The sequence below is a fragment of the Tachypleus tridentatus genome, chromosome 2 (genome assembly GCF_004210375.1).
Source record: "Tachypleus tridentatus isolate NWPU-2018 chromosome 2, ASM421037v1, whole genome shotgun sequence".
NCBI classification, from domain to species: Eukaryota; Metazoa; Arthropoda; class Merostomata; order Xiphosura; family Limulidae; genus Tachypleus; species Tachypleus tridentatus.
This window is the reverse complement of record NC_134826.1, coordinates 101587028-101702506: the sequence shown is the minus strand read 5'-3', so window position 1 is coordinate 101702506 and position 115479 is coordinate 101587028. Positions and strand designations below refer to the sequence as shown.

At 31.7% G+C, this 115479-nt stretch overlaps 1 protein-coding gene and 1 long non-coding RNA gene across 13 annotated transcripts; one reads left to right on the top strand and one right to left on the bottom strand.

The window, feature by feature from the left end:
* The first annotated feature begins 20325 nt into the window (after nucleotides 1-20325).
* LOC143244706 (uncharacterized) lies at nucleotides 20326-110762 on the top strand. 11 transcript variants are annotated; one of them, XR_013025282.1, is made up of 10 exons: nucleotides 20326-20841; nucleotides 22308-23503; nucleotides 33086-33182; nucleotides 44961-45127; nucleotides 53894-54113; nucleotides 83286-83488; nucleotides 84636-84696; nucleotides 85405-85555; nucleotides 99577-99628; nucleotides 102562-110762. XR_013025282.1 is itself a non-coding variant. In XM_076489829.1 (9 exons), exons 2-8 carry the CDS (start codon nucleotides 22376-22378, stop codon nucleotides 102583-102585), a joined length of 1839 nt encoding a protein of 612 aa, XP_076345944.1. In that variant the 5' UTR covers nucleotides 20327-20841; nucleotides 22308-22375; the 3' UTR covers nucleotides 102586-102624; nucleotides 106081-110762. The 11 variants fall into 11 exon arrangements, 9 of the variants coding, with proteins under 9 accessions (XP_076345944.1, XP_076345942.1, XP_076345943.1 ...); XR_013025283.1 differs by lacking the exon at nucleotides 83286-83488 and having other exon boundaries at nucleotides 20327-20841; XM_076489829.1 differs by lacking the exons at nucleotides 83286-83488; nucleotides 84636-84696 and having other exon boundaries at nucleotides 20327-20841; nucleotides 102562-102624; nucleotides 106081-110762.
* On the bottom strand, nucleotides 63173-112103 carry LOC143244708 (uncharacterized). Of its 2 annotated transcripts, XR_013025286.1 has the most exons (4): nucleotides 112011-112098; nucleotides 74634-74729; nucleotides 71687-71789; nucleotides 63173-63438 (listed from the first exon to the last, which is right to left on the bottom strand). It is a non-coding gene; the product is annotated as an uncharacterized LOC143244708 (long non-coding RNA). The 2 variants fall into 2 exon arrangements; XR_013025285.1 differs by lacking the exon at nucleotides 74634-74729 and having other exon boundaries at nucleotides 112011-112103.
* Nucleotides 112104-115479: the final 3376 nt, after the last annotated feature.

The window sequence follows — 115479 nt, the reverse complement described above, 5'->3', positions numbered from 1 at the left end:
AAAAGGTGTTTCCATCAGGATTTATTACAATTAAAAACAGAACATACTAATTGTCTAAAATATCTTATCATACACTAATAACTATGTTAATTATAAAAAGATATATTCTTCCACCTTTATGTCATTTGTCTATTCATTTTTGTTACAACTAAATATAATAAAGAAATGACTTACTGTTTCTATTAAAAGTTCACGAAACATTGAAACAAATGCGACAAAATGAGTCTCCTAATTGTGTGTGGGTTGTGAAGATTATAATTGTATTAAAGTTGAAAAACAACCCTATTAAAATTACGTTTTTCTGTCAGATAAAGTTTCTGTATTTTTATTGTAAAAAAAACAAACAAAATAGGGAGAAATTCAACCAAAATTTGAGATGGTATATCTCCGTTATTTTTTAATGAAACTTGGTACGTGAAGAGAATCCAGTACAGCACATTCATTGAAAGTGTGCGATAGTTAGTATTACCACATTCCAGGTTGCAGAAGGTGGAAAATAGCTAAATTATCACTTCTCGATATAGCACACAGTGTGTTTATGAGTCTTGACTTGAGATTTGTTCGAAGTTTCATAACCTGTTGTTCACGAATAATAGACTATATTCACAAGGAGAATTTACTTTCCATTGATACGCTATTTTAGTGCACACTTATTACGTTTCCATTTTTATTCATGCTAATTCCTAGAAATAGTGATGAATGTATATAATGCCTAGTCAACCCAATCCCTTGGAACAGACACTATATGTAATACGATTGCTTGCTGGGCCATTTACAACCGTATTTTGTCATTCCATGCATTATTTCAATAAAGAAACATCACATTGCATTGAATTTTAAAGAAAGGAAATTGACTGCAATGAATTGTTGGCAAAAATATTTAGGTTTTGTTGAAATAGGTGTACCTTGCACATTAAAATTCAAGTTCGCTCAATACTTGCTGGATTTTTTCCATTGGATGCCACCATTAGTTGTCATTTTAATGAGTGTCAGAAAAGATCTTTACCATAATCTGCACATTTTGACAGTTGTCAAGAAGTGTCAAAGTGGGAGTTACTTATTTCAATGTAAATCAATTTGTTTGACGCGTTATGATCAAATCATATATACATATATATATACTTTTTTGTTTATAAATATATACAAACGTGTTTCTCTCTCTACGTATGACCAGGTGGATTAAGGCGTGCGACTCGTCATCTGAGGGTTGCGGGTTCGCATCCCCGTCTCACCAAACATGCCCCTTCAGCCGTGGGGGTGTGATAATGTTACGTTCAATCCCACTATTCGTTGGTAAAAGAGTATTCCAAGAATTGGCGGTGGGTGGTGATGACTAGTTGCCTTCTTTCTAGTCTTGCACTGCTAAATTAGGGACGGCTAGCGCAGATAGCCCTCGTGTAGTTTTGCGCGAAATTCAAAAAAACAAACTCTCTTTGCGCATTTTATCCGTTCAAGATCATGTCTTCGAAATATTTCTTTCAGTTACTTAATAGAATATTAACCATTTTTTCCTCACAAAAGAAACATTTTTGTTCTTAATAAGGTGTGTTTTAGATTGAAGTTCTGTAGAGTTGAAGACTGATAATTTGATGTTAATATAAATATGAAATTTTAGGAATTATAAAATATAAATAATTTTCCTGTAATATGCTCTTTAAAATAAGCATTTTGATATACATATTTGTACGACAGTGTATGGAACATTCCTATGGAGCCGGAAGAAACAAATATAATCTTCGACACGTGCCGAGGGTATTAACCTAATATGCATCTCATTTATACTCCAGCAGTGTGTAATGTATAAGACTAAGTAACTATGTTATATAAATAAATTCATGAGAGTTATTTTGTTTCGTCTACAAACAAGATTGTCATATTACTTGAGATAAATTTCTCGGACAGTATCTTCAATTTTAAAATATTTATTTTTATTTGTATATTGAGGTATTTAAAATTTGATATACATTGAAAGGTATATCTAGCAAATTCATTGTTATATTAAATCATTCTGTAACAAAATTATGAACAAATGAATAATTTATATTTTTATTAGATCCAAATTTTGACAGTAATTTTGTTTGGATACACATCTACATCTGTAATATTTATTATATATACAATATTGTCAAATATGATTATTGCACAACTTTCTTATTGTAAGTTCACTTGTGTGACGGTTCTTTTCTGGTGAATATTTTTATGCTGTAAATCGTGGAGGAAAGCTAAGGGAATCAAAATATTCACCTTTCCTATTTCGACCAAACTAGACAGAGCCAGTGGCTTCCAGGTTTATGGCTTGGATCCACATTGACGATGTATAGTTGTTTTTCTGTATAGTTTGGTAACTAATCACTGGCAAACACACATTCAAGTTTCTTTCTTGTATATAAATCATGTGAAAATATTGAGCAAATACCTATAGTGTTCATTACTTCTTTAATATCAGTGGTAATGTTACTAGACTGATCAGTTTCTAAAATGGGCTGAAATTCTGCACAGGCGAGAAAATTTATAGCGTTAAGCAAAAAACTGTACTAAATCGTACTTCTAATCTTTCCACAGAGTAAATATGTAAATAAAAAGAACCACACTTTACTGCCCAAAGGATGCTGCCTTACAATGATTGGCTGCCTCATGGGAGGGGAAGAGAGGTATGATGTCGTTAAAGATGACGAGGTTACAGTTGAATTCAAACTTTATCACTAGAGGGTGTGTTGTTGTGTTGTATGGGTGCGTTCCATGACAGATAACCATGATGGATGATTACGTCACTAAATAGAGAACATGCTTATACATATCATAGTTCCAAAACGTGTCACCAGGGGCATACTGTTGTCATCGAATTGAATGATTACTTTATAGTATCACACTGTAGAATTCAAAACATGTTTTAACAAAATTTATTAATTAAATCTTCCTGAAAAGGACAATATCTTACTTACTCAAGCGATTAAATATTTCAGTAACATTGTTGTAATAAAAAATTTTGAACACAATTGTTTTTAATATTTATTTTTTTACAATAAAGATTTTGCAATCTGATTTGCATAAAACGCCTCAACAATTAAAAAAGTATTTACATTAAAACGTTTTACAATAAAATCATGAAGAAATATATTAATATCTTTATAAGATCCAAATTTATATAGGAGTTTTGGTTTTGACATATATCAATAACAATAATAATCATACTATTGTTCACACACAGTGAACATGGTTCTTGTAATAGTTTTTAGCTGTAAATTTGTCTTGATGAATTTTCTTATATTAAAAATATGTGGAGGTAGTCTTAATGAATCAAAGTTTTTTATTTTGAACAAAGTGAATGCAGACCCAATGGTTACCAGGTTTATGACTAGGATCGAGAACGAAAATGTATAACTTCTTTTCTGCATCGTTATGTAGTTGATCACTGGCCAACACACCTTCAAACGTTTTTCTTGTATACAAATCCTGTGGGAGTAATAAATAAATTTCTAATGTATTCATATCGTCTTACATATCTGTTATAATGTTTTTAGAATGATCGATTTCTAAAACTAACTGAAGTTTGCATATGCCAGAACATTTATAATGTCAGGTAAAGCACTACCAAATTGTTTTTCAATTACTAAATTTCACTGTTTCACCAGGTTAAAGTATGAATCATCAGCTGTTTGGTCGGATGTAAGATTAAATAGAAAAAGTATACATCCTTTTGAATATTCGTCATATCCTATTTCAATTCCTTGATCTTGAAATTGTTTTACCATTATACTAAATAAATATTTTATAGCCTTGTGCATACAAATTAGTATGAAGATTTAATTTCTAAAGGCTGAACAGGAATCGGTTGTCCATCCATATGGATTGTCGTCAAATTGTGTGGGTTTTTCTTCCAAGATCCGTTAAATACATCATTATAAACATCCTATAACAAGACGTTATAAATAATTAACGTAAAATGCATTAAAATAGATGCTTATAAATTCACCTAATGGAATGAATACAATTTGCACTCTAAATACTTCAAATTTAGAAGTTCCATTTTGAAAGCTTTTGCATGTGACAGAACAGAAAGGACTGATTTTTACGTTTTTAACACAGATGTAAACATGTAGAACAGTTCTGAAATCTCATTATTCAACTGACTTAATAGAAAGTGTATTTATAGTTTGTATGAAGTGAATTTCAAAGTAACTCTATCCAGCAAGAACTTATTATGCAAAAAGATGTCCAAATCTAGACGACCAATCATGTCAATAGTTTGACTATCCTAGATATTTATGAATCAGTCTTTAATTCCATCGTTATTTCTAGCCCATCAAACTACGCACTGTTTTCTTTATACACAAAGTCATAATCAAATGACTTCTCTTTGGCTGTCCATTATAACTCAGTATTGTTTCTATATGGGCCTTATAGGCATAGAGATTGTGAAGTGAAGAAATACGTTTGTCATTCAGGTTCACATCCAATTAATAATATAGAGTATGAAGAAACAGATTAATAGAAGCAGACTCGTCTTCATGTTTTTTTTTATGTCCATCTCATCATTTTTAACAATTTTTGCATTCACATGTAGAATACATTTGTGCTGAATACACGTATTCGTCTACCAATCGTGATAAGGAAAATTCGATGGGTCCATTGTCACTCATTGATGACAGGGAATAATATTCTACCCATTGATTCTTTTCATTAATCATCTATAGAGGAAGATAAAATAAACCTAGCTCAGACTTTATACACTGACACAACTTTTTATCAGGTAAAAGGGACAAAGCTAATTGTGAAAAATATCAGGGGTTGATGTTCTCTGTTTATTTGTTTTAATTATTCTGAATGCTAAGCCTCTCTATCTCTTCCTTTTTTTAGGTAGAATAATATGTGTCAACCCTCGAGCCCCTTCTTTTGCACGTTATTTTTTAGCATTAACCTCGTATGATATCAGATAAATTTATTCCTGATTTAACAGCTTGTTTTCCTAAAGCTAATGTTCCTATTTTCAGAAAAGGGACGAACAAAATAGGTTGCTTAAGGCATCTTCCAAACTGTGAACTTGCTGTTATTGGCTGTCTGCAAAATATGATAATTTATTTTTCACGTAGTAATCGTGATACATGTCAGAAACCACTGCGTAATTATAGTATGTACTTTCCTGATGATGAAGATGAAGTGTAATTATGACTTTATGTTTATATGACATATACCAGTTTATGCCATTTTTTTATACCTGTCACAATAACCCAAATCTCTTTTTAGATAGAGGACTGTAATGAGGTTTTGTAAATGTTTCAGTAATAATTTCTATATCCTGACCCTTAACTTAAACGATTTGCATCAGCGGCTCATGCGCGTCACCAACAATACTAGATTGCACAATATTTGAGTAAGCATAGAGTTAATAACATCCTTCATACATATTAACAGTATGTGGGGCTATAGTTGGATCGAATACGAGTAGTACAGATAATACAAGATCGAATAATACAGTGGATTCTTCTTTAATGTTGACACCTGCTTAGTTGATGAGTGAATTGTAGTCGAATACATGATATATGTTGGATTTATGGACTAACTCGTCTACTTTGTTCAGTATTCTAATTAAATCTCCAGGCTCCTTGTAATGACCCAGTCTTATGTAAACAATTTTATTTCTGCCATCAGATCTAGGGAAAAAAATTATCCAGACTGTTAGTTAGTTAGTTATCACCATTAGATTCCATCAAGGAACATAGGGCCGCAATCACTTGCGGATTCTTCAACAGGTATTTAAGTGAGTAGGTTGTTAGCCCACTGCACCGAGCCGTCCCTAATTTAGTAGTGTAAGACTAGAGGGAAGGCAGCTAGTCATCACCACCCACCGCCAACTCTTGGGCTACTCTTTTACCAACGAAAAGCGGGATTGACCGTAACGCCCCCACGGCTGGGAGGGCGAGCATGTTTGGCGCTACGCGGGCGCTAATCCGCGACCCTCGGATTACGAGTCGCACGCCTTACGCGCTTGGCCATGCCAGACCATCCAGACTGTACTATCAGGTATATTATGCTTACTATATGGATATTGCAGTTCTACCAAACCAACATCCCCTGAACCCCTGAGGTTAATATATCTCAGGAAATGTGTAATATAATTCGTCAGAGTATTGTTGACAAAATAGTTCGTTTGTTTAGAATTTTGCACATAGCTATACAAAGGCTATCTGCGCTAGCCATCCCGAAATTAGTAATGCAAGACTAGAGGGAAGGCAGCTAGTCATCACTCCCCGGGAACTCTTGGGCTACTCTTTTACCAACGAATTGTGGGATTGATCATAACATTATAACGCCTCACAGCTGAAACAGCGAGCACGTTTGATGTGATAAGGATTCGAACCCGCGACCCTCAGATTACGAGTCAAGCGCAATACACAACCAATTAGCCATGTCAGTAAAATAATTCATAGAACTGTTGTTGGGTAACGTCACGTACAGCTGATCCATTTATAATAATGGGTAATAGAATCATACGTGAGTTTATGATGGCAGTTGATTCAGATCAACTTGAAGAATCTAGCTATTAATGTTACCAGAATGTATTTTCCATTTAACAAAATACAGTTTGTTTTTACCTTTTCCTTATTCACGTAATATTTATTTCACAGCATATACGTTGTTTGAGGGCTTGATAACGCGTTGTAAAATGTTCCATCTAATTGTTCTCCAAAATACCTTAGCAATTTGTACGCTAGGGAATTTCTTTCCAAACTCTCGTGCATATTGTAAATATTTCGTCTGTCCACTCAGTCATATATTCTTTCTTAAACTGGAAGTTTGCTCTACTAATTCGAACTTGATCGCTCACTTGGAATCGAAATTTCACTTCTGTGTGTGGTTTGAAAAGTTTTCCACACCACTATATCTGATTAATGTTATTAACATCTAACGGTATTTTAATACTGCGATGAAATTATTTATTAAAGGCGCTGATTACATTTTTCATGCTGAAATATGCTTGAATCCATTATTGGTAAAATAGTCCCACATTTTAGTTTTAAGATTACGATTAAAATGTAAAACTATAGAGACTTTTGTTTCATGATGAGTAGTAAAGAAGTAAATGTCTTGTTCGTTTCTTGAAGTAGCGATGAAACAGCCGATTAGTAAATTCTGTTCCAGCATGTTTTAAAATTTGTTCGAAATCCTTTATGAGTGTTTCTTCTTTCTTATCTATGAGTGAGACAACCCATAAATATTTCGAAAACGCGTCAGCAAAATTCTTAAACTGATTGTTCAGTGACATACGTTAGCTAGATCTATTAAATCAGCCTACCACTTCTCACCAATACAAGAAACGATATCCCTCTGTTTCTCGAAAATTTACATCTTATAGGAATATTTAATATATATGTGTCTTGTCGTCATAACCAGTCCTTGATTTGATTTATACTGATGAATTTACTTAATCCTTTTACTGACCTGTATAAAGCATGTACACCGCTGTAATCAGGAGGGTGTGAACGATTGTAATAAATATATTGTAAAGTTTTATCCGTATTTGTTGCTATATCTGATCATTTCTAACCAACTTTTCTATTTAGTTTACAGTTTGTAATGAAATTTGTAACAGATTTGCCGTTATACGTTTATTATAATACCTACGTTTTTTCCGTATAGGTTTCTTTTTGCATGTGACGTATATTCTTGACTGTATTTCGCAAGTCGTGTCTGTTCTCAAAATATGTAGGACATTCTAGAGCAGGGGTCACCAAACTTTTTTCACAGGGGGCCAGATTACTTGGGAATGAGAAGCGCTTGTTTGTTTGTTTGTTATGTTCAATACTCATAAGCTAGAACGAAAGCTCTCTGTAAAAGATTCAACACTAAGTTTAGAATGTCACATTAGCCATGTGGGAGTAGCATGCAATACACACATATAAGAAAAAACAAACAGAAATACAACCAACATTTTTATTTACAAAAAGGTTATCAAAGAAGGTGACATTAGCAAAAACAATTGTCACATCGCACATAGTGAGTACATATCTGAAATTCACTAAGCCGCAAAAAAAAGTTAGTGAGATTTATGAAATTGGCGTTTGGCTTTCAAAATATCTTCGATGTTCGGTTTTGAATTGCTGCATCCAATCATTAGAATTGCTTTCAAATGCTCATCAGTCAACCTTGATCGATGTACCGACTTCACATACTTTATTTTTGAAAATGCTTGTTCACAGACATAAGTTGTTCCGAACATTGATGCTATACCAGATGCGAACTGCTTCAGCTTTAGAAAATCATCTTCAGGTATGCAGCTGTAAAATTCAATAAGTTGCTCCTCTCTGTATTTTGCTTTCAACAAGTCATTTCCTTGCAAATCGATGACCTCCAGGTGAAGTTCCACTGGCACGTCATCAATGACACAATCAAAAGGATTCTGAAAAAGGAGAATGTCACTTTCGACTCTGTCGAGATCCGAAAATCTCTCTAAAAATGCTTATTTAAATCACCAATAATCTTTTACTGAAACTCCAGGTTGACATCTTCTGTGATTCCAGCATGAAACTCATTGAAACACTGAAAATGAGAGAGGTTTTCTCCTTCCAAATGTGCTTCAAACAATAACAGCTTTCTCCGAAATCCTTAATGATTCTATAGAGATCACAGACAAGGTTATTCTTCCCCTAAAGTTTCAAGTTCAATTCATTCATGTGGGATGTGATGTCAACCAAAAATGACAACCTTGACAACCAGGTTGGATCCGACAGAAGTGGAGCGGCTCTATATTTCTCGATAAGAAATATATCTATTTCTCTTCTCAGCTTATAAAAACGAGACAAGACTTTACAGCAGCTGAGCCACCTCACCGCCGTGTGATAAGGCAAGTCACAGAAATACGAATCAATTTCTTCAAGAAACGCCTTGAACTGGCGATGATTAAGTGCATGACCCCGAATGAAGTTCACTGCAGAAATGACTGGTTTCAGTACGCAAAAAGTATCTAAATCTTTTCCACAGAGTGCTTGCTGATGTATGATGAAGTGTATGAACAGAGCGCGTGGGAGTTGAAGATCTTCCAACTATTTCCTGATCAGCCCCACCAGACCCTTCTTTACTCCAGCCGTGTTTTTTCCTCCATCAACTGTTACACCTCTAAGCTGATTCCACTGAAGATTATAATCTTGCAAAGTTTTATGCACTTCCATGAAAATGTCTTCTCCAGTTGTTCTTCCGTGCTTGCTGCAAACTGATGCCAACTCTTCCATGATCTGAAAGTCTAAATTAACTCCACGAATGAACACGAGAAGTTGTGACGTACTCTAAAGATCAGTAGACTCGTCCAGTGCCAGAGAATACCATAGGAAGTTTCTATCTTTTGGCGTATCTGTAATGCGATGTTCTCTCCAAGTTCTTCTGCTCTCCGTACAACTGAAGTTGCTGAAAGGCTGATACTTTCAAAGAAATTGGCTTTATCAGGACATAGCTCATTTGCTGCTTCCATCATACACTCTTTGATGATGTTGTCGTCAGTAAAAGGTTTTCCTCGCTCTGCCATCCTATACACTATTTTGTAACTTATACGAGTGACAGATTCATTTTCAGCAAACTTTCGCGTGAAGAGATTCTTTTGAGATTCAAAAACACGTTTCATGAATTCAAATTTCTCAAAACGGAACTTTCCTGAAAGTTTCAAATATGTTGATAGATGGGTGAAAAAAAACAGGATCTGAAAATGAAAAACAGAACGCTGTGAGAAAAGTATTGTACTGGTCCAAGAACGCGTAAACAAAAATATATTGAAACGTACGTTTGCCACGACACTTACCTAAGAACGAGTTACGAAAAGTACATAACCCATCTACTAAGAGAAATTAATTTGTTGGTAACCCTAGGCCGCTAAATTTACAAGACGAGTCGATAGGACGAGGGTTAAGTCTGTACTTGTTTTCGAAATCCTAATGCTTTCATAGATACGTGCCTCGATATGAATAACTGGGCAGCAAGAACGAAAGAAGAATTTTCCTATTGGTTAAAAATGCGCGTAACAGCCTTGTTTCTTTTTATCATAACGTCTTGTGCTTGCCAGCTTAAAGCGACCATCGGTGTGATTTATTTTGTTATGACAGTCGGACATTTGATGAAATGTCACTTTTTATTTCCAAGCGGTTAGCTACTTGTGGGCCGGACAAAATGACTTCGAGGGCCGTAGTTTGGTGACCCTTGTTCTAGAGTATAAGAATCAGCATTACTTGTTTGACGAAATCACGCGAGAACACTGTCGAAATTTCTACAAACTCGCGTCATTCCTATAAAAAGCAACTACCCGAGAGAGAAAAGGAGAATAATAATAGACAACTACAGCTAGTAAGCTATAGACCTAGAAAGATATAATTGTGATTAACATCCATAAATCAGAAAACTACAGAATTTGACCAGGAACGTTATAAATTTCTAACATTACAAATTGTTTAACTTCAGTAAATTACTTTGGACATTATTTTTAAGCAAAAAGTAACCATGTTTGCCAGTTCAACTCTAACGGTTTTAGAAATTCATAAATTCATGTGCTTCAATGTGGTAGTTTCTATCATTAGAAGCAATTGCTAAAAGTATTTCTAATTACACCTTTCATTTTGTTTACAAATTCAAACAAAATTCTGTTTCCTTGAAATCCATCTTTTAAACGTGAAAGAAATTTCTCCAACCATCATTATACATTTTTCTTTATACATTTCCTTGCTAGTGTTCTTTGGTTGGTTTGGTGTAAATTTCGTGCAAAGCTCCACGAGGGCTATTTTCGCTAGCCGTCTCTAATTTAGCAATGTAAGATTAGAAGAAAGGCAACTAGTCATAACCACCCACCGCCAACTCTTGGGCTACTCTTTTACTAGCGAATAGTGAGATTGACCGTCACTTATAACGTCCCCACCACTGAAAGGGCGAGCATGTTTGGTGTGACGGGCATTCGAACCCGCGACCCTTATATTACGAGTCGAATCCTTTAATCACCTGGCCATGCTGGGCCTCTTTGATAAGACGTGAACTTCTAGCCCGTGTGAAACTAGTCAAGAAGGACATTATTAGTTTAAGCGAAGTGCAAAAATGTCAACACAGAATGAATTTTTTGTCGTGAACTGAGATCGTCGGTAAAACACTCAGTTCTAGACCGGATATAAGACTCACTGTTGTCTGTATGTTTCTAAAACTTTTGTATATAAATCATCATTTGTAATAGCTATTACTAATAACTGTTATTATAAATTCTATTGTTTTATGTTTGTATATTAAAATATATTTGTGTTGAAAAAGAAAATTGTGCGTATTAATCTTGTTGGCAAATAACATAAACTTAATACATATTAACGTGTTATTAACTAATAAGCTCAAATTCAAATTTCCGGTTATGTGAAATAGTAATACTAAAGTACATAATGTAATAAATCGGAGACTCGTCCGAAATAAAATAATACGTAACAGTTTTCGCAAATGCTTCAGTGATAATTTTTCCATCAAACTTAAACGATTTGCCTTCCATTAATTACAACTTTTACTCTAGCATTCCATGTTATATATCCTCTTGAATGCATCAAATTTAATAGTATAACAGCCTTTTTTTCATATATGTATTTTAAAGGTACGCTGTCGATGATATCCAAACTTTCGCGATTCGGCAATTCCATATTAAGTTTAATAGGTTCCATGGTTCGCGATTGGAAAAGATTAATGGCGTTGTTGCAGTTGATTTAACGTCTTAGTTATCATTTGCAGATAGATTATTACATATGATTACAGATGTCGTATCTTTATCTATAAAGTTTAAAATTTTATGAATGGATCGTTTATAAACCTTAAGATTATAAAGTGAGTGTATTAGTTCTTCAGGAACAAGAATCATTCTTTGTTCCGTTTTAAAGTCCAGCAGCTTTACAATAACCTGTTCTACTAAACTACCAAATAATAAAACTATTAGTGCTAGAAATAATCTTTTCTATAATACAGCAAAACTTGTCTAAGGCAGAATTGCAGAGATCGAGTAAAATTTCGACATAAGCAGGTTTTCCTGCTTAGACAGGGAACATGCATTTCCTTAATTATGTATAATTTTTAAGCGGAACGTTATACTTACTTGACTCAAGGAAGTCAAACGTTTGTGAATAAAGTTATTTGAAGAAAGTGTCCAATTTCAACTGTTTCGTTTTTTTAATGGGCTTTTTCATACGGGTGAAAGAAAACGCTAATTCTACGGCCTTTTCATGAAGTTCGTTTTCCCCCTTCATTTTTGCATACAATCTCATAGCGTTAATATAACTTAACACTTGCGATAAAGTAGGAATTTTTATTTCCTCACTATCTTTTCCATTTTGTTCATCTTTTGAATCTCTCACACTGTTACCATCTTGCGATCCTATTCTAGATTTTAAATCAGTTTCTGTTAAAACATTCTTGTCAACGTTCACAAAACTTTACGCGTTCACAGAATCATCTGCATCAATCTTCTCAATCAGAGTTTGGATTTCACTAGAATCGTCATAACAAACAACTCCACAATCTTCGCCATTATCAGGAATAAATCCACAGTTTCTAAAGCACTTTATAACGCATTCATCTTTTACGCATTTGATTGAATGACTTGAAAATACAATTGCATCTGAAATTACCATGAAAATTAATAAAATTATACAGTGTATAAAATTGAAATACAGAAAACTGATGCTTCAGCACATTATTGCAAACATACTGAAGCATCAATTTTATACACTGTATATTTCCATTATCTAGTAGCCGTAGAACTGATGTTATACATGGAGGTAGAAAGACTAAACTAACATTTGAAAGTTGAACTTTTGGGAGGCAAGTTGCATTATCTAGAAAAAGTAGAATATTCCTATTTTCTTGTTTCATTCTTTTGTTTAATTTGTTCAAAAATTCCTCGAATATAGCACTTGTCATCCACACTTTATTATTCGCTTTCCATTCCACAGAAAGTTTATTCTTTTTTAATTTTTTGAAACAGGGCGGATTTTCACTTTTACCTATTACCCATGGTTTCTCTAGTTTTCCATCAGCAAATGCGACTAAAGTGCAGTCAATCGTTCTTTTGAATAGCGGCCTCTGGAATAATGACGGCAGAAAAAAAGAACAGAATATATTTAACCAATACTTACTGTAACAAAAGTCCGAGAATTTATTAATATTTAAACAAATTATTAATTAAATAAGAAATAAATACTTGATGAAAAACATTTTTTCTGCCTTACTCAGGTTCTAATCCTTCTTGTTAATAGATGACGTAGGCGAAAGATAGTTTTCCGTCCGTGTTACGCAGGTTCCGCCATATAGAGGACCTTTTACAAGAGAAATCTTAAGATAATACTGCAAAATTTTGATATTTTCGGCTTGTACAGGTTTCCTTCCCACGTAGTTTTTGGCTTAGACAGGTTTTACTGTAGTAAGTTTCTTTTCTGTTTTATAAATGCTTTCTTATCAGCCAAGGCTCTCAATAATGATTTGTGTCGTCTAAATTTCTTCTTTTGTATGTTAGTCATAGGAATATTACCTTTTAAAACAGTTAAAGAACATTCACAAATGCAAATTATAAGATTGTTGTTAACTCCTATAACCATATCTTTATTTTATTTTCGTGTAGCCTTAGTTAACGCTTAGAGCAAATCCTAGTTTGTTTAACTCCAGATATCGTGACGAATAAATGACTAGGATAGAGTGTGTGAACAGAATATACATGTTTATGTACACATTTACTCAAAACATAATTTACAATCAATTTAGATATAACATCGACTTTTTAAACATTTCAATGATTCAATGATAAGTTAATTTCATTATTATGAACTGGAAAGTGTACGTTTATTTATAAAGTTTATTTACTCTGGGACAACCAAATGAATTGATTATAGCAGGGTATTTAGAAGAGACGTATAAACTGTTGGTTTTCTCACTCCACTTGGTAAACACAGTTGTAAAGTTTTATCTTAACAAACTAACAACATTCCACAAATAGATATACTCAACAGTTCCATCTTTTCGCCCCCCCCCCTAGTACAGCGGTAAGTCTGGAGATTTACAATGCTAAAATAAGGGGTTCGATTCCCCTCGGTGGGCTCAGCAGATAGCCCGATGTGACTTTGATGTAAGAAAACACACACACCCATCTTCCCAGAGAATTTTGTGAATATTTTTGTGACCCAGTTGCAATCTGTGTCTGAAAGAAATTACTTCACAAAAGGTTGTTTAAATAAAAACCTACCTATAAAACAGCTGTATAAGCATTTGAATGCTAATTCTTTAATTATGAATAATTCAAATGACAGTCTTCAATTTCTATAATGACCAAAGCTATTACAAGGTATAGAGATATATCACTTGGGCACATAAACTACAATCTTATCTCCTGAAAAAAAAATCATTTTTTTAAACATAATCGGTCAGAAGTTTCCAGATACCGATACAGATGTGAAATTGCATTGTGATAAGCTTCTTCGAAGTGTATAACACATGTCGAAAACATTTGCCTCACTAAAACATTTAGCTGACGTTCTCTTACGTTCTTAAACACATTTTTTATTGAGAGTTTAAACTAATGTTGTGCATTTTTCTTCCCTTGAATGAAATAGAGTCTGCACAATGTAAAAGACAGATAAATGTAGATGGTGACTTCCACATGTAAACAGTTGGGAACTTCCTTATTTTCTCCACTTTCACGCATAAGATCGTCAATTATAAAAAAAAAAAAAGAAGGATTTTCGGGCTGTGCATAATCACAAAAGAACTTCAGTTAAACCTTCGAAAAAAATGGTTTGCATTAACTTTGTACACAATTTTTGGAATTTACTATAAAAACATCAATGTTTTCTGAAGTAGAGTAGATAATATCCTGATAATTTAGTAGTACATTGCAAACAAATTGAACCCAACACTAAGCAATTGAAGGGATGTTACAGATGGTAATCCATCTTAAAGAACAATGATAATTTGTACAATTCGGTTAATTTTATATCCAAAGGACCAGCCTCTTTTGAAGTAGAATACATAAATTTAATAACTGTGTGACAGAGTATTAAAGTCTGATAGAATGTATTTTGCTGTAGACAGACAGATATTTTTTTTACTTTTGGATTTGTTATTTACAGTTAGTGTTTTCATATCCGACATATTTTCCTGTCATTTGTTATTGTGACAGAATGATGAGAAGAATTAAAGCTATCTCATATTTTATTTTCCATTGAAAAGAGGTTTAGCTTTTGATAGTTTATAAAATTAAGGGCAAATTAACTGATCTTAAAATAGAACTTACCATTTTCACGTGAGTATCCGTAATTCGTAGGCTTACCAGTGACCCATAATGTAATGTAATATCCATCAATTTCATCTGTAAATTATCTGAGATAATCATCTAGAAGGGGATCATTAGTTCCGTCCGGGATGTAAGCAATGTTATATTCGGGTCGTAGTACTAGACAGATGATCCATTACTTTGTAGCTCATGGTACAATATCAGATCTGCTTGAGCAGTAGGGAAAGCCTCCGAAAAGATATTTGTTTCATCTGTCTGACGTAGATAATCGTGCTTATGTCTCCAATGAAGAACAATAACTTAATAATTAACTAAAATGATATGTGTTACCATTTTGGTGTTATAATTAATTAATGAGTAATAATGTTTAACAAATGTAAATTACGATTTGCCCTCAAACATACCCCAACGACCCCCGAAAGAGTTAAGCCATACATTTGTAACTTATCTTTCTGTATTAAACTCTATGTTTTCAGGAGTCAGTTATACTCCTTCCTTTTCAGCATACTGTTCAATAAATTACTGTTTTGCTCTGATGTAGCACAGTGAGAGGGCGATCTTAAGCTTTCTTTTTTTTATTTTTAGAAATGTGTCTGTATAATTTTTAAATAGTTGCTCGACTGCTTTTTCATCTCCTCAGTAACCCATGTATTTCACGTACTAATTAATGCTCTCTTGTCATATGAGTGATTACATGGTAGTGGTTACAAAAAAAAGAGAGTTAATTTTATTTTACTTGTTAGAGGTAAAACAAGGTGATAGAGTTTTCTCAGGTCTTAAAGTTTGGACTTAATGAAACTAACAAAGAAAGAGAGTTAATTGTATTTTACTTGTTACAGGTAAAACAAGGTGATAGAGTTTCCTCAGGTCTTAAAGTTTGGACTTAATGAAACTAAAGTAGTTATTAACATCTCAAACTTTTGTTGCTGATGATATTATGGGATGGCCAACTGGATACTCACACTATTTTTTCGTCCAAAGATATAGAGACATAAAGTCGATGTACTTGATCTTTTACTTTCCCTTGCGTTGTAAAAAAGTTTATTAGTGTTGACTCTGATATTGTCAAAACTGTGCTGTATATCCAGGAGAAGACCTACTGTGTGGTCTTTAACGAACTAATTAAATCAGTACCATTTGATTTCACATCATTAAATTAATTTTTCCCAATTGGAACAATCTTACACCCTGAGCTTCTAGTTTATGCTGTCTGTCAAATTTACATTTAACAGATAACATGGGTCTATTTGAAAGAATGTTCATTGTGTCAGGGTTGTAACATAAACACCATGAGAGAAACACCTGTAAAATTCATATGTATAGTATTACGTTCCGTACAGAAGCTATCAACTGCATAATTTAATGTTTTGACCTCACCACCATTAAGTGCATATTGAATATTAATACCTTCAGATTGCTGTATATAGTGTAACCAATGAATACATACTTAACTATTGTTGGTAGTTGTATTGTATCCATGTTTAGATACAAGTGGTAATGACTTTGGTGGTATGAACCTACTTCTGTACTTAGTCATATGTACAGAAGCAATAGTCATGTTCCTGAAAGGGTCAGTATTGCACTTGGCGAGAAACTTACTTTCGCACTTTAGATAGCCCCAATGGAGTATATCAAAGCCTGATTGATAGTATCTAATGAGATAAAACAAATATGATATGTGTTTCAACAAACTCACTTCCTGCAGTTTATCATCATATAATAACAGTTGTAAAACATACAACATTTAGGTATAATAGCATAACTATCAAGAGATTTACCGGTACATCTCATTTTGAAAGTCAAAGACCATTTTTTTCAGCACTGTTGGTGCTAGTCCAGGATTTTCTCTCTTTCAGGTGTCTCCATGGTACTAGTTGAATAGAAGCTCATATCGGATATAGGGTCTCGGTACTTTTAGTTTAATCTTATGTTAAAGAGATGAAGAAAATAATCTTTCTGTAACTTGGTTACACCAAATGTTTAAGAGAATGTTAATAATGACATTTGGATAAAGTTATAACTATTAATCACACTAATATCAAAGAGTTTGACAGTCATAGATACTATCTTTCCACCATTAACTATAATGTCAGATTTTATCCTTGATGGATAACATGAATTAAAATCAAATGATTGTCAAATCCTTTCATGTTATGAGCTATGACTGTTTAATTCTTATGTTACTCAGAAAATAAGAACTCACAAAACTCATTACCTGCATTGTATCATTTAAATAATGTCACTTTACTACTAAAATCATGAACCATGCAGTAATTCACTTTATGAGTTCCCATCTCTTGGTCAGTCTCAAAATAAAAAACAAACAATTTTTCAATGTGTTTTGAATGGAGCAATCATAGATGCATAGGGGTTTGACAAATTTTTACATCCTGCACAACATTTTTTGACACAGCTATAGAATTCAGTACAACATTCTGTCCTGTTGATGACAATGAAACACATTTTACATTGAAAAATATGTCTCACGATGATCATGTCTGTTTTTCCTTTTTAGTTTTATGTTTGTTGTAACATTCTGTTGGTTTACAAAATTTGTTAGAATCACCGCAACTCAGAGATTGATCGATTTCAGTTATTATTGTAACAAACGCTACAATAACATGCACAATAATATTTATTTAAGCTAAGTGGCTAAACCTCTTGTTGAAATTTGAACAGTAATTTTGGACACTAAGAAAACTCTTCATTGATGTTATGATATCAAAGTGGTTGTGATGAAACCAAAGGTAAATGTTTTCTTTAATAGATGGTATGTTTTATATCTGTTTATTGAAATTATCTAAAAATACAACACATGTTTGAACTTTTAGGTGGCTTTCAAATATTATTATCTCTTATTTCTTATTTTTAAAGGTTAAATCAATGTTGGAGCTCACTAACCATGCATGTAAGAAATGATAGTTGTTGATTACTAACATGTTTATAATTAGGTGGTCTTCTAAGATGTGGTTTGAGTTTATTTGAATTTCGCGCAAAGTTACACGATGGCTATCGGCGCGATTCATCCCTAATGTAGCAGTGTAAGACTACAAGGAAGGCAGCTAGTAATCACCACCCACCGTCAATTCTTGGACTACTCTTTTACCAACGAATAATGGGGTTGACAGTCACATTACAATGCCCCCACGGCTGAAAGGGTGAGCATGTTTGGCGTGACGGGGATTCGAGCCCGCGACCTTAAGATTACGAGTCAAACCTACAATGATAGCATCAGCACAAGAGACATAAGCTGTGTTCTTTATTATTAACACTGACTATTTTTCTAACGATCATCCTTAATATTAGTTATCTTGCAACCACCATAACCCACAGGCATTTGTAAATTTGTGACCTGTATCTTAAATAATTCACCTAGCTTTAAACCTTTTTTACTCTTGTAAATATTTTTGATATTTGACAGAACCATATGAGGTAGAAACACATCATTTTCTTTAATCAGGTCATAATAAGTTTATCTAACTGTGTAGAGAATATATTGACTCTGACCTTATCTCTGGATTTTAAATAATGTGTGGTCTTGTACACTATATTCTATACATTATCGACAAATGAATTAAGGAAGTTTATGAAAAGCTACCCGTATGAGTCTTCTTTAAATACATTAAACATCAGACACTTTGCATTATATTTTCTTATATGGCTTGATGAAGATTTTTTTTATATTGAATACACCTGTTCTAAAAGATTTATTAGATGTCTGCTAAGGAAAATAAAATAACATAAATAGAGAATTATTTATTCGAATATGCCACATTAATGTAATTATTGTTTAGCATTAACACAAATAGACGTACACTTATAATAGACGTTTCATCCCTTGAGAATTTAGGCTGTTGGTACTAGATGTATGTTAAGAAAAATAAAGTAATTAAACAATTATTGATTTTTTGCTTTCAGAAACTTTATCACTGTCCAATCAATCTGTACACATAGCCAAACTTTGAGTGTTATCTGATCTATTGCACTCACAGTTTCGTAGGGCCCTCCTTTTCTTGTCTTCATAGATTTCACCTATTGGCATGTTATGATTTGTTGGCATCTCTTGATGTTTATCAAATGCTGCAATCGATACTGACACTACTGATCCATTTGATACCTTAAGATAACCATTAATCATGCACTCTTTAAAAATGGAAATACCCCTTTCATCTTATGGTTAATCTTATGAGTTGTTTCTATTCTATTTCTTCTGGCAGCAGTATTTATGGTGTTAGTCACTCTTTTCTTTTTTCTTGTTCCAACTACTTTATGTTGAGGTTTCTGCTGTTGCTTTTTGGTGATAGACTTGCACTCACTCACAAAATGCCCCATTTTATAGCAAGCGTAGCATATCTTCTCCATTTGTCTATTGAGTTCTTGTCATCTTTGACGATATCCTCTTTCCGCTCAACTGTCCCTTGTTTCAAAGTTAATTGGTTATTCTTGAACTTGCCAGTCATACTTCCTCTATGGGTTTCCATATATGGCTCTGCCAGCTTGGTAATCTAGTCCGCGTCTTTTGATACTCTCTTCATTAGAAACAGCGGCATGTTAGTTGAGTAAGTGATCATGAACTGTTCGCGTAATAGATCTACTAGCCCCATCAAAACTATTTTTCAATTTGATTTTGCCAGTTCATGTTATAACGTATTGCCACATATATACCACAAACTACAATACAGTTTCTCTGTTGTCAATTTGACTTATTGTGGGTTAGAATCCCCTTCGCACTAAACATGCTCGCTGTTTTAGCATTGGAGACTTTATAATGTGGCGGTCAACCCACTATTCGTTGGTAAAAAAGTAGCTCAAGTGTTGACAGTGGGTGGTGATGACTAGCTGCCTTCCTTCTAGTCTTACACTGCAAAATTAAGGACGGCTAGCGCAGATAGCCCTCGAGTAGCTTTGCGCGAAATTCAAAAACAAAAAAACAAATAAATTTGTTTACTTTAGCAATGAAATAAGTATAATTAATAACTCTCGTCGCAATAAACTAACTGGCAATGTTGGTTCAAAGAAATCCCACAAGCGGGGCGAAGGGAAATAAGACATACCTGAATACCACCGTTGGGAGGAGTTGACATACTGATAATGAAGTTTACCAGCTCTTCACCTTAAATTAAATCCATATCATGTTTTAAAAGAAAAAAGAAAGAAAGGATTTTTGTGTAGATTATTTGTTATCTTTTAAAAATTTATAAATATGTGTCGACCTGTCGTAAACTTACTAGGATTATTATCCAGTGTGTATACATTAATGAAGTTTGAGTAATTTTGGTTTCTATATTCAGTGTAAAGTATCCGAGTGTAGGTCAGTCTCGTCTATGGATGATAAGTTATACAAGTTTAATTGTAGGCATTTTGTACTCATAGGCCGAACTTTATTCAGCTGTTAATATTAGTGTCTTAACTGAGTACAATACTTTTATAAGGTGCAAGTTCATTTTGCAAAAGTGGCGAAGATAGATAGGATGGACGTTATGTGTGCTAACGATGTACACTACTTTTATGTTTTGGCCAGTTCAGTAATAGTTGGACTTAAAACTTGAACCTGAGTCCAGACGCAGGTAAGATTTGTGTTGTGAAAGTATTCAAAAGAATGGTTATTGTTTAGTTTTAATAATTAATTCTCAATTTCAGTTCAAACATTAATACAATGAGACAACAGTACTACTAAAGAGTAACTAAGTTTAGCAGTTTGACAGTAATTCAGGTCATGATTTGGTGTTTGACATGACAATGATGTAATACTAATTATATGAATAAAAGCTATTATTAATACTACTATTTGCTTGTTCTAGTTGTAGTAGTAAATGCTAATAAGCGAAGTTGTAAGCAAACATTTAAAAGTTCCATTTAAAATGTAGTATAATTGAAGTTTTAAGTACTAGAATTTAAAAAGAAAAAAGAAAATTTATTAGAATTTTCATAGTTGCTCATAGAAGCACAACTGAGCTTCAGACTGAATCAATAGTATAATCTCAACACATGAAATAGGAGTAATAAAGCCAGAAAAGAAAAATCTAACTTTATAAATTATTGCAAAATATGTTTAATAATACAACACTTACAAACTGTAATTCATCATAACTCACAATTCTTGAGTTTCATACAACATCTAACTTAAAACTACAGATTTTTGAGCAATTAGCTTGTGCAGTTTTATGCATTCTTTTATTTGCTACAAGATTATGAGAATACGATTTTTTGCGGGATGGTTATTGATTGTTGATGAAACACCTGACTGACTTATTTATGTAGAGTGACAGACTAATTTACATAAGACCATAGCAAGTGTTATTTACATATGCCAGTCATTTAACTTGTATAACTCTACCTGGTATGATAAACATCAGCACTGCTAAGTGTAAGTCTTAACAAGGTGGTTGCCATTGTATATAAACAAACTTGAGAAATAACTCAACTAAAGTCTAACCATAGAGGAAAATGTATTTTAAATATAAATATAATAATGGTTGAAAGAAATGAAGGAATATCACCTCATAAGGTGTTTGTATGTTTAGTGATTTAAGATAAAATTAGATAAACTTGGAGTACTTGTCTGTTTTAAAGTGTGATAATTACCAACAGTAATACTGTACTGAAGGCTATAGTGGTTTTTAGTTTTATTCTGTCATTAAATGTTTATTGTATTTGTTTAAAAGTAGTATTTCATACATGAACATTATAATTTTAAATTAATGGTTATATTCATATTCATATCAATCTGTTAGAGATAATTAGAAAAATTATATTATAATCACATGAATAATACATTGATTTTTGGTATTCTGCTATTCACATGTTTTTGATGTGTTCGTTATGAATAATTCACATTTATTTCTGTACCACTTTTCAATTATATCATCGTATTGGGTGTTTATGCCAAAAATAAAATACTTAGCAGACATACAAATTTTTGACACGTATTGTTGAACATGTATTTCAGTATTTATAGAGAAGTATTTTTTTTAATAATGCTTTTATTAGTTAAGTTATTTTTCTAATATAATTTGATTTCTCCATATTTCAGCTGGAATTCAATAGTTTATCACTCAGTTTCTGTTAGCCAACTCGCACATTGGCAATTTAAACAGTAAGATGACAGAAGTTTCATTAGCTGAAGGCCAACAACAAACATTATGTTCTACTACTATCAAGAGTGGAGTAAGATTTTCACCAGTTATTCTAGTCCCAAGTTCAAGCCATCTAGTAAAATCTTCTTTGGGAGCTGGTATTCAGTATGTAGTCACAAGCAATCCTGATGATGTTCTGGAATTCAGAATGGAGAATGAACCAAAAATGGTGAAAGATTCACAGTCTTGCACAGATGTTAAATATCACAGTACACACATTTTTCAAACTCCGGATGAGGCTCTGGAACTTGATGACCATATGGTTTCTGTTCGAGAGATTACTAAAGCTTCAAGTCCTACAGAATTATTTGCAATACAGGAAAGTAATGACATGCATCCAGATTTAAAAAAAGATGTCAGTTTATCTAGATTTCATATCTCAATTGAAAAAACAATTAACTTAAGAAAAGATCAAAGCATAAATGTTAATTTGGAACGATTGTGTGATTCTCCTTTCTTACATAGTAATAGTTTCCCATGTATTTCTGGAAATGTATCAACAAGTGTTATAGGTGGAGAGTCAGAAAAGTGCCAAAGCTTAGGACATATGTCAGAAGAAGGAGAACAGTATTTGGTCTCTTCCCTTTCAGATCATGCCGCTTCTCTCTGTTCTAAATCAAAAGTATTAGATTTGAGTAGGACTTTCTCTAATGAACCATCACTTAAAGATGCAAGAGAAGATGAAAAGGAAACAAGTAAAGAATTTTCTCATTATGATAATACATTGGAGAGAAAAAGTTATGACTGCTTAAAGCTGTTTGATAACAATACTGCAAAGGAAGATCTAACAGTAGCCAGTTCTGAGAAAGAACATCATCATAATGTTGCTTTTCAAAATAATGAGATATATCAGAGCACAGTTATGTCTGCATGTAGAAATGTAGAAGTAGAGAATCAAAATGCAGTTGAGTCAGTGGAGAAAGTTACTAGTAATGGAAGCACTAATATACAGATTAATTCTACTTCTGTGTCAGAAGTTACTTTTCCTTTAAATGTTATTGGAAGCAGCTTGTTTCCTCTTCTTCCAACTGAAACTGTTTTGTTACATAATTTTGCTGTCATTCCTGAAACAGCAACTAGTATTGAACTTGAGGTTAGTATAAAGTAATATTTATATAATGTTGATATTTCTGGAACCACTTGTTTATTTTGTTTAGTTCAAGAACACTAATTCCAAAAAAGAACTAAGACTAAAACAATTTATGATAACTTAAATCTTTCTGGTGTTAATACCACCATTAATAATTTTCCTTTCTGAGGTTATGATTTTCTGTGTTTTGTCTTGGAGATTTGCATGCCACTAGTCTTTAGGCAACTCCATCTCATCTCATGAGTTTTCTTGTGAATTGTGCTACTGCATCATGCCATTATTATACAGGAAATTCCCTCCATGAATAGAATAATCACTCAATTTATTTGCACACTAACTTCCTCTGTGCTTTTGTATTTGTGAATTTTCATTTTTTTCCCTTGGCACTGAACATATCAAACATGTTTTTCTTTGTTAATTTAGTGAGATTTGTGCTGTTTATGGAAGTTGCTTCCATTTTCTTTCTTCATGTAATGTCTTCTCATATATGTGTGAATGACTAATTTCCTCACACAGGTTATGTAACAAAAGTATGACTCAATGAAGCATGTTTTTTGTGCCATTGTGATCAAGGTAGTAGTTTTTCTCATGCAGCCAAGACTGTAATTTACTGTCTCTTCTTCAGGTATTCCTTCCACTTATTTGTGGAGAATGAGGAGGATGAATTTGATTGTTCCTTCACTTGGTCAGACTTTGGGAACTTCTCTCCCTGTAGTAAAGAAACTTTAAAAACTTTCTCACATATTGGGACTTGTTTTCTCAGGTATGCATAATTTTTCTTATCCCCTAGTTTTTACTTCCAACCCTAATCCATTTTGTTTACTATTTCTGGACAATTTTTTTTAATATAATTTATCTGCTGTTTTTGTTCTTGATTTAGTCATTCTGCATCCCATTTCACAATTCTCATGTTTGTTATCCTTGCCTGTTTGAGAAATATGGACTGTTTGGTATTGGTTTTATCTTCCAGTGCCTAATACTTCTGGTTTTCCCTGATCTTTTTACCACATTTCTTTGCCTCTCCCCTGTATCCCTTACGTCTGAGGCACTCCACCTTGGGAAGGGAAGGGATACTCAATAATCCCAAATTCAGCTTCATTCTCTTCTTCTATTTGCCCTTTACCTAGCCAATTTCTTTGCCTTGAAGTTTTGTGTTAATCCTTATTTTATTACATCACAAGCTGAGGCTGCCTGTTTAGAAATCATTGCTTCAGTATGTTGTTCCCACCCTTGTTTGATTCTTTGGCCTGAGTGGTTCTCCTGTATCACCTGTATGGGTGGCTAGACCAATCTATATCTCCATCTGTGTTCTGTTACATTCAGCTAAAACAGATCTACATCTCTTCAGCTATGTTCCCCCCAAGTTGTAAGAGAGAATTTGTTGATGGGAGTTCTACATCTGCCAAATAGACCTAGGACAAATCCTTTCTCCATATTTGTGCAATCAAACTTTCAGCATATTGTCACCATGATACAATTATTACCACTTCTAGTGGTTCATTTTGTTACATTTCATTTCAGAGATTCCTAAATTAATATCCATGGTGAAATTCAATCCAGAATCCCCTTGCTTTCACCCTCTAGATCTTTCTTATTGGGCATTCTCAACAGGTTGATTTTTGCACCTGCCATATACTATGTGCTTTGAATTGGGATAAGGACTGCCTTTCTTGACTGGACTATGTTTTGCTCACAGATGGTCTTTTCTCCTTTAGTTTTCCATGGGGGTTCATTCTTGGAGGCTCCACTCATTATTGCCTTGCCAAATCTCTAGATCTGCTATTGCTCCTTTTGGCCTTTGTATCCAGGTGCAGTGGGATGAATTGGGTCTGTCCTTGGATAACATTGCTGTATCAACTGGTCAGCTCATTCCACCATGGCTTCTTACAGTCCTCAAATGTGATCTATCTTTAAGTCATCTGAGAAAAGCAGACACTCACGATTGGAAATACTCTGTTATTTGCTATTCCTATTTATACAGATGGTTCAAAATCAGGTAACTATGTAGGCTCTGCCATGGTTTGTTGTGGTTCAGTGGTTGCTCACAGAATCCCCTCTACAGCTTCTGTGTTCACTGCTGAACTGTATGCCATTTCTCTTGCATTGGACCACATAGAAACTAAGCAGTACTCAAACTGCACTATTTATACTGACTTGCTTAGTTCTCTACTGGCCCTGGAATTACTTCATGTCAGTTCACACTCTGTTCTCACAGATTTTCAAAACTGATTGGCCCATGTCTCTTTAACATCTACTTCCATCCAATTTTTCTGAATGCCGGGTCATGTTGGTATTTGCAGGAATGAGCTCGCCGATACTGCAGCTAAATCTATCTGCTCTGGCACTATCACCACTGTGCCTGTCCCATGCATGGACTATGGCCTTGTATTCAAGGCTTGTCTTTGTGCCAGCTGACAGTTAACTTGGAGTGAGCAACAAGAAAACAAGCTTTTCCAAATAAAAACCCTATATTGGACTTTGGCCATTTTGCATCTGTAGGGATCAGAAAGAGGAAGTTGTTCTAACTAGACTGCATTGGTCACAGTTTTTTATTTCATCATTTTTTTTATCTTGAACTGATGCACCAATGTGTAGTCTGTGTAACACTCAGGTCACAATAAGTCACATTTTACTTTCTTGCTGTCATTACGACTCTCAAGGATGGCACCATTTTAAACATGTTCTGTCCCAAGGTTTGTCATAACATTAGACAGTGTTATTGGTGATGATGACATTGTCCACCTTGGAAATGTTTTTAGTTTTTTAAAGGCCATTAATCTTTTTAATGCCATTTAAGTTTTTTAATTTATACATTAGACCTTTTTTTAATGTGATTTACTTTTAAGAATCACAGTCCATCTAGTTTGATTTGAAATTAGAAAATGGTCATAACATCAAATAACTTGAAACCAGGACTGGAAAGGCCAACTTCAGGTGACTGATGCTGCTGTTTGACTACCTGTTAGTCATCCTGGCAAGTTATTATTAAAATTTTGCTATGAGTCTTTTAAAACTTTTATTGCTTTACTTTTTGGAAATGGCCATAATGTCAAATAACTTGGAACCAGGACTGGAAAGGCCAACTTTGGGGGACTGAGGGTGATTTTTGTACTTACCCGTTAGTCTTCCTGGCGAGTTATGATAATTACAATTATGCCACAGAAAGTCCTTTACAACTTGTATTACTGTATTTTTCTCATAACATTGAAGACTAGATGTATACATTGGTTTTATGCTATTTATGTTTTTTAAAACTTTGTTTCACCTAAATTTCTTTTTATGAATTTTACTAAATTTAATTTTAACTTTTTACTGGATGTTTAGTGAAGATAGTCTAGCTGCTTTTTGCCATAAAACACCAAATGAACCAACCAAATTTCATGTTTCCTTTCTTCTGATCATCTTTTCTCTATTCCTCATCCATGGATGTTGCTAGTTCTGGTATTATACTTTGCTTATAATGGTCATCACCTTTTTGTGTTTTACCATGGGTTTTGACCTTGACTAATGACACTCTTTATCTTGTACTGTCCTTCAAGCTGACATAATTTTTATTCCATCTTCTGTGCTACTTGACAATGTAACCTTCACTTCCCATGCTAACTATACAATGTTGCTTCAACATCTTTCAATCAAAAGATCTTGTCATTCCCACTTCATGTTTGGAGTTGTTCAGCCTATTGCCAATTGGATCAGACTTTAAAATCTGGTGTTCATTTTCTTTCCTGTTCTTGGTATCCTATCAGCTGGGCCATCTATTTGTGGGAGGTATATAGCTCTCAGTGAAAGTTCATTCGTTGCCACCTTCCTCATGATCATTCTACCATCAGACATCTCCCTTTCTTTTATGCATTTGTTTGAAATAATTCAGCTGTTTCCATCATTGCTGGTTATTGTTAATCTGAAGATGACCTAAGAAGGTTGAACTGTTGTTCTGTACTTTAGTATAATTGAAGTTTTAATTCTCATATCAGCCATCTTTAGAATACATTTGCCACTTGTAACTTCTAACAGTATTCTCTTCAGAAAAATTCTTCTCACTCTCACCTGTGGTTACTGTCATTCAGATCTTTATGCTAGTGAAACATTCTGTACCCTTTTCCATTTTTCTTGTATTCTTATTTATCTAGATTACTCCTGCTCCCATAAGTCTTCAGCTGCTTGGGTAGGAGACTTCTTCCTTTCTTTTATTTCACTCTTCTGTGATTGTTGGGACTTGGACAGACATTTTGTTCTGTTTATGCTGCTTGTATCTTACATTTTTTGGAATTTCCACCTTCAACTTTACATTCCCTGGGATTTTTGTTTCTCCAGGAACAAATCTTCCACTTAGGTAGGGTCCACCAATTTTTTTTGTATGGTCTTTACCTCGGTGGGTGTAGTTGTTTACAGATAGTCTGCATTTCATGCCATCATATTTGTTACCTCTCTCATTCTCTTACTGTTTGTTTCCAATAGCTGCTAGATTAATTTTTTCAAGCTGGCATGTGACTACCTCACATCACTTCATCACCCATTCTTTTCACCATCTGGCTGTCTTATCTCCTGCTTCTGTTTGCCATCTTATTGTCAACCCACTGTCTTTTAGGTATATGAGTACATTCCATTTTGGTTTGTGGCATTTGCTTTCAGGATTCTGTTAGATTCTGCATTGAGCTCATGACATCTGCTCTTGCTCACTGTTTAGATCAAGTGTTTCAAAAGACCACTTTAGGTATCCTTGTAGTATTTTTGATATCTAGCAACTGTAAAATCTTGATCATACTTGTTCTATGTACTATCATGGAAAAAAAACAGACCAGTAAATGGTCTTCCTGCTTTTGTAACTCTTGCTTGCTGGCTTTTTAAAAATAAGTTTACATGGTAACCTGTTGTACTGTCTCCAGTAAAAGACTGTTTTGGATGAAACAAGTCTGATGGAGATCTGGATGTCATCAGTCTCTCCATCTTGAATTTTCCTGCTTTTTTATTTATGTGGAGCATGAGAAACATTTACCACTTATCAGTTCCTAGCTGCTGGGGTGAAGAAACATGGAGAACCCTCACTGATTGGGAGCAGAAAGCTGTGGCTAGAACAAAGGGTGCCAATCAATAGGGAGTTGGGCAGTGGTGACACAGTCAGTGTCATGCATGTCACCCTTCATATAATTATATTAACATGCCAAAAGCATTTCTTACAATACTAAGCCCTCCTCCTTCAGTCTGCATTGGTTCAATTAAGTTGAGACAAGCATGTTACAAGATTGTGGTCTCCTCCTACCAGTTTAATTAGGTATTTTTTTAAAGGCTAATGGCATAAAAATCTCTAAGGCAGACAGACTCATGGAGAAGATAACTTTTTATGTGAAAAAATGTTTATTTATAATACATTTTCAGGTAGGTAAAATGCTAACTTTTGATCCATCTATTTTGTAACTGATGCATAAAATGCCATTTAGAGGAACTTTTGAATGTTTTTAAGATTTTTTTAAAAGTTTACAGTAGTGTCATCAGTGATATATATATTGAGTCTGCTTGTTGAGATAAAACCTACATGAAATATATGATTTTAAGCCCACTTTTTTAGTTACCAGTTTGTTAATTCCCATCTTAATCTTCTGTAAGGAGCTGGGCACCTGTTACTGACAATAACTAATAATATTCCAATTTAATCACACTTTTGAAAATAAAACTTTTATTTCTTTGACCATGGCTTGTGTCCACCAAAGGAGAGCAATCATATTATAACTTTTGATAACATATGTGTATCTTCATGAAATTTCACAGGCTACCAATCAATGTTGCAAGGCACTTTTACAAAAAAATGTTAGATTTTTATATTTAAGTACTAAGATCTTTTAATTAAAGATGTGCTTGTGAAATGTTTTTTCTTTTATTATTTTGACTATATAATGTGGAAAGTAATTTTGATTTTCAGACTAAAAATACTTTTATTTACCTGAAGATTTTCAAATTTCCGATATTTTGGAATACACGTATTCCATCTTCAGAGAAATCTAAAAATTGCAATATAAAGATAATTATTAACTAAAATTTAATGTGATATTGTAACTACTAGTTTACTTAGTTATTGTTTACTTGATTCTGCATGTACAAGATCTAAAAAATATTTTTATTATTAGTTTTACATGTGCATTTTTGAATTTTTTGGAAAAAAATTATAAATTACTCCTTCCACAAAATTTCACTGTAATTTATCAGGCTTTCTAACAAAGTTGTATTTGAGTCTAAAAATCTCATTTTTAATCAGTGTCTTGCTTTGACATCATTCTTCAAACTTGCAGTGGAAAGCATGGCTTTACTTCCATAAACACAATAAAGACTAGCAGAAATATGTAGCTCAAAATGAGCACTTTTGATTAGTTATAAACATGTAAGTGAGAGAAGTAGTTGTAGGTGAATACATATTCCAAAAAAAAAAAAAAAAGAGGGAGGAGGAGCCACTGTAGTGGATTTGCTGAACATGGTATCTCAGCAAACGCAAAAGGTAGAAGGTTCAGTATTAGTAATTTGAGCTTGTAATTCATAAGAAACTATAGATATATTGTGGGCATTATAATATGTAATCTGAAAGAAATCAGAAGACAACAGTGATGCACAAAAATCAACATTTAGCAATCTTTATATTTAGTTTTAAAATAAGAAATTAAATTATGTTATAATACTCTAATTTGAATTATAAACTATAGTTAGGTACCATATTTATTGAATACATTCATAAAAAAATGGTTTAATGAAATTTTGAATGTAAGTCTACAAACATGCCCCCTGACCTCTCCTTACCTGTGGCAGTGGGGTTAACTTGTACTTGGCTTATTTTTTTCCAAATTCTAAACTTGTTTTCTTGTCCCATTGTTTTTAAGATACTATAAAAAAATGAATCACTAAATGCAGTACACCAACTGTGGCATAGTTAATGACCTATATGAGGAAATTATAACATCTATAAACTTGTATTTGATATTTGTGTTGATGCAACCTGAAATAATATTTGCCATACTACCAATAACAATATGGTGCTTGGATGTCTTAAAGACTAATCAAACAGAACACCAAGATTCTCTTCTGCCATAATACTTTTAAGGTTATTTCCATCAGAAATAAACTTATTTTAAATTATAATAGCTCACATGCATTTTCTTGCATCTGTTGTAGTTAAAAAAATTATCTGCCTTTTATTTCCCAAACTCACCAAGTAATTCAGATGTTTTTGTAAAGCAGTAGTATCTTACAGACATGGATAAAAAGACCTTGATATTACCAGCAAATTAAAATAATTTGTTCATTACTAGCTGGGGTACCCATCTCCTGGATGGAAGTAATGAAATTTCATGATTAATAAAAGGTTATCTTAGGATATGAATAGTTGCTTCCCTTATATGTTATTATAAAAAATGCACATAAAACTGCAAAACACAAGATATGAAACTGCAAATTTGCACGTCTCCACATGGACCTAATAAACCTTCAATTTGGTGAAAATTCATCTACAGGGGTTGAAATAGTGGTAAAAAACACCAATACAATCTGCAGAATAAAAACTGAAAATTTGTTTCTTCCCTTAGATCAATTGACGTCCATAGGTGAAGTAGTGGTAAAAGTTAAAACTTGGAAGTTTGTATCTATCCCCTCTGCATGGACCTAATGAACATCCATACCAATTTAGTGAAGATCCATCTAAATCCTGCAAAGTAGTTCATTAGTCATACAAAAGACAGTACCATTATATTTGTATAGATTCCTTCATCTATGTCATTGTAAATGAAAAAGAGAAAAGATCTTAGCACTGAACCCTGAGGTACTCCACAGAAAGTTTAAATAAAGAAATATTGGTATTCAATACCCCCTTTTTGTGAACAGAGAAGTGAAGAAATAATTTAAAAACATGGCTATCTCAATTTTTCTTCAACAAAAAACACTATCAATCAACATTTCAGCAATTTACTTGCTTGTAATATACTTTAAAAAAATTCTGATGTGATCAATAAGTTGTTTTTCATTAGCCCATTCCTTAATAACTAATTTTGTTTTTAACCATCCCTGTAGCTCTTAAATGGTTCTGTAACTTTTCTATCCTGCCAGTTTTTTTTAAACTTATGATATTTATCCCAGATTTTCTTCTACATTAGGAGCCAGAATTTAGTTTTTGGTTTAAATATCCACAAAAATTGCAAATCCACTTATACAGTGATGACTGTTTCTCTAATGTTTCCCACTTCTTATCACATTCTAATTGGAGGTGAACTTTAAAATGACATACCATCCATTTGGCTTTCTAACCATGAGGAATTGAAAATCATCCTGAATCATTTCAAGAAGTATCTCTTCCTAATGGTATTCTTCTTTTTATTATTATTGTTTTTGTAATTACAGCTGAGCAATTAAGTTCATCAATCAGCACAATTAGTTATCTGATTATCAATGAGCATTAAGTGCATTGATTAGTGTCATGTAAAATAATCAATAAATTGAATTTAGTGTTCCAGGTTATATTGCATTTTAATATTTCAGCTGATGATTAAATTATCACCAAATTTCAGTAATCATCTTTCTTTATTAGTAAGTAATACTACTGATCTCACTGATAGCATTTTTCTAATCATGTAGCCAGTGACAGTTGCTGATTATCATAGAAATTAACACCTTTTAAAATGTCTTATCACTGTTAAATAAACTGTATCCAGGTATTTCAAAATTATTCCAGTTATTGCTGTTCCCCAAGTCTAGACAAGTGATGATAGTAGTTCATTGCTCGGTGTGGGAAGAAATTACAAAGCAGGTACTTGGCTAGATATACTGATTTTACAAAGAGATTAAAAGTATAAGGACCTGATAAAAGCAGCTCATGTTCTGCTAAAGGCAATTCAATTTAGGGGCCATCTGGGGCCATGTCCCCAGAAGACAAATATAATTTACTGTTACCATACAAGTCAAATGTGTAAAAAAACAAAAAAAAAAACAAGTGGGGTACTGCAGCATCCCTGGGTTCAATGTCTATTACATCTAAGTTTTCTATATGAACTTGAACTCTGAACTTGTCCTTTTTCTTTAACATTAGAATAATAACATATTCTTGACTCTTCTGTGCTATATATCAGTTTAATAATCTGTTTTTTAATTATGTCCTAAGTAATGTTTTTTTCAATTTCTTTTTTTTTTGCCATGTGTGTATTATCCATTTGTGTATTCTCAAACTCTTTCATCACTCTACAAGTTTCATATGTTCTTCAATATTTGTTGAAACTATATATATGATTTATTGTGTTTATTAGTCAACATTTCCAATGTATTGCTGATTGTCTGATATTTTTTAGTGTTTCCATTTGTTCACTCATTATAATATAGTAACAACAAAAGAAGTTTCAGAATAGATTTTATATTGTGTTACTAAAACAATGTAAGATTTACTTTGAAACTTCGTTTTCTTGCTAGTTATTGTTAATTTGCTTGCTTACTATCTTTCATTTATCCAATTGAAAAGTAATTACATTTGATTATTAGTATTAAAACATATGGTACAATAAATATATTTGAATAGTTTAATAATATTAATAGAAGAATTTGTAATTATTTTTACATTAATAGATTAAGAGTGATGAAGAAATCTTGAAGAAGTTTCATGTGAGTCCAAAGCTAAGGTCCAGTACATTGGAGATGGTACATGAGTGTAGCCCTCAACAAGGTGAATGAAAAGTTTTTTGTTTTTTTTATCACTACCTCTTGTCAAAATTTTGTACATGATGTAAATCAGTATAAATGAGTTATATATATTTTTATAGGAAGAAAGAAGCAAAGAAAATGCTGCATTTTTAAATTATGTAAATGTGAATCCTTTTGTTGAGGAGAAATACATGAGTGTTAACTGTAGAAGTGCTGATGGAGCCCCTAAAATCAGCATTTTAAACATTTTTTCTTCCAAGATGTGAGGGTTAAATATAATGAAATATAGTTACATTCCCTCAAAGGAAAACTATCAGGAAGATTACATTTCTTCATATAAAGTTGCATTTTTTAAAAAATTTAATCCATGTAATATATTCACTTTTATTGGTCATAACTAAAGGAATACTGATTACCATGCATTCCCAATCAGGAAAGCCAACAAAAATAAATTTCTCAAGCAAAGTTAAGTTCCTTGGGAGTGTAATATTTTGATCCCTGGCTACTTATGCAATGAATGGCTTGTTGGCCTATAAATTTGTTGGTTAATGTGAAAAATTGTAAACGAAAATACCATCAACATTTCCTTTAATCTCACAAAATGCTAATGGGGTTCCATTTATATTTTGCAGAGGAAAAGGGTGATGTTATCCAGTTGTTGTTTTTTTAGGGGGGGATTTTTACAGTCAGTTTCATAACAGGAAGTAATATGAACTTGCCCAAATGATAGAATATGGTGACCTTACAGTAGAGAACTGTATAAGAACAAGTGTGTAATTGGAGGATAAAACAATTTATTTTGGTGGTGTGTTTCTAAAGATGATAATCATGAAATATGCAAGTTATTTTTTATATGGTAAATGTGGAAAAATTTTTCCTAGATACCATGATCATAGTTTAGAGTTGGATGTTTAATTAAACTAATTAATATCATCATTTACTTGTGAGCATTGACTTCATTGATTAGTGTCATTTAAAGTAATTAGTTAATCAGAATTATGATTAAATTGATTAAGGTTGTGAAAATGTTCAACTGGTATTTCAGATTATTACTATTATTGATTATTCAGGACATACATAATCTCTGCTTTCTCATCATATTTCAACTTTTCTTATTGACAATCAATGAATTCAGACATCAGCAATAATTATAATGCAGGTATTTCTAACAGTAACAGAACTTCTACAACTTTAGAAGTCTTAATTATGCAATGTCAATCAACATATTAGGGCTGTTAATGTCATATGATCTGCTGGTATCTGTGGTGGATTTCAAGTTTATGAGAATGCTCAGTTTGAATAACCTCTGTCATTTTCTCAAGATTTTGAAAAAGATCAGTCTTTTTTTTTTCAGGCCTGGTTGTTTAAAATATTTTTAGCCCTAATTCTGAAGAAAATTTTGCTGATTTCATTTTATTTTTCTCTTAGGTATGTTCTGTTTAAATCTTGAACCTATTTCTGTCACACATGAGAATGTTGGTGTCATGTTAAATGATTCAGTGCTTGACTCTTTATTTAATCTTCTTTTGATATTAGCATTGTTGCTGATGATTTTAAAATCTAGTAAAATATTAACAGACTTGTGTTACATTTATCATACTAATTTCAGATTAGTTATTGAGGAGATCCTGTTCTGAGAACTTCTACTAATTATTAGATAGTTTCAGTCTCGTGACTGTTATTCATAATATTGTAGCTACCTTATAGCTTAACTATAGACCTCTGATATAGAGTCTGTTAGCATGTAGTTCTTATGCTTTTTTGATACTTTAGTTTAATGTGTTGTTTTGTGATGTACTCATTGTCATTATTTCTGCTGACTAAGAAAGAGCTTTTCTACAGCATCATTTTGTCTTTGTAGAGTAATTATTCACCTCAACTACTTTCCAATTCAGGAGAAGCATATCAGCAAGAATTGACTTGGGGTTTAGCATCCTGTTTTGCTTCTGAGTTTTTTTTTCTGTTCATCTTCAAGATGACCAATTAGTAATGTTTATCTTCATGCCTTATCTTCATCGTGCACTTCTCAGTTATTGGCCTCTACTTCTACAGTACCTTTCAACCCTTATGAGTGGCTTTATGCTGAAGTAGGTGATTATTACTTTTTGAACCACTCATTAATTTTCTTGTTTTAGAAGACTCTTCTGTACAGACTTTTGAAGAAGTCATCTGAGGTAATGTGTTTAAGAATGGAAACTTTAGCATCAGCAGATCTTTCATTACAGTTTATTTGTACTTCAAATGAAAAGTGGGATTGGAAACCTTTCATAGTTATGTCTCATCTCAATCAACCTGCATACAACTAGTCTCTAATTACAATATATATATTCATATGTGTGTGTGTTACTGAATTTTTCATAAAGGCTGATTCAGTGGATGATTGGGTATATAGTAAGCTTTTATACCTGTCTCTATTCATATGTCATTACATTGATTTGTGCTTTCCATTTTGAGTGGGTGGTAGTTTATTAGTTTAGTTTACTGCTCTTTTCTGTGGCTTGATCTCAGATTTAAACATTTTCTGTCAAGTAGTTAAAGCATTGATGAGCTTTTCCATCGCTTTAACATCAGCTTTCATTTTTATATAATTGACTACTTTATTCTGATTCTTTTTTTTATTATTATCTTGCACACATTCATTTGACCACCTGACGTAGGTATATCATCTACAACCCCAACTTTCATTTAGTATTAATACAGTGTCCTGTACACTTGAAATTGTGGATCATTGTGGTTCAAGGTGTACTTGTATCATTTCCAGTGGCATTGCTAATGTTTATTTGCTTTCCACACGTACCACTGAAGACATCCTTTCTGTTTTGGGGATGATGGCCTTACTTCAAAAAGTGATCCCTTTGGGAATCCAGCTATGCATAACCACCAGCAGGATCTTGCTTTTTATTGGCTTTTTACTTCAGATCTGTTATTATGACAGCAAAATTTCCTCTTCCTCCTCATGATTTTGACCTCATCATCTTTTCACAGGTACCTCTCAAGGACTTGAGACATGTTTTGCAGAATCAACATGTTTATGGTTCTTTTGTTCCTTAAAAAAGCAATAGCTCATATCAGTATGTTGGAATTTTGGGCTCTTCAACATACTTGCCTTGAGTTTCTGTCTCTTCACCACCAATATTATTTGTTAAGTTCATGCAGATCACATTATGAGTAATCAGATGATATCACCTGCCTATTTCCAAGGGGTATCACCTTTTCATAGAGTATCAGCACAGAAGTGCAATTTTGTTTTAGTCAACTGCATTGGTACATGAAATGTAAGAATCTCAACCAGACAAATATGTTTAAACAGTATTATATTATAAGGTGACTATGTTTTACTTTTTATTATTATTTTCTTAAACAGATGACTCTATGACCTCATAGGCCTCTATTATTAAAGGGGTATTGGACTTTGTTTTAATACCTAGATACCTATGCTCAATAGAGGTATGGACTTTATGGAGGTTAGTGCTAACTAACCAGTGTACAAAGAATAATTCACTGTTAGGAAATCCATTTGGGTTAAAGATTCACAATCAGTGATATAAATTATATAACATTTGAAGAATGTACTAAGATTAGTCCACATTCAGGTGTGTAGATCCCAGTAAATATGAAGGATGAATTGCACGAGCAAACTTGTTAAAAGTATTCAGAGCAAGATTCTAAGATACAGATATTAGAATGTCAGTAATAATAAAACGTGATTAACCAACAAGTTGCTAAGGGTTGGTGGCAGATAAATTAGGCAACATAATATCAAACTCAAGTTCATTAAAAATAATTTCTAAAAATTCTGAGTGATTGAATATGAAAGTCTCAGAAGAGGCCATTGAACAATAGAGAGAAAGTGGATTGATGGTTGCCTAACTGTAAATGTTATAGTCGATAAAGCAGACAAGAATACTAACAACAGGTACGTGCATACTTTGAGGAAAACTTCATGCCAATTTATAATTAACCATTGGTGGAGAAAAGTGTAAAATGATCTCTTTCTATCAAGTATATACACTTGGGTCTACAAGTTGCATATGCATTCTAGATCTTAAGGCAAAGTATAAAAGGTGCATGTGGTACCTATTAAGAGGTGGAAAATTTATAGTTCTTTCGAAGACAAAGCAGTTTATATACTTTGGATATCATGTGTCAAGTAGGTAAAACATGCATACTTTATGTGTACATACAGATGTAGATGCCAGTTTATATACCTAAAACTCATAACATTTGGTATCAATGGCTAAGGTAAAAGTTTTCAATAGTTTGTGGTTTGTGATATTAAAACTGAAGTTTATTTATTTTAAAGCTATCCTTTGAAGTTAAGGAATTATCAGTTGGATAACATAAATATTCAAATTATTAAATATATTGTTGATTTCTTTAGTATATATTGAAAATAAAGTGGTTTAATTAAATTTTGGGTGCAATACAGTATGTATAAAGAAAGGATTTTAAAAATGATGCTGGAGGTCATAGGGTTAATATGAATTTTGTATAGCTACTTACAACTCTGTTTCTGAAATGCATTCCCATCTATCACCCTATGACTGGAAAGTGTGTTAAGACATGACTGCATCTACAAAATGTGGGTTACATCAGGAAAAAATTTACATGCACGCGTATCCTCCTTATATTAACACGAAAGTGGAAACTGTGGGTGAGGAGATGCATTCTCTGCATTGTGGCAAAGACAATCAATATTTTAGTCACATGTTTGCTGACAGCATGAGAGAAATTCAAAAAGGAAAGGCTTTTAATATTTTGAAGGAAATACCTGTTTGAAATTAATTTTAATTCTGAAAATGTCAAAGTTGGAGGAAAACTAATGTATACAAGTCAAGTGACTCATAACTTTAGATTAATATTCTCAAAATAAATGTAAAAAAACTTTTCCTAAAAACATCAGTCTTTATAGATATGTTTTATATCTTTTTCTTGTTAAAACTGTTGTAACCTTGTTTTATTAACCATTTCTAGACATCATTCTGTTCTTTTTACATATTTATATCATCAAATTTACGTTAATTGCATGAACAGTTTTGTAATATTGATTAGTGAGCTCACTACATGTAATATTTATTGTAAAAAATAGTAATCTCCTCATGGAGGGGATGAAGTTTACAAACTCAAATAAAAAAAGTCAGAATTTGTAGAAGAAAACAAGATTTTATTTTAAACTTAAAGATATATTCAAAATTTTGCTGTTCATTAAATCTTAAAGAGTTAATTAGCTTTAACCTTTTTTTTTTTATAAATTAATTAGTTATCCTACTTTTGCTACATCATTTAGCTTCTTAAAGTTATTTACATTCTACAAATTTAAATAGTAGGTTGTTTACTTATGGATCAACTAAACCTCATTCCATTGTGGTAATTTGAGGCAAAGCAAAATCTAAATACAACTGCAGGAGGAGAAAGGCATGGGTTAAGGTTGAGTGCCAATTGCTAACTACTAGTTTGATCTGACACCAGTTTCTGTATTATGCTTTGTTTGTTTTTTATATGTATTCATATTTTATTATTGAATATTGTCCCAATTTTAATTTCACCTAATTAGGCCAGTTTTGTCATATGTGTGACAACATACAGTGCATCTAACAAGCCTTCCACTGTCCTATCTAAATTTCATGTGTTTAATTTGAACTGCACTTGTGCATGATGATATCATCATGTGACAATAGCCCTGCAGGAGGACAACACAATCTTCATGCACAGTAACCTTCTTTAAGCAGTTGCACTCAAAATAATTTCATTCTCTTCCTCAATGCTGTCTTGAACAGACTTGTTAATTTTTCAGTCTGTGTTCAATTTACTGCCATTTGCCTTTTTTTAAAGAAATTAAGTTTATTTCTATCATACCTTTTGTTTTGAAATCATTGAATATCATAATGAATTCTCAAGTACTGGTAACTTTGAATTTGCTTTTGAAATTAATGAATTTACAAATGTTAGAATCTGTTTCTCTTATGGCTTCTGAAGACTTGACTGTTGAGATCATTTTAGCTATTGGGCAGCATGTTGTAGTTTCCCTCATGCACTCTGGACCTTTTCCTTGTATCCTGTTGGTCAATGTCCCTTTTCCATTTAAGAATTACCGGGAGGGTGATGCATTTGATCAAATGCTCCTTCCACCTGGGTTTACTTCGAGCACCATTTTACTGGTTGAGGAAAATACTCAATCTTCCAATTTTCATGAAGGTATGATTTTTCAGATATGCTCCTTCCTTTCTCTTTTGTTTATGCCCTTTAATTATTCCAGTTCTTTGCTTCATGGAATCAATTCTTGAAATTGCTTTGTACTCCTTCTTTTACCTGATATTAGGGTTCATGCTGAATATTTTCTTAAAAAAACAACTCTACACCCATACCTAGATGTCTTGTACTTCTTACCTTGTTATTCTTTCATTCTTTTTTTACTGGCATACGGTAATTCTTTCTTTCCTTTTTAAGATTCTTATTCTTTAGAATCTATTTTGTTTCAATACAAAGCAAACTTTTTATGTTTCACTCTCTATTACTTAATTTTTGCATCTTTGTCTTTTTCTCACCACTCTCTTGCATTATCCCTGTTCTTTCCACCTTATATCCAAGGAACTTCATAAACTTGCATAACATTTTAGATAGTGGAGACAAAATGACTCCATCTACAAAAGTAGAAGGATTTCTATGCTTAATCTTGGGGTTTTCTGGAGAAGTACATTCCATTCTTTTTACTGTCTTGGTCCTTCCCATTTTTCTGCCACCTTCATGGACTGAGGCAGAGATTCCATTTCTATATGGATATTTGGCTTCTACTTGTCTTTTTTGGGAGGTGTCCTTCTCTCATACCTACTTTCATTAACAGGAGGTTGTTTAATTGGGATGGATTGCCAAACTTTCCAAATACTTTATTTCATCTGTGTATTTTCTTCAACTCTTATCTCAATTGTGTTGAGCCTTTGCCTCTTCATTTGCAAGCTATGGAATCTATGGTCACCAAGGTTTGCACTTCTCCTTTTCATCTTGTGTGAGAGATTCTTTCACTTTTGGTGACTCTGATTTCTCTGGAACTACTCACTCCCTTGGGGCACACACACACATCTTTCCTCCAATGACACTGCCAAACCAATGCAATTTTTTGGGGGTTCCATTTTCCTATATTGTGAGCCTACCCACTCTTCTTGAAGAATTGCTTTGGATGTTAGAATGTGTTAGTACCATGATGGGTACACCATAATCTTTCCTGAGTGGATTTCCATTTTGTCACAGATGTCCCTTCTTAGGTTTGAATATATTTCTGAACAATAATATCAATTCTGGTGTTTGGGCAAGAAAGAGTTCAAATGTCTTGCTGTTTGTTGGACATGTTCCAATTTCCTATCTTTTCAAGCAGACCAGTTGGTCATGGTCCATTCCGACAGTTCTGTAGTTTCTTATGTTAGCCAACATGAAGGTACCTGCTCCATGACTTTGCTTGTGGGTATTAGATTTTTCTGGGTTTATTTTTATCACGCTTATTTTAGGGCTTATATGCAATGGGCTTTGAACCTGGTTGCAGGTTGCCTTTCTCAGACAGACCATGTTCCACCTGCAGAGCAGTGTCTCCATCCCTTAGATTTTTTATTAGTTTGTCCTCATTTGGGCACACTCTTCATAAATACTTCTGTTTCTCCTCTCAACTCCAGTCTTCTTCTCTTCTGGTTTCCAGGTTTTCAACCTTTGGCTTTTGCTGTCAATGCTATCAGCCAGGACTAGACTCACTTTTTATCTGCATTTCTATCTTCTTCTTTATTTTCTCCTTTCTATTCCTTACCTGGGTATGCAACATGTTGTCCTCTTGGTGGTGCCTTGTTGATGATCTCATATCTGGTTTGTTTTAAATCTTTGATTGGTATCTTGATCATTTCTTTCTTTACCCACTATTTCTGTGCTCTTGCTTCAATGTTGTATCATTTTTTCATTCAGGGGTATTAATCCTTCATTTTCATATGTGGGATTTGTTCAGTCCATAACTCTTGGACTCTTTGAAGGTGTAACCTTCTTATACCATTTCTGTTATTCTTTGGCTTTGTCTATCAGTAGAAGTGGTGAGTTTTTCATTGTTGGTCCATCTGCTGCTCTGTTCCTCCTGGCCATTCTGTTGTGACACATCTTTTTCATTTGATTGTAAGACCATCATTTGTTGGTGTTCACCACCACTGATTATTGGACAGCCTTACTCACTACCTTTCATCTTCTCCATTGCTATTGGTTGTTTTCTTTTCCTGTCCTTTCCACTCTGTTTTGATCATTTCTTCTTCACTGATTCCTATGCTTGATTTGAACTTTAATGTGTTTTTCTGTATTTGAGCCATTGGCTTCTTGCTCATTATATCACTTTTCTTTTAAGACTTGCTTCATTCTCTGTTTCACCTGTGATCATTGCACTTATTTATTTCTCTAGGTAGATCAGTCCTTTCTTTTTGAGACTTCAATTACTCAAGAAGGTGACCATTCTTTCTCTCCTATTTTTTCTTTCCATATCTCACCTCTATGCTTGCTTGTATCTGTATCAGCTCCTATGTCCATTTTGGGCTGTTTGTGATGCATGGCAAACACTTCTCTCTTTCAGAATCCTCACTGTCATTTGTTTTTTCTTGACGACCTCTCTTCATTCAGGGAAACAGGAAATGAACAACTCATTTAACTTGGCCCTACCAGTGCCTGTTGTTGACATGGGGTGTTCTTTAAGACCACCAGAGGTATTTTTGTGGTATACAAAATTACCCAATTGCTTGATTCCCAACATAAACATACTCCCCCTGCACCCTGAATTGAAGCATAGAACCTTGCCACCTACCAGTTCCTAGCTATTAGGGTGGTGGACTTTGGAGAGTAGAATTGCTTTCTGACTTAGTGAGAAGTATGGTAATGGTAACATTGTCAGTATATTGCAGACCACCCCTCAAATAGATGGTGTGCTTTCTTCTTGCAGCCTGAGTCTGTTTGTTTGAGTTTAGGCTAGTACACTCCATACAGTATAATTGTGCTATGCTTACTGGCTTTCTGACCATTTTGGAGTAAGTGTTCAGATGGTCATATTCTTGTTTTGACAATTCCTGTGACACTTGGAGCTTATTTGCTTATCTTCCTTTTACATTCTAGGCAAAGAGTATATCCTGGTCGAGATGAGATGTAGTCTTTCACTGACATATCCCGATGAAGTTCCTGCCATCTGGTGTCAAACTGCTTGTGCTTTTTCTTCACATTTTCTGAAGGAGGTTACCTAGGTAATCACTAACTCCTCTACCAATTTAATGTGAGGTTGTAGCTATTCTGTGTGAAGAAGTGAGGTATCATCTGGAAGTTAACATTTCCCTTATCTGGAAATATATTTCTTATAGATACTCACCTCCTTGCATATTTCAACCTAACCCCACCTTGCTTTGTCTGAGAATGAAGTTATTGTGAGTACAAATGCTTAAGGGGAGTTACAGCATGTGGAGGTTTTTTTTACCTCTTACTGGTAGAGGGCTGTTGTTGCATTCATATAGGTAGACATGTGAGAGACATAGCTATTTCTGTAAGTAGCTATAAGAAATACATTTTTAGGTTAGGAAAATGTTATCTTTTGAAGCAACTGAAAAAGAAAATATTACATGTAATATTGGATGGCAGCTCAGGTTACAGAATTGTTGCAAGAAATTGGGATATCAAACAAATAACTGCATCATATAGGTTGTCATAAGTTAATTAACTGAATGAATTGCCATAACTGTAAAGAGTCATATTATAATGCTAAAACTGGTTTTGATACCAGTGGTGGTTGGAACACAGATAATGCTTTGTGTATGTGCTGAATAACAATTAAACCAGTTCTAAATTGTTGATTTCTGTCATCAACATAAATTCATTTTGTGAAAGTCATGGAGGTTGTAGGGAAATGTCTACAATTCTGGCAATATAGAACTCTGCAATGTGTGCTGTTACGGATAAGATGCATATATATTATAATTTGATATAAACTGTAAATTCTAATTGCTGTTAAGTATATAGTGTTAACAATAGACACTATTGTATGTGCCTTATGTTACATGGGTATGTAACTGGTATTGCAGCTTATAAGTTATTACAAAACTCTAAAAAAATAATTAATAAGAAAACTGACCCTTCTGACCACAAATACTTTGATCCTGAATTAAAAAAAGATAATTGGGTCATGGTTCTGGTTGTCCAGAAGTGGTTACTGTCAATTCATTAAGATTGTACTTACCTCTTTCCAGAATGGTACTTGTATTGATGAGCTGTTTTCATATCCCGCATGTTGACAGTATACCTTTAATATCATGGATTATTAATAAGGCTATTTGAACTTAGCCACCTTCTCTGTTATATCATCTGTAGAGTAAGGTTTGAAAAGTATCAAGTAAAGGAAATTTGAGTATTTTAAGAGAAAAGACACTGCATTATAGGATATTCACCACAACATCAGGGTTTTCAGAAAGTGTGTAAACAAAGAAGATGAAGTGGACAAAAAAAAGGGAAAGGCTGGCAGATAAAGCCCAAAATTTGTCATTGAACAGAAGGCCAAGGAAACTGTATAGTTAATGGAGAAATGAGGAAGACTTACCCACAATGTAAAATGTAACAGTTTGGCAAGGCCAGAAAAAAGAAGGAAATTACTTCAACAAAATTGACTACAGAAAGTGTAAACTGTTATTGGATATTAAGGATTCATACTGAAATGTTCTCTGTAAGTACTTAAAAGTGTAATTTTATAATGTACTGAATGAGTAGAATAAAGTTTGTTTCTGGAGTTTTTCATCTTAAAAAAATTAAACATTATTTTTGAAGTACCCCTTTCATCACATTAATATCAGTAAGCAAAAACACTTTCACAGAACTAAATGTATGTCAGCTGAAGTACATCTTGAGTTTATAACTTATAATTATTTAACACTTTATGCTGACCCCTTGCAATAATGATAATTCCTTGTCACTTCAGTTTTAATTTCCTCTCTTTTTTTTGTGACCAGCTTGTTTCATACCTGAAGGAATTGTAAGAAGAAATGGCACAATAGAATGACATGAAAGCTTTATAACCTCAATTACAATTATGGGATAGTTATTCAGGTACATAGTAAACCCCTAAGACTTGTATTGGAAATGTAGAACATTCATGCTAAGATTATACATTGTGAAAGATTAGAAAGATCACCTGTTTTAAAGAAACGGAAAGTGAACAAAGAAAGTTCATAAGAGGATACTCAAAGATTTTTAAAATTTATTTGAAGTTCAACTATTTGATGTTCTAATAAAGTCTCAAGGACAAGAAGATTATAGTAATGAATTCAACCTATCCAATAACAAATATACATATGAAACTGTGAACAGAGGACAGTTAAAATATCAGGCAAAAATTAAGTCAGCACAATACAAAAACAAACAGATGATAGTTTTTGGTACCCTTTGTATTTTTAAAAGTATTTTCTCTGTTTTAAAAAAACTTAATTAATGTTAAATGCTTCAACTCACCTTGTCAAGAAAGAGGAATGTTACAAATACACATTTAATATAGAAGTGAAAATAACTAAGATGTACCATACATAGTTAAATAACTGTTCATCAGGGTCTTTGTTGAAAGAGTTAAAAGTGTCTTGCTTTACTTTTAACAAATGTGTTTGTATACACATGAAACCTCAATCCATAATATTTTATCATACTGATGCAATATTTGGACCCCACTGGTAATAAATGGTTTGTAAAAAATATGTGATAGATGCTTGTTCAGAGGTTAAAAACTCTAGTACAAAGGTGATTAACTGATACCTGATTCTGTTTCTAGACTCTGTGAAAAGTTTTGAGAATTGCCCTAGTCTGAAATCAACCAGCTTCAATGACGTTACTTCTATGGTTTCAGAGCGACCATTTCAGTGTGAACTCTGCAGTGCATCATTCAGTCGAATGGGAAATTATACTCGTCACAAGAAGATTCACGCTGTCCCTACTAAGGTTAATGTGCTTTAACTGTTTACATGTAATACCTACTGATATAGAAAAGTAGATTTTGTTTTTAAAGAAACCACATTTTTTCTACTTTTAAATCCCAAAATTTTGGAATATTACTCTTAAGACATGATTTGTTTAATTATGATGTCTGATTTATCTATATGCTCTTTGGGAAATGTTATGTTCTACACATGATAGTGTCTGAAAACAAGTATGGCATATATCAAGCATGAAATTTGATTTATTGATAGTCATTTTTAGTTATTTCTTAGACTTATTAAATGTAGTTAACAAATATTAATTATCCTGTTTTTATTGATATAAATTCTAATGTAAAGGTACAGTAGGTGTAAGACTAGGTATGAAATAAAGTGTGAAAATAGTGAAAAGTAAGTGAATACCTAATATTTATTGCATTAAAATGTTAAATGTCATTCAGTTTACATAGAAAAAAATGAACAATTTTCACTTTAGATTTAACCATTGAAGTTTTAAGAGATTTTAGATTATGGATTTGTACTTAGGATACAAAAAAGTTAACATTATTGCAGAAATCTGCAGTCAAAAGGTGATGTCATTGTGTTTTAATAATTTTGTCTGTAAGTATGCTTAAAAATGTATGTAGTAGTGTCTTGTACATGGGTTGAATACATTATATTGAAATTATTTTTTAACCTTATCACATTGCTAATGTTTATCTTTTCATGCTTAATCTGTCTATCAAATGACTGTGCCTTTTGACTTTACCTTAAAGTGTACTTGAAAATGACTCTGTCATAAGGCTGTTGTATTCAAAGCATCCCTCCCCTTGTTTGCTTTTCATAATCTGTCTAGTGTACAAGAACAACACTTTCCCAATTTTCATTTCAAGTCCACTTGTAAAGAAATCCAAAAGCCTGTGTATGGTGATTTGAATAGCATGTTTTTGTGTGGAATAATGTGAGTACCCCTTTCATTCTCCAAAATATTAAGATGTATGGGAGCCAAATAGAAAGTATGGCTGAAACCTTTAACATGGTGAACCTGTATCTTCTTGGTGTAATTTCTATACAAAACTGGTATTTCTGCCTGGTATGAAGAATCCGGAAATTGATTTTGTATACACTCAGAGTTCACTTTCATCTTTGTGTCCATTTTCCTGATCCCAAACTTGCTCAGAGTGCAGTGTCCAATGATGTTTGTGAATCCTTTTCAAAAAAGTGTTGGGATATGTCTTTTATCTCTTTTGCGATCATTTTTCACCTATTTACTAATTTAAAATTTCATAAGACATTTTATAGGCATTAAGATAAACATATGCTGTGTTGAATGCCACCAGGTAGTGCTATTTATTCTTGAGTTTGTATCTTTCATACAATTTTGTACATTTGGTCTTCCTTTCATGTATGGTGTGGCATTAACTTGTGTACATATGACTTGTTTCACATTTCCTGGTAAATATCCTTCATTATGTTGCCTGGGGCCTTTTTATTTTTGTTCATTCTGACCTATTATTAGAAGATGCACCTTACTTACCATGATTAAGGTTAAAATGTTGCAGGTCTCTTCCTGGGTGGTTCTGGTGTACCTTGCTGACCAATATTTTATTATTTCATCATTATTTTAAATAAAAAGGATATTCCTGTTTTGAAAATTTTAAATCTTCAATCTGAACACATCTTTATATTGTGGTCTGAAAGTATAGAATATCTTGCATTTGAAAGAACTCTTCCATACCTTTCCCAAAAATTGATAAATTTTGAGTGATATCATACTTATAAAATACCAAACAGTATTAAAATGTAGTTCTAGTATATGGTGTATCATCATTACCTTATATGAGCTGTCCTTTGACTTTGTGACTTTCATATTAAACACTGGTGTAAGATAATGTATTCAACCCTTTGTGTATATACATATAAATGCATGACAAAATGCATAAAGAATAGAAGAATTATAGTAAATCAGAGGCTTATCAATTGCAGGAAACTGTTAAAATATAACCGTAATGGTAGATAACACTAATACTTATTATAAAAATTCATTTCACCTCATATGTATTTGTTTCATATTTATCTTGCAGTTAACTTGACTTTTATAACAAGTTTTAAGCTTTTTGTTTGGTTTTGAGGTATTGCCCTTTACTCACCATTACTAACCTAATATACTCTAGATGTTTGGATAATGTGATACACTCACATTTATCAAACATTATTCAGTGAGTAACTGGCTATCAGTTACTAAACATTTAGACCTATTCAAATATTTCAATAGTTTTAAGCACCTAAACTTTTGAAACCATAACTCTGAAGCAATAGTAATTAAAATTCATGAAGTTATAAATTTACAACTTAAAATATATCATTAATCTAATGAATATTGTTTTTAGATTATACTTTTTAATTGATAAAAACTTTAATGGATTTCGTGCTCCAGTTGTGAAATTTGTAGATTATTTTTACAATTGATAAGAAAATTTATTTACATTTTCCTCATATTTGATTGCTACGTAAATTTACATCTTAGTGTAAAACAAGTACTTTTTATTAAACAATTTTATTTCTCAGTATCAGATGTATACACTAAATCCCTATTATAACATCGTCTATGGGGTTCATATCATGAGATAGTGTTCCTGACAAGACTAAGCTATAATACGTTCTTTTTAAAAGTGCTAAACCAGTTTCTTCAGCTAAACCCATTAATTATCCATAAGACTACCATTTTATTGGCTGGTTCTAAATCTGAGTGCTGTATTATCAAAATTTATTATTAAAGTATACCTGATAGTACAGAAGTTATTAAAGCACTCAGTTTTTTGAATATTAAATATTATATTATTTAAATTAATATTTTCATATAAAATGTGACCTGAAATGAGAAAATTTGGGAATAAAGTTTCATTTCATTGAATTTTTTGTTGAGTGGCATTAAATATCATCTGGCAGAAGTTTGTTATTTGTGGAACACTTACACCTCAACAGTGCTCAATGCATTAAGACTGGAAGTATATTCTAAAACTTCAGGGATCCAAAACAGACCTGTGTTATACTGAATTCTGCATTATAGTGAGCTGTAGTATAGTGGGGCTCTAGTGTATATAACCATGGTTACTGTTTACTGCTAACTTTGTTTTTTTAAATTTAGCACTAATGTATCCAAGATATCATTTAGTGTATGTGTGTGTATTGCTGGGTGATATGTGCACAACATTATTTTAGTTGGGTCTTATTCTGTAAAACTGTTTTGTCTGGTACTGGTTAAGTATACTTTCTATTGGAAATAAGATGATGTGCGTGTGTGTGTGTGTGTGTGTATATATATATATATATACGTATGGTTATTTCGACTCAAAAACAAGCCAAAAGAAAAACACAAACAAATGCTGCATCAGCTGAAAAGACCCCATTATACAAGCTACAGTGTGGGATTATAAAATATACCCTAGGTTTTGGAGATGACTGAAGAAGTAGAACACACATAGCAGTGGGGATGCACTGTCTTTTAGTCTTAACCTTCATTCACCAATCTCCCATAAGAAATAAAGAATAGCAATAGATATAGAAATAGAAATTAGGAGAGCAAGATGTGGGTGCTCAAGCTCACAACATCCACATCTATATTACCCTTCACTGCCTGCTGACAGTTGTGGGAAAGTGACTGCTCTCCCAGTTAAAGAATTAATTAAAAAAATAAATAACGTACTACTATTTGAGGGTAAGTAAGATGAAAACTTACCTCTTGATGTTAGCATTCCAGCCCCCAATATGGCAGAAAGGCACTAATTGACAACACAGTAAATGAACTATACCAGCATGAATTGTCCCATCCAGCCATCTAAACTAGTATAGCTCCCAACCACTATTCATTTGTAAAGTCTACTGTGACTATCATGCTTTAAACAAGCCTTTATATGCGAGACTGGCAAATGGAGGTTAAGACTGATCGATGGTGTATCTCCTTCGCTATATGGGTCCTATTTTTCAATCACCTCGAAAACCTAGGGTACATTTTATAAGCTGACATTTTAGTTTGTACCCTGGGATCTTTTCGAATAATGTTGCATTTTGTTTAATTGTTTTTTGTTTCCTGTTGTTCTTGAGCTACAATTACAAAATATATAAATGTCAGAGGTTTGAATTTGATGTTTTTAATGCAGTCCTTCCTTATGATTTTACTTATTATCTAACTTCATTAAAATGTAATTATTTTCACTGTGTATATATATACATACAGTTATAAATCAATGTTTATTATAGTTCTGAATTTACTACATTTGTCTTTACAATATATGGTAAGCTTATGGGAAGTATGAAAATCATGCTGTACAAAAAACTTCATATTTTGTTTTATAATATTTATAGTAAATATTTTTTTTGACTTTGTGGATCTGAGTCAATCTGATTACAAGGTGATTTTCATGCTAAAAGTAAAAATACTTCTTTACATCATTTCATCATACAGTTATCATATTTCATGTGCATGACCTCTGGAATCTCCTAGACATCTATTATAAGTTTGTTTAGTAAAACATTATACTTTAATTTACAAGCTTTATAGATACTTCAACTAGACTTTGAAATCCTATGTTTCTAAAATAAGCATTCTGTTTAGAAACACTTCAGACATCCTTCACATCTGACATAATAAACCTATTCCTTCTAACCCATTGTCAAAGGCAATACAAATTAGTTCAGAAATTATTTCACAAGACCCAAAACAAAGAATTTTACATAAAACAGGAACACCTAATCATACTGTTACAACTAGCACATTTATTTACTTTCAATACAGATATTTTTACTTCCTTCAGTTACATGAGGTTGCCATGAGATATCTGTTATTAGATGTTGTGGTCATTCCTTTTTTCTTTTCTTTTTTACATTGCATAGAAAAACATGTTAGAATCACTTCTTTATAAAGCCTGCTTTCTGGCTACTATATATATTTGGTATTTCCTGTGATATTACTTGTCAAAATGAACAAACACAATTTGTTCAGCACATAACCTACATATAGACATACAATTTATAATTGAGAATTCAAATAACTACACAATAATTTTTTAATATCTTAACATCATCTGACCCCCTACCATTAAGGTCTCACTATTACAATTCACAGAAAAATGCAGCATAAATTACATAAATTGTTTTTCAGTAATTACACAGACTGTTAACAAATTTAAAGAAACATAGACAAGACACATTTAACAAGCAAACAACCAATCACAAAACACTTTACAAAACAAAGAAAACCTTATCATCAGCACTATTCCATGTATAAAAGAAAAAGTATTTGCAAACCTCTAACAGAAATTTGTAAAAGTCTGTTACACAGATACACCCATAACTTAATGAAAAGATCCATTTTCACACCTGGAATGAAAAATTTATATCAAACCCAACCCTAACAGAAAACATTTATGAAATACTGTCTTCATTGCTCAGCACTTTATGTAGATGAAATAGGATGTAATTTGAACTTCAGGTTAAGAGAACATAAACTTCCTTTACAAGTGTGTGATCATATGAACAAAAACAACCACAGATTTTCTGAACAGAATCTCACCATACTGGAACATGAACCTAACATTTTTAGAATTAAGATCAAAGAAACTTTCTAATGAAATAAAATAATAATTTGCATTTCATTGTTATTTTCACAAACATTCTTTACTTCATCCAAATCTTTCAAACATCTTCCACATATTCATAAACCTTTTTTGTCCAACAATAAATAAATAAATTTGTCAATTCACACAAATTGACATCTGCAAAAGTAATATATTCATAGAACTTTTTGTCCAACTATAAATAAATAATTTGTCAATTTATACATATTCATATATACCTGCAGAAGTAATCAGTATTGATCCTCTGATTTAAATAAACTGTTATATTGGTAAATGATGATGTAAGTACAAAACTCTGTTCTGTTAAAAGTTTTATACTTCAAAATAATTGTGCCAGTATTGAAATTTACTACCTGATAAAATAAAATTTTTAACTTTAAGAGAAGTAAGTTGTATAAAAAAAAAAGTAATTGATCACCTATATTCACTAGCATAACATTAACAGTGGCACAAATTGAAAAAAAGAAAAATTGAAGTGAAATAAAAAAATCCATTTTTTTTTTTTTTTTGGAATAACTACAGATAGTAACAGACAATTACTTTTCTTAAAAGCTTTGGGCTCTTTAACTTTTGCCAACTGCTTGCATTTTAATTTTATTACCTTACTGCTCTGTGAACTGAGTTTAAATACAGTGAAATGAAATGAAATAATTCAGTTGGAATGAGGAGAAGCTAGGACAAACAGAGTTTCATGTTACACAGCATGGGAATTACTTATGTTTCTCATGTATAAATGAAAATGAAAAAAATTATTTTTCAACTGAATTTTCTTACCTAACCTAATAAATTTTTATTTTTACATTTGAGTTAATAAATTTAAAAAAACATGAAAACAAAAATTCTACCATTTACTGTTGTTTATTCTTTACAAGCCTGTTTGCACAATAGAGCTTACCTTACTAGGACTAAAAATGTACAGTATATTAAAAACAAAATTGAAAAAAGAGAGATAATTTTTTGAAAATTATGATATTATTTAAGCAAGTTTCCCAATTCAAGTGAAAAACAGAACAGAACTCAGAGTTATAAAATAGCAAAAATTTTGCCCAGTTTATGCATTTTTATATCATGAAGCTGTAAGACCACTACTTTTACTTCAGAATCACTATCTTCTTCTGTTTGTCAAGGTCTTTTTGATGTTGATTGAGTGATCATTTGATCACATCTATACATTTGAGAAAGTAATAGAGCACATCAAGTGTTTAGTAGCCTTGAATGTACTGCATCCACTAGAAAGGTAACACAGTGGAAAGTGAGCAACAAGCAATTGGTGATGTCTGCAATGAGCCTGTTGCATGGCATTGTTTTAATGAGGGTAACTTGTGAAATCACTTAAAGAAAGTGCATGAGTAAGGGGAAGTGTTAACTTTAAGGGTAAATGTTACCATTTCCTTCAGGTTCTTCTACCTTGAGGTCTTCAAAAACAAATGCACTTTACCAAAATTTGTTGTTGTTGCTCCTAAAAATATATGTAACAGTTTTTTTATACATATATACTTTCATGGCTCCTTTATTTGGCCTGATAAAAATCTGGACTAGCCTTCAGAAACAGGTTTCAACTTGATTTGGCATTGTTATCAAAGAAGCACAGAATGATACAAAATATTTTCACATTTCTGTAGAATGTCCTTTAATTCTGATGCTAAATTTCCTGCCTATAAGTTTTTGTTTGATGTCTTCAAAATGACATTTGTCATTTATGGTATTTCATAATACCAGTAGTTTTTGTTCATATTTTGTGTTATATTAGAATCCTTATAAAATGTCTTTCAGCTAGTCAGTCAGTCACAAGATCCCATGTCTATGTTATGCTGAGCTAAAAGTTTATCAAGTTTTATTAGATCTGACAATTTAACATCAACTTTCAGCTTAACTTGGTACTTGCGTTCATTTGCGTACTCTTAAGTGATTTACTTTTATGACAGCACTACACATTTTGCTCTTTTTATGTTTACTGTTAATGGTTTTTTAGGTCACTATGTTTGGCAAGGAACTTTGTAGTTTAATTGCATCATCTTGCTTTCGTGGGGTTGTAAGTCACAAACAGTAACTTTTCAGTAAGAAACAAGCATCCTCTAATTTCATAAAGTATCACTTTGGTTGGTGTTTTTCCATCCTTATACTTTTCTTCAATGGAGTACCTGCACCATTTGCTATGGTCTTATTTCTCACTAATTGTATCTCTATTATTAAAGCTAATGAATATGTGTTGAGCAGTGTACACACAAAACAATGTGCATAATCACTAATTGTGCTCTTCAAATTTAAGTTTGCAGCATCAATGCCATTGTTATAATAATGTTCAAAATATTTAGACTCTGAATTACTGTAAAAAAAGATATCACTTTAAACCATGATTAAATACAGTTACAACTAAATTTTTTACCAAGAAATCTAGAGACACTCCTCAATTTTTTTTTTTTTTTTTACAAAATATGATATACCACTACAGCCTGTTATCTAAAGGGAGGAAAGTACACCTGAAGATGTTGGAGTGTATTTGTGTGAAATATATACTACATAGTTTATGTGCAGATCTTGTAGATGACTGGCTTATTTCTATCCAACAACTGATCAGTTACAAAAACTGAACAAAAATGGTTCCAAAACACCCATTCTTTCACAAAAAGGATCAACAAGCCATTTCCTATCTATGTCAGAAAAGTTGTAAGTTTAAGGTAATCTGAGCATTAACACTAATAATATAAAAAAAATAATATAAGATAAAGTATAAAATCTTTCTCTCAAATACCAGCACTTCTTGTTCCTGCAAAGAATTATTCATTTTGGCCACTTTCAAAAGTATTAAATGTATGTTATACAAGTGTCTAAACTACCGTGCCTATATAGTAATTAGCATGTGTTTGTCAACACTAGTACAGAAAGCTACATGTTCTTCACTTGCATTTGAAAATTTCTGGTTAAAGAGGATATTTATAATGCTGTTTTGGTGCTATTACTGCATTTATCTACAGATGGGATTATATCTTTGTTAATTTTCTGTAACTGATATAATTTTGATGATTTATTGCACAATATTTAATCTGTTTATTTATTCATCAATGTTTTTTGGTACTGATTTTATTTCTCTTGCAGTTGGCAATGTTTTTTCTTTGCATTGCTTTAGTGTATGTTTGTAAATTTATTCATCGCAGGAGGATCACAGGTTTCATTGCAGTGTGTGTGAAAAAAATTTTATCCAGAGATGTGACCTCACTCGCCATATGCACATTCACAGTGGCACTGAACCCCACCGCTGTAGTCAGTGTGGAAAAGGTTACATTCGGCACAGTGATCTTATAACTCACCAGAGATTCCACAACAAAGAAAAACCATTTATATGCTCTCAGTGTCATAAAGGTTTTTCTCAACGAGGTAAGAATTTGTTCCTAAATTTTCTTTTACGGGGGGGGTTACTTGTAGATGCTTATTAGTTGTATGCAACATTATGATATTCTGTGGGAAGTAGATCACTTATTTTATGAGTAAAATTAATTAACAGTACATGCAAAAAGCAATAATCCATTCAGTTGTGACTGGATACATAATTTTAACCATATCTACCTTTTTAAACAAATTAGTATACAGAATACTTTATGGCTGCATTTTTTTATTGGTTGTGAATACAGCCTATAAGTTTAAAGCCAAAGACCTGCAAATAGTATTGTATCTGGAACACTATGGTTGCATGGTTAGAGTGTCTTGGCCCAAAAATATAGTGTCCTGATATGTAGACTACTTAGTCATAACTGATCAAAGGTCGTGAATGCCTCCCATGGATATCTCATTGAATAGAACACTGCATGAAAGCTTAAAAGGGTAGTAAAACAATTAATAATGTCAAGTTTCGTCTTCAGTAGAAATTAATCATATCACAAAGATATATTATTTACTTCTCAATCACTGAGAGAGCAGTGTTCTTCTGATAATAAAAATTGTCAGAATCTTAAAAAATTCCAGTGATCTCTTTCATTATTGCATGAAATTATTATTTTTTTTAATTTAGGAAGTTCATGAGCATGGTAGTCTTCATAATACAACAGGAACTTAAGCCCTGTGGTTTACACATGTTTCTTTATTGCACAAGTCATCAAATTTTCAACTCTGAAATTATTCATTATTCTCTTCTTTAGCTGTTTTTAATCGTATTTTTTATTGTTAAATAGTTGTGAGTGAATCTTAAGTGTTAAGGATGTTTACTGAGCTAATTTATTCCAATGCATAAAAGGTAAACAGTAATGTGATAAAAATTGTCTACTATTTATCAGCAGAAAATACCCAATGCTGAAGGAAGTTAAAAAAAATTACTTAGAAGTATGCATACAGTTTTTCAAAACAGACAGACTTATCTCCAAAATATGATTTTTTTTTCTTATAGAGTTGTTCTCAAACTTTTAAAAAAATGTGTGACCCAAATTCTGAATGTCCATCAGAACATTCTGATTGCAGAACATATGTTAAATTACCTATAGTTCACCACTCTGTTATTTTCTACATGGCTTATTATACTTGAATCAGGAAGACATATGAGCTGCTTTTCCAACATAACTTGGTTTTCTTTTTGGCATCTTCACTACTACCTTTAGTGGTCAATTCAGAAATCAACATTAATTTCAGTGCAAATACTTCTGTAATACTGGGACTTGTACAATTTGTTTAGAGACCCTGTTGCATATACTTCCCAAAACTGGAACTTTACAATTGGAACACTTTAATTTTCATCAATGATCGTGATTGAATTTGAACTTGTAACTTGAATACAAGTGTAGTTTTAATTATTTTTGATAAATCATTTTATTTCAACCTCAGTTATCATTGTGTAATGTGTTTGCCTGTACCTCAGCTTTGAGAACAAATATGCTGTTAATCTAATATAATAAAGGCTAACTTTTTATAAGCTGTATAAGCTAGTATGGGTTCAGTTTAGCAGAGACCTGCATAGAGATTGGAGAAATTTATAAAAATTTAGGTTGGTAATATGTTACTAGTAGGAAAGCTTTTTATGGAAAATTTCTACCACAGTAATAATCCTAACTTCATTTTCTTTGCAAGCTTATGAAAACCTTGCTTTATACTTTTATATTTCATTTGAATGGTGATGTTGAATAAGATTCATGCAAATATTACATATAAAAAATATATTTTATTTGAATGAGCTGTGTAATCTGTAGGAAATCATTTGAAATTTTAAACTGTGTTATCCAGTAAATGTTTTCAAAATGTTATTAATTTTACATTCATGAGGTTAGTTCAATGGGCTAACTCCACACTGTAGAATCAATGTTTACTGTAATTCTGAATTTAAAATGTGTTTCTTTATAACAGTTGGCAGGCTTTTAGTAAATAAGAAATATCAAATGTATACATAAAAATCAGCTATTCCTATAAAGTATTTTAACTAAAGATTTGTTTTGAATTTACTTAGATAGTATGACTCAGGCTATGACTAGTCTGAGCTTAATGTGTGTTTCTTGTTAACAGTATCAATACATTTTTCAGTGTTTCCTAAGTAACATATGCATTTCAACTCTATTGTTACATACATTTTAATAAATTTTACAAATATATGTATATAAGGCAACATGTAGGTGTATCACTTTCTTTTTATAATCATAATTTGCACAAATAAATAGCCAAAACATAATTAGTTGTTTCTCTAGCTGAGTTTTTTATTTTAATTAGAGATTTTTTGAAGTCTCAGAATTTCATCTTTTGACTGTTGGTTTAAACAGAGACCTTTGGTTAATAAGTGAGCTTAATCCTCTGGACACAGGTTGGTCAAAGTTGTACAGAGTTATGCTTAACATTATACTACTTTATTGCCACTGTATATCAGTAAACTTGGAAACAAAATATAGTTAATAAATCAAATTTTAATATAATATATTTAATTTCAAAAAGTTCTGAATCATTTTAAGGCACTTATGTGTTTGTTAGAAAGATAATTAAATAATAATAGTTGTAATTGTATGGTTTGTGCATTAATTTTATTTTGTGTTTTTAAGTGTGTTTTTTAAAATAAAATTATATACGTACCATCATTGCTACAAGAAAATAGGGTTATGATTTGCTGGTGGCCTACAGCATAAAAGGAAGAGGCTTAATGTGAGTACTAAATTTGCTGTTTTAATGTATATTTATTTTTTTATTTATTATTAGAAAAATTGGGAAACTAATAATTAGAAACCATAAAAAACAAATTAAAAAGATAAGTAAAAACATTTCTGTATGAGATCTGCACAAAAGTTCCTCTTTAATTATGTAATTCATTTATGTAAATTATACTAGGAGTTAATTAGGTGGTTTAGCCTTTTTATGCAGCTTTAACAGGAGACATGATTCTAAAGAGTAATAAATCAATGAAATTAATGAAATAATGACACCAGTATTTCTACATACACAAAAATTTCATTGTATAAGCTTAATAGAAACATGCTGTATGTATGTCAAGTGGACAACCTGATCCACCATCTTCAGAAGACAAAGAAAGATGTGAGATGCCTTTAAGTACTTGAGTGCCAGTGGCACCATATACAAACTTGAATTCTAGAAATTTGCTTTCATGGCACCTGAACATAGATCTGTATTCAAACTTATCATTTTGTTTTTAACAGTTTATAAAGATTCTCTTATATTTAATACGTTTTGCAACTTTACCTGTTTAAGAAATTTTATATTGTCCCAATTAAGGACATGTAAAGAATTTTATCACAGTTTACCTGAAGTTTGAATCACTAGTTTTTAAGTTATCATCTGCATTTTTATGTTCTCTTATTCTAAATTTTACATTACTGATCAACTGCCCATTGTAACCTATACCACAACTGCATGAAATTTTATATATTTCACATTTATTCTCTAGTTCAGTTTTACTTTTCTTCATCTGTTTCATTTGACCTGAATACAGTCTAATTTTATGGTTGGCTGCTTGGATAGTCCTTTTCCACTAATTTAAATCCTCCACATTCTTCAGCATTGCATCCATCTTTCTCATGTTTCCATCTCAGTCTTTAATTACATCTACTCTGTTTGCCTTTAACTGGAATTCCAAATATTCATCATACTGGGTTATTTTCCTTTATTCTTTCTACATGGTCATACCACCTCAGTCTAGTTTCACATGCTTTTTTTGTTATCTTACATATTCCCAACCCACTTTATAGTACCATCACTTAAGGTTATTTCCATCATGTAACTTAATATTCTCATTTCCTTACTTTCCAGCAAACTTTCTCTTTCCTTCTCATTTCCTTTGTATCCATTTCATACAACAAAAGTGGCTGAACAACTGTCTTATAAATCTCAATTTTCAAATTCCTTGGCATTTTCTTGCTTTAAATATATTTTGAAATACATTTCCACTTCTATCACCCACTATATAGTCTTTATTTCCAGGTTGAACCTCTAGTCTTATTTATATGGGAGCCAGGGTATTCCCTGTCCAACCTATTTTTATTTTAACCAACTGCTTTTCTCCATTAATATTTGCCATTTGCATCCATGTTCCTGGTATTTACCCTCAGGTCATCTGTTTCTGACACAGCCTGTATCTCACTTGATGTTTCTTCTCATTTCTAGCCACAATCACCATATTGTCAGCAAATGACAACTCCCACAGCTCCTCTCTTCTGATATATTTTGATAGGACATCTCTTACTGTTATGAAAAATAATTAGGTTAGAGCTGACCCTGCAATCAGTATATCCTTGTTTTGTTTTTACCCATGTTTTACTCCTTCAAACATTACTTGGATAATTCTGACAATTTTTCAAAAGTCTTTTCTTTCTTAAACACCAATAAACAATCTTCTTTGGTACCTTGTCATATACCTTTTCTTAGTCCACAATACACCAATTTAGTGTTTCATTTCCCTCTAAGCTGTCCTGCAACTTTCTTGCAATAAATATTGTATTATCATCTGTTATTTCAAAGGTTGTAAACATATGCTCAGTTAGCTTAATGCTTCTCTAATTATCATATCCCAATACATCACTCCTATGCTTATATATATAAGTACTATTGTGTTACTTCTCTATTCTTCTCTAATTTTCTTCACATAATATCTGCTGGAATTTCCATACCAAAAACATGCCTTTTTTATACATATCCCTAATAATCTCAACTGTCATCCCTAATGGGCCACTTTTCTTACCTTGTTTAATTTCCATGATGTGTTTTTAACTTTAAATTTATGTATTTCTTCTACTGCTTCTTAAACCTTACCTACATTTTCTGTATTCAACAATTTTTCATAATACTGCTTCCACCTTTTTTTTTTATATCCTCATATTTTAAATAATTTAATTATAACCTTACTTTCTTCTTATATGATCAACTTTTAGCATCCTTAGGTACAAGAATTGAAAATTAAGACATTTTCTGTGATGATGGTTAATGAGGTGGTGCATTTGTCAGTATGGTGAAGAAGAATGGCTTTCCATATACAGGAGTAAACAGAAAGTCATTCTGTCTTTTTAAACAAAGATCTAAAAAATGTCAAACAACCCTCTTCTTCAACTTCTGAATGAAGTATCTCATATGTCTAATCAAAATAAGATGCTTATGAAAATCACTTAATGTGTCAAGGACATGCAGCCACTAAAGAAAAATTTCATCCCCTTGTTTTACCCATATATAGGTTTTTTTCACCAATGTTTTATCTTAAGTTTTAATATCAAACATGAAAATTTTGCCAAAATAAGTGATAAGGGTGACCCAATAGACTAATCTTTATTCTGTTTATAATTATTTTTAACTGTTTGTTACACACAACCTCGTTAAATATGTATCATCATATACTTACTAATATGAAAACAATTTAACAGCCAGCAGTCTTTTTTTCAGAACAACATAAGGCTTTATCTAGTGGTATATTCTTGAACAAGAATGCTACATAAGAAGTTTGTTGTCCACTTGTGTCCTCCATTGGGACAGCAGTAAGTTTACAAACTTAAATCTAAAATCTGAGGTTCAAATCCTTATAATGGACACACAACAGGTAGTTCACAAAACTGATCATTTGCTTCAATATTAATATTTTTAACCTTATTTACAAATTCAGACTACCTTTTAATGGAATTTGTGTGAGAGTTTGTTAAAATGAACATTTTTTAAATAGTAAACTTAGCAAATATTTGTGCTGTTGATCCTCTGTTATCAACAATTGAGCAGAACCATACTCTAATTTTATGAATATTTGGAAATACATAAAAATGAGGTTAATTAAATTGAGATAGTATAAAGTTGTTTTGTTCATTACTACAGATTTTATTTATTGTTATTACTTTTTGTGCTACATTCATTGGATCTTTATTCATTTTAATGCATGAGTCTCACTCTAAATATTTATAATATTATCATTGTAACTATTTTTATCTTATATAATAATCTGTCTTCTTTTATGTGTTTTAGAAACTACAATGTTTTTGTTATTTATAATTGTACAAAGTTGTTTAATCTTCTAATTATGTAAGCTACTTTTTACTTTTTCCATATCAGATACATGTAGAGCATGCTTCTTTTAACCTTATATAATAAAGTCATTGTCCACATAGAAATAGTGGTGTCATTTTGTTTTTAGTTTTTACTGAAAGTGTTCACAATGGCTGTCAGTCTAAAGACTAATAGTAGACTGAAGATTTAGGATAAATAATTTTTATTGTGTGTTTGAGTCTGTAGTCATTCTGGAAAGAAGACATTGGTAATTCAGATTTATTTCATACTTTTTGTGGCAGTTACAAGGTTGGTCAAATGTACACAGTCTATACATTGTTAGGGTAGAGAAAATAACAGATAAAATACAAAGTTTTACTGGAAAGAAAAAGCAGAAACTTCTGGGATTTATTTAGAAGGTTCTAAGGTTATGGAGAGAAATTTGAAAACTGTAAGATTGAGAAGCATTTTCAATCTTAATGTGAAAAACATCTTACATTCAGACTGATTAATGAGTCTAAGTCAGAATGTGACTGTATGTTCACACACATATTTTTAGCAAGAATATAAATCTGGAAGTCTGTCTGGAAAAAGAATGACAAAATATTACATTAGTTTCAAGAGCTGGGAAGAGTCTGGAATTTTACCACGATTCCTTGGAATGTAAACATTATTCATTAAACCAAATAAATTATTTATTGTGAAAATTAATCATAAAATTTTTCATAAGTTGCTTTGTATAAGTGACAAGTGGGAGTTTTGTCTATATACAAATTTTGTGTCTGATGTCTGGTAACATCTGGAGTAGCAGATCATGCTAAAGTATTTGTTGTTATCTTTTTGTGGGTAAAATGCCACTGGAGAGTTAACTGTTGACCTAAGAAGTCTTTAGTAACTTTTTTGGGTGGGCAGGGTTAAAAGATTGTATTGTAATAAAAATATTAATATTTTCAGAATTGATGCCTTGTGCTTAGTGAAATAAATTCTGTGAGATTTTTTGTTTTCATTTGGGTTAGCTACATATAGTTAAAATATGCATAGCCAGGATTTTTTTTGTTATATTGTATGTATTGATGTTTGTGGTTGACATAATATTATATTCTGGAAGTTGTCTTACTTGGATCCAGTTTTAAGTTTGAGAATTCTTATTCACATAGCCATCTTAAAAAGAGGCATTTTCTCTTGAAGTACTACAAGGGAATGTAGTAAAATATAACTGAACCAAGTTTTATATATTATATGAATGTATTTAGTTTGCAAGATTTTCTTGTATATGTATGGTATTGTGCCTGATGTGATGCACATTCATAAAAGGAGAGAGTTAAAAGTTGCAAGGGACCTTAACATTTCCTGACTTTTGTGGTTTTGGTCTGTGGCCATAATGTTATTTTAACAGATGGTTAGTTATTGTAAAAGAAAATATGTTTGATGAACAAGCATTTAGATTAAACTTCTTATGTACATTTATATAGAAAGCCCTACCCCTTTAGTTATAAGTATTGAAAATTGCATAAAATCTCACAAAAATGGAAGTTTAGAAGAAACTAATGGATGTCTGGAATTTTATTATTTTTAAATGTAGATGAATCCTGAAAGTTATAGAATGTATAGTTTGATAGTTAGTGGTTGCAAAGTTGGTCAAAATTACCAAGCTCATACAGAGAGGGCTAACCTTAATGCTGAATGAATGTTCAAGATTCTTTTTTCTTTTGCATGAGAAAGTAAGATTTTCTTTTTTTTTTTTTTTTATAGGTATTTATAGTATTCTTTTTAGTATCCAAGCCAAGACTCCATTATTAACAGTTAGTTTTGGCTAGTTAATACTGACAGTGCAAAAGTAAAGGACTTAAACTGTATAAACATCATTTAGGACATTGTACAGATTATGCACATGAAATGTTGAAACAGTAAGATGGAATTTTTATATGTAACATGAAAATCACCTTTCATTTGAACTATTCAGTCTGAATGCAAATAACTACATTAAGTAATATATTTTTAGTAAAAATAATAGAAAAATTAAAGTTAAATATTTTGTTTTACTGAAACTACATATTTCTAGGAAAGGTCTTGTCAAATTTCAAATAATTTCATTCACTAGTTTTATAATTGAAAGGAAATAAGATAAAAGCAATGTTATGTAATTACATTGTTAGTACCTGGTAGTCATAGAGTTAAATAAATGGCTCCATGTCTACAGTACTCATTAATTTTAGTGGAGTCAAAATAGGGATTTGTAGATTGAGAAAATAGTGTAGACACAATTTTCAGTCTAGTTTGTTTACTTTTTTTAATAATACTTAATTGTAGGCTTGAAAATATATATTTGCATTTTTATTCAACTTGTTTCTGTACCTTTCTGATGATTCTGCTTCCCCTTTTTTAAATTAAGTTTTTACTAATCTTGTTTCTTAAATTTTTTTATGGAGAACAATTTTTAAACTATGTAAGTGCATATTTGTTCACTTGAATGTTACATGTTTTTCAAAAATTTGCAGCTGCATTGTTGTTTTTTCCACTAACTGGTATTTATTAAGTCAAGTGACTGTGTGTCAGAGGTTTCAGATAAACATTCATTTAAAAGCTTTGAGTACAAAAGAATTGACTCATAAGAACATTGAATCTGTTATATAGTAATAACCACGTGAATCAACTTTCAGTGAAAAATAAACTTTTAAAGAGGTGATGGATATTTGCAGCATTTCATTTACTATACCTGTGTAGGTTTTGGTGCAAAATACCCAGCCAGTTCTCTTGTAGGCTTTTAAAATAATAATATGAACATATGAGCAAATGCATAGTAATGCATGTGGTTGTAGTAATTTGAATTATAAGTGCAATTTTAATGGGAATAACCTTAACAGTATTAGGGAAGAAAAAGATTTTGCTGTTCTGGTTGATCAGTTTCTCAAATCATCCAAACAGTGTGTTGTTGCTAGTGGTAGAGCAAGTATGATTTTAGGTTGTCTTTAGAAATATTGAAATTTAAATTTGAAGAGGTTAGCATTTATTACATAAGACACCAGTTAGGTTACATTTGGAATATTGCATTCAGTTTTGGGCTAAATATCTTATGAAGGACATTGAATTATTCGAAAAGTTTCAGAGGAAAACTACCAGGATGGTACCTGAGATTAAAAAGTTTTCAAATGAGAACATGGTAAGATCTTCGAAATTGTTTTCTCTCAGAAATGTTGGGTTGTTTGGCACATCTGGCTAAGAAACACTGGCTTAAGCTTATGATGAAACCTCTGCTTTTCTTGGTTCACTGAAAAAAAATCATAAATTGAGACATTTTACTTCTTCAGCAAACTTTCTCAGTTGGTAAACTATAATAGACAGTATTCACGTTTCTCTACTGACAAATTTAAAACAAGATTTGGTGAGCTCAGGTTCCAAGAAAGTGGACAATTGAAAGGATATGCAGCATTGTTTTAGCCTTCTTTGTTTAAATAATTGTGAAAAATATCCAAATCTAGGAATCCATAGATTTTTGCAAGATAAAGGCATGAGAAAGGGTTAAATTATTGCCATCATAAGAGATAAATGACCTTCTTTCAAGGTAAATTCATAAGCATGATCAAGGACACCTCATTTGGATTTTATTTCTAGATGCTTATGAAAATCAATAGATTGTAAATTGGTTTAAATTTTTTCAAACAGAAGTCATGGGTGATAAAAGGTATTCAGTAAAGGTAAAGGAGAAATTCTTTACAAATTATCATCATAGATTGGTATTTCTGTTGATAATTTTTCCTCTAGTTTCCTTTTGTGTGGTTTATTCTTTATCTGATACCTTTATGATTTTGGAATTTATTGTTTTTTTTTTGTTTTCTTATTTGTCATTTATACACAAAGGTTATTTTATTAAGTCTTATTTTTTAGATTCTAGTAGATTCACCAATATACATATATTTATTGACAATATTAATTAATTTAATATATATATATATATATTCACAATATTAATTTAATATATATGTATTTATTCACAATATTAATTTAATATATATGTATTTATTCACAATATTAATTTAATATGTATGTATTTATTCACAATATTAATTTAATATATATGTATTTATTCACAATATTAATTTAATATGTATGTATTTATTCACAATATTAATTAATGTAATAGCTAGATCTGTTTTTGTAATTTATTTCATTGTGTGTTTCATGTTTTTGTCCATATTGTTTTAAGCCATTTTTTTTAATTTGATCCCCCTGTAGTTCAACAGTAAGCCTGTGGGCTTATGATGATCATAAGTGGAGTTTTAATAACTGTGGTAGACATATAACAGAGAAAACATTGTGTAGCTATCTAGTTAATCCCAAATAAATAAATCCTGTTTTGTGCTTATGGGATATACTATAATTTGGTTATTTATATTTCTCTTTATTAGTTCGTAGATTTTGCATGTTGTTGATTAGTGATATTTTTATCTAAAATTTTTAGTGACTTATCAGTGACTTTCTGGAAAACTTTAAAGTTTTGAAACAAGTTAAAGTATAATTTATTTCATCATTGAATTCTAAGAATACATAGCATAAACAATAACTCCATTTGTTCATCAGCAAAATATACAGGAAATAAAATTAATTACCTTTAGCTCTCAAAGAAGTGGGAACATGCCGTAAACACCCTTGATTTGTTATTGAAGTTTTACAATTTTTGTATTGTCTTTAACATTCATCAAGAATTTGTGGCTTTTTGTAATCAAGATATTTTAAAAGTTCTATATTTTAATTGATGTGTTATGTTCTTTGAAGCAAGAAATTGTTAATTTATAATATCAGCTTTTAAAAGATACAAAAAATAATTGGTCTGTATCCTATGGATTGTGAACACATTTTTGAAGTTGAAAAAATAGGTTATTATTTTTTTTACATTCATCAGGTGTATGTGGTATATTCAAGTAAAAATGAATTAACCTTAGAGAAATGGGATAGGTCTAATTAATAATAGGAGGTTCAGCAAGATACTTGTTACAGTGTGTGAGAGAGGAAAGAGACCGGATATAAAACTACAAGTGCACAATGAAACAATCTGATTTATATTTTTTAGAAAAGCAAAATAATTTGCATAGTACATAGCAAATTGCCCCCTGCTAGTACAGTGGTAAGTTTATGGATTTACAACATTAAAATCAGGGGTTTGATTCCCCTCGGTGGGCTCAGCAGATAGCCCAATGTGGCTTTGCTATAAGAAAACACACACACACACAGCAAATTCACTATACTCTTCTAACAACTTGTAAAAATGTATAATAACCTTTATTTAATATTACACTTACTGATTAAACCTTAGGAAAGTATTATTTGCAAAGGAAGATCTGAAATGTCAAACAATAAACTGAATGCTTGAACTTAAGAGAGAGATATATCATAACATTTCATATTAGATTCTAATAAGAACAAGCTACCTCTTTAGAGTGTGACTAAAATTCAGCCTGGTATTCTTAAGTTTGTGGCTAATTAAATGTACTTTTCTTACATTCTTATTTGTAAAGATTAGAATGTGTTGTTTTATCGTCTGGAAATGCATGTTGTAATTGTGTATCATGCTTTCCTCTCTTTCCTAACTCAGGATGGTCTCAAATCAATAATTACAATTTGAATTCTGTGTGGATGTTTTCTGACCTTTAAACCACCCCATCTCTGTGAAGCTATTATAGCAGTATTTGGTATAATTTCAAATATATCATGTGAAGTTTCACAAATTTTCTGTAGTATTTAGTAAACACTAGAAGTTGGTTGTAAACAAAAAATCAGAATATTTAATAAAATATTTTTACTAAAGATTTGGCTGTGAATTTACAAAATTTTATTGATTCAGTCTGATCATAAATTGATTTTCATGTTAGGATGAAAGATTTTAGATGATTCTCATGTTAAGATTAAAAATAGTTTTTCATCTTAAAGTTTTCATAATTAATTTACCAAATCTCTGGACCCTTCTAATTGATTATCAGTAGTTTTTTTGTTTGTAAAGTTTTGTACTTTATCAGTTATTTCCTATAATACCAACTATAATGAAATCATTAGTGTAGTATAAAGAGAAAAGTTGAAAACTTCATATCAAAATACTGTCAGTGGGGTTTTGAGTCTGTTATTTCACAATATTGTAATGTAAATTAAAATACTGTTTTCTTTTTGGAATAAATATACATTTTAACAGACAATAACATATATTTATTCTTAAATTATCAGCTGATAACATTTCCACACCTGCTTTTAGGCCAGACATGGCCTGGTAGTTAGGGCACTTGACTTGCAATCCAAAAGTTGCACAATTAAATCCCATTACTGAACATATTTACCTTTTTGGATGTATGTATATTAGAATGTAATGGTCAATCCCACTATCTGTTGGCAAAAGAGTAGCCCAAGAGTTAATATTGTGTGATGATGACTGTCTACTTTTTCTGTAATCTGTCACTTCAAATTTTGGGAGAGTGTGCAAAATTCAACAGCAACAAAAAGAGCAACTTTATCTTTCATTTAGTTTAATTGCTTTACAGCTATAATCAGACTTTCTCAGAGTGGATGAAATCCAGTCATCACAGTGTATTAAAACAAAAGTATATATCTGAGCATTACAACTAAGTTAAAGCCAATGATCAAGTTGTAATCAGGCCACAATATGTGTGTATGGTTTTTCCTAATGAAAGATATTGAGGGTCAGGAGAAAATTTATTTTGTATTTTTTGTTCAAATTTTCATAGTTAACATAGTAAGTTTCTGAATTTTATATTTTAATTACTTTTATTATAATAAATAAAAAATACATAACAAAATAAAAATTTCATTTTGTGACGTTATATTCACTTCAGAATGAGGCACTCTAAATCTGTTTCTTTTTGTGATGTTAATATTCATTTCGGGATGAAGCACTCTTAAATCTGTTTCTTTTTTGACAGTATTAGTTGTCCACAAGGTAATGCATATTTGAAATATACATTTTATAATGCAAAACATATATCATGCACTGCTGTAGAATGCCATAAGACCACTATTATTTTATTTTCTTTCTAACTAAGCTATAAATTGGTTAGAAGAATTCTATTACCTGCTTAAACTGAACACTAATAAGATCACAAGTGAAGATAAATATCTACTTAAGAGCAGCAAAATGAAATAACCCATATAGAGAATCTTGTAAAGAAAAAGCTGCCCTTTCTATTGGTTATAAATAATGTGATGGAAATGTCAGAAAATTATTAACATTTTTTAAAAGCAGAATGATATTGGAGAAGCATGTCCTATGGGTTTCTGTACATGTCATGGGGTTTTATTGATTTTCATCTAAAATTTAATTAAACTACTTTATCATCATGGTAGTTGAATAAACTTAGCATCAAAATATGGTTAATAATATAAATTTTAATTTTTAAATTTAATAAGGCAATATCAAAAGAAGTTTCAGTTTTTACTACTATGAGGATTGTGATATTTGTTTTCTAGGTTTTCCTTATTCTATAGTTTATTTACTCTCTTAAAAAAGTATAGAATTTAATGTAAATTACTCCTTATAATATAGTTATTAGTCAGACAAAGCATAATGTTTACAGCCTTCAATGCTATTTGGTTACAGAGCCATAAACTAGAAAATCAGATCCCTCTTTGTCATGCCCATCTCTCACATCTTCTCTTTCACTAATTGCCAATAGTTCTATGTGATGTTAAAAACTACATTATTTACAACCAATGGAAAGTCACAGTTTTGTTATATCAAATAACATGTTATATTACATTGTTTTATATACAGAGAATTGTCTACTTTGCTTCTAGTTTTGAGAAACACATTGATGAGCTTAGCCAAGTATTTAATGGCTGTTATCACATAGTTAGAAATTCCAAAAAATTATGACAGTCTGCTTTTTATATGTTATCAATCTGTGTTTTTTGGTGCATTATTTAATTAAATAAATTTAAAGCACTAGTGCCATTGGTGTGAGAGAAAGTAAGGCAAGTTTCATTGATAGTTTACAGCAACAAAAAAAACAAAGACATAGGTAAGTATTATATTTCCTGGGTTTCATGTGTATTTTTATTTATTATTATAAAAGTAACTAAAATGTAAAAATGAGAAATTTTTTAGGTTAGATGAAGTGAAATAAAAAAAGTAGTAATAATAAAACTTGTTCACAGTGTATGCTCATCAGTAGCCCATGAGTTACATAATTTAATAGGATAACATGAATTATGCATTTTTCAAATTATTTACAACTTGTATAGTGAAATTATTAGTTAGACACAGTTCAAAGGACAATAAAATTCAAGTAGAAACAGATGTACAACATATTGTTTTGAGTTTTAAGCAAGTGGAGTTTCATGTTATAATTTGAAGTGATTCTGCAAAAAAAGAAGGTAATTTAGATTTATTTTAATTTTTTTTGTGATAGTTATGATGTCAGTCAAGTTGATCAACCTTATATAGTTAGGGTTGAGAAAATAACAGATATAAAGTTTTGCTGAAGAAAAGTTTGATATTATTTAGGAGGTTTTAGAGCTTTCAAATGGAGAAAATTATTTTTAATCATAAAATTCTTAGAGAATGTTTTAGTGAAAATATTTCATTATAAGTTCAGATTTTGGTCTAATTCTCTTAATATTTGTTGAAAGCCTGAAAAATCTCTTAAAGGTACACAAAAGAAATTACAAACTATAGTATAGAAAATATAAAGCTCATTCTGGGGTCAAAAACTCAGTTGAATAGACTAAAACCATGGTAAGAATGTTATACAAGATTTAAAGCCTGTTACATCACAAAAGAGTACATAAAACATGAAATGAATGAGCTTTATCATTGATAGCATAATACACAAAATAAAAACCCTTTAACAGAGGTTATGGTAGTCTAGCTGCTCAAGTGTTACATACCAAAAGAATACACTTGATATAGTTTTCCAGCCATACATGCTATTTTTAATATAAACCTTTAATTACAAAACATTATTGTCCTTTCATGTTTACCTTGCCTATTTGTTTTACATTTAAATGAGGTTTATTTTAGTTTCAGTCTTTTCTGTTAGTGAGACAATTGAGATTACCCTTATCTTAACCAGAAATAATTTGGTACTGATTTTCATTTTAATAAACATTATTTTGGTTTTAAACTTACCTATCAATGAGGACACTGGCTTTTTTTTTTAACTAGTGGTTTGAAATAAACTTGAGTGCTTGAGGCCCAAGAAATGTGTTGAGTGTGCCATTACCCATAAAGTTCCATGTCTTTGATTTCACTTGCCTTATCACACACAAAGAAAAAATGCTTTTATAGAAGTATGTGCTTTCAAAGATCGAACACATTTTGAATACAAAAAGTAATAAACACCCAGGAATTATTATGATATTTTTTTCTCTTTGTTAATTAAAAAATAGGTCAGATTGCAGCTCACATAATTTATAGCTAGAGGAAACAGGATATTGTGAAGTGGTAAATCACAAAATTCTGTATTCACTTTTTTTAAATTTCTGGTGTCTTTGGTATTTGTTAATGCCTGTTAATGATGTTTGTTATATTGATGATACTGGCTGTATCACTTATCTTTAAAATTTTCCCATATAATACTTTCTTGTGTGTAATGCAATAAAGAGTGATAGTATCCACTCCATTTTTCTTAAGTAAACCAACTAATTCCAGTCATCAATTTTTCACTGTCAGTCACAGTGCGGGAATACTTTTGAAAACCACCATTTTCATTAATAATAGAAATAAATGTTATGTGAGTGCTCTATTCTTTACTACTGTTGTTTATAGGCTGCATCTTCAGTTCTTCATCTTTTGAGAAATGTTTATTAGTAATATGGATAAAATTCAGCATTTGAGAGATGCTATTGATATCTGTGCTTTCATGTAAAGTTAATGTAAAATATATTTCTGGTCAATAAAGTTTAGTTTGTAGGAGGAAACATGTTCATTTGTTTGACTTACTTTTCTTGTTACAATTTGATGAGATAGTAACACTTTTAAAATTCCTGGCCATTACCTCATCACAAATATGCTTGCCATTCTCACTTCACATTATTTTACAAATTCTTCATCTCTAAATGATTTTTTTTATTTTCACAAGCATTAGAGGTAGGTCATATGATGTAGTGTGACCTAGAGATTGAGGTTTTGCATACTTAATTAAAGCAAATTTTTGTTTTTTTTTAGATTTGTTCTCAAGGTCTTCAAATTATTAGCCCATGGTTCTCCTAGAAACTAGTCATGTTTTATATCATGTTGTGTTTCATAATGATATCTTATGTTGCATTCCTTTGGTATAGCCATAGTTTGCAAAAGTACAAGAAATGCAATTTTTCATTCAATAAAAAAAACGTTTCCTGCCATTGTAAGTTAAATAAATGTGGTTTCTCAAACATCTTTCTTTTTTATAGACCTTCATTTAGGTCCAATTTACATGTCACTGAGAGCTATAAACCAAGTACTATGACATCTGATTTACACAATATGTCACTTCTTGCATGATACAGACTGACTGATCAGATCCAGTGAAAAAGTAGAACCACTTTTTTTATAATGCTAGCTAGTATTACCAACCTAACTTCATAATTGGTAGAGAGAACAGGTTAGATATGGTCCAACAATAAATTATTTCATGAATTTAGAATATTTATACAAGGCTTAATAAAATTATATTAATATGCTGTATTGAAGTAATATTTGTTTTTCAGCAATTGTCATTAGAGAATAAAGCAAAAACATTACTCATCTTTCTTAAGATAACTTCCCTGATAATTTTTTTTAATTTTTTTTCCTTGAGGAGCCTACAGATTGCAAAAATGATCATATTAGTTACATTTAGCCTGTGGGTCTGTAGTTGGATCACACTGACATAAGTTAACCTGAAACAATATAAAATGAAACTCATTGAGTTTCTGCATAACCAATAATATTTTATCCATGCTGCTCTCTGTTGTCATTCCTATATAAACAGCCAGTACCATTATCTTTAAACTCAGATCCATTCATTCTACCACTGCCTCATTGTATAAACTGTGTCTGATTTCATTAGGAAAGAAATGGGCTCGACGAACCTGCAAAACTGGTTGCATAATCTGTGAATTGATTTGGGTAAGGTGCTGCTAACTCAAACTTTTTATTTTTAGATTCCACTAATATTTGCATTGTCATTCACTTAGGACATTCTTCTGACCTTTATTCAGTTACTAGTTTAGTACTAGCTTTGGTGTCATTTACAGAGTTTCATCATATGGGAATTAGTTTCTCTGTCCTTTCAGTATGCTTATAGTCATCATTTTCATACATCTTATGGTGCAAAAATGTTTAAAAAATATTTAGAAATATCTGTGGTCTACTAAATATTTCACTCTGCCCGATTGAAAATATTTTAACATAACAAATAAAAATGCACTAATTACATAAACTTTATATTTATTGTGGTAATTATACTATATTTTTGAAATTCAAATACTGTTGATTATTTCACTTACACATAAATATATAGATTAGAACAAATCAAACTATTTTACATTACTCTTACCAGGAAATAACAGGTAAAACTGTGTTTTCTCTCAGATCTTGTTGGAATCTCTCATATCCTTTTTTGAAAATTCATTTTCTGTTGAGTATTTCAGTATCAAAAACTGAAACATTTATTCATAGATATTAATTAAAAATAACAAGTACACTGTGTCTTTAAACAAAAGTATGTAGTGATTCTCACTTGAAGTTATCAAATAATGTTCACCATATAACATACATTACATTGTGTATTTCCATGTGGTTATTATAAAACTAGGGTGACTGTTGGTAATATAAATAATGCTTTAGTGCATCTGTAGATTGTATAACAGGAAAGAGTAGCTAAGAGCCTGAAAACTCAGTTAAAAAGATGTTATAGCTGTTGTTTTTTGAGCTATCAGATGATATTGTAAATATATTGTATGGTTATCAGGTAGCCACTTGAAGTTAGGACAGTGTTTGACTGTTTAGAGGACTGAAAAGGCTTTAAAACCTTTACTTTCTAAGCAGAGCTTGATAAAAAGAGCTATCTGTAGGATATTAGATGATAGCTGCTTGATTAACATTCAGACCTAGTTCCTTAACAATGTATACAATCAAAGATAATGATTGAGAGTTTAAAAACACAGTTGTAAAGGCAAAGAATAATCAGTGATTATTTATTTTGTTTTTTGAGAAGGTGAGAGATACCAGCAATAGCTTCAAAAAGTAATCCAAAAACTATAACTTTAATGTTGGTGATGATATGTAACAGGGATGACATATATAGTAGTATACATGTTTGACTAAATGTGTTTGTATGTGTGTGTGTAGGAATGCTATGCAAGGTTCTTCATGAATATTGTATAACATGAATGAATCAGTTACATAATAAATGTAATTATTAAGCTAGATGAGAATTGAAATAAGGGTTTTGATGTGGATGATATGACCTAGTGATTCAAAGTTAACACCAGTTACTGATCTGTAAGGTATTAATTGTAGATGCAGTGTATCTGTTATGTATTAGTACTGGAAAGAAAATGCTTCAACTTTAACATCGATATGTTTAACAGGAAATGAATTATTATTGGAATAATAATAACACAGAAAAATAAGTGTTGCCTGTTGCATTGTTTGTATGAGTAGTGCAAGGTTTTACAATTGTGTTAAGTTGAAGTGTTTTAGCAGGTGAAATTACCAATATTATATGCATTTCACAAGTAGTAGCTTAAATATCATAATAAGTTGTTGTATTAAGTGGTTTATATGATTATGAAATGGATTTTTATTGGTAAAAAAAAAGTTTGAAATAATTAGACAGTTGCATAGGTTTCTAAGTATTTTATTAATGCCAATTCAGTATGCAAATAGATTAAAATTCATCAAAAGTCAGGTTGTAAATGCACTAGTAGGAGGCAGAAAGTAGCACTGCTAGTACTAAACTTATAAACAAAAGAAGCTTTCTAAAGAAAGAGAATGAAAGTGTTGGTGAATGCCAGTGGTCAGAAGTAAAGACTAGTGTTATGTACATATATAATATTTGGTTCAGTAAGAAGTATGCTGCCATGGGAATTACAAAAGAGGGCAGCATGCCTAAATAGGTATTAGTCAAGAGCATTAGCACATGCTGTTCAACCAAGGTATTTCACATGGTACACTGTAGTTTTTAGAGGAGGGTAATAATCATAAGTAGAGGTTAATAACTTCTTTTAACATATATACTTGGCTGATATTTTGAGCAGTTAGATTTTGTTGACTTTATATTTTTAGTCTGAATCTGTGAAATTTAAGGTCACACTCTGGAACCATTTGATTACACTATCTTTAATTAGCCATTGGATTTCAGTTCTACATATAACAAACTAAATCTCCAAAGTTCTTTTAATGGATAGCCAGTTTGACAACTGGAATTTCTTTTTTTGGTGGAAGCCTGACTCATGGATAAAAATGTGTTGTTGGCTGATGCATTGGAAATTTGGAATCTCACATTTGGGTTAGAGTTGAAATTCCAGAGGTTAAGTTGTCTTGGTTAGTGCACATCAGTATGCCTTCATTGTGACCCTTGTCAGACAGAATGGAGGAGCAGCTGATCTACACCTCTATGTCTGTCATTGAAAGCCTTTTAATGGCCCTAGCACCACTGCCAACAGCTACTGCAGTCAAGAAGGAGAAATGGCAAAGTTTTTGGCTTCAGAATACTTGTTATGATGTGCTGTTAATGATGTAATTAGGTTGCAGCCCCTCTTACTGCAACAGTAACATTCTTATCTCTGAAGACGACCTTTTCAGAGCTTAGATCACCAGTCATGTGGATAGTGCATGTTGTTCTGGGTAAGTGTGAAGCCTCTTGGAGACTAAGCAGTTAATTTGTGTGTGGTGCAAGAGATATTAAAGAGTAATTCTGAAGGAAGGTAACCTAGGTAAAAACTGTAAGTATACACAGTGTCTTTATTTGATTGTTTAATAGAGATTATAGAGTTTGCTATACATGTGGGTTCAGTTTCATTATTCTTTTAAAGATTGACTCAGTTAGTTAGAGTTTTACTACAGGGTGTTCAGAAAGTCACTATGCACTTGTATATTTATTAACAGACAAAACTACACAGTGACTTTCCAAACACCCTGTATTATTCTCTAATCAAAATCTTGAGTGTCAAGTTATTTAACAGATTTATATGATGGCTGTAATGTTAATTCAGTTTACATGGATATACCATATTTTTATTTTGTTTGAACTAACACCTACTTCTCTAATGACATTATACCTTAATCTGTCTGAACATTCATTTGTCTTCTGTTTGAAAAGCTGTGTATGCATGCGAAGCTCAACATTCTATTTTGAAATGATGGGAAAACAAAAATGAATAATGTTGATGTCAAATTTTATTTTGTAAGTAGAATATTCTACACTAAACTGTTAGGAATTAATCATATTATCATTCACATTTCAATGTACAACATAAAGAATAGAAATTTATATTTACCATATGTTATTGTTGAGTGTCCCTTAGCATGATTGAAATGATCAAGAATTACTTTACACAGGGAGTGGTATGAGTAGCTCAGAGCTTTGGCTCTGACTGAAATGAAGAGTGCAACACAATTAACCCTTTTATTTTAAACTAAAGTCCATGATATATAAACTGATAGATTGACTTAAACTTCTTTCCATCACTGGGATGGTTTTTTTTTTTTATTATATGTACATATCTTTTATGTTGAAAAACTAGCTGCTGTTTCATGAAATATTTATTATTAAACATAATTACTTGCTATAAATCTTCCATGTATAAAAAGTCACTTGTAAAGTTTCAGTGACAGTCTATGAGCTCTATTCACATTTGGATAAAAGTTGTACATATAACGGTTAAGTATGAAACATAGAACTTAAAAGAGAACAATTCAAAATGTTGGAAAGAAATTTTAAGAGGGTGTACATTTTATTCCATACTGATATTTTAGAAATTTAGAAGGTTTATAGTAGAGTTTGCTGGAAAAATGTGGATTTAATCAGAGAAGAATTGGATATAAAAATAACCCTTGACATTAATTCATACAAGCAATATTGTAAAATTCTTAGTTGTAAGGTATTTTTTGGCCTTTCAAAATTGTCACAATTTGAAGTTTCTTTATAAGTATATGTAGCTTTAGACAAGATTTTAAAAAAAATTCATCTTTGTTTTGTTATTGGTAAATTGTAATCCTTTTTGTATGTAACAGCTCATTTGTTACTTGTGAAGCACATTATTCTAATACAACAGTAAATTTACCAGCAACAATTTATAAGTATAGTAAAATTTTATGTACATAACATACACATGTTTGAACAACATTGAACTGTTTTCTTCAGAAATTCATTTCTTCTCTGGTATTTCTATGGGTTTGATGGAAATTAGACTTTATCTTATAAGTAAATGCCCAGTACAGTGTTTTGTTTTGTAATTCAGTGTATGTTTCTCTGACACCAGATTTCTACTAACTGTTGAATAAGCAAATTGTAATCTTTAGACATAACAGATGTGGGATGGGAATTTCCTAGAATGTGAATCTGATCATATGGTAGGGATGGTATCTAAAGTTGTTCATTAGGTTTTTACTAAGTGGCCAGATGCATTTTTAATACCTTTTCATGGGAACTTAGTCCTCACCTATTATGAAGGGTATATTTCCACAGAAATCATGTACTTTGTAGAAAATTGTCATTAAATTTATGTAATAGCTTATATTAGCCATATTTGCCATAAGGTGAAACTGAGAAGCTTTCATTTAAACATAAGCTGGAGTAATTATAAAAATGTTTATAAATATCCTTATTATTTGAGAATTTAATTTTCTTGCTGCTTTATAGACTAATTAAGAGGGCTTATTTTTCAATTAATACTACTTGTAAATAAAAATTTCTTGTTTATGAGGTTGTCATTTGTTTAATGATAGTATATGCCAAACTTTCTAAGCATGTAGTTTTATTAACCAGGGTTAATGAAAATTATTGTAAGAAATAATATGAAACATGAAACATTCAGTATATTAATAAACATAAAACATTCAGTATATGTTTAGGTAAGTACTTTAAAATGACAGTGGATAACTAATAAGTACACTGCACTGATATGTGAAAATTCTGTATAGATTGAAAAATGAGAAATTCTTGCTAAAAGCCATACATTTTGAATGAAAATATCATTTGCATGTGATTTTTCTAATCTGTTCCTTAGATGATGATGTTTCTTACTTATGTGACTCTTTCTAGAATAGGTACATCAGGGATTGAGGCATGTCTTACTTGAATTACGTTTCTTGATTATATATAAATTGGGAAGTAAGATAGTTTTTGGTAGAATTTAGTCAAGCATAGAAGAAGGTAAAACTTGCTCAGCTTTTTTGTGTAGATAACAAGAAGATATTTATTTCATCTGCTTGTATATATTTAAACTTAGTAAGGAAACAAAATATCTTATTCTAAAAAAATTATTTTATGAATTTTAGAAAATAAACCAACACAAAGATCAGAAGAAAAGAAGTACACAAGTTTTGAATATTTTGTTAGCAAAACAAAATCATTTTTGAAAAATAATATTTTGTATTAAATAACCTATTAGAAGCTATCAAATAATCAGTTTCCTTTGAGAACATATGAAAAACATACTTTATAAAATTGTCAAAAATCATACATCTTATGACTGCTTTTTGAATTTTAGAGTTTAAATAAACATCTTGATAGCTGTTAGTCCATAAATTATTTTAAAAGTTTACATTTTAAGAAACATGAATAATACTTATAATGTTGAAAAAATTGTAAACGTTATGGAAAACTTATTTGATAAAGTTGCAGAGTATCTTCCAAAGATAAACTGATTTATGTTATTGTTACTATGCTGTTTTTTTTTAAAGTAGATCAGCTTTGGTATTTAAATGCTACTTTACTGAATTTCTAACATGTTATACATTGGAGTTTTATGAAAGTAGAACTAAATGTTTTGCACCTTTTCAGACCATTTATTATTGTGTAACAAAACACTACTTTTGTTGTGTGAAAGTCAGAGAACAAAATTTATAAGTTATTTTTAGTGCACACCTACATAATTATCTATATGCTTTCTATCCACAGCAGGGAATTGAACCATAGATTTCACCATTATAAATTCAACTTACTGCTGATCCACTGGGTGACAACAGATAACTAAATAACACAATGAAATGTATGATTCAGTATATCTATATATATAAAAGTGAATTGTCAGTGAAGCTATGTTTATATGGAATTACTATGCATCAAATGTATGAACCATGTTTTTCTTCATTATGAATTTCTTAAAAACATCTTTTAAAAGCAAGATATTTTAGATTAATAAGCCCGAGCACAATTAACTGAATTTGTATTTTTGAAAATTGATTTTTAAAGAAAATGTGTTAATAAAATTTCATATAGAGATATATAATCAATATGTAAGTTAGTAGCAGAATTTGTTATTCAAAAAAGTAATATAAATAGTTTTAGCAGTGATTATTTATTGAAAAACATATAACTTTGAGAAATTGTAATGTTCACATCATGCATACAGTTATATTAAATATACTCTTTAAGTAGTTGTGTATCCAGATCTTTGATGTGATGTTGAAAATTTGCATATATATTGAACATTTTTAAAAATATTCTTGAAAAGCATGATTCCTATAGGTCTTATCATGAGAAGTAACTAATTGTCATTGTGCACTAACAAGACATATTTCAAAGATGTTCTGTCTCAAATTACATGTTATCAGATGTGATAACTTACAGAAAGTAAGGTTTCCTACAGTTTTTGTTGAAAAACCAATGATCCTCTGCTCAAGTTGGAAGTTCTAGCCTTATTGTGGCACAGGGGTGAAAACTTGTGCAATGTCAATTCTGCAGGACATCCAAAATTTCAATGAAAAGAGCAATCCTAACCAGAAGCTTAAGAAATGTAAAAGAAGCACTAAAATAAGTTATGCTGAAGTGGATACGATCATATTAAAACATCAGTGGAAATAACACTGCAGACCAACTTGGCAAGGAAAAGAGCCCATATACAACAGATGTATGAACCTACATTATATTAAGAATGCAAGTCATTTGTAAAAGCTGCATATGAAAAAAAATGCAGAAAATCCCATGTATTGTTTCATAGTTAGAGTGTGCTTCATAGGCAAGATAGGTGATTTTCTGTTTAAAAGAATACCTGTACAAAAAGATGAAAATTCAAAATACAGCAGACTTGTACTTGCAGTACAGTGACAAACCTACAGAACATGTTTTACAACAGTATCTCATTTTAAAACAGCTTAGAGGTCCAGTTGGCATTTGTTTACAGAAGAAAGTTATAATAGTATGATTAACTGTGTATTTTATTTAGACTGGATTTCTGGTTTCATTGTAAAGCATGAATTCAAGAAAAGGAAGAATCAAATACTCTTTATTTCAAGCTATACCCAAAAAGGAATCTGTATCCTTTACAGTGGCAAAACTGGAGGGTGCAGGCAGTGCAATGCATTTAGTCCCCAAGCCTCTTGGGGGCCCCTCATGATTCCAGGATCAATAAGTCAATGTAATACGTTGTAAATACAAAACTTTATATTTACTTTTTAATATCTGTTGAAAAACTAAATATTATTTTTCAAAATGAAATTAATTATTTCAATATACCATTTCATTTTCAATAAAATCCTCACAATGTAATTTTTTTTTAACATAAGATAATTTCTTGATACAGATTACAAAATATTTCTAAATTCCAGATCTTATTGGTGAAACTGGATCATAACTTTGTGCTTGGTCTCCACCAGATTTGTTGTCATCCCAAAATGTTAAAAATCTATAAAATCTTTCAAAAATATCTGTAGAAGTCCATTGACTCCATCAAAAATCTGTACCTCTACAATAACTGAAAATTGTTTCTTAAGTAGTACTTTTGGTGATCAAATTCAGATATAACTAAAATAATTTTTGTTTTGTATTTATTGCACAGAAACAAGATATTGCTTTTAATCACCTATGTGTGACCAGTGAACTTAATTGCACCTATCTAATAACATTTTAAATCTTTGAAATAAAAATTTAAAACTACAAAACAATTACAGCAAACTGTTGGAAATAATGGAAGTCAGAATAGTTTGTGAAAATACATGAACCACATACAAACACATTAATAACTATGACTTGTTTCACTGCAGTGTGGACCTATACAGTAATAAGCCAATGAAATCTCTTATTTATTCAAGAACATAATTATTTTTCTTCACTGTAAATGCCATGCTCTACTCTGTTTATCAAAGCTTTTGTTACATTGAAATTATAGCAGATCAACTGTAAGATTCTCTCTTGACAATATATTTCTAGTTCTAGTTTTCATTATATGAATAGCTGAGAAAACTCTTTATTGTAGTAGTGGAGTGAGGTAAACATAATAGTGCTTGCATGAATTTGAATAGGTTTGGAAGCAACAGTTACACTATCTGTATGCCAGATTTTGCTTGTTATATTTCAAAACTCTTCAGGATTCATATTGAAACCTACTTCAAGTCTCCAAACTATTTCTCAGTAGTCTTTATTTGGTGTTAATTGTTTGAATTTCTGGAACAGCCAACTGTTTGGATGAAGACATCAAATTAACTTTCAAAGCCTAAAACTAAAGAACTAACAAGAAAATATTTCTTAATGCCTTCAAAGACTAAAACTTCAGAATTAGAAAATCTTTTGTAAATTTGAGAGGTACTTTCAATTACAAACTTCAAATAGCTCATTATAAAGTGCCTTAAATCCTAATATTGTAGAAGAGTTGAACTTTTAAGCTCCATTTTTGCTTTTATTCCAAGATACATTTCCTCTATTGGTCCATTGCTTTTAAAGTTCCTTTGATCTGTGTATATAAAGTCTTTTAATGATGTTACTTTAAGGTAGTTGTATTTGATGCATAATTACAAAATTTATAATAGACCCATTGCAACTGAACTATGTAAGACATGGACTTGAATTGACTAGGTCAGGTTCTTAAACTTCATGTTTTCTGTTTGATTTACTTTTATCAAAGTATTTGGAATAAATAACTTGTTTGAACTTCTAATAAAGAGTGCCAGTTTTCTTGTTTTCATACCTTAATAACTTCAAAATGCAATAGAAGATGTGCAAGGAGCCAAATAACCTAAACTGCCTGAACTCTAGCTAAACATGAAATTTTGATACTGAGACTTATGAAATTTTATGCTTTTCACACTATAAAACCGAGAGACAGGTGCACAGGAAGGGATAATGGTTGAGTTTTAGTTGCAGTTTGACACATTTAAATGCCACAAGAGGGAAGTCAAACATTGCAATAGAAGCTCTAGAAGAAATTTTTTTTTAGCCTATAGAGAAGGTTCTATTTGCATAATCATTTTAGTCTCTATTCTGTTTACAACATTTTATATGCTACAAATTAGGCATAACAATTGATTACAAAAATATGTAGGTTTTTGTCGTTTGGGGAAAAACAACAACTGAAAATATATAAATTATCTCTAGATCTACAGATGAATCTGTAGGTATGGCAACCATGCCTGGGCAACAGTGACAGTTCTTTTTTTTCATAACTGAATTTTAGGTAATGAACTCGGGGAATACTGTATATTGTTGTTCAGGATACAATAACTAGATTATCTTATTTTTCAAAACTAACTAATGATGTTTTACCTCTTGTTTAACAAAGAATTCTGAGTTCTTTGACTGCTGCAGCTATAGGACATAAAAATGTACTTATTACACTGTATATTAAATTTATATTTGGCCTGACATGGCCAAGCATGTTAAGGCATTTGACTCGTAATCTGAGGGTGGCAGGTTTGAATCCCACTTGCACCAAACATGCTCGCTCTCTCAGCTGTGGGGGTGTTATAATGTTACGGTCAATCCCACTATTCGTTGGTGAAAGAGTAGCCCAAGAGTTGGCAGTGGGTGGTGATGACTAGCTACCTTCTCTCTAGTCTTACACTGCTAAATTAGGGATGGCTAGTACAGATAGCCCTCAAGTAGCTTTGCATGAAATTCAAAAATAAACAAACATACAATTAAATTTATAATTAGCACAGCTGTTTTAGCAAATATTCAAAATGGGAAATAAAAATTGTGTCTGTGATGCATTACTTTTTGAGGAACTTTTACTTATCCAGTAGTTATGTTTGTGGAAAATATATATAATTTGTAAATACATGTATATACATGATTTTTTCTTATCTGGATTAAGATCAGCATTTAAGATAAATGATATTGCATGTTGCAAATGCATCATCCAGTTTTTTGTATCGTGATATCACAACCATATGAATGAATTATGAAATTTGAAGTTGAGTATGCTGTTTTGTAACTGTACATAACATCTTTATATAAAATTAAGTGGTAAAAGTCAACTGACTGAAAGAGTCTATGGTATATTTTTAATAATTACTGAATATTTATAGAATCAGTTAGAATCTGCAGTAAAGCAGTTATTATTACAAAAGTCTTAATTATCTTTGTGCATTTGCATTAATTGGTTACTCCAGTGTTTCACCTTTGTATGTGACCACAGCAGTAATCAGCAAGATTTTCAGCATATACTTATAAATTTTAATACATACTTCTACCACGTTCATTTTCAGCCCTGTGTCCATTGGGGCAGCCCATTTTTGCATATACTATACTAATTTCATTAATTTCAAAACAACTGAAATTTTGTGAAAGTTGAAAATTTATAACTAAATATTACTTTATATGAGTAAAAAAAAGATTAATCTTGATATATTAGGTTAATTTATACAATTTACTGTACAGGTATATAAAAATTTTCAGACATTTTACTGTCAAAGTTTTATTCTGTATTTTGTGTGGAGTAAAGCTGATTTCTAAGTAAAGATTGCACTGTCAGATCTTGGTTCCTCATGGAGGCTGAATGTCTTGTAGGAGGTATATGAAAGCTTTTTTACTGCTGTTGCTAGTGGCAGTTGTGTACTTTTCCCATTTAAATCATACATTATTTTATTTTCTAGGAGTTTTATTCCACTTAAATATTAATGAAATTTTCCATAGTTAATACTTTAATTTTAGCATTGCAGAAGGGGTTAATATCCTTCCAGTATAGTTGTGCCAAATTTGATATAGGGACTTCTCTTTTGAACTTGTCAGATCCTCATTAAGCTTTACTCCTGCATTACCTGCAGGTCATTTCCAAATATTATGTTTGTAGTATTGTCTATTTGTAGTTCACTGCATGCAGCAATCCAGAGAAGAGCTTGTTTTATAGTTTCCACATGCATCTGTATACTTCTTTTAGGTAGCTTCATTGCTCAACCAGCAATGTAAAAGAATATTGTTACTTCATGAGATGTTTAATGCTAAACCAGGTCTTTCACTGTGTGTGGCCATGATACAGCTGATTTTCCACTGTAATCTATAGATAGATGTTGACCAGCTTTTTCTCTTTTACCCTTATCTCAACTCTCTAAATTTTCTTTTGGGTATGTCTAAGATCTGATGCTGACCAGTTATTTCATTGGAGGTTATATGACAGTTGTTAATTTTTGACTGTCTCTTGATGTGCCTTTAAGGCAATTCTTCACTGGAATTGTGTCTGAGGGGTCATTGTAGAGTTAAAATTTTCATATTAGAATGTGCAGTGGCTTGATGGAACATGGTATTTGCACTGCACGACTTTAATAAAGATTTTTGTTTGGAAGATGCCATCTGCCTTCATTGTTTAACATGGATAGTGCTCTTATTCAGAAAAGTTTTGTGCTGTGTGAGACTTATGATATAACTTTGTGGATGCTTAGAATAAGATTAGTTAAAACTCACTTCATTTTGCTTTGACAGCTTCATCCATGCCATAATCTTTCTTTTACTTCTCATATTTTAAATTTAAATTGACTGATATTATAGAAGATTAATAAAGCTGGTCAAATAAAACATTAGGACATTGAAAAGGGTGTATGAATAAATTTGGCTGAAAACATAAAAATTAACAGTAAAGATTTTTTTTTAAAGTACATTAGGGATAAACAAAATGTTAGGATGGGGATATAGAGCCCTTGAGGGATAATAAAGGGAGTCTTGTATCTGGTGATTATTATTGTAATGGCTAAGTTATTAAATTCTACTTTTTCTTCAGTTTTTAGAGGTGAAGATTTAAGCAGTATTCCTCACCTGAAGCAATTGATGGTTGAAAACAAAGTTAAACAAGACAGTTGCATAAATTCTGAGCTTGTTAAAATAAAATATGGCACTTTAAAGAACTATAAGATTCCTGGGCAGATAACATTTGTTTTAAAGGAGATAAGAAATTGGACCCTTGAGCCATTTGCCACAATTGTTGTAAGTCCTTGACTAGTTGACAAGTAAAACAGATTGCAAATTAGTTAATGTCACTCCTATCTTCAACGGAGGTAATAGAAGTTGTCTCAGTAATTATAGGCTTTATTGGTCTTACATAAGCTGTGGGAAAAGTTTTGGAAAGTCTGATAAAAGTTTATAAAGTCATTTAACAAATTTTAGAACTTAATCAGATAGTCAACAAGGTTTTATTAACAGAAAGTCTTGCCTTACAAATCTTTTGATGAGGGTAAGGGAGTAGATTTGGTATACTTGTATTTTCAGAAAACATTTAACAAGATGCCACATAAAAGGGTTGAAAATAAATTGTTTTTATACATGTGGGGTATAAGTTAACTAATTAGATGAAAGAATGGTTTGATGTAAGAAAGCAGATAGTTGTTACAAGTGAAGTTCATCAAACTTAATGTCACAAGTAGGATATCTCACAAGTAGGATATAGATGAAGGGATGGGCTCAAGACTTAAATTTGCTGTGATATGTTGCCTATGAAAGGGATGCTGCTGTTTTACAAAAGGATTTAGAACATTTAGAGTTGGGCAAAAAAATGGCAGATGGGTTTTAATTTTGTTAAATGCAAGATATTGCATGTGGGTTATCATAATTTGATTTCTAAGTATAATGTGGATGGAAACAACCTTAAGAGTGTTGTGAAAGAAAATAATCTTGGTGTAATGGTTGATCAGTCTCTTTAGCCATCCAAGTAATGTGCTTTTGCTAGTGGTAGGGCAAATAGGATTTTAGGTTGTACATACACAAATATTGAGTACAAGTTTAACCCTTAAATGGCAGTCATCATCAATTGATTCTGCAACCTACAACATGCCCACTGTTTAAGAGTTAAGGAGGTTTGAATTTCATTGTATAGGTCACTGGTTAGGCCATGTCTGGATTATTGTGTTCAGTCTTATGTTTCTTACCTTAGAAAAGACATTGATTTACTGGAAAGGGTTCAGAGGAGGGTTACTAAAATGGTACCTGGGATGGAGGAGTTGTCATATGAGGAGATTAAGATCCTTAAAATTGTTTTATCTTGAAAAAAAAAGAGTTAATGGGATCTTATTGAAGTGTTTAAGATTCTAAAATGAATTGATAATGTTGATGCATCAACATTTTTCATACTTAACAGAGAGAATTATAGAACTAGGGGACACAAATATAGATGTAGACAAGGAAGAAACCATCTTTAGGTAAGACAATTTTATTTTTCAAATAGGGTTGGCCTATGGGATTGGTTGCCTTCAGATGTTGTGGAGATAGTAAATTTGTGTGAGTTTAAAAGAAAGTTTGATAGGCATATGAATGATAAGGGATGTTTTTAAATTTTTGTTTTTAATTAATTTGTGTAATAGTTTTAGTTTGGCTTAAAGGATTAGACAGCCAGGATGGACCAAAAGGTCCTTTATTGCCCCTAAATATTATGTTATTGTGGCAAAAATGTGTCTGCTGTATAAATTCCTTTTTGATTTGTGGTTAGGATATTCCAGAATTTAGGTTTTATAATATGAACAAAGTTATAAAGTCAAAATTATTGCAAACAAACATTTTAATAAGGTTATAAAAATTGTTTTGGTTTTCCAAAGTAGAGTTATTCTCATAACAGAGTTAAAACCTGGGTTCATTTGTATGTTATAAATGTTTTTATTTGTAACAAAATAGTTGAAATTGTGTTTTTTATATAGTTACTTGATAGTTAGAATTAGAGAAAGAAAATCCAAAAAGTTGGGAAGAAACCATGTTGCAGGAACAGCTTCTTAGATGTCAGACACAATCACTAATTCAATAAAAAATAATTGTTTTACTTTCCATCATTGTTCTCTGTTTGTCAATATACAAAATAAAGGGTACATTTAAGTTGAACTTAAATAAGTTAATGCCCTCTATATATTTTGCCACAGGTGACTTAAATCGTCATCTTCGATCAATCCATCTTCAAGTGAAACCTCTTACCTGTGGCCATTGTAATCGGAAGTTTGTTAAAGAAGCCACACTGATTCGTCATATGCAGATTACTCACAGATGCCTTATCCTGGAGTCAATAAAGGATAGGTGAGTATTACATTAAAGTAAAAGGTGTTGCAAGTGCAAGTCATTAATGAAATGATGGGTAATATATGTATGATGTTTTATTCCTGCAATAGCAACTAGCTATTCTTGAACATTAGCTTTACCTATATAAGCATGCTCCAGTCTTTTATACCCCACTTAAATGCTCTTGGCAATATCAGATTTACAAATTAGTACCTCAGTTTGATAATGTAATAACTTTTTCTTAGAAAATCATGATTGGTGCTTTGTATTATAATTGTACTGAAATCCACAAGGAGCACAAAAAATGCAATTCTTAAGGAAACAATGAATTACAATTATAATTTTAAAAAGTTGTATGTATATTTGAAAAAAAATACAAAATAAATTAGACGTTATAGGTGGAGACATTTATTTGGTCTGGGGTGTTTTCTCCAGTGCCTGCTGAAGTTGTCTTTTTTGATGCTGGGGAGAATATAGATTCTGCTTTCTGACATGTTTTTACTATGCTGGCTTCTGACAAGTCTGATTTGGATCCTGCTCCTTTTCTTCTATTAATTATTTGGATTTGTGAGATTTTGGGGCTTTGGCTTGTCCCCATTGACTCTGTTCCTCCTTTGTTGGTGGAAGGGGGAGCTATTTAGTTTCTCCTCCTTTCTGATGTTTCCAGTTCAGGCCAGAATATTTATTATTTTATTATGCGACAGGATAGATAGGCCCTGTATCCTCATGACCTGTTTACTTGTCTTGGTTTTCTGTCTCCTGGTGAAATAATTTTTTGGCTGCTGACATGTTGACGTCATAAAATGGAGAAGTTAGCATATTTGTAGGACTTTCTTTCTACCCTAAGGCCCTGCTATATTCTAATAAGTGTTTTTTAGGAGATATATCCAGCTCTTCAATTATTTTGCCATCTATTTCTCATCTCTTCTGTCAGTTGTAATCTGATAATTTGTTTTGGCCTGCCAGGTCTGGAAGTGTTGCATGAACCACTTTGTCTCCTCTTGTGGTGATTGTCTAGACTGTGTTTTTACTGGAATCTTTTAGTTTTCATTGAATTTCTCCATTTCCTTAGAGGTGGATTCTTGAGTATCCATTTGCATATTTTGGTCTTTACAAGTGAGGTATCTTCTGAGTTACATCTTATAAGATTCGACACATTTGATTTTTGCTGGCTCTTTTTATGAGCTGATGTTCAGACTTCTTTATCTGCTCAGGTAGCTTTCTTCCTGGAGCTTTCCTAACCCCGTGGTTGTTTTTAATAGTATCTGCTGGATTATAAGGAGGAGAAGGTACTTTTGTACAGTCTTGTCTCTCTTTTTTCCAGGATCTTTTACATCTTGCTTCCACTGGATCTCACTTGATGGCAAGTGTTGTCCAGACAGATATGCTTTTCACAGTCCAATTCCATGCTAGCAACAAGTTTGATTTTTTGTACTACTGATTACAACAGGTTCTATGAAAAAATGAGATGTTCCATAACACCATTTAGGTGCTGACCAGGTGGTATTACCATATTACCATATAGACCATTTATAAGTAATGCTAAAGAGCATTCTACCTGTCCCTTCTAATCACTGGATTGAATAAATCAGGAACAGTTTGCTTTTAAAAATAGAGGAAATTTGTTTCACATATTGCATTCTTCCTCAGGGCTTCCCAAAGTGCATTATTCCTAGTGGAGCTAGGAAGTTCTTACCACACCCAATTGCCAGTTACTGGGGTGGTGGACAGTGGCTTTTCTTCTGAGTATTAGAATGTGTTCTTCCACACTTGGAGAAGAAGGTGAAGTTAAGGGCCCTCCTACCGAGTCTCTGGATGTTTTTTCTCAGATATAGGTAGGAATGGCATCAGTCTATGTGAAAGCCTACTTGTAATGCTGGTTCAGATTTGATGCTTGGCTCTCAGGTTGGAGTGTACATGGCCATTCTTTGTGATCAATATTAGTTCAGTTTATTGCTCATGGAAGGAGATTCACTATCTCTTTATAATTCCAAACATAGAGTGATCTCATCCTGGGTCCTTTGTTGAGCACAGTTGTTCCATATTTTCCCCATAATTCCAGGGGCAAGTGGAATGCTCCTTGCCTGCTCAAGCCAAAAAGAAATCAATACAAAGGAACACCTTTATACCTATATTAATAAATATATTCAACATCTAAGCACACCCTCTATATTTCCACACTCAATTACACAATTGCCTTCAAACATGTGGTCAGCTATTGGTCACTAACCCTTTCTTTCTTTATGAACCTGATGATGACCGAAGAAGGTCGAAACATTGTTCGCTCCTCTACATAGTGCTTTCTCTACCCATACCAGCCATTTTTACATATATAATTACAATTATTTGACATTAAACAAAAAGTCAGCTTAAGTTATAAGAATAATACATAGAATTATACAGCTTAAGCGTGACAGGTTACAGTATTTGTTTATTGTTATTGTACAATTACGTGCCATCTTGCAATGTGTAATAATGTTGTAGAATACCAGTCTATCATTTTGAATTAAACTGTGATTAGATATGTATTCATATTTGGAGGATATGTTCTAATATTCACAGTCTCTCTAGTTTTATTTGCATTTCTTTTCTGATTGGAATTGCCAGGATGTAAGCCCAAAATTTCATTATGGTAGGGTATTTTATGTGTAATCAGTGATATTTAAAGAGTAAATTAGTAACAAGGAAGCAGCAGTAAAACCTGAAAATATTAAGATTATTTGGGTCAGTATTTTACTTGGAAAACGAAAATAGAACATAAATAGTGGAATTAAAAAACAACAGTAAGTAATAAAAAATGCTATATTCATAAGTGCTAATAAGTTTGATGGGTGCAATGACTTCAGTTTAGTTTGGAAACTTGGGGCTATGTACTTTTAAAGAAGTTATTAATGAAGATCTGCAACTTGTATATAGATTCTTCTAGATAGAAGAATATGTTGGAGGCTATCCTATTCAAAGTAGAGGCAACAGATAAAGAGAAACATAGACTTTGGTAAATGGCAGCAGGATTTCAAGAGGAGCTTAAGCTTTTATACACAAGGGGTACATCAGCTAACAATGACTTTCAAGATGTTAGAAAGAGCACTGTTAGGCTAACAATAGTGGATTTAACTGTAATGAGCCTATTCTATTGAGAAATAAATGTCAGCCCTTGACTAGTGCAGATGAGCAAGAAAAAAAAGGGTCAGAGAAGGATGTGGATGATAAGGAAGTTATAGGTGATTCCTTGACAAGGCATGAGGATACCAAAGTCTATGGGGTAAACAGGGATGAAATAATTGGATTATGCTACTCAGGGGCTCAGATAGAGGATAAAACTGACAGAGTAAGAGATATAATAAAGATAGCTAGCAATGATGCAGTTTTTATTTTACATGTATGGGATAATGATGTAGGGAACAGTAGGTCAGAGGAACTAATCAGTAAGTACAAAGGGTTGATAAAAGGCATTTAAAGAAAAAGGCCATAACTTAATTGTGTATTGGATACTGCTGAGAATTAATTGTGGAGATGAAATTATGAGTAGGTCACAGGAACTAAATGCTCATCTTAGGTTAATATACAAGGATTAGTAGGTGGACTAGTTGGGACTTATGGTATCAGTTCAATGGGAGAAGGAAGCTTTTTAGAATGGATGTTTACATTTAAATAGGGTAAGTTTTGAGAAGTTTTAAACTAAGACTAGATTGTGGTGAGTGCTAATATAAACTAAATACAAAAAAAAGAAAACATAGAGAGAAAATCTTAGCACAGGAAATGAGTATAAAAGTAGTTCTAAGGACAGGCTAAAATGTTACTAATGTAATTATAGAAGTATAAGAAGTAAAGTAGGTAACTTTATGGCACTAGAAGGAATGGATGATTTTGATATAATCTGAATAATTGAAACATGGTTAAATGTAGATTATCTTATTGGCAGAAATTTCAGGCTATTTAATAGGGATAGAGTACTAAAGAGATGGAGTGGAGTGGCTTTATATATTGAAGTTGAGGATATCAAACTTAATAACAAGGAAATTTAACCTACTTGTTTCTGTTAGAAGTTATATAGGGGAAAATGCTTTCAGTAGAAATTTATTACAAAACACCAAATGATACTTATGAAATTAGTTGGAAACTTTACAGTGAAATTCAGATATCATCTATTAATGAGGTAATAATTATGGGTGATTTTAATTTCAGGCATATAGATTGGGAAATACTAGAATCAAAACATAAAGGAAAAAAGTTTTTCCAAAGTGTTTAGGATGTTTTTTTTTCACCAATTGATCAAGGAACCTATTGGAAGTTATTCTGTTTTATGTTTATTGTTAACTTGTAACATAGAAATTGTTGAGAAGGTGGAAATTGGGGATCATATGGGTGTTAAGTGATCTCTGCAGTATTAGGTTTGATGTTTTGTTGCATACAGAAATCAGGAATAATGATATTTTGGTTACAAATTCAAAAAAGCAAATCTTGAAGGGATGTGACAAGAATTATTGGATGTAAATTAGGCAGCTAAGTTACCAGGAGACACTAATCAAATGTAGATAACTTTCAAGATGAATTTTTAAATATTCAGGATAAACATATTCCTTATGGTGTGACATTTTTGAAAATGATGTAGATAAGGGTAAGGATTTACATTTGGTGTATCTGGATTTCCAGAAAACAGTTGATAAAATGTCACATTAAAGGCTTGTGAAAAAGTATTATGTCTGTAGATTTGGGAGATAAGTTAACAAAGTTGATAAAAGAGTGGCTTGATGTAAGAAAGCAGAGGGTTTTTACAAATGGAGTTCAGTCAAATTGGATTAATGTCACCAGTGGGTTCTGTTGGGTTTTACTTGTAACAAATGTAAGATTATGGATACTGGTTATCATAATTTGATTCCTAAGTATAATTTGTATGGGAATAACCTTAACAATGACATGAAAGAAAAGGAGTTTGGTTTAAAACAAGACAACAGCATCAAAATTCTGAAAGCAGATAAAGTCAATGCTGTAGTTACAGATAACACTGCTCTGAATCATTTAACTACAACTATATAGCACGTTTTCTAAACATGTAACATCACTAATATATGTATCTAAAATGAGTGAGTTTTCAAGAGTTGAGTATGCTAATACATTAGTAGTAGTTAATTTGTTATTTTGTAGAATGCTTGTTTACTATCAGTAGTCCAACAAAATTTAGTTTGTCTTTTTAGCCTGTTTGTATGGAGGATGAACTATATCAGAGAATGATTTTACAAAATGATGATAATAAGAGTATAGTTCAAGAAATCAGTAGTCCAACAAAATTTAGTTTGTCTTTTACCTGTTTGTATGGAGGATGAACTTTAAGTTCATTGATGTTTCGCCTTACCTTTTAACAGTTCAAACAGATTCATTTTAGATGGACCAGCTAACACTTCTCTGCTAATTTTGTGTTCATGGAAATTCAAATGCTGCTAAAGCAAATCATACTTCATGGGAGTCAGTTTCAGTTCTCTTTCCATGTCAGATTCTGAATTTACTCTAAACCATCATAAGTTTTATAATAGATCTTTCTGTGTGTGATTATGGTATCCTTGAAGATGAGTAAAACACTCTAAGATAATTTAGAGAGAGCACATTCATCAGTCATTAATATGTAGCAAATGCATTGCATAATCTAAATGGTAATGCATTACATTGTCACAGTCCTACAGTATAGTCTACTTAATCTCTACTTGTTTTGTCATCTTGCACTTGAAAATATTTGTTCTTAAGATTTATGCTGAAAACCATTTTAATCCAAGTATAACATTCAAAATAGAGTCAGTCTTTGGCAGTAAGCAGGTTGCTTTGTTGTTATTTCATTTAACTTCTGGTAGTCTATTCAGAACTTTATGGTTTTATTCTTCTTCACAAGTTCAATGGTTGATACCTAAGAATTATTATTCAGTTCTATCACTTCTTGTTCCATCAGAGCTTCCATCTCTTTGAAAGCCTCATCTTACTTTGCAAGTGGATACAAATGATGTATTGTGGCTGCATTTCCAGTATCAATCTTATATTTGATTTTTTGGCAAAAGTCTTGAGATCCATTGCTAAAGGCATCTTGATATTCCATGATCAAGTTGTAATCTGCAGCATTGATTAGTTGCAAGACTTTTACAGCTTAGATTGTACAACTTTTGAATGTGAGGTAGTAAATTGACCTGTATGAATTTAATATCAGACTTCTTACACCTTACCTCAAAGGTTTTTACTTTCATCTTCTTTTACATGATATTACTACTTGTATGTCTTCACATTTGTAAATGTTTTATCCAAACATAACTCAAGTTTCACAGTTTATTGTGTTCATGGCCCTAATGATGATCTTGATTCTTTTGATTCACGAGAGTTCTTGCAAACATCAGTTCCTCAGGACATCCTTGAGTATTTTGATCTACTACACCACAGTCACTAGATTTAAATTTATTTGTAGTAAGTCCAGATATGAGACTTTCACTTTTTGGTGGATACAGTAATTGTCCCATTTGTTATTGCTAGAAGCTAAACCTGTAGTGCACAGAAATTTCATGGTTGTTAGATATACACATTATTATTCATTTCCAGTTTAATTCGAAACTATTGATTTATATTGTGTAAATGTTAAAGTAAGTTATTTTTATATTTTATAGTTATGGTAAGTTTGTTCATATAACTGTTTACAAAGCAATTGTTATGTAGTTTATTTGTTGCAAATTGATGTCGTATTACATGAACCTTCTGTATTTTTCTCCTTGCTTTAAGTGAGCATTGCTACATCATAGTGTGTCGTAGTTTGTAGAAAGTTCTAGCCTTAGTTGAGTAATATATATATAGGCAGCCACATTAGCACAAATTAGTGAGAGATATAGATCTAGAGTGTGTTTGTATGTTTAACCATAAACAGTGTATAGTGGCAAAGTGTTATAATGACATATTGTATTGTAATAAACAGAGTAGAGAAGAATACTCATCTTGTCAGTTGTTTTCTAAAGTAACCGAACCACCCTCTGTGGACTTTTGATGACAAAAAAGAAAAATTATTTAAAGCACTGTATTCAACTGTGGTAACCCACAGGGTTAAGTAAGTGAATTTATCACTAACTGCAGAGGCAGCTTTAGAGATAGCAAGGCTCTTGGTGAAAGTCATGCATGAGGTTCCTTGATGCAAGAAAAAATTTTGTATATTAAGTGAAATAAAACACCAATATAAGATCATACCAATTCATTGGATAGGTACAATTACAAGTTTATTTCATTTTTCTGCATTTGGTAGTGATAAATTCATCAGTAACAGAGGAATAATCTAATTTTGATGCTAGATTATGTTCTGTAGAAAGAATAGCCAATGCCAATAACCTCTCTTGACACATAGTACATTTTAAGCAAGTTTTTATTAATTTCAATTTTAAAAAAAGATCTTTTTGCTAAAACAACTGTAATCATATTTGTTAATATAATTCTACATGCTACATAAACTTCAATTAAATGATTATCTATAATATGTTTTATTAAATCATGAATGTTTATATTTGGAGATGCAGCCTTGGTACACATCCATAATTCCCCAAATAATTCTTTGCCATTTATCTCGGAGTCAGATGACTCATATAGCATAAGTAATACTTGTAGTTCTTTACAATAGTGTAAAAGATCTTCATTGGACTTGTTCTTTAAAGATTAAATATTGTACAGAAAACCAAAATTGATATAGTAGATTTTTAACCCCTCAAATCGTGGTCCAGAGCTCACAGAAATCATATTGATGATGGCATTGAAATATTGTTCTGAAAATGTCTGCAGTGTCAGCACTAGTTTTGGCTGGACACTCGTGGCCAGGTGGTTAAGGCATTTGACTCGTAATCTGAAGGACATGGGTTCAAATCCCTGTCACACCAAACATGCTCGCCCTTTTAGCTGTGAGGGTATTATAAAGTGATGGTCAGTCCCACTATTCATTGGTAAAAGAGTAGGTCAAGAGCTGGCAGTGGGTGGTGAACACTAACTGCCTTCCCTCTAGTCTTACACTGCTAAATTAAGAATGGCTAGCATAGATAGCCCTCATGTAGCTTTGTGTGAAATTAAAAAACAAATAAACAAAAACAAACACTCATAATCAAAATTTATTTTCTTCTCACATAGCCTAATTCCTCTGAATACCCATTTGATCAGCTATTTTATTGGCAGTCATTATGAGCAGAGTGAAACCCATTTTTTATATAATCATCTACCCAATGCAAAAATTCCTCAAAATGTTTCAATGCTGTGTCCAACTGCATATTACACTGTTGCCATATTTTATTAATTAGGTTTATTTTCACTCAAATATTGTACAACACTACTAAAGAAAGTACAAACTTGTATTTCAAACTTTTTTCTTGTATCAAACTGCATTCTAGACAATCACCATTATCTTTTAATTGGTGTTAGATGACCTTCACACTTTCTACTCTGATTTCCCATCTGATTTTGACCAAAGCCTTGACAGTAATATTTACTCTTTCTTTTAACACAGTTCAACTTTCAGTTTAACCAGCAAGTAATGTATACAGCTTTTTCAAAACACCAAAAAATATGTTTTGTCTACAAATGAGATGCTGCTACATCACCAAATACTAAATTCCAACTGTGACAACAAGGTATAAAGAAGACTAAAGGATTAATATTTAGTATTTTTATTTTTGCACCACTTTTTTCTCCTTGGTTGTTAGATTCATTATCATATCCTTGTATGTGGCAATTTTTGATCTCCATTACTAGGTTATTGATTTGTAAAAGTACACAACTTGTTAATTTTTCAACCGTAGTTTTTTATACCACCAAAAATTGACAAAATGTTCTTTAAAGTCTCTCAGCTTTTCACCAGTATCTTTGTTATTTATTTGGTGTGAATTACATTCAGAATTATTTAATAGTATTTTGGTTGCTGTATATTTTGAATAATTGCAAGTTTTACCATCAATGATATTAAGTCATTTTGAATGTTTTTTCCCCCAAATAATGATTATGAATGCTGTTATCTTCAATGCATTGTAAGTGTTCTTGAAGAACAGGATAAATGTAAACTTCACCAGGTTTGAGAAGTTTCCACTTCTTTCCTGTTCTAAATTATCCTTAAGTCCTCTAAATACAATGTTAAGCAATGCTAAATACTGAATTATGGCCAAGAATCTCTCCAAAATATCATGCCACAGCATTGCCTTTTCCATTGTACTTGATTTTGAATTGCTGTGTTGATAGTCTTTATGTATTTCAGCCTCTTTCCTGATCCCAACCATTTCAAAGCATACACTATGTGATCTGAACTGTTTTCTTGAGATGACTAATGAGATTCTTCCAATCATTACAACTGTGAGATACTCTTAAGGAGGGAAATAGATTTCAGGCAAAACAAACACTGATTTTGCTTGAAGAGTAAACCAACCAATGTCTTTCTTACTTTTCCTTGTTGCTACGAATTCTAATGTAATGAAATGAGGAGAAATGCTTCTTTTTATCATCTACTGTGAAAGTTACATTTTCTTCTCAAACCATTCCCATGAGAACATAATTTACCTATATCCTGTATTGGGAAATTTCATTCACAGGGATAATTACTAATAGATTTATATGTTTTGCTAAAATCACCAAATCTTAATTTATTAACACTAACATATTGCTGATGTTTTGTAGACACTTCATCAGATGTGTACTCATGGTAAATAGACGTGCTTTGAAAATCTTCACCCTGGGCCAAGCTGTTTCTTGCATTTTCATTTTCATTCTCAATTGCACCTTCAGACTGATTTACATTTTATGCCTCTCAATATTTCAGCACTGAACCACATAACTATTCTTTGCATTCTTCTAAAGTTGCCCATTTTCATATTTTTGCATAACCCAATTAAGATTTTCTGCTTCTGTCATGTTCTCTTCCACTCTTAGAAATTTTGTGATACTTTTGTGATAAGTATAATCTTATTATTTTTTATTTGTCACTGATCATGGGTAATTCACTGTATGATAAGAACTGTTGCAGACTCACACAAGCTTCTGGTTGCTTTTCTTGTGGGAAATAAATTTGCACTCTGATTGAAATTGATAATTACATACTCATCAGATAAAGAAATTGAAAACAGCATTTGATAGATGCTTCCTGCTGGTTATAGGTAATATATAACTAAACATAAGCGAGAACTATTTAATAAATCTTGAAAGAAAGGATGTGACAGTTCTGTGTGGCAGAGGGTTCTGATTTTCTATTTGATAGTTCTGTGACAGAACTGAAAGTTTTAAAAGTTATGGTTTGTCTGAGTGTATTGGATTTTATAGGGAATAGTTTATGCTAAATTTTGCAAATATTCAAGGGGTGATAACAAAATACAGAAGGAAACAAACTTTAAAAAAATGTTATGCCCATCACACTGGTGGAAATTCAGGGCTTTTGAAAATATTTTCTTACAGAATTAGAACTTAAAATGTATATAATATTAAGATACAGGTTATTAGCTAATATTTTTTGCTACATTAATTGCTTTAACAAAACAATAATTTAATAAAATTTCGTATATAAGACACACAAGCTCTTGTGTCATGCACAGAAAAGAATAGTTGAGTAGATAGGGTTAAAACAATGTTTTTAAAAATGTGCATATTTTGTAAAAGGTATACAGAACTTAGTGCATTTAAATTAGGTTGTTAGCCAATAGAAATCAGTATTTTTAATCAAGTATAATTACAGTATTCTAAGAAATAGTCCTCTAATTGTACATGATATATTTAAACTAATTTCTATGCTAGCTAATATTTCATTTCTCAATTATAGGTAGCATACCCATTACTGTACCATACCTTGATGGATAGTAGCTTATTCAAACAAACATACATCAGTCTTGTCAGAAAAAAGTGCCTACTGATACCATTGTTCATCATTGCTATATTTATTTTAACCTTTTCACTGCATAATAATGTAGACATGCTCAGTGTCTAGCATGCAGAAGAATGAAAAAAAGCAAGTCCATGCCTTGAGCAAGGTTGGGAGAAGTGATTTTGGTAGACAGAAAGCATTCCACCTTTATATTGGTCTTGTGTGAGGTCATAGGTTGTCCCCTAGTTTGTCTTACACTAGAGCCACCTCATGGTAATTATATTGCAATACCAGAGTAGATGAGGATGATTTGTTTTGTCAAAGTGTGTTCTAAATTAACCAAACTGGCCTGTGTTGACTCTGACCAAAAAGAACCAATTATTTAAAGTTCTAGACACAACTGTGACAACCAGTAGAGTGAAGTATTTTTGTACATATGTTATACTTGTTTTGAATATATTATTTTAAAACAAGTAGATTGTGTGCTGTCATTTATTGTTGAAATTTATTGCCAAGAAGTCACAGACACCTGCTGTAAAGAACTGTGGCTTAATAAAACCTGACATGGTTATAAACTGGGAATCTGTTTTAAAGCTAGCCTAACCTCACATTATGAGTAGTAAAAACATTTCTTACCATAAGTATAACTTCCATCCTCTTGGAAGAACTTCCTGCTCATTTCTTATTTACCTCAGTCATTCTTATTTCATAATCTTTGAAGAAAATTTCTCACTTTTCATTACCAACATGAATCAAACTGCTGAAACTTTAGAACCATTGTCAGTCAGCATACTACAAAACATCTCTCAGACACTTACTGTAAAAACTTCCAGACCCTGTTCATATATCAAAACCTGACAATATCACTCTCAGAGGTGAACATATCTGTATACAGTAACATTCATGTACCAGCTACTGTGGTTTTATGGGTACAACTGAACATTGTAATGGTGTAGGATTGCAATGCAACTATAAATGTGGATGATTTATTAATATGCATGATTCTGTGTTTGAAGTGTCCTGTATGTGTAATTAGAACTTACAGTTTAGTTATTTGTAAGAATAATTTGGCATATTCATGAGCAAACAAAACTTGTATAAACCTAAAATTATTTTTTTAAACATTGTATGGCTTTGTTAATTCAAAGATACCAATACTTTTGATCAAAACGTGAAAAATAATACAATATGCTTCTGGTCAATGAATGATTTCATTAAAGTGTTCACTTGTTTTATAGATAATGGAAATATGAGTTGAATGCAGTGTATGTTTATCAATTGAAAGTTTTTTTATTTATATGCACGTACACACATCAGGACATATTGTTTTAATAAATTTTTAATACAGATAAGCAATACTTGTTTAATAATATTCCATTTTACAAGAGTTAAACAGGTTCCCTCCAGCTATTAAAAGTTGAAACATAGTAATCACATATATTAAAATCTGTATTATTTTTCATGCTATAATAATGTTTTTAAGATTTAATTTAGAATTAAAAAGTGTCATTTGTATACACTACAATAAACAACTGGATAAACTGCTTTTGTTGTTGTTCTGATACAGTACCAATAATTTGAAACAGTGAGTGATCACATTGAAGTTTTACATGATGACATTTAAACCAATTGTGACTTTTAACATTAATGCAGCTCCCATTTTGTTTTTATTAAACAACAGATCTTTTTTTGCAATTTTGTATACTACTATAGGTAATAGATAGTTCAATGATACATTACAAGCATAAGTTTAAATGCTCAGAGAGCAAAATACTTTGGTCAGGAAAAGGTCAAAAAAGTCAGGGAATTTAATTTTGCCCAAGTATGGTAACCATTTTTCTCAGAAATGTCTTTTTCTTTTAATTTTTATTGTCTGTAGCCTTGGACTGCCTCTACTTACAATCTTGTCCATTAGTTTACAACCACACTTTTGCTAAGTAGCATGACCAAGTGTAAGGCATATAGTTTTACAAACTAACAACAACTACAAATGATAAGGGTTTATATATGTGGTGTAGAAATATATCACATTTCTGTATTCTTTTAATAATATAGTACTTTGTGAATGTGCAGGTTTCATATTATGTGGTTGAAAATGTCATTAAGATAATTTTATTCTAGTTGTGTCTCATATTCTTAAGTAGATAATATCTGTTTATTTATGGATATTGCAGTATTTCATACAAGGATGTTGACAGTAGTGTCTTTCAGTAATAGATCAGGTGGTATGTTACAGCACCACCTATGGTTGAATGAGAATAGCCAGTCATAAGGGTGGGACTTTGGGTAAATACAACATTTCTTGTGAAATAAGGAATACTGGATTTAGACCATCTGGTACATGGATTCAGCTTGATCAGTTTAAGTTGGAAGATCAAGTAAAAGTAATTGGTCTGTGTCAATAAATCAAGTCCACATAGTGTACTTGTATTTTGCATTTGTTTCACTTAGTACTTAGTCATTTCATTCAGTGCCATGATTCAGTTGCCCAGAGATAAAACACTACTTTGCAGTTTGTATCTTGACTAAATATCCTGTTATTAAAAAGACCAATCCATTTTTTATAAGATAATTTAGTTTTACCTCTATACAATTGTCCAAACCTCTATTGTACCTGAAGATACATTCAGAAACATTTGAAGTAACAAAGGAATGGCTCCATAACCTAAGAGTAGGATACATATTTCTTAGTTTCTTCTCTTGATTTCTTCCTCAATATTATGTAAACAACATTGCTGTTTCTTAATTCCAAACTCATGCATGTAGGAAAAGATATTAAACCATCTGTGTTTGTACTTCACAAGCCTGAACACAACACGACCTGCTAGATGCTATCTGTGAAACATGTGACAATAGATACTCTCATGTTCTTGTTCCTTAACCAACACCTATAATTAAGTAGTATATGGTAAAGGTATATCAGATATATATCTTTTCTTTAAATTGTAACACCACTATCCAGGTTTGTATTTCCCAGCTCAGCTTTTTATCCTAACACTCAACCAGACCACCTATAGAAGTAATGCATATTTTGTTCATGTCATGAAATATAGCAAAGTTGGTTTTATAAAATAAAAAACACTAATATAAATGCTACTAAGATTGTGTTAATTTGTGTGATAATTTTTTTTCTGAATGCATGTGACTATTTTGAACCATTACATGAATAAAATAATTATTAGATTTTAGCATTTCTTTTTAATTGCAGGACTGCAGAAGAAGATAATGCAGCAGTTAATGAATCTTGTTCTGGAATGAAAGTAAATATATCTAACATTGAGCAGCAGCTGCAACAGGGACCTCAGTGCATAGAAAAAATCACTGTTTCATTATGTAGTTGACAATAGAAAGTATTCACAAATTGTAACTGGTGAAATGTATTACTAGAACACTACATATACAAGAGTGGACTGACTTTACATTTTGCAAGTAAATAATTATTACATTCCTACAAAAAAATTTTTGAAATTCTAATCTAAAACTTAGTTAATTAATCAGATATGTATCTTAGACATCAAATTTTTTAATTTTTTTTTTCAGCCCAGTCACATTAATTAGTACATACAATGTAGTGTAACCTTAAGCATTGTAGTTTTGTCAGCATTATGGTCTCTGTGTAAGCACTAGTATTTTTTAAATTATGATAACCACAGTTATTTTTTCCACATTCATTTTAGTTTGTCCATGATAAATATAAACGTTAGGCCTCTCGGCTTCTTGTGCTTCATCAGATTTGGATTTTAAATCATAACTTGTATGTCTGTATGTGTGTGTATAAAATGAAAATTAATACATTTTGATAAAGTTAAGTAAACAAAACCATAAAGAAGGACTGCATTAAAAACAGCAAATCCAAATGTCTGACTAATTATATTAGTTTGTTATCATTTAAAAATAAACAGAAAATGCTGCACTGATTGAAAAGATCCCAGGGTATAAACTATAATGTGGGATTATAAAAATTTACCCTATGTTTTGGAGGTGACTAAAGAAGAGGACCCATATTGCAGTGGGAATAAACTGTCTCTCAGTCTTAATCTCCATTCACCAATTTCACATAAGAATTAAAAAGAGTAGCAATAGATATATAAATAAAAATTAATAGAGCAATATGTAGGTGCTCCACTCCATAATGTTCCACATCTATATCACCATTTTTTTAATATTTTTTTTGCTATAGGATATCTGTCAGCAATGGGATATTCTAGGCTTTATTGATCCAAGCTTGTGGCCTAAATACACCAGTTTTCACCAAATTGAATTATCTCTTAACAGTTATGAAATTGTTAAAATACAATACTGTTATATGAAATTATAATTACTTTTGCTATTCAAAAATATTAGGAAATAAAAACATGATAGATTGTTTATGTAATCTATTTTCACATATAAATATTCATTATCATTCAATACATGAAATAATTAGTTATGATAAAGCCACAGTTAATATTAGAGAAGAATAATGTTTTTGCTAATTTCATTCTCACATTTAGTAGTATGTGTGTGGAAAGCATTTGTTAGTGCCCTCAAACATTATAGTAGAGATCTAGATAGCCTGTCAGTCCTAGTGGTATTATATCCAGCAACTTTGAACTCTGACAGGTAAGGACAGATTCCTGCAGATACTACCAACATATTTTCACTTCTTCTTGGTTTATTATTCCCTTATCTCCTGGAGTCATATGTTTTGTGTGCAATAAGCTCAAGATACTTGGTATTTAAAGATCTATGGATGAATTGCAATATCTGCACAATCATTCAAGAGTCTTTAGGTTTTAGTTTAATTTGACAATGCAACAATAACCAATGTTAAAAACAAGAGAGCACACATTCTTACTTTCTTGTTATTGAGATGCTGTATTTTCATTTCTAGTTGTCGTGAATCATAATTGTGGTACATTAGCTCTCACTTAGGCAGAGTTTTGTTTGTGGAATGATCCCTTTATCCTCAAGATATCTGATATTTTGGACCCTGTGATCAATGCAGTTATTCCCTCTTTCTACCATTGTTTTGTCTCTAGATCATTTTTATGACTGAATAGCATTGTTCTTTTATATCTTTTATCTTGAGTGATTTGATAGAACTATCTCCAGCAGTGCCATGCTACTATTGATTTGGTCAGATTTTCTTCAGTTTTTTTTTATTTGTTTTCTCTGTGTTTAGCCTCTTATTCCTTATGAAGCAGTTATTCCTCATCGTATTCCAGACAGGCCAAATGTTCACGACTGGCTTCTCTCTAGTCCTTTGCATGTGCCATAGGTTTCTTCTAGTTCATTTTTATTGCGGTTCAGTGCTACCCTTTATTAGATTAAGTGTAAGACCTTTGTGAAGTGATGGATGATAAATTTGGTTGAATCTTTATTTCCATTCATTCTGAACATATACAAGTCTTTCAACTATTTTTTTAAAACATGTTTTCTCTTTCTTGGACATCCAGAAATCCTATTGAATAATCTGAGTTACTCATTTAATTTTGGAATCCTAGGATTTTTCCTTGGTGCTTCATGCTTTGACACAGGAACCCTTTAAATTCACATTGCTGGTGATTTCCATTTCCTGTTTAGGAAGATGCATTTCCTTTTACTTCCTTTTGGGATGAAAATATTCTAAACTTAATTCTATCAGTGTATATCACACTTTTGTTTTAATTAAGATTTGAGTAATAATGGGTAAATCCTTTTCTTATCTTATGATTTTAGTGAAGTTTCCCTTAGAAAATTATAAATTAGACTTTCTATCATAGGATGTTTTTCAGCTGCTCCATGTTTTGCCAGTAATCTTATTTTCTTCTCTTGGAAAATTCATTAAATTCATTTTATGATATTGACTTATGTAAGATATAATTGGTGGTGGAGCTTTATCAAAACATAGTGAGTTGCCTATGGACTTGTTGTTCTAGAGAGGACAATCTTATTCCATTCCTTTTAGGACATTGTATTCAGATCTAAATCATATTTTATGTTTGATCTGATTAGTGTTCTGCTGCATTACAAGTGCTGAATTTTAACATTAGTCCTTATGTAAATTATTCATTCTGTATAAATTTTGTACAAGGCATGAGTTTTTACATTACTGCAAGTACTTGAGACATTTGTATCAAAGTGATGAGATAAACATGCAGATACAGGGTGTGAGAACATGTGATAAAATAAGTGTAAATCTAGTGACCAAGAAAATTGTATGTGTATACAGATTGAAAATGGTGAAACCTCTTGATATGGAAGAGACTGTGAAAAGGGCCCCATAGTTTTAGAAGTTAGTATCTTTTTGAATTTCATGGTAATTATAAAATGTTATTTTTAAAATTTACATAGTTAAAAGTTATTCTCTCACAACCATTAAATAAAACAAAAGTCAAATCAATCAGTATCCTTTCTTAGATAAGAAGAACAAAACTGTACACAATATTAAAAGTGAATCCTAACTAGGAATTTGTATAAAGAGAAAGAGATAATTAACTCTTTTGACTTAAATTCAATATGTTTATAAATACATCTTTCAAATTCCATTAGCTTTAGTAGCAGAACACTTCGTTGATTTAAATTGCTAATCCACCACTTTGCCAAGTCTTTTTCATTAATCATGCTATTAAATGAATTCCTATCTGTATTAAGTGTGAGTGCATCTAAATTAGACAACCAGAATGCATTTCATTGCATTTAATATAACTATCATTTCATCAGAGTCATTCAGTAGTATTTCAACATTATTAATACAGCTAAAAATACCCAAGAGGTTAATTTTGTTAAAATATTTTACTTACTATGACCCTAGTGGTATCATTAACATAAACAAGAAAAATCAAAACATCAAAGCACTAACCTGTGATACAGTCCATTAATAACAAGGTTCATACAACCATCCTCCTGTCCAGTTAATCAAGCCCTACCCCAACTCCTCTCTACCTCTGTTATTTTAGTAGCTGATCTTTTGTATGGCACTTTACTAATAGTCATTTTGAAAATCTGTGTTCACCAAATCAGTATAACAAGTAGTATCCTCAAAAAAGTTATGAAATTGGTAAGACAAGATTTACCATTGGTGAATTCTTGTCCACTTTCTTTTGTAATATCATGAGTACAAATACCTGTCCCTAGTGATCAGAATAATTTAAGTTATTCATGGACTTTAAAAAAGGTTAAATGTGTTGTACCCTTGGTTTCACTTAGAACCAAAGCTCTGAGATACTTATATTGTCCACTGTGAAAGGTAATTGTTGAGCATTTCAGTCATGCTGAGAGACACTTAGCAATAAAATATGATAAACCACCATTTTATTCTTAAAGTTATGTCACATTTTGAAATTTGAATGTTGGTGTGGTTGTTTCCTAACAGTTTCTGCTTACAATGTAAAATTTAGCATCAACATTATTCATGACTTTTCTCCCATCATTTCATTGGTAAATGTTCAGCCACTTAGCTCTGTCTACATGTACAGCTTTTCATGTGGGAGACAGATAAACCCTTTGACAGACACCACAGTTTGCAATACATATATTCCATTAAATTAATCTATAAATCCTCTTTAACCCTTTTGGTGCTGAATAACAACTTTTAATGTTTGGCATGGCACTGAATATATATGTTTGATACTTCAACTAATTATGATATCAGTACTAAAAGCATGATATCTTAACAATAACTCAACAAAAGCCCCTGAAATATTCAGTGATTGTACCCAATACTATATATGTTAACTTCAATACATAAGAATAACAGGAATAAAGGAAGGTTGCCTGCTGCGCTGACCCTTCAAGTCGATTGCGGTTGCCAACCGTGCCGAAAGGGTTAATCAGACTTGAATGTTTCCATTACAAAAGAAGAATGAATAGCCTAGAGGTTTCTACAATGTAAGTAGCATTAGTAACTCCCAATCACTGGGCATCTGTTAACTGACTACCAAAAATGAAAGATAGGGGCTTGCATATTTGACTTTTGACATTGTTTAAACTTTAAGGAAAACCCTGTCCAATTCTGGTACTTTATTGTAATCTCTCAGTTCTTCTAGTTACCATGTAAGGATTAATATCTACATGATGCATCTTAATTCTAGTACTTCCTATGGAATGCTCAGGGTCAGGAATGTTGCTAATACCTTCTCTTTTAAAAACAAAATAATATTTGAAATTCAAGCTCAGTTGTCTCACTGTCTTCAACAAGAACCTTATCTCAACAGTATTCTCTAAGAACTGTAAAGTTCCTCATTTAATAACTTTTATACATTTTAACATACTGAAAAAATCTTTGCACTTAGTTTTAACATTATTAGTTAGTTATTTCACATAAACCCTTTTTTTGGTTTTCTGATTTATTTTTAAAATTTAATATGTAGCTTTCATATAATTCTGAAAATCTTCCATTTTATATGTTAACTTTTTATGCTTATCACACTTGTTCCTGATTGTCTCCCTTATATCATAGGTAAGCCACCTAAGTTGTATTTTCCTGTTAACTGTTTTTAGGGACAATCATATATTGAACTAAATGTGTTTTTTAAACTTTCTAAATCTACTCATACTTCCTTTTAAATTAGCTTAGTTCACTAATGATAAATCTTTTCACATGAACTCATATTGATGTTTTGAAGAATAATAACTAAAGCTTCATTATTTTATTCCATGTAATAAAATGTAAAACGTATTTTTACAATAATAATTCTTCTCCAAATGTTCCCCAACTTAACTCTTGCAACCATATCCTAGTGTTAACAGTATATTTAAAATAGTACCCCTTGTACTTTTTCAGTGTAGACTTTATTTTGAATAATTTTAAGAATTTTGTTTGACTCTCTACAATCCCAATAAATTTCTAAAATTTAAAACTTCCATAATTATTGCAGCAGTATTTTTATTAATAACAACTTTACCACATTTTACAATTTGTAAATGACCTTATCTGTCTGATCAGGTGACTTGAAATAATTGCTATTTCAAATATTCTGTCCTTAAAACTCTTTAACATAACTTGTAAGATTTGCCCTCTTGACTATAATTTATGTCTTCAGTCCAAACAAGCTAAAGTTCATTCCTTTTATAAAGAGCCACCCTAACCCTTAATATAGAAATTTTGTTAATTTTCAATAACATAACCTAAAATTTCTAAGTAATTATCTAACTAAGTTTTAATAACTTCCATGGCATCACAGTCTTCCATTTTGACTAGAGCCCTGATTGCAGGTTGCTTACTTTTAATACTCCTAACTTTAGAATAATAGCAACTTAACCTGCACTTGAATCTGCTATGTTTATCTTCAAATTTGATAGAATTTTTGTTAAAGCTAGCACTTCAACTTCTTGTGCTTTAAATATTCTACCTATTTCCAGGTTCTTTTTATTTTTCAATATCCTCTTTGTACAAGCTGATCTCATATTTTTAAAGTTTTTTATCCCCAAGCTTCATCACTGCTTTTTAAATTTAGTTCAGACTATCTTTAGAGCTTCTCTAAACCTTCTGTACAACCTGTTAGGCCTGAAGCATAGTAGAGTTTGCATAATAAAATTTGAGTAAATTATCATTGTATATCATTGAGAAAGGGATTATCCAGTAGGAAAGAAAATTTTTAAAAATTGGCAAGTTAACAGGAAGTCAGCAAATTTTGTTTCAAAATTTGTAGTGTGTAGTGAAGGGATTTATACACTTTGGCAATAAAGCTAGAGAGAGAGAGAAAAAGACCTACTCTCCAGGTAGTGATAATAAAATTTTCTATTTCAGCCAACATTTTCGCTTGCAGTTTCATCAGGACTAGTAGCACCAGAACTTTCAGTACATTCCTAATCAAATCATTCATATTAAAGAACTGACAGTTTTAAAGAATGGAATATGAAGACTTTTAGCTATTATACAACTTTAACTATAAAAAATGAATTTTCCACAGGATATATTTTTAAAAAATACCAGTGAATATTTTGTAAAACCTTTAATAGGACAACAGTATGAGAATGTATATCGTGCTTAATGCTTGAAGTTGGGAGTTTATAGCTACATTGAACTACAAGATAAATTTATGGAAATCTGTAATCTGGCCAATATAAAAATTTGTGTATCATGTCACACCTGATTTCTCAAAATAGAAGTCACAAAAGCCAAAAGCATTTATCCAGATAGAATAGTTCTGTTACTGTCTGTGAGGAGGGGGTAGAGGGCCATGAAACTTTATAAGTGTAGTGGGCATTGATATAATAAGGATAAAGTGGGATCACCAATGGCCTAGAGTCAGGTATATAAAATTTATTATGAAAGTAAAAATATTGATTTCAATTTAAGCTTAAATTGTTTCATTTCTATTTTCTGTTATATCACCAATGTTTTTAATTAAAAAAACTGATTAAATAAAAAAAGATTCTAAATTAAGAAATCAACAAATATTATTTTTAATTTTGTTGTATATATGTATATTTCATTTTATACTTTCAGTACTTAGACTCATAACAGTATTAGATTATAATTTTGTTGCTTAGCAACATGATATAAAAGCCATTGTTGAAATGTAGTGTTACCAAAACACACTGACTTTTCAATATATTAACAGTTGTTAATCTAACTAACTTTTATTAATAATTATTCCATGAATATGCCACAGATTCATTTCATGAATGATTTCAGTTTTGATTGTCTTGCAAAGAAATTTGCAGATGTTTATGTGCTTCAATTATACTTTGCCTCTTTGTTGGTCAAGCATGATTTCACAAAATCTATTTATTTTGGTTAACTATGAAATGTGAAGTTAGGGTATACTATGGGACAGGGGGAGGTAGTACTTGCCTCATTATTTTTAATGGGCTATATATTAGCCACTTGTTTAAACACTGATGTGAATTGTCATACAAATACTTTTGAATGTTTTTGTAAAGCATCACTTCTTTAATATGATAAGTTTTTCTTGATAAGTTTTATGATTGTTTTGAAAATAATGTATCCACTGGTAATTGAATACAATTAAATATTATTCAATTTCCTGCTTTTTATTTCAAACAATAAAAACTCATTACAACTAAAGTAGATTACTTAAGTATTACCTAAAAAAGAGGTTAATTGATTCTAATTACTGCCCTTAATATAAATCCTGTCACTATACTGGTATAAAAATAGTAAAATTTTCTATAATCTCAAATTTTGTGTTCACAAATTAGTATCCAGCTTTGTTGAGCTGAATTTTCTTACGTTTATGTTTATGAATGATTATTTCCACATATAATGTTTCTCTTAAAATTCTGAATGAAATATTGATAAATATATATTAGGGTGGACTTTATTTTTGATGTTTTGCTTTACAACACTCTTGCTCACTCATTTTGTTTGATATATAAAAAAGTAATTCACACCAAATTTTAGTTATATTGGATAACGTTTAGGGGTTGCTCAAAGTTGTTTAAACTTTACTTTGTAGTTCATATTATATTTTCATATTCTAGAATATTCCAGAATATTCTAGCTTACTGTTATGAAATAATTTAGTACATTTTAGAATATTCTAGTGTATCTCACATTATATAGAATGTTCAAGAACATTCCATGTATAAATAATCTATGCTGTCTAGTTTTACTTCTAGAATGTTCTGTATGCAATGGTAGTAGTTTCTAGAATGTGTGTGAGGGTATGTACACATTTAAGCAGATTCATCTGTATCATATCACCAGACACTGTATTGGCATATACTTTGGCTGCTTGATTCAGAAGAAACTGAACTAACAGTAAGCAAGTACCTTCAAATAGGTAAGTGCTATATGCAATTTTGTAATGTCACAACACATCAAAGAAAACAGTCTATAGAAGTTCAAAGGTTGTGATAAAAAAGTCTGCAGCATTTTGGAACAATGCTCAAAATATCAAATTGGAGAAGCATTTTGAAAAGTGGGTAAATCTAAAGAAAAATTCCAAAAAGTAAAACTAAGACACAGCAAGCTAATGAAGAAGGATTTGTCAAACCTCTGGACAACTTTTCTAACATCAGTCATAGGGATACCTTGTCCTTATTCAGAAATGCAAAAGCCAAGGAATTTGTATCTTACTCAGAAGGAATGAAGATGATATGGACAAATGGACCAAGTAGATAAAGTTCCTTTTTTAGAGAAGTCAAGGACTGACAAAAGAAATGTGCAAAGTATGGACAAGAAATGAAATGTAGAACAGGGACAATGGACTGCATATGAAACTGAATTAGTGAGAATCATCCCAAAGCAGTGATGATGAAGTTTATGGATTCAGTACCAGTAACAGTGATGAGAATATAGGAATAACTGAAGAATCATCATCTTCTAAACTTTAAAATGGGGCTGTAAGAAATGTTAGTACTCACAATTTAGTGGCAGCTAGAATAAAGATCAAACAAGAATATTCTGTAATTAGCATTTTGGCATCAAATCTTAGAACCTGTCCTTACATGTGGTTTCAAAGATTGTATGAGGCTTTCTGCTTAACCATAGAGGAAGTTCAAGATGGTGTCATTGAGTTTGCTGCAAGATAACTTCAGGTCAGCCAACTTGGAGACAAGTATCAAGTGCTTTTTGAATTAGCAATATCACTTCATCCTTTTTTGTAAAGTGTAATTTATACCACATGGAGTCATACATCATGCATTTTGGATGATCAAAGTATTATATTTCCTCAAGATCTTGATGGGTATAAGACAGTTTAAGCCCACTGGTTGTGAAGAAAGAAGACCCTGTGACATCTGGATCTTTATTGTTTCAGAGTATTTTAGGGCTTGATTCACTGTTCCTTGCAATTATCTTAACTTCCTACAATGTTTTTTTAAATATAAGAAGGTTAATTCTGCTATTTCAAAATTTGCTTGTCAGAAATTTGCTGGTCATCTGTGGTACCTTAGTGAAGAATTTGTTGGTTCTGCATTCCTTGATTCAGCAATGATAAATGCTCTAACTGAGAAGAAAGTGCATCTAACTGAATATCAGGAAGCCTGAGGACTTGACAACTGACAACTTTGTCACAAAGAAAACAATAGCCTGTTTCAGGTACCTCAAAATTTCATCTGGATTTCTGAATTATGACTCCAAGTCATAAGAGTTCCAAGAGGACTACAGGGAGGAACAACAGATTGTTCAATACTTGAATGTGGTAAACGACAATGCTGAAGGGGTGTGGCCCTTATTGAGAAGTATAATACCATCATAACAAAGAAAGAAGATCAGCAACTATTCCTCCTTTAAGTTTTTCAGGTCCATAAAAGGTGCTTTCATAACATCAAAAAGAAAACGGTAATAATAAAAAAATTACTAATCACACAAAAATTGTATAAAATACACAAATTCAGGTAATTCTATTATTGTGCAGGCAATAAATTAATAAATTATTTATAATACAAAAGAAATATGTTTTTATATTTCATAATACATACAGTACCAGACCATTGCAGACTAGAACTTCATCCTCATTGAGCAACCTTTGAGTATGGTTCAAAATGGATGAAATTTGATATTTAATAACATTTTTTGTACATTGGAACAAAATTAGGGGGTGAGAGTTTTGAAATTTTGAAATCTTACCTGCAAATAAGGACTGTCATAATTTAGATTATTTGATATACATATCTTTCTGTCTTGTAGCATAGTTTGAAATCAAATGAAAATTTATTTACCATCATATTTCAAAATCCAGTTTTATTTCAGAGTATTTTGTGCAATGTTAACATTTTATTTATCCAAACGTTCCACGTGAAATATCAGGCTGTTTAACTTGAAGTTTAAATAAGAAACCCAACTTGATTACAATTTCAATTTTTGAGGATTTTGCAATTCCCTAACCAAAGTTTATATTAGAGTGCAGTTGTCAAAATGTCATATATGTTTGTCAGCTTAGTTGACTGATTATTGTAAATGTTTTAGTTACTGCTCTGTGAGTCTGGAATATAAAACTGTGTATAATAAGAAATTCTTAGTCTATTTACAATGATTTATATGGGCAACTACATTTTATATAAACAAGTAATTATGATTGAAATAATTATGTAACACAATTCACTGAACATATTAACCTAATCAAAGATCAGCAGCAATTACGTCCGAAGTATTTGGTTTAAAGACTTCACTATTTACGAGTATTGTTCTATTGCATTAAGTTTTTCATCCTGTAGTGTATGAAGGTATATAAATTGTTGGTGTTTTGTTGTTATTTGGAAGAAGAAATAGTTCTTTCTGTAATTATGTGAAAAGTGTTCACTAGGTTAAATTAAAATAAATAGGAATAAATATTGTATTTGTCTTGAATATAGAGATCCTAAGTGTTCATTGACTGCTGACAGAATGAATAACTGTTAATGTTTCAATCTTTAGGTTCAAAACAGCTATGGCTGTCTTTGCCAAACAATATTTTTTGTTAATAAAATTCATTAACAGAAATATTATGTGTATTAAATAAAGCTGAAATATGTAACATATTATTTTGTTTTCTCTTTTTAAAAAGATCTGTTGTTCTTAAATACATAAAACCTTGTTCAATATGGAAAGTGCCATCATATCCAATGACATGGTCCAATATTAAAGAGACTTCAGAAGTTAAATGTTCAACAATGTGTTATTGCTGAGTACTGTAGTAATGGTATGAAAGTATAATATGGGCATACATGAATTTTAAAGGTCACATTGGTGGTGTTCTTCTGTGGAGGAGAACAGGATAAGCTAAAACACCATCATCTATGCAGAACCTCATCAAGATATCTTTTTCCTTCTGTCTACTGCAAAAATTACACTTCTGAATTGTTGACAGTGGTTTGATATCAGAAAGTTTGCTGAAACAGGGTTTATCCCAAATTATCTGTGATGACAGGCCTAAGTTCCATAAATGGAAAGAGTAAAGTTTCATTATTATCAAAGAATATAAATTTATCTGTGTTGGCAAGCTCATTCTTTTATATACTAGCATGGGAAAGTCTGATAAGGTGAATGAACAATGAACAAATAATAAGCAATTATATGGATTTGAAAAATCAAATGCTTCATAGATTGACTTTTGCTAACAGTATTTTTGTTACTTCAGAGTAGCTGTTGCTCATTTAACTCTTCCAAATAAAGGGAGATAGCTGCTAGTTGGTGAGATCGTTAAGGTCTGTTTGGTTGACTTCCTAAGTAACTGGTAATGAGAGTATAATCTTATAGGGTTACACATAAAGCAAGCCTTTCAGAGTAGTAAGTTGTGGTCATAAAAGGAATGTGCTTCTCAACCAGCAGGGCTTACTCCTGTTTATTTTACAACAAATCCTTTGTTTAGTTTTGGTACAAAATAGCAATGCTATCTACACAAAACAACATAGCTTACTTTCAACAAAATTAAGTTTAACATCTGATAAAGATATAAAAATATGTATAAGTATATATATATATATGCAATAATAGTTTTTCTTAAAGAAGGCTAAAAATTCAATTCAATTAAAAAAGAAACAAAACCTGTGGCCAGTAACAAAACTGAAAATATGATCAACTTAAGTAGTATCATTGTTTCCAGAAGCATGTTAGAAATATCATGCATTAAAATATCTCTAAATTAATGTTGCTTCTGAATGTCTTAGCAATGGCATAAAAGTATTTAGTTAATTTAAAAAATATTAAAAACAACTGTTTTCAAAATTCACACACGTTTTTATTAGTTGTACATTGTAAAACTTGTTTATTTTATTCACAGCACTTACCTGGCATCATAAGGTGAGATAAAAGAACTGAGGCTAATTTAATTTAATTGAAAAATAACGAGGACTTATAACAGTACTTATCTTCAAGCATATGACAAAGCAAGTACGCTCATAATTTATCAACAAGCGTTCAAATTTATTTATAATAAAATTGTTAGGTTTGAGTCTAAATATTGAAATTAGTTCTGTACACAAAAGGAAATGATTAAAAATAAAAGATATAAATGATCGTCTTTGTATTTGTTAAGAATATGTTTATTTTTTTTATTTGTAAGACTTATTATTTATTTGTTATTGCTTTCTCTGCCAAGGATTTTTACCTGAAAAAGAATCAAAAGAATGATGTTTCCGAGAAATATGTTGGAAAAACGTGAGATGGAGATTTTATATGTTCCTGCAAACGAGTAGCAAGTTGTCTCGTCAATATAACAGCTTTGGCACTATGTTCATTCAATTGCATACTCATTTTGTAAAGTACTGTCAACTGGGACTTCTTTGAGCAGTTTTTGAGTTTTCTATAGCGCAGCATTTGCAGTTTGAATTTGCTAATACTTCATTTTAACATGGACACTATTTAGATCTTTCACTAAAATAATATGATCACAAATTTTAACCACGTACAAGTACTTTTATTTAATGAGTGTTTAAAGTTATCCCAGCTTCGGGGGCTCTTTGAACCACTATGATAATACATTTCTTTTTCAAATAAATGCTGCAACAGGAGTTACTTTGAATATCAAGTAACTTGAAAAAAAACATTTACGTCATTACAACGATACATCCGCTCTAGAAACTAGAGATGGGCGAGTATCACCATTTTAGGATACTCTGGCCGGATCCTGTTTCCCATCTAGGAGTTTGTTCAGAACTATACCAGGATCAAGTGGATAAAGTATACAGACTCTAAAGCCTGTAATCGGGTTTTCATTGCTTTGCTTATTTTGTGGGTAGATAGATCTGTATAGCTTTTTAACCCTTAAACAGCGGGAATGTTGTAGGTAGCAGCATCAATTGGTGACGACCAGCATTTAAGGGTTAGGAAGCAGGAAGAATCATTCATTTGATAGCACATGTGATTTGTCGTGAGTGCTTGCCTTTCGACTGTTAAGAACTTTCCTTCATGACGTTTAGAGGACTATAGAAGGCAACATCTAATGGCTGCATTAAGTGTTTTAAATAGCTAAAAAAATACAAAGCAAATGTTGTGTTATTCTGATAACTTCTAACACCCTTTCACTAAAATGGCTTCGGAAATTGCCTCCAAATGATATTTTTGTACTTTGTTGGTTTTTAACATGAAGGACAAAAACAGTTTCAAACCAATTTGTAAAACATACTTTATCGAAACATTCACTTTTACTTCTGTTGCACCTGATACATGGACGCCACCTTCCATCCAAGTGTTCCACATGTATTTTGTTTTACACACCACATAACTTGAGAGTGTATCTCTGGTAGCAAAACCATAAAACATGATGGATATAGCTGCTTTTGTCCTGTCTCCTATTCTCTCTGGGAACTTAACATTTTTATCCCAAGGTTATTCAAAACATTGGTATCGTCATAGTTGTATATATTCTCTTGCTCTTGATATTCTAACATAACCGAGTTGTTTGTTGCTCATGGAGTCTTTTCACAAAAGTATTCCTAGCTCAGTTCAAAGTAGTGTCACGGATTTCTCATTGTACATTTATTTAGTGACTGCGTTTGTATCTGTATAGTTTATTCTTTTCCATGTGATGTATATTGTTGACTGTGTATTGCGGAAGTCTGTTTTGTTTGTTTGTTTTTGAATTTTGCACAAAGCTGCACAAGGGCTATCTGCGCTAGCCGTTCCTAACTTAGCAGTGTAAGACTAGAGGGAAAGCAGCTAGTCATCACCACTCACCGCCAACTCTTGAGCCACTCTTACCAACGAATAGTGGGATTGACGGTAACATTATAACTCCCCCACGGCTGAATGGGCGAGCATGTTTGGTGCGACGGGAATTCGAACCCGCGACCTTCAGATTACGAGTCGAACGCCTTAACCCACCTGGGCGTGCCGGTCCTATGTTGCGGAAGTATCTTTTGTTCTCGAAACTTGTAGATAAATATTGAGTAAAGATTAACATTGTATTATGTGTGTATATAATACTAGTGACTGACAGCATTGTTGGAAGGTTCTAGAGTCTCGAGTGATTCCTGTAAAATGTTCTATGAAAAATGTATTTCTGACAATGTTGTGACTTGTGAGATAGCATTCCTGCAATGTATGATAACAAAGCTAAGAAGATATGTTCTACATCAGGATAAAACATCAACCCACACTTTCAAGTCTACAGTATCATTGTTACAAAGCGTAAAGAATGAAGCCAGTGTTCTTGATATCCTCTTTTCCTATGCTATCGTTGTAACTTCACACTAACGCCCATCTATAGTCAATTGTAAGTCTTGATTGGCAACTTCCATTTACAGAAGGGAATTCGTAAGAGTATGTAGAGATATGTGATTTAAGACTTCTTGGTCTTTTGCAGAGATTTATTAGAATAGCAATTATGGTATTGGGTAATAGCGTATAATATATACATATATCACAATCATCCGATTAAACCTAACTGATGATTGAGAAAATCAATGATGTCGAGAAAATCCACTTGTAGAGAAAAATTATATGTAAAAACGGCTCGTTTGGGTTGAGAAAATTTTTTACATAGAGGAGCGAACAACGTTGAAACAAGGTCGAAACGTTGTTCGCTCCTCTACGTAAAAAATCTTCTCAACCCAAACGAACTGTTTTACATATATATGATTATTGAGAAACTTGTTCCCAGAGGAGCATAGTACCTGTAGAAAATGTGTTAAAAAGACGGACGGTATGAGTAATAAAACATTAATTAAAATAAAGTACAGAACAACGTTTAGACCTTCTTGGGTCAACTTCAGGTAAACAAAGGTAGTTTGCAACTGACCGTTGCTGAGCACATGTCTTAGGGACAAGAATGTGAACGGGTACGAGATTGCAGAGGCATTATAGTTAGATGTTAGGCCGTTAAGTAATATAGGTATAAAGATGCTCCTTTATATTGGTTTTAGGCCTGGCATGACCAGGTGGATAACGGCACTCGACTCGTAATCTGAGGGGCGTTATAATGTGACGGTCAATATCCTTATTCGTTGGTAAAAGAGTAGCCCAAGAATTGGCGTTGGGTTGTGATGACTAGCTGCCTTCCCTCTAGTTTTACACTGTAAAATTAGGGACGGCTAGAGCAAATAGCCCTCATAACTGAATATGTGTATGATTAGAAGGAATGTTGTGGTTCTTCCAAGGCCAGGTGGTTAAGGCAATCTACTCATAATTTGATGGTCAGGAGTTAGAATCCCCGTCATACCAAACGTGCTCGTCCTTTCAGCCGTGGACACGTTATAATGTTACCATCAATCCTACTATTCTTTGGTAAAAGAGTAGGCCACTAATAGGCTAGTGCAG

Excerpts from the sequence above, each read along its gene's own strand:
- LOC143244706 (XM_076489826.1), top strand. The coding sequence starts at position 22,376 with ATGACAGAAGTTTCATTAGCTGAAGGCCAACAACAAACATTATGTTCT. Across the intron at positions 23,504-33,085 it reads CAACTAGTATTGAACTTGAG|ATTAAGAGTGATGAAGAAAT; the intron begins GTTAGTATAAAG and ends TTACATTAATAG. Across the intron at positions 85,556-99,576 it reads CTGGAGTCAATAAAGGATAG|GACTGCAGAAGAAGATAATG; the intron begins GTGAGTATTACA and ends TTTTAATTGCAG.